Source organism: Cydia pomonella, chromosome 12 (assembly GCF_033807575.1).
Source record: "Cydia pomonella isolate Wapato2018A chromosome 12, ilCydPomo1, whole genome shotgun sequence".
NCBI lineage: Eukaryota > Metazoa > Arthropoda > Insecta > Lepidoptera > Tortricidae > Cydia > Cydia pomonella.
In genome coordinates, this window is record NC_084714.1 from 14,206,305 (window position 1) to 14,350,067 (window position 143,763).

A 143,763-nucleotide genomic window follows, 5' to 3' on the forward strand; every position below is an offset into this window, starting at 1 on the left:
CAACATTTATGGGCTCTACATTCTCTACAAATCTCACCAATATCGCATCGATATGTACATTGCCGGTTACTGAGGTGCAATGGATTTCATCGGACGATCAAATGCCCTAATTATCAATAATTATATGCAATTATAGGTCACGTCTGTGGAGTCCATTACATTAACCAATTTACAAACAGGCAATATTATTCGAGTATGGAACTACCTACAAAAATCTGCACTCATCGGTATTGTTCAAGCAGATCGTATGACACTCGAAGCTATAGTTACTTTATCAGCAGTTTTCGGCCATTGGCGCCAAGCAATTTCACACAAGGTAAGTTAAAAAGGTGCATATTAACATTTTTGCTGCCAAGAATTCGCTAGGAAAGTTCATTTTGTACCAAAAGCTTAGCAATTATTGGCCAACAGGTTTTGCTTTTTTATTAGCTTTTGTTCATACATATGAACAAAAATCTCATGATAAGGTTTCTTTACCAACGTATTTTTCTTTCTTCAATCTTGATTATAGGCAAAGAAAGAGAATTTGAAATAGAGGTGTATTGTCAAAGAAAACTTTGTAGCGACTTAAATTTACTGCCATCTTTCGACACATAATTAAAACTTTTAGGAACGCCATTTGACATTGATCCTTATTCTTATACTGATATGAGTTAAATTTGTTAAATATCAAAATTCAGCTTTAATACTATCATCAGGTCAGCTCTATAACAATAATACATAGCTTGCAGCTCATAGCGAAATCCCAGCGAAATGCCAATTAGCCCAAATTCTACTTGTAAGGCTTTTTTAAATAGCATAGATAAACACCAGGATAGGTGAAACGGAATTTGATCAACGACAACAGTTTAATTTATTTAAGTTTTACCGCTTTTGCTGATTTTACACATCCCAAAACAAATAAATTTGTAAAATTCCAATTAGTGCACTTATGTAGTAGACCTTTGAGACAATGCGACTATTGACACTAGGCTGAACATAAATTATTTTTATTATTCTATAGAACAAGAGTGAAGTAGCCACTATAGAATATAAGTTTATAGAGCTCTTTGACTTTACCGAAGCTCGATGCTGAGTAAGCTAACGAGGCTACTAGTGGATCGCTCGAGGGCCATTGAAGGGGCGGCTTCCCCAGCCCTACACTTGGACACGTCACGGGCCCCTCTCACGCAAGCCGAGACACAATTCAGTAGTGCCTACGGGTGGTAAGTTGGTAACCCAACTAACGTATACCCTAATCTAATCGAACCATGCAATGCAACGATATTTTTAGGCGTGACACTTAAATTGTATGCGCGCTTAGGGGTGGGGAATTAACGAAAATAGAGATAGAGATTACCTTTGTACGAGTATATGTAGTTTGTATTGTGCTCGTGATTACTATTGGCTTTTGCTGCATGGGATAATTAGTTCAATAATATTTGATTTAGACTGTACAGTTGTCGTCAAAGATACCTATATGTTTAAATTACTCGTGCATCTTACTCGTTTGTAATAAGACGAAAAATGTGAACGTATCTTGGCCGTCGACTGTATTACTTAGTAAATAGGAGCTTACTGTGGGACTTAGTCAATTTGTGTAATAATGTCCTATAATAATTATATTTATTTATTTTTTAATTTTTTTTAATGCAATATTACTGACTTTTAAAAATAAAATAAAGTCTTCTTTCAGCAAAATATCCTATCTACAATATTTAAGGTATTTTCCCTTGATGTCCCATAGTCTTGGGACATCCTGTATATACCTACCGATTTGTGGGACTGATACATAATTGATCTTTCAACTGCCAGCAAATAAATCACTACAAATAAATAAACAAATAAATACTATGCTATTAATTATTATATAGTTAAGTTATTTTGAATGAATTAATAATAAAAAAAAATTGTTATATTTTGATTATAAAAAAAAACTTAATTTACTATTTAAAACTTATCTTTATAGTGCAGCTGGTAAAATGGTAATTATTGTCCCAATTTTCCAACTGATCTGCGATTTTTTTCAATATAAAATTGGTACAAATGCAGTATGGTTGAGTGGTGCCAGGGGCTGTCAATTTAGTACCTACCTACCTTGCAAATAAAAACAGTATGTAAAGTGTAAATTAAATACAAATTAAGATACAAAATTTGTAGGAATCGGGATTTCATATTATTGACAGTTGGAGCAGTGGCGTGTTTAAGATTATTATCATTATTAAAGCCTTTATTATACGAACTGTTGACATTATATTTAACAATTACTTATTATATTTTTATTTCTATAAGCATGTTCGTAAGGTCTTTTGACCTAGGCCTCTTCCGAATCGCCTTTTTCTATTATATTTAGGTATTTGCCTTTTCTTACATTTTTGTCTATTTATTTATTTAATCTTTATTGCACAATACATGAAGGTACAAATGGCGGACTTAATGCCTTAAGGCATTCTCTACCAGTCAACCAATGGGTTAAACCAGAAAGATTAAGTAGGTGCAGTGTCTTTTAAAGTAAATGAATCCATCTATATATTAGTCTATTGCCATTTATTTCCAGTTTTTTCCTATTGTTTCTATTAGGTCTTTTTCCCCATCTTGTTTTTGGTTTGCCCTTTTTAGGGTTCCGTAGCCAAATGGCAAAAAAAGGAACCCTTATGGATTCGTCATGTCTGTCTGTCTGTCCATCCGTATGTCAAAGCCACTTTTTTCGGAAACTATAAGAACTATACTGTTGAAACTTGGTAAGTAGATGTATTCTGTGAACTGCATTAAGATTTTCACACAAAAATAGAAAAAAAAAACAATAAATTTTGGGGGTTCCCCAAACATTAGAACTGAAACTCAATTTTTTTTTATCAAACCCTTAAGTGTGGGATATCTATGAATAGGTCTTCAAAAATGATATTGAGGTTTTTAATATAATTTTTTTCTAAACTGAATAGTTTGCGCGATAGACACTTCCAAAGTGGTAAAATGTGTGTGTGTGTGTGTGTGTGTGTGTGTGTGTGTGTGTGTGTGTGTGTGTGTGTGTGTGTGTGTGTGTGTGTGTGTGTGTGTGTGTGTGTGTGTGTGTGTGTGTGTGTGTGTGTGTGTGTGTGTGTGTGTGTGTGTGTGTGTGTGTGTGTGTGTGTGTGTGTGTGTGTGTGTGTGTGTGTGTGTGTGTGTGTGTGTGTGTGTGTGTGTGTGTGTGTGTGTGTGTGTGTGTGTGTCCTGTAACTTCAAAAATAAGAGAATGATAAAAGTAAAAAATATATAATGTACATTACCATGCAAACTTTCACCGAAAATGGGTTTGAATGAGATCTAGCAAGTAGTTTTTTTTTATGTCATATATGGTACGGAACCCTTCATGGGAGAGTCCGACTCGCACTTTGCCGCTTTTTTTTCTTTTGCCAACTTTTGGATTCCAATTCATAGCTATTTTTGTCCATCTGTTATTTTTCATCCTGGCTATGTGCCCTGCCCAATTGTATTTTTGCTTCAATATATGTACTGCTGCATCTGTAAGTTTAGTTCTTCTTGTTATCTCTGTGTTTCTAACTCTGTTGGATAACTTTATGTTAAGGACACTTCTCTCTATTGACCGTTGACATACTTGAATTTGTTTGATGAGACCTCCTGTGAGAATGCATGAGTCAAAGGCTAGTTTTTTGAGTTTCTTTGGTATTTTCTTCTTGAATATATCCTTCATAGACCGCGTGTATAAGATACACCTTCTTAATTCTTACTTTCATGTCCAGCGCATAGGGATTGACATCCGGTGTGGTAACTCTGCCAGCTTTCTCAACATACTCCAAGCTCAAGCCCATTTTTTGTAGTTAGTTTATAATTTTGTCCCTTAGGTTAGTCCTATTTTTATTTTGTATTTTGTTTAATTTTAGTATAAAATAAAAAATTTAACTAAATTTGTAGATATCTATGATTAAATGCTTATTTATGAAGAAAATATAGGATTTATAGTGTTATTCATTTGTGAAGTGTTCTTAACAGGTTAATTTATTGTTTGGAGAGGCAAATCAAACATGTGTTTGTTGATCTACAAACAAAGACCATCACCAATAGAAAATGCAATCTCAATCTTGCAATTTCAAGATCGCACGAGATCTCAATTAATTCGATAATTGATCGATATTAATATATAATTGAGGTTGAAAGATTGATCCATGTAAAAAATCATGATAAATGCACTATGGGAAAAGGAATTCGGGAATTTCACATTTCTTTATTATTGTTATGCAGTTTCTTAAGTGAAGTTAACTTCGCTAGTGGTTTAATGACACAAATATAAAAGCTAAGTAATTCCTTGTGAAAAAAAAATTTATTTTTTTGTTAATGTTGATTTGTTGTTTTTATTTTTAAAATACATATAATAAACATAACATACCCTAAATAAGTAGAATATATGGAATTCTTATAGATTATTGATCAAAATAACATATTTTTAATTACTTTGTCAAATCTTGATCTTGTTTTGATCTCGAAACACTCAATCTCAATAAAGATCTTGAATCGTCAATCTTGGTACGAGATTGCATTCCCTAATCACCAATAAAGGAAAAAATTGATATATTATTTTTATTGCTTATTCCAATACTTAAATTAGATTGGAATACAAAGTGTACCAGTTTTACCTAAAAGTACTTTAAATCACCCAACAGGCTCTAAAGTTGGACAAGTCTGGAAACAGCAGGGTGGAGGCCCTAAATAGGTGAGATGTTGTTTTTTAAACAATTAAATGTGTAACAAAACCTTATCATTATCAGTATTATCACTCATATCTACAACTTTTGTCTCCACATGTTTAACGTTTTTTTTCTAAGTGGGTAGATTATATTATAGTGCAGGTAAAAACCGTTTTTTACACAGAATTAAATAGTAGGTACAAAATATTCACTTGTAAATTGTAATTTTTCATCTCTAAAAATATGAAGCTAAATGTGCATATATGCATGTATTATTTTCGGTAAGATTTAACGTAATTAACACTGACCTTAAATTATACCAGCGTCACATTTTCACCACGGTGAGGTAATCCGGTTTGCCACATGAGAAACGCTAAATTCACTAAAAAATTTACGAACTTTAACCAAACACAACGTAAATGTATAATTCTCCGGTATCAGATTTTCTTATTGACTTCTCACACGCCCACAAATATTGTACACAAACAGCATTCGGAAGCTTAATTTTCCAAGGAGATACCTCTATTGAAACGTCAATAACCCGGGCCAAGCGTATTATAAAACCAACCAAAATATTAATATAAAGAGAGACACTTGCTGTAAATATATTTGTGAAATGCTAGACTATAATTCACTTTTTGTGTATTGATAATTATGTCAATAACGCTATATTTTTATCAAAACTACATCCCCGCAACTACGAGCAGTCACTACATTTTCTTTCACACATCTCTGACTCTCTCCAGTCTCGTGTCTCCCTCTAGCTCCGTCTCCCCCCTTCACTTGACTTGATTAATCGCCCCTCTCCTACACCGCCCGCAAATATCATTGTGAAGATTTGTATTTCGATTCTATAATCGATACTTGGCGGAGAATTTTATAACAGTTTAAGCTGTAATAATAGTGAAATTTTCTTTTAAGCATTTGTAGAAGATTTGTAGGTTTCTTTGTTGTTATAAAAACATTTAGTTGTGCATCGATTTCAAGGATTTCAACAATGATATCGAAAAAAGCTGGCAATATGGTTGCTTGCTGGCACATCAAACAGAATACACAGATTATTTGGCTTAAAGGACTCTCATCCAGGCCATAATTGTTTTAAAAATGGGGCTTATTATAAAAGCGGCACTTGAGCGTCAATCATATCCACCCTTTCCGATTTCGGGCCCGAAATCGGAAAGGGTGGATATGATTGGCGCTCAAGTGCCGCTTTTATAATAATCATCGATAATCGTTTTCCGTTTCACCAAATATCAAAGTAAAAAATACTTTGTTTCTTATTGCCAAAAATGGTCAATGTTTGATATTTTTGCATATGAACATTTTTTTTACATTTTAGATATTGTAAACGACGTGCTGATATTTGGTGAAACGGAAAGATATTTTTTTTCAGGCCCGAAATCGGGTCTGATATCAGGCCTGATAAAGTGTGGATGTAATTGGCACTATAGCTTTACACTCGCGTGGCGAGACGAGTCGCGAGCCGAGCCGCGATACGTGTATGTAATGTTATCAAACTGTGGGCTCGTGGCTCGTCTCGCCACTCGCAGGGCTCGCGTCCGGAGCGGTCTTTTGGGCACATGGACATACAATATAAAATTTAATTTGGGCACGAGTCAAAGGGGCTCGCCGGGGACCATTCGGTTACAAACCTTATAGCGTGTCGATTGTGTTCAAAATTGATTAGCTCGACGAGCTTAGGGGCTGTGGCCGAGGCACAAGACGAGCCTCCAGCTTATGGAAGGTAGAGGCATCTACCTTCCATAATGCAAAACTATTCCAATTTTATGACAAATACGGATAATGGCTGGCGCGTTATTTTTTTTACGCACGATTCCAATGCACGCGCAAGGCAAAGGCGCGAACGAAATCGACAAACAGCCAATTTAAAAAAGCTAATATTTTCGTATTTCTATTCGACGGATGGAGATCAAATCGATAAAATGTTATGTTTATTCATTAATGTAATTTACGAGGTAATTTAATCTTAAATTATATTTGGTGTGATAAAACCTCTTTGAACGAACATTTGAAACCTAATAGTTGGTTATAAAAAAATGTATTACTCGACCAAATTAAGAAGGCTCCGTTTACATGCATATCATTGGCAATCAGTTCCCTTCTTAACTCAGTCGGATAATATAATGAAAAAGCACGTGTGTTATAACATACTGAAAAAGCACGCGTCTAGGATTATGACCCAAAAATCGGTGGAATAAAAACGTCGTTTTGAGCGTGTGTTGAAAAAGCTGTTAAGGGCCCTCCACACTCGTGTGCAAATCGAGGCGCGAAGTCGCGAACGCGAGTGTGGACGGCCCTCGTGTCGATTTCGCAGATTGTTCACGCCTTCACGCCTTATTCCCCGTTTTTTGTCGGTATTTGGCCCGCGTCAAAGGAGACGCGAAGCGCGAACTTGCAAGACTCCACACTCGTAATCGCTTCGCGCCGCGATTCGCTCACGAGACTGTTAAACTGTCATAAACTTCTATGGCGGCTACTTGGTTATTGGGTGCGAACTTGATCTGACTTGATCAACCAAAAATCAATTTGACAGTTCCCAGTTTGAATCAGTGCCTTGCCGCAAACTAAATCCGATCTGGGGGCCTACCGCGAAAACCGAAATTCGCAAATTGCGGGGATCTTTCTCTTTTACTCTCACTAAGACGTAATTAGAGTGACAGAGAAAAATGCCCGCAATTGACGAATTACGATTTTCCCGGTAGCCGCCCAGCTGACGCTTCGGCGCCATCTTGCCGCGAACCAAACTGCGAAATCGCCGTGAAGTTCTGCAAGCGTGGAGTCTACATCAACGTCGCGGTATGTTCGCTCCGCAAAGTCGCGGCGCGATTCACGCGCATAGCTGGAGGGGGCTTTAGAGATCGGTGTATTGGATCGCGATCATGGTCGATTGTGAGATTTGTGAGGAAGGTGGTCCGCCGGACGTCCGTCAAAATCCCAGCTATAAGTAAGAGCGATTCAGATATCCAGGGTCGTAGACCGGTACGCCCATCATTACAGTTTTTGATATAAGTTCCATATATAATGTTCTTTATTTATCTTATTTCGTCAAAAAAACACTAGTTTGATTCAACATGTTTATTTTATTTATTTATTTAATCTTTATTGCACAATACATGAAGGTACAAATGGCGGACTTAATGCCTTAAGGCATTCTCTACCAGTCAACCATTTTACTAATTGTCAATTGGAAATCATCAGACCTGGATGTTGATACAAGTATTGCTTTAGGGAACTTAATTAATCAAGAAATTCTGTGAAAAAAACCTACCTTTCACTTTCTAGAATCAGGTAATTACATTTATGCCTTAAATTATTGATTTGAGACCTAGATTCAAAGAAAAGGTTGATTTTTGATGAAAAGTTAAAAACTCGAAACCGCGATTTTTAACCGAACTTGACCTCGGTTTTGCATCGGTTAAAAACCGACGGTTAAACTCGATACTATGGTTTTTTCATCACTCGGTTGCATTCCCTACCCCCAATTCAACTGTAATATTCTTTTTAATACAGTTGCTCAAAAAGTGCTACTTTACGTAGCTGTTTAGCGTGCGGAAGTTGTATTTCGCGAACTAGTGCTTTTTACTTTTCCACGTGTTCCAATTCATGACTACTTATGAGTGTTAATGTTAGTTTCCTAACACCTTAGATATATCTCGGTACTCGTGTAATGATATACTTTCTGCACTAGCATCGAAATGTACTATTGTACATACTACATTTTTGTCTACTGAGATACTTACTAATTTTCATTAATTATTTTGGTTTTATTTATAGTATAAAAAAGTTATATTTTAGATCATTCGTAGAAAAAGTATTGTAAACAATAGACTATTGAAAAGCTTATATCATCATCATTATTGTCAATATATAGTGATATAATCAAGCTTTTCAATCTCGTACCTTACTTAGGCAACTCAGCAAGCTTCGTTGCCTAAACACGGTAGTCGACTGAAAAGCTTTCTATTAAATATATCATGATTATATAAAATACTATTTTAACAGATAATATTTAGGCTACCCTTTGACGTGACGGTATCAACCAAATAGCATTGGTTGTAATGTTAATCCACATCTCTTCTCCGCTCCGCTGGATTACATCCAAACCAATGCTATTGGTATCTCCACCTCAGTGGTCAGGTAGCCTTAAAATAGATTGCCCCTATTGTAAATATTGTAATACAATAAAACAGCCATTTCAGTGTGTCATGTTTATTTTTGGTACGAACTTGAGTGAACAAGGGGAAAATGAGGATTGATCGTCTTCGTGAATTATAAGTAACATAACACACCGCTCACCATCGCTTCCTATTTTACAACCAGTCACAGATACTATGATACAAAAAAAAATACGTACAGTGTAAGTAATAGAGTTCAACAAATAGTCAGTACTTATCAGTAGATTTACTCCTGCCCTTTGAAAACAGTAACGTTTATCGCCGAAGTAAAGCATATTTTTGCATTTAATTACATCCAGCAGCAGAAATAGTTAAATAGAATAACATAATAAAAAATATCTAGATTTTATTCTCTTGAAAAAAAAAAGAGTAGATGATTTTGAATATTATGCGCTTAGCTATTTCTGTTGTAGACTGCACATGCTTGCTATACTATCCGCGAACCAAACTGACGACCGGAGTCATAAAACTTCACATTTCATGCATTACGGCTATGCAGGAGAGAAAAAATGGTAATATGATCTCGGTCGTCATTTTGGTTTGAGGATAGTATAGATAATGAGTTACCTGTCTGTGATTGATAGTAGCTGCGCTTAGTTCACTAAGTTTTATTGCATGTTTAGTATAGTCAGCAGCAAAGATGCTACGTAAATGAAGGGCTCATAATAATCTGGGAAAAGGTATAATTGTTCTCAATCTAAAGTGTCATAACATAGGGAGACAGTTGAATAGATCAGCCTGATATGAAGTATAACACAAAAAAATCGCTGGAAGTTACAAACTGAAATTTTGTCCAAGAGTGATAAATTTGAACCTGATTGGATACCTTACCGACAGTTATTAAACACGATCATAAAATCGTACAACCTTGACAACACCCAGGACACTTACGTGTGCAGCATCCTTTATCTTGTGGGCGCCATCGAGATATCATCGACCTCCTTTTATAAGCATTTTTGATTCGCGTTCTATGTTTCTGCATTTCGCATTTTGATCTGCCTGCCTTCTTCCTTGTGTATCGGCTGCTTCGGGCCTGCGCCAGGTCACAGCGGCACCGAGACCCTGCGCGAGTGACGACTTCCATGGCACTGGGGCATTTCTGCTTCCTCCTGATGCATTGTTTGTAGCACTCGTCGGGCCTCGGGCAGGGCGCGGGCCGAGGCCGGTGCTTGTGGGCGCTGCATGATGGCGCGGACACGCAAGGTTTTATTCCCTTTACGGAGTATGTAGCTGAAATGTCACAGTACTGTTATGGTAGTTTTAACACAGTTGCATGGGTAGAAAACATTTTTAAGAAATTTCAATTCTAACATGGCATGGAGTAGGATGCACAACTTGCGCAACGCACAACCAAACCAATGAATCGGTCAATGTTAAATATGGCGGAGGTGGACGTCATGCCACAGAAAACTAACAAACATTTTAAATACGAGGACGTTGACGTCTGGTGCAACCGTTTAACCCTTTGAACGCCAAGAACCCGCGTCGTTACTATTCGTGCCCACAGCGCCAAAGACAACTATAGGTGTCATGAGTCATGCATGACTCATGACGTACGTTGTCAAAGTAACCTTCACACGTTCAAATAAGGTTTACATTAGCTCGCTTGCGCCCGGGAGCTTGGCGTTTGAGTGATAATAGTAAGTGTATTATAACTACGTGAAAAAAGGCACTAATTTTATTAGCGGAATCACTAAACTTTATAAAGCTAAGTCCCCTGCCACGTCTGTCTGTCCGTATGTTCGCGGTAAACTCATAAACTACTAAACCGATTTTCATACGGTTTTCATATATCATTAAAGTGACTGTTGAGGAAGGTTAGAGTATAATTTGTTAAGGTTTACCCGGGGCGGGTCGGATCAGATCGCTAGTATATGATAATAAATCGTAATCTGGAACCGTTTTGTGAAGATTTGAGCCGGTAGGTATATGGTTTCTTATGATCTATCAGGAATGGACCATTTTTAAGTCCTAAGGTTCAAAGAGTTCAAACGTACCTACTTTTGTCCCGAATCATACATATAGGTATAGATTATAGGTTAGTAAACAATAAACCACTTTCGTGTATGAGATATGAAATTTATTAATAGACACACGTTGCACACGACGCATATTTAAAGGAACACTTATTTCTATCAAAATAGGGGTTTAGGCTTCATGCAGATTGTCCACTTAAAAAGTTGTTGTGGATGATTTTGTACAGCTAGTTGTTTTTTTTTTAATCCGTTACTTTTACTTATAACGTTTAAAAAACAAGCAATCATATTATTTGTTCGCATTACATATTTCAACATATTTGTCATCTTTTGTATAGCGTCTTCTGACAGATTGTGCTGCTCTTCTACCTTTAAATAATAGGTATATTTTTTATATTATAGACGAGCCGTTTTATTCTTTATTAGATTATCTAATCTATTTACACTAGATGATAACATGATATTATTTATCTCAATTTGGGGCTGTAGGTAAGGGCCTCCGTTATTACCTGATGCATAACACATTAGTTAACTGATGTCTCGACTTGACTCAGTGCTGTCCATGCTCTGAAAACTTATTATATTATAAAAACTACTTTTACAGCATGGACTGCACCGAGTAGAGAAATCAGTTAACTAACGCATTTTTAGTAAAATTATATTATTCAATGCGCAAAACAGCTTATCAATATATTATGTACATATGATTACCTACAATTTTGATTTTGTAGTAGAGAGCGAGTGAAATTTGTCAAAGATGCTATTGGCACAAAAAGTTAAAAATATGTGCCGCGAAAACTTCCTGATAAGTGCACAATATATATGTATATATTGATTTTTATAATATATCAGATTAAATTATCAGATATATTTTATCATAAATATGCACGACCACTTTTTGTCATGGATCATGGAGTGTCTTAAATCAAATCGGGATTTGGACGTCAGATTATTGTGCATTTTATGCAACGACAGTAGCGACGCCAGCATTTCACGCAGCAGCCATACCAACACGCGGCGCAGCACGGAATGCAGCACTTATCACAGCACGGCTGGCAGCACTCCCGGCAGCAGCGGCAGCACCACGCCGCGCAGCAGCGCCGGCAGAAGGGCTGCCGGCGCCGTTCGGTAGACTGCCGCAATCTGCCTCGGTGACCTTTCCCTGCACAACATTCCTCCTGCGATCGTTGGCGCCCTTGTCTTCTCTTATATTCCGAATAACGATTCGTCCCTTCCAGCCTATCTTTATTTATCATTCTTGATTCCCGAGACTTTCTATTAAGGTACTTTTGAATTAACGATGCTTTTCTAGGATTCGAGATATTTTGTCCTTTAAATTTATCACACGAGCCACATGACGTCCTGGACCTTGTAGCCATGATAGAAGCGGCGCTTCGACAGGGTCGTATGCCTGCTAATGTGGTTTTCCTCAAACAGTCTTCCGGCCTGGAACACTGGGGTAGCGACGGATGGCATCGCGGGGGAGCACATGATGCGCTCGGGGTGCAGGGCGGGTGGATAGCGGGCGACATCGCTAGCAATATATGTTACTCTGAAAACAATTTAACTGCCACTCACTTAAAAATAATAATCAATTAACTTACCTGTCAAGATATATCTGTTCTGGCACCACTCTCTCAAAATCACTGGATAACAAAAAGGCTGCCCTACCTACCTACTTCAATGGACAACATCTATAAGCTTCAAACCGACACGGATACAGCGACGAATTTAATGCATAAACATGCAGTTATGAGTGTGTAAAACCATAACAAAACATAGATACCTACTCACCTAATTTTCTCGATGGGGGACCCGAACATGACATCTTAAATTGGTAGATCTGGTGGTTGGCCCGAATACAGCTCCAGCTTCAAATGTTATACTAAATTTAAAAGAAAAAAAAATTCAATCATCAGTTCTGGTAAAATCTATGGATAATCAAAGACTCTCTAGACTTCGTTTAAATTTGATACAGCAAAACACCTAGTTGCAGGTAAGTAGAAAATACTAAAAATCTTTGTTAAAACTTTTTTATTCGACGTCGTATTGAGAAATAAATTCACAACTTTGTACAAAAGTTCAATGCCCACTACTACATTGAAAAGCTAGGTAGATAAGATACATCAAACGCGCGATTTGTGTAAACACATACCAGGAGCAAACTGAAAGTTTTCAGAATAGAGTAAACTGTTATAGTTAAGCCATTACTCTTTAGTTTAGTGCGCGTGCTTTAACTCTTTCTGATAACGTGTAACAAATTTTCATTAGGACAGGATCGCCCCAAAACGCGCACTGCTTAATCTCCCAAAGCCTTTTTTGTATGGCGATCTTGGGTCCTCAAAAGCTATGTATTAAATTCATGAGGTACCCATTGAGATTTAATTTTTTAATGCTTAAGTATCAATGCATAAGAAATACTAAAACTCTGATGAATGCATCGTTTTTCATTTATATTAACCGCACAACTGCGATGTAAACTTTTGACGGCGCTGTTAAATGGCGTGCTTCAGTGTATATGATTATCCCTTAACCTTTTGAACGCCACGCCTATCGCACGCGGCGCGTAATCGTCAACCTTGTCGGTACGCATGAAGGTTGATATTGGGCTGTAGCCGCGCACGTCATATGACGTCTTTGGCGGTCAAAAGGTTAAAGAATCACGAAAGCGATTAAATGTGAAATTCAAAGTGTAAACAATCGTGCAAGAACTGGGCTTCATTGTAAAAATATACTAAAGCCTATTGTAATACTGTTGTTGACTGAGCCCACAGTGAAAAAAGCGGCCAAGTGCGAGTCGGACTCGCCCATGAAGGGTTCCGTACCATTTATGACGTATTAAAAAAACTACTTACTAGATCTGGTTCAAACCAATTTTCGTTGGAAGTTTGCATGGTAATGTATATCATATATTTTTTTTAGATTTTTCATTCTGTTATTTAAGAAGTTACAGGGGGGGGGGACACACTTTTTTTCACTTTGGAAGTGTATCTCGCGCAAACTATTCAGTTTAGAAAAAAATGATATTAGAAACCTAAATATCATTTTTGAAGACCTATCCTTAGATACCCCACACGTATGGGTTTGATGAAAAAAAATTTTTTTTTAAATTTTTATGACGTATTAAAAAAAAACTACTTACTAGATCTCGTTCGAACCAATTTTCGGTGGAAGTTTGCATGGCAATGTATATCATATATTTTTTTTAGATTTTTCATTCTGTTATTTTAGAAGTTACGGGGGGGGGGGGGGGGACACACTTTTTACCACTTTGGAAGTGTCTCTCGCGCAAACTATTCAGTTTAGAAAAAAATGATATTAGAAACCTCAATATCATTTTTAAAGACCTATCCATAGATACCCCACACGTATGGGTTTGATGAAAAAAGATTTTTTGAGTTTCAGTTCTAAGTATGGGGAACCCCCAAAATTTATTGTTTTCTTTCTATTTTTGTGTAAACATCATAATGCGGTTCATAGAATACATCTACTTACCAAGTTTGAACAGTATAGCTTTTATAGTTTCGGAAAAAAGTGGCTGTGACAGAATCGGACAGACAGACGGACATGACGAATCTATAAGGGTTCCGTTTTTTGCCATTTGGCTACGGAACCCTAAAAACAGATAAAATAATGACATGAATTTTTTTGGATCAAAAATACATTAAGTAATCCAGCAACTTTGTCGCCTTTTGTAACGGGGTTCGTTTGCGTCAAATCTGGAAGTTCTGATTTTTTGACAGACTTTTTTTTGATGTTTGGCTTAATGAATAATCCAAGTTTGTGACCTCGAGCGTCGAACGCCTTAGTTGTTAAAATTCGTAAAAACCGCGAAAATTTCGGTTTTTTAAAGATTTGGGCGATTATAACCCTAAAGCACTAGTTTTTAGGGTTCCGTAGCCTAATGGCAAAAATATTTTATTATAGTACCGTCTCGGGCGTTTTTAAAGTAGACTAAAGGGTCTAGCCGCAATCCTATAGTGAAACTGCCCCTGGCTGAAATGTATACCTTTCTTAGAAGCGTTAATTGGTCTTATTATAAGATATCATTTTACAATATTTCAAGCCTGGAATCCCCTTGGTTTGGATAAAAAAACAAAAATATATAAAACCTTTTTAATTTTTCTTAGCTAAACTAATGGTTAGATTTCTTTGAAATTCGGATTATACATGGCACTAATAGCAATACATTTAAAAAAAAAAATCAAGGTTCTAACTTATTTACAAAGGCCTAAAAAAATTTTTTTTTTTGTTTTAATTTTTTTTTTATTATTTATAAGAGGGCGACAACCTCAAGTTTTAGGTATTTAATGCACAATACAATATTGTATGAAATATTTTTTTTTCATAAAAATCCATTTGTGGCAACAAGGTAAAAATGTCTTACTAATGCAGGCCATTCGACTTAAGGCGTCTGTAGGTTACACATTGGGCCAACGTACTTGGCTCATTGTGTACTTCCGCCTTTACAACCATTTAGTAGGTATTACCAGTAGCAGCTAGTCGAAGCGCTGGTGGCCTAGCGGTAAGAGCGTGCGACTTGCAATCCGGAGGTCGCGGGTTCAAACCCCGGCTCGTACCAATGAGTTTTTCGGAACTTATGTACGAAATATCATTTGATATTTCCCAGTCGCTTTTCGGTGAAGGAAAACATCGTGAGGAAACCGGACTAATCCCAACAAGAAGGCCTAGTTTATCCTCTGGGTTGGAAGGTCTGATGGCAGTCGCTTTCGTAAAAACTAGTGCCTACGCCAAATCTTGGGATTAGTTGTCAAGCGGACCCCAGGCTCCCATGAGCCGTGGCAAATGCCGGGACAACGCGAGGAAGAAGAAGACCAGTAGCAGCTAGTCGAGCAGAAAAATTGTTTACACTAAGTATATATTTTTAATGCAGTATTGCGTATTTCATAATAGGAATGTTGACGTAGTAGTTGTTTACGTACAGCAATGGTAGATTACATACCGAGGCCAATAAAATAAGAAATGTCTACCATGATGGTTGGTCATAATGGTTGTAAAGGCGGAAGTACACAATGAGCCAAGTACGTTGGCCCAATGTGTAACCTACAGACGCCTTAAGTCGAATGGCCTGCATTAGTAAGACATTTTTACCTTGTTGCCACAAATTGATTTTTATGAAAAAAATATATTTCATACAATATTGTATTGTGCATTAAATACCTAAAAATTGAGGTTGTCGCCCTCTTGTAAATAAAAAAAAAAAAATTAAACAAAAAAAAAAATTTTTTAGGCCTTTGTAAATAAGTTAGAACCTTGATTTATTTTGAAAATGTATTGCTATTAGTGCCATGTATAATCCGAATTTCAAAGAAATCTAACCATTAGTTTAGCTTAGAAAAATTAAAAAAGATTTTATATATTTTTGTTTTTTTATCCAAACCAAGGGGATTCCAGGCTTGAAATATTGTAAAATGATATCTTATAATAAGACCAATTAACGCTTCTAAGAAAGGTATACATTTCAGCCAGGGGCAGTTTCACTATAGGATTGCGGCTAGAGCCTTTGCTACAATAGGAGACTAGAATTGTTTTCGAGATATAGCCTTTCAAAGTTTATAATTTTTTTCAAACTTACTTACAATAGCAGTGAGTATGCACTTTTGTCTCAGGTGATGCCGCACCGCGTGCCACTTAGCACGATCGTTCCTAAGGTCAAACAAAGCTTTTTGACAAAGTTGCGTTCGGGGCTCGAGGTCACAAACTTGGATTATTCATTGGGCTAACATCATAAATAAGCCTGCAACAAATCAGAACTACTTACCGGATTTGATGCAAACGCTAATGTATAAAGTTGCTGTATTAGAGTTCAATGCCAGCAATCCCTAAATATAAATGATAACCGAAAAACTTACTCATACCTCATGAACTATATGCCTCGTTGCGTTTTGCTATATGATTTCTCTGTGGCCTTCTCTAAGAACTTTCAGCGTTGCCTATGTATGTTTGTAGACATTAACACGGAGAAGAAAAAGGTGAGGGTTTCGCTTTTCTATGCACGTATACATATTACTATATATTCTATATTAACTTCATGCTCTCTGGCAACCCAACATAGCGTTTCGGCATCTTTATTTTATGAGAATTTGATACTCAATTGGTATTTAATTTGTACTTAAGTACTTAAAAAAAATTATACCCCTTTAATTTGGGAGTAAAAGCCAAATGAAGTTCTCGGAATCTTCATCTAAAAGAAGTATTTTTTTTTACCAGTACTTACCATCGCCGACACTGTTAACTGTCCATCGGTGGACCTTATTACACAAGACATAAGGTCCACTACTGGAGAGTGAAGAGTGTTGCTGTTTGTACCTAGATGGATTGTGATTGAGAGAGAACATGATATCTATATTTGGGTAGACCAGGGATGAACGTAACAAGTTTGTTTAAAATTTGATGTGTTTTATGGTTGCGTAGTCAAGTCAGTGAGTCCGAGGCTTTACTACGTGATCGTTAATCGTTACTAGTCATACGATTCGTTAGTACTAAACAGTTGCAATCTTGCATAGATATAAACTAACAACGCATTGACAAAGTGGTAAAATAAAAACTTAGAAAAAAATACTTAGACGTAAAGTAGGAATGATTTTATTTTTCGCTTCCTATAGCGTGAGGTATGCTTGGATATAACTCAAAACTAATCGAGATCTTCAAGTGTTTTTATTTTGGAAATAATCACTCTGAAAGAAAAAAATAACCGCACTAGTGCGAGCTGGACTCACCCACCGAGGGTTCTAGTAAAAGTATAAAAAACGTAAAAAAAAATTTGGGCACGCATATAATTATGTCCACGCCTACCGTTGTTACACAATAAATACTAATAACAACTAATAAATACTATCCAAGGTAAAACAAAAATAGTGGGTATCCGTTTAAGGGCATAGTCGGTACATATCGTGTTCTGATTACGAAGAATATTTTTATGACGCGATTTTTTTTCATTTAAAGTCGATACCTTCACGCGTTCTCGAGATAAAGGTTCTGACAGATAGACGGAAGTCAAGAAAATTTCAGGGGTGATGTACTTAAGAATTATATTTGTTTTGTGTCTTGATATACTGCTACATTGCTGGACATACTATAAAGTGACTAAAGGGAAGTGAATCATATTCTTACTTGCTTATCAAAATTCAAAACTCCCCTGGGTCACCATACTTTTAACCGAATTTTAATTAATTGGGTATTCGTTTTTAGTTGTATACAATATTCTTTACGTTCATGCCTGCTCTTCCCTTATGATTGAACTTTTGTACCTATATGTGTGACATTTGTATGCTGGTTTGCGTGTGAGTGGCAGTCGTAAGGCAGCTGGCTTCCGAAAATATGTGGACTACCTATTTGCAGGTTCCTTTTGTACAAAGCTGTCAATTAGGGCGATAAAGTAACTTACTCAATAACAGTTAACCTCACTCTACAAACTCACCCATAATATGCTTTAGTTAATTTCGTTTTGTTTTGTCATATGGTGGATTTTTCTTGACTCATAATTTTAAGCATTCTGAAATTCCATTTTATAGGTTTTGAGAAACTTTTTTGTAATGTTTTTACGTTTGACTGAATGATTTTGTATTCTTCTAATTTCAATAACACTGACACTTGTCATTTATTTTTATTTTTTCTAGCAGTTTTCATAGGGCCAGTAAAACATCTATAGGGGCGACAGTGGGCGACAGTTAGTGCAATCCAAAGGCCAAAGAGTTATTTTTCGTAATCAATAGATATGTAAGTCATCCTATACATTCTACGTCTCTTCTCTTTCCGCAAGACTCATAAGACATACTATGGAGTGTGGAATTAAGAGGAGTGACATCTCTTATGGTAGAACTGTTGCATAAGTGCCTATAAATAATAGTTCCAAATATCTCCACAGTAGCGCTAGAGTAGCTAAGAACCAAAGAGCATATAATCACTACGTGCTAAGAACCTCGGCGTTATTGACGGAGTGAAGTGCGCTGTCTATGATTTGATTTTTTGTTCAAGTACTCTAGGTATTGTAGCACCACCTATTTAAGGTTTTTAGGGTTCCGTAGCCAAATGGCAAAAAACGGAACCCTTATAGATTCGTCATGTCCGTCTGTCTGTCCGATTCTGTCACAGCCACTTTTTTCCAAAACTATAAGAGCTATACTGTTCAAACTTAGTAAGTGGATGTATTCTATGAACCGCATTAAGATGTTCACACAAAAATAGAAAAAAAAACAATAAATTTTGGGGGTTCCCCATACTTAGAACTGAAACTCAAAAAATCTTTTTTCATCAAACCCATACGTGTGGGGTATCTATGGATAGGTCTTCAAAAATGATATTGAGGTTTCTAATATAATTTTTTTCTAAAATGAATAGTTTGCGCGAGAGACACTTCCAAAGTGGTAAAATGTGTGTCCCCCCCCCCCCCCCTGTAACTTCTAAAATAACAGAATGAAAAATCTAAAAAAAATATATGATATACCATATACATAAAATTGGTTCGAACGAGATCTAGTGAGTAGTTTTTTTTTTAATACGTCATAAAATTAAAAAAAAATTTTCAAACCCATACGTGTGGGGTATCTATAGATAGGTCTTCAAAAATGATATTTAGGTTCCTAATATCATTTTTTTCTAAACTGAATAGTTTGCGCGAGAGACACTTCCAAAGTGGTAAAATGTGTGTCCAAAGTGGTAAAATGTTGAACAAGATCTAGCAAGTAGATTTTTTTTTAATACGTCTCAAATGGTACGGAACCCTTCATGCGCGAGTACGACTCGCACTTGGCCGCTTTTTTGATGACACTTTTTGGTATATGGAGATTTCTTTCCTATAAGACATACATTTGAGAGTTGGCGAGTGTTAGGGTTTTTTTTTAAAACACAAAGGAAAGGCAAGGTTATGCTGTAGATTCTGGAATAAGGGAGATTATATGGGTGCTTTTATACTTTAGCGTGGTCGACCACATACCACTTGGTTTATCGTCACGATAAAGCATAAGGGCACAAAATAGTCACTTTATAAGTTTTTATGCTATCGTAAACGGTAACATTATATTATTATATTCAGAACCTTTGCTTTATTGTAAGAAAAATTGTATCGTTGCTGTGTACGACCATTATAACTATTATTATAAGTATAAAAGTTTTCTTCACTACGCTTAATTGTTTGTATATCAAAAGTTTCTTGGCAAAATATAGTGCTTTATCAAATTAAAAGGTTGTAAACCCCCATGAATAAGCCATTTGAAAAATTCTCAAAAAAATAATCACAAAAAAATCTATCACTTCGATTCGATCGGTGAAAACCTTTGAGATGCCGTTAAGGGCCATTCAGGAAATACGAGGATTTTTAGGGTTTATTATTTTTTTTTCATATGGCAACCCTAACCAAAGGGGGCTTCCTGTGTGAAACAGTTCGAGAAGCAGGCGCCGCAAGCAGTTCGCGTCACGAGGCCCGAAATTCAATCCTGATTCCGATTCAGTCACCCCGCAAGATACCATTCAGGTCGTGGTTAGAGCGCCTATTCCTAGTACCAAGTCTTACCAATTCAACTACTGGTGAGAAGTGCAAAACTACGTTTTATCTCCCCAAAAGAGGAGTTAACCCTTTTCCAGGCCGCACCAATCTACAAGGTTTTCCCAAAAAATCCAAATATATTCCAATTAATCCAGCATTTGAAGACAAGTGACATTTCCTGAAAGTGACGTTTCCTGTAAGTTGAACCTTAAATCCGAATGCTAAAGTTGAAATTCTAATGGCGCGTATGTGGTCGATAAATCGTACTATGCCTGGAAAAGGGTTAAATCCCAAGTTCCCTAGCAAAAAATTCGACGACGACACATCTTTTTTTTCTTACGAAGCAATTATTTCCTAAAATATTTATATTTCAAAAAAATGGTCGTAAAAACCAGTATTCATTTTGAAAGACCTATCCAACGACACCCCATATCATAGGATATGGGGTGTCGTTGGATAGGTCGATATACGTATAAGAACAAAAACGCCAAAAATGTTTTTTTCACTACACCAACTGGTTGCCTTCTTGATTGTTCAAAAACTAATGCGAAAGTTGCATTTTATCCACATGTGGGGCAAAGTAATCACATGCAAATTTTGAGTTGTTTCCTTGTGTTAGCTGGTGGAATTGACTTTTAAATAATACATATTACGTTCATTGGGATTTGATTTGGTTTGATTTTTTTGGTATTTCATAGTTAGTATTTTCCTCGCGTTGGTGTGGTGAAAAATTTTGTTTCACTCGGAAGCAAAGTTTGACTAACCCTCGTGCCTTGAAATGAAACATTCGCAACGCTCAAGATTCCACTTCTCGAACCACTCGCTACGCTCGTGGTTCAATTTTAAAATCTTTCGCTTGCTCGGGTATCAATATTGGCACGAGCGATTTTTTATACTACACATAGAATTGTGTCAAATTCTTGTTTTTTTTTAGGAATTTTATGCCCCGGATGCCATCTCTTTAAGTCAAATCTAAAACCCATTGCACCTGGGGTCTATGTTAAATTAAAGATTAAGTTAAACAAATTTTACACGAAAAGTTCATTTTAATAAATTTACTGTAACTGGATGAGTGAAATTGATAGTTGATCACAATATTGGCAGGTCAGCGTGAACTGACTACTGGACACGGTTTATGGACGTTAGAGTATTGTGCAATAGCGACTGCAGTAGGTTCCGCAGCACGGACAGCAGCACTCGTCGCAGCACTCCTGGCAGTTCTGGCGGCAGGCAAGGCTGCAGCACTTTCCGCAGCAATGCCGGCAGCCCTTACGCTTCAGCCTGCCCCTGTGCCCTTAAAATGAAAATAAGATTCTTAAATATTATGCAATATCATGAAGCACCTAATCATATTATGTATACATGGCATTAAGTTCGCCTTTTATACGATATGTTTTTTTGTGCAATAAAGATTAAATAGACAAATAAATAAAATGAGACAAGGACTCAAAACTTAGTTCCACGACGATAAATACATACATAGAAAACGTCCTATTACATACATATGAACAATAATCTCGGGTCAGAGGTGTAAGGTTAGGGCCGTTCTTTTATTGTTCATTTATATCGATGTCAAGGAAAAAGTGATCTTAGTGCGTTACGCCGTTACTTATTTATTATTTAATTAAATTACAATGCTTGTTTCATCTTTTTCAGGGTTCTTTAAGCTATAGTCTGCGGGAGTGCGCGTGCGGGTCAGATACGGCCCGCGAGCCCTTACTTGTGTGGGGGCAAAAAGTTTCGAGACTCCTGGTCTATTCCATTTTTTTTATATTTTTTTTTTTATACTACGTCGGTGGCAAACAAGCATACGGCCTGCCTGATGGTAAGCAGTCTCCGTAGCCTATGTACACCTGCAACTCCAGAGGAGTTACATGCGCGTTGCCGACCCTAACCCCACCCCCCTCGTTTGAATCTTCAACAGCTCAAGTATGGAATTGGACTCGTGTTTCAAGGGTTTCGTGTCATCACACCTTCTTTAAGAATGTGTTATTTACTAACGCCTCAACAATAATTAATATATTTGTTAGAGTAAAGCCGCGTATCGACTGCGCGCGGCTGCCGCGCGAGCCATGTTCGAACGCGGCAAACCTGCGTTTTGGTGCGCGAGCCAATTTTAAGCCGCGTATCGACTGCGCGCGGCAAACCATCGAACATTGGCTCGCGCGGCGGCCGCGCAATATGGGGACGGCTCCGCCGCGCGCGGCAGCTCGAACATTGGCGCGCTCGAACGTGCCCCGCGGCGAACCAGTTCGTGTCGGTTTTTGGTGGCGCGGCAAAGAAGCGTCAGTGTGTTGTGCGCGCGCAATTGGGACAGAGACACGCGATTGGGAAAATTGGCTCGCGCACCAAAACGCTGGTTTGCCGCGTTCGAACATGGCTCGCGCGGCAGCTGCGCGCAGTCGATACGGGCCTTTAAGCGCATATTTTCATATAGCGCGGCGGCCGCGCGCGGCAGGCGATCCGTGAATGCCGACACTTCTCGTTATGCATCTTGCCGCGCGTCTCTGTCCCAATTGCGCGCGCACAACACACTGACGCTCCTTTGCCGCGCCACCAAAAACCGACACGAACTGGTTCGCCGCGCGGCACGTTCGAGCGCGCCAATGTTCGAGCTGCCGCGCGCGGCGGAGCCGTCCCCATATTGCGCGGCCGCCGCGCGAGCCAATGTTCGATGGTTTGCCGCGCGCAGTCGATACGCGGCTTTAGACCAAGTTGGCAACGATTTTTTTATAGCACAGTCTGCGCAAGTGTTATTTAAACGTCATAATTTCATAGAAGTTTCATGTTTAAAATAACACTTGTTCACCCTGGGCTATCAAAATCACTGCCAACTACCTTGGTCTAACCAAAACTCTATTAATGTTGTTATGCAGTAACTTTTAGGTTTGCTCTTTCGACATACACGAATACACTACCATCGAGCTAAACCTGCGATTTTAATAATTCGCGCCAATATAATAGGTATAGTAATATCCAGAAGGAGATCAAATAATGAGCAAAGCCCGAGCAAAGGATAATAGAATAAAAACAAAACGATATAAATAATGATACACTACCTTTTCCAGCACAACATTCATATTCAGCCCGAGGTGTTCCCTTCGATCTTTGGTATCTCAAATATCTATGCGTTCCGTGCAGCCTATCGTACTTTCTCAATCTTGCCTCCTTAGACTTTCTCTTAAGGTATTTTTCAATATGGGCAGCTTTTCGGGGAGATGAACTGTTTATGCTTCTACCTGAACCGCCATCTGAATACTTATTACAATAGCCACACGACCCCAAGGATCTTGTAGCCATAATGGAGACTGCACTTTGACAAGGCCTTATGCCCAATTTGGTGGTCCTCGCTAAACATTTTTCTGGTTGGGAGCACGGAGGTACCGATGGATGGCAGCGTAAGGGTTGCCCCTTCGTGCATGATGCACTCGGAGTGCAGGGTGGGTGAATTGCGGGTGCCATTTTATGTATTGGTTTCTCTGAAAATATAGCGTTATTATTTAAATAAAGATAATGGATATTAATAGTAAGAAAAAGCTAGCGTAACAGTTTGATCTCAAGCTAAAAAACAATCAGGTATACCTGCTGCTGCTGAACATACCATTCCGTTCCGATGTGGTGCTAATTCCATCGTTTCAAGAAGATTCCCAGAAGTTATGTTCGTCTATCAAGGGTGTTCTAACACTAGTTACAGCCTAATTATCTACCATTTATTTAGAAAAATGTTGGACACCATCTAAAAGGACGTTCAGGCTGCGTACACCGGCAACCGAGATGCAACAAAATATTTCCTACACTTCTGACCATGACCACGTCTTATTTATTCTCAACGCGTTAGAGTGCATGCTCGGATATTTTTAAGCTCAAGCGCAAGTCGAGTTGTGATGATTGGAGGGTTATGGATGGATACAGTACAAAAGAGTCTGCAGAGGTAAATATAAGTAACTAAACCCTGAACTCACCTATTGCATTATTCTATCGGAAATTATGCGCCGCATTGTTAAAGGTATGTACTACTAAAATACGATGAATAATTTCCTACACTTTACATTTTGTCGTTCTGATTAACGGTGTTGTTGGTTTTCTGGGTGACATAATTTTGATCTTCTGTTTTTAATACGTGACATTTGTCATTTATGATTTTTTGTCTATTATGGGCAAAGAGAACTTGCATGTCAGTTTTCTTGACTGGGCAACATAGTTACAGAATTAACAGGTGCCTAAAGCAAGGTTTAGACTAGCAAGAACTTGCATGCAATTTTCATTACATTGCGGTATCCGATCAAAGTTACGAATGCAGTTTACCTTAGTAGTCGGCAATGTAACGTAACTTGCAAGCAAGTTCTTGCTAGTCTACGCCTTGCTTTAAGCTCAACAATTTTTAGGGTTCCGTAGTCAACTAGGAATTTTGTAATGTCCTTCCGTAGGTATTCCTCCCGTACCTTTTCCGTTTTAACCCCATTGTCTGAGTTCTGTGAACAGTGACCACTTTAGAAAATAATCACCCCAAAAGCTAAAAACATGGCTCTGCCATTCTTATCATGACGAAAAATTGTAAAATCAAAAAAGGATATGTAATTTTTTTTAATGGCATAGTAAAGAATTCGTCAATAAAATAAAGTAAGTAAATAAAATAATTTATTTTAGACTAAAGGTCCATACATAACAAAAACATTTTAAAAAAGGGTAATTGCAGATTAAATTTCATTTTTATCCCCATTTTACCTCCACTGTGGAATACCTACTAGTATTATAAATACGAAAGTAGCTCTGTCTGTTACACGCTTTAGCCGAAACCTATTTAGATGAAATTTGGTACGGAGATAGTTTGGGGCCCGAAAAAGAACATAGTTTTTATCCATCATCGTCATCACTTCACGTTCACGTAGATGAAGTCGCGGTCAGAAGCTAGTTCTTATAATGTATGCGCTATGGAGACCTAACATTTTTTCATGGACTTGAAATGACAAAACATAAAACGTTAAAGCAATACTGTTTATTTTTATTAACACTACAGATACACAATACAATACAAAAAACAGTTAAAGCCTGATATTTAAATATAACTTTTATTATTTGTAATATTACTTATAGCATTTAATAGAACCAGAAGATTGTGAATATTGTTCAATAGTAAGTTCTAAGGTACAGGCACATTCAAAATTAACAAATAAAACTTGTTTAACGTAAAATAACTATAATATATATTTTTTTTCTACAACAATCAGTCATACACGAATTTCGAATACTTTGTATAATATTGCGTTGACATCTATTTGTAACGAGTAGATACAATCGCGAATTTGTATCTCGTTTATTGATAACTTCGTCCTCACAACTAAGAACGGCACAAATAGTGCTTTCTTCTTTCATCTTCTCACAATCAGAGCCAACCGAGAGAAGTAACGATTATAAGGAATGTAACGTTTGGGAAGTTTATAGTTTATCCTCCTAAGGCCCAGTCATACAAATGAAAAATCCAAGATTTGCCATTGAAATTTGAACGTAAAGTGCAGGGCGATTTTATTTTATTTGAAAATGTAACGAAACAAAACAAATGCAACTCTGTTCCAATTGAATATGGTTTAAATTACATTGAACTGAATATAAGTCCTATAGGAAGGACCTTGGGCCTTACGAGGTTAAATGACACTGATCTCGATTGAACCTGTAAGAAGTTCATAGGACAGTATGACTGGACGCGATAAACATATGTGGCCCTTCTGTTTTTTACAGAATGTGAATTCTCGCCAGTTGTTCCAAAACTTTGAATTGCCGGTATACTCAAATGCGTAAGTAGTGAATGTACCATCAGCCGTAAAAGTGCATGGCGACTTTACAATGAATTCATTCATAATTTCTCCATGCAATTTTGCAGCTGTACTTAGTATGTAAATACGCAGAAGGGGCTGCGACGATCTTATCTAATTGCAATAAGGCTCGCAAATTATAAGGTATTGCTTTGGTACCGCTAGATGACTACTTATTGTCAATAGAACGATCATAACATCGGGCAAGTTATTCCGTCTACGAACACTAGAGTAAAAGAAAGTATTTCGTCCACGAACACTAAAGAAAGAGAATGTGTTGAGAAGTTTGGTATCCAATTTCTTTAGGTACTTACGTCAAGGTGCATACTGACCTAGCATATCTGCCGCTCGCGTACATTAAGAAATACTGACTATGCTACGCTGGATTTATATACCTTCAGTGTACCAGGTTCAATTGAGATCAGTAGTGCTCGTTTTCAAAATACCACAAAATTCATAATTCTACCTAATACAAGGATCTCGGATGATCAATTCTATTAAATATATTTATTTGTCTACTATTTCTGATGTCTAAACACGCTTTCAGAGTTCAGCTATCATTTTGTCACCGTGATTGTGATATTTAGAGGCGAGAGCGTAGGCGCAACACAGCTTCCAAAGTACATATATATATTTCGCCATCTTGGTACTAGACTCGAAATTTATCGTTGAAGATGAAGGTTGTATAGTAAGAAAATTTAAGCGACAAGAGTCGATATTTTATCGGTCGATATTTAGTCGGAGTTGATTAATAATAAACGAAATCAATGTTTGTGCCTAAATTATAAGTAGAATAGAAAGTGGTCTTATAAAATTGTGGTATTTAGAAAATAGTCGCACACCGGGCTCGGGTTACAGTACGGTGTCCGTGCTGCAGCAGGGCTCGGGCAGCGGCGCGGCGCCCGCGGGCCGCGGCGCCTGCCCGAGGTGGAAGTGCGGACAGTGCCTTAATTTTCTTTCTTCGACGTAGATTCTTGATAGCTCGGGGGCTGATCCTGTAACGTATTTCTAATTTGTTACTCGATTTTTTTTATGTTATGTTTAGAAGTGTACTCATAGGTACGCTAGATCCTAATCGGTCCCACTCAAACTGTATTATGCTACTGCACTAATTCACTAATCGGTCGATCGATTTTGTATAATCGATTATTACGATAATACACATTCGGCGATATTACGAAATTACTCATTTTGATCACTTTTGGCATGCAATAAAATGGTACACTGAAACACACCCAACTTGTCAGTAGAGCACGAAATACAAATTTACAATGGGAAGTCAACTTTTCGTACCTATTTTTTTGAATTACCTCTTCTTTCTACTGACAAGGTCGCTGTGCCAAAGCATATTACTTCTAATAACTTACATTAAGTTAGGATGTTCGTTTATTTTGCTTTTGATTTATCTATGCCCTCAGACGAGACGTTATAATACCCGATGCTCTATAAAATCCCCACAAAATATCTCTGAACCGTAGTTTCACAAACACTTTTCAAAAGTTTTATAAACAATGTTCATGATTGTGTTCATTTTGCGTATTTTTAGAAAAAAAATACGCAATTTCGCGGCATTAGGTGCAACGATATCTTTTTATGAATGAGGATTCAATTCTAACACCTGACGATGAAGCGAGAAGGCGGGCGATCCGTAATCGATCAACGTTGCACGTTGGTATCTAAACCATTGTTTACTTTTTTTTATTCCATCTCAATCTCAAGTACGAGTACTTGATAGATTAGGTTTTAAGGTCGGACAATGGAGCCGAAAGGAAGAACCTGGAACTCGCTAATAAAATAATTATCGTAACATTTCCTTATTATTTTAGGATTGTCGTGACCGGCACTTTGACCATGATTGTTTTTCAAGTCCTGGGTGGTGGGAACAGAAATTTGGAATCTAAAAGGACCAACTCGCGAGTAATGGATATACGTAAAATATATTGATAAACTTAATATACGTAGTACTACTATATTCGAATCTAGATAATTAAACGTACTGTAATGTGAAATTATTAAATGAGTCAACTGTGATGTAGTGAATACTTACATACGGCGGCGGAACGTAGGCGGTTTGGGGCCTGTTAGGGTCATAGTAGGCGCTTCGGGCCGCCTCGGCGGCTTTGGCATCTGCAAATGGTAATCAAACTACTGCAACATACAACCATACACTAACAATTTGTGCACTAATAGTAACTCTTAACTGACCATCGGTAGTTCGGTAGACCTTATGTCATAGCAGTAAGGTTTACGATTGTCAGTTAACAATGTTGATGATGATAGGTATATTATATACTTTTCGAACTAAATTACTCTACAGAAACTATGATTACCTGAAAGAGAATCACACATGATTTTAATTTAATTGATTTTTATTTAAAAAAATCTAAATGGTAATAATAATAATGAGGTACCAACTACCAAATGTATACATATTCTTTACTCTTCCTACTTCTTAGTAAAAGTTACAGCAATATCGTAGGATAATTATTTTATAGGCAATTCATAAATTCATTTTTAATTTTTTTTTACAAACTGCTAAACGTTAAAGTAAATAAAATTCCCAGAGACTGAAATTACAGATCAAAATGCGATGCGTAAAATTATTCAGACAGGCAAACCTATTTCAGAAAGTATTTAAGATTAAGCGACTGATGATATCTTCCTTTATTACAAATAAACTGTGTCTATTTGACATTATTTATTATGGCATTTATTCCTCGCTGTCCTCAACTCTCCATCGATACATTTTACAAAATACAACACCGCTTCTCACCATTGGGCGACATGCCGTTAGCCTGCGGCGGCGCGAAGCCGCCGGGGTAGCCGGGCGGGGGCGGCGAGGCGGCGGCGGCGCCCGACAGCCCGCCCGCGCCCGCCGGGTAGCCCGCGCCCGCCACGCCGGGGTACGGCGGCGGGCTGTTGGACACGAACACGGAGTTCGGCGGCGGCTGGTCTGGGAACGCCTGGAAATGTTCGATTGTGTTAGGCGCTCTTCACATTGGATGCTGATATGAGAGCGGGACATTGCTTAGCGCTGTCTCGCTTGCATATCTACCGGAGCGGCGTGCGGATCCGGATCAGTGTGATAACAGTAATAGTTATCATCATAATCATCGTCGAGAAAAATATGTATAATAGTTAGTACATTGTGTATTAAGGGCGGTAAACAAGAATTTATGAATTTAAAAATCCTGGTAGCGACATCGATGTAGACATTTGAAACAGTAAGGCAGTAATGTCAAGCTGCAATATTGCTGCTGACTGCGATATTACTGCCGATTGCATTACTGCGACAAATGTCAAAAATCCTGGCAGCCACTACGATTTTGATTTGATTTGACAGTATTCGGCATTCGGTAGTCGGCAGTATTGTCGTGCTGCAATCTTTGCTGCAATTTACAACCAATGTACAGGAGTTGAAAATAGAATTTCAGTTAATCCGTTTATAATATTACCTAAAAATTGTTGAGCATTTGACTTTTCGTTCGTCGCGACATCTTTTGTCAACTAGCAATCTAGCGGTACTGATAAATTCCGCTACTTGACGCTAGATGTGGACTACGAAATAACTCGCGTTTTGGTGAGAAAACTCTTTATTTACTTATATTTACCTATGGTTCTATGTTAGAAGTCACGCGCCGTGCTTCTTATTTATTATTTTATTTGATACACTAGCAGCTCTTGAAGCTGATACTTATGAAGTCGATTTCGATCTCACTAGCAGTCATTTACTCGACAAATCGTGCTGGAGTAGAAGAACATACAAACTACCTACATAATCGAACTCTGAAATACAAAATAGAAATGTAGGGCGTGGGGGCAAGTTGATATCGCTGGAGCCCTAGGGGGGAGCAGACACCACAGGGGGGCATATTTGAGCTCTGTCTGTACCTGCATATGCCCATGTCACATTACAGTCCTTACAACTTTCGCTATTGCGATTTCCTTAAAAAACCGCTTCCACATTAGCTACATCGCTGGGATGCTATTAGCTGGTTCCCAGTCGAGAGCAAAGTGTCTTCAATTGGTGTCTAGTTCATCTTCGATCTATACGTCGATCTGCCCTTGATGGTGTTTGGGGCTGCATAGCTGCTTTCTTTACTCGCCGATATGTAGCCGTCTACAGTGTCTACATATCGGTGAGTAAAGAAAGCAGCTATGCGCACGTATATACCCTGTGGTCAAGCCAAGTTCTCGTGAAGCGACGCGGTCAAATTTGCTAATAATGCATGTTAATAGTTGGTTTTTGACCAGAAAATGGGTTGAATTGAATCGCACTTCATGTTTGTCTACGTACTGTTTGATCACATTTCGGATGGTCCGGTCAGGTACATTTTGCTTGCAAAAGTGATGCAAAGTCAGTACACGATTATCAGAATTGCGTCTGTAGAATTCTATTATTGACTTAGCTCGGTATTCGTGCTCTGTACGTTTCATTATATTTTTTTCAGCAAAAAGCAAATTAGGATAAATATACAATAAAATGCACGAACTGTGGGAGTGTCAGGAACGTATTTGTCCAGCTAGTGAAGTTTTCTAATCACACATTTGGTCCTTGATAGAAATAGGATTCATTAGCAAAACTTTTTATTTGCTAACTGCACCTTTCCAAAAAACGATTCATTCTGCTTAAGAATGTCTTCTTTCAGCAATTTAAGCTATCTCAACAATTCAAGTAGTATTCCTGGAAGGACCTAAGACCTCTACCTTATACACTGTACACTTACAGTGTAAGGTGGCACCCATCCGTAGTAGCCCTGCGGCGGCGGCGCATAGGCCGGCGGCGGGGCGGCGTGCCACGGGCCCGTCGGCGGCGTGTACGGCGGCGGCGCGGCGCCCGGCGTGCCGTGCCGGGATGCTACAAACATACAAATGTACTTCAACCCAGGGATTAGATCGGAACCGGTTTTTTGCAAAAAATTCAGTTTTTTTATACTCCAAATGTTATTACTTCGTATTATTAGTTTGTAGTAAACATAGTCTGAATCACATTTATCAGTGCATGACAAAACCAAGATAACATAACAATGAATGCTAAGAGCTACATGTAAATAAAACTTTACATTTGTTGTTGTTTGAGTAGGAATCTTACCAAGATGTGCGGCTTTCAGCATGGCCTGCCCAAACTCTATGGCTCCTCCCGACTTGAACACCAGTTTAAATTTCACTTCTCCAATGAAGTTTCCATTGGGCTGGGCCCGCACCTTGCCCTTGATGAAGTTTGCAGAGAACATGGGCTGTTCCACATTTACCTGATACAAAACCCGAAAACATTGATACAATTTTCATGAAACAACATTGTTGTAATAGTTTGTTACTGTTATTTGCAAAGAAGTTTACAATACCTAACTAGTTACGGGTCAGCAAATAATAAGTGGTTTATGGATCTCTGCTCCATATCACAACCACATGTTACATTAGACAACTCATTCAATTGTATACAATTGTAACATACTGTTGTAATGAGTGATGAGAGATCTGTCTCTTGGTAACTATGATGTATAGACTAGAGCATTACTTTTTCTAATTTTTATATTTTTTTGTAACAAATATCTTTATTTACTTAATAGATATAAACAAAGGTATTACTATAACTAGCTTAAATCTAAAATAGTCCCTTGAGACATTGTAGGTACAGTCACGTCTGAAAATATCGATACGAAAAATATGCCAAAAATATGTATACACTACCTTAATATATGGGCAATAAAGTCGTGGATACATATTTTTGGCACTTTTTTCGTATCGATATTTTCAGACGTGACCGTACCAAGGATGCCGGTGGCATTTCCTTGTTGTATTGCAATGCTGATACATTGTGTGCATTTATAATTTGATAAAATATGTAAATAAACAGTATGTAATTAGTCCTTACATCTTGCAGAGCAATGAAGGGAAAGCTGAATGACCTCAGGCTGTCTGAGACATTCTTGGAGTTGTATATCATACGGTGTGTAGTGAGGTACATGCGCCCATTCTTGCTCCCCTTGAACTCAGGAGTGTCATTGCCATAGAAGTCGACCATGACATTGTCGGAGAACAGGATGATGCTAAAATTATTCATTATCATTTAATTAAACAGCATTAGTAAGTTTCTTCTTTCTCGGGTGTCTTGGCTGAAGGTCTATGCTGGGTGACGTTTGGGCTACCTCCCAGGAGGTGACCCTTATGACGCCCAGCATTGGAACTTCTACCGAGAAAACACGCTGTCTCCAAAGCGACCGAGCGGGTGGGCAGGTTGCGGATAGCCCCTTAGTCCTAATAAGGACCCGGACAATGGAGGTTGAACCCGAGCAAATCCAAACTCGTGGTACAACTCCTCATGAACCATTCCCAAATCCTTAAAAATGGGTCTTAGCAAGGCACTCTTTAAGCCGCCGCCTCGCGTGGACACACTTCCGACGCATCGACCGGGGAACCAGACGTTACTCTCCTAAAATCCGGTAAGAGACTTGTTCTTAGACCGGATGAAGGGAGACAACGTCAAGGGGCCAAGGTCGATACAGCGGAAAGGTGTCCTGCACGGGGAGGCTCGGAGATTGAGGGCCATGAAAACGACCCATTTATCCCTTCCTATAAACCCCCAATTTACCCATAAAACCTTACCCAGACCAACCCTCCTGTCTCCCCTTCCCATCTTAATCCATTTATCCACATCCCCCCTTCCTGGAGGAGAAAACCTCGACTCCAAAAACCCTAATCCAAGGTGTAACTGATCGTGCCGATGGATGCGTGGCTGAGAGGGAGCTCAGTCGCGAACGATAGGCCTCGGGTACCGGGCGAAACCCGTTGTAATATAGCCTTGTCTACGCAAGCGGGGCTCTGCGTAGTACTGACCCTTTATATCCCTAGCTACTCGTGGGAACCATATGTATAGCAATAAATCAAAAAAAATAATCAATAAAAACCAACAAAACCAAACGACCTCCTTAGATGAGACGGCACATGCTGAAGCACTAAGGGGGGCGAAACAAATAGAGAGCGGGAAGGCTAAGGAGGAGCCATCGAAGCTGGAGAGGCCGCTGAAAGCCGGGGTACCTATCGGAACCCCAGCCCAGGTGACTAAGCCAGAGACGATGGAGCTTTCAACAGCTGGACCCTCGACTGACAAAACGATGGCGGCTGAGAGTGGGACGACACCTGTTGAACCCTCGAAGCAGGTCATAGATCCCGGCTGGGAGATCAGGTGCAAACCAAGAGGGAAGCCTGCCCAGACCGAAGAAGACGCACCTATGCGGAAAAAACTTTCGCAGAGGAAGAGGCAGCGGCTCCAAAAGCGAAGAGAAGCAGAAAGCCGCTCCTCTGGAAACAAACAGGAGGTTGACGCCCCGGAGGGACAGGGCGAAGGAGCGACGACCCCTGCGGAACAAACCCAGGCAAAGAAGAAACCAGAAGGGAAAGCCAAGAGGGCACGCCTGGATGAAACCATATCCCCCAGAGGCGACCACAAAAAACAACGGACAGACGCCACCTCGGGGAACAGAGAACTACCCTCCTCCTATGCGGCGGCAGCAGCATCAGATCTGACGGTGGCGATTACCAATAACCGCACGGGCAGACTGACGCAGCAAGATGCTGCAGAGGTGGAGAAGAAGATCGGGGACGCTATCTTCCAAGCAGCCATCGAAACCGATCTGGACACCGCAGCGGAGGCCCCAGCGTTCTCAGGTAGACCCAGTTTTGTGGATGGGTACCTGAAGCTGTGGTGCCAGGACGCGAACACCAAGGCGTGGCTGATGAAGTGGCTGGAGTCGGCCACCCTTCAGAACGGAGACCAGCTCGTTGGAAAGAGGGAGGACGAGATGGTCCGGAACACTAGGTGCGGTATCCTGATCCCGTCCCTGGAAGACAACCTCACCAAAATAGGCAGGGTCCTCAACTTCCAGAACCCGTGGGCCATGGTGAGGAAGTGGACACTCCACCAGGCGATCCCCCTGAAGAAAAGGGCCTGTACCCTACTCCTGGTGGGAATACCTGAAGACGTTGTTCCTGCTGTGATGGAAAAGGGAAGAAGACTGAACTACCTATGTGGGACAGTCTACATCCGTTTCCAGCACGGCGGAGGACGCTTCAGAGATTCTCCACCGGAGAAAAACGCAACAGAGGCGAACACTGACGGAGGGGAGAACAAATCTGCAGAGGACGCGCCTGAAAAGAACACCCCCTCTGCAATGGACACCGACTGCGCGGAACCACACACCTCAGACATCGAGGAAGGCATTTTGCTGGACTCTGAGGACGAGGATGGTCTACCAAAGGGGATCAGTCTCCTGGACCTAAAGGGAAAGGCAGCGGAAGGGATATCCCCAGATGGCGCCTTCCCACTGTAAGGTCCTCCAGGTTAACCTCCAGCACAGCGAATCTGCAACGGCTCAACTTCGAAGATGGCTGGAGGTTAACCCAACATCCATAGCCCTGATTCAAGAGCCGTGGATCAGGAACACACGCATAAACGGCCTTGGTAATACCGGAGGTAATTTATTTTACAATACACATTTCAAACCAAGATCTTGCATATACATATCTCGTAACATAATGGCACAACCACTAACTCAATTCTGTTCCAGAGACGTGTGTGCCATAAAACTCCTCAGAACACAAAACTTAAGTCTACCGGAGATAGTCCTGGCGTCCACCTACATGGCGGCGGAGGACGAACCACCTCCAGTGGAGATGAACAACCTCATACGCTACTGCGAACGAGAAAGGCTCGAGCTGGTCATATCTGCAGACTGCAACGGCCATCACAACCTATGGGGAATGGAAACCAACAACAAAAGAGGTAACGATATTGTTGAATACCTTATGTCAACTAACCTAGATATATTAAACACAGGATCCAAACCAACTTTTGTCACTCGTAGGTGTAATACTATAATTGACATTACTCTAAGCACAGGACTGGCAGCTCAACACATATCCAACTGGCACGTGTCGGACGAGCTATCCTGCTCCGACCACAGATGGATTCGGTATGACCTGACAGCTGACATCCAAACACCCACACCTAGAAGAAACCCGAGACGCACGGACATAGCGGCGTACAAGGAACTTCTGGAAGGTAAACTACACAATAACACACACACTAACAGACCTAGCAACACAAAGGAATTGGAGGAACAGGTAAACTTAATTATTAAAAACATAACTGAAAGCTACGAAAACACATGTCCGCTATCGACTCCATCAGCTGGAGGAAAAGGCAATAACAATAACAATAACAGCTGGTGGGGACCGGAGTTGGAACGAATGAGAACAAAAATGAGAAGGTTACTTAACAGAGCAATGAACACAAGAGCTGAAGAGGACTGGGACAGGTACAAAACAGCTAAAACAGACTACAAGAAAAGACTAAGATACAGAAAATCAGCCACATGGAGAAACTTCTGCGACAACATATCCACAGTAACTCAAGCAAACAGAACAAGGAAAATCCTTGCAGACCAACCAAGACAACTACTGGGCACCCTGAGGAGACCAGATAATAGTACCACTAGCAGCCCAGCTGAGACAGAAAGGCTACTGGTGGAGACTCACTTCCCAGGATGCAAAGTAGTAAATGAGCAAGACCCAGAACAGGATACAATGAACTATAATCCAACTGAAAGCGAATGGAGAACAGCAGAATGTATAACAGAATATAACAAAACGACCTGGGCGGTAAATAGTTTTGATAACTTTAAATCGCCGGGAACAGACGGAATTTACCCAGCCCTACTAAAATGGGGTGGACATACATTAATCAAACACCTATCCAATCTACTGTGCAGCTGTATAGCCTTTAGATATATACCATATAAATGGAGGGAAGTGAAAGTGATTTTCCTCCCAAAGCCAGGCAAAACCGATTACTCGGACCCCAAGTCTTTCAGACCAATCAGCCTTACATCCTTCATGCTAAAAACACTAGAAAGACTATGTGACAGAGAACTGAAGGACACGGCCCTAAAAAACATAGAAATCCATCCAAACCAACACGCCTACAGTCAAGGGAAATCAACTGACTCAGCTCTCCATGCTGTAGTAAGCAACATAGAGAATGCGCTAGCAAGGAAGAATTCATGCCTAGGCACCTTCATCGACATAGAAGGAGCCTTTGACAAGACAAACTTTAGCAGCATTCAGCAAGCATTACAAAGACATAGAACCAATCCACTCGTAACCGAATGGATAATGAATATGTTAAGACAGAGAATAATAAGACTATCCGAAAACCAAACTCATCAAGCACTAGTCATGAGAGGATGCCCCCAGGGAGGAGTACTCTCACCACTGCTATGGAACCTGGTGGTGAACGAATTGATAACAAAATTAAATAACGAACATTTTATGACTATAGGGTACGCAGATGACTTAGTAATACTAATCAGCGGCCTAGTAATAAACACACTGTGTGATCTCACACAGACAGCACTGAAAATAGTAGAGAAATGGTGCAAGGAGAATGACCTATCGGTAAACCCAAAAAAGACCGACACAATTCTCTTCACACACAAACGAAAACTGGGTACATACGAACTGCCAACCCTTTTTGGCACAAGATTGACACTTTCAAAGGATGTAAAATACCTAGGCATAATCCTGGATGATAGACTGAACTGGAACAAACACCTGGACAATAAACTAAACAAAGCAACAGTAGCCTTTTGGCAATGCCGGAGGATGGTGGGCAAGAGATGGGGACTTGCTCCTCACATCATACTGTGGCTATACAAAATGGTAATAATGCCAATGATCAGCTATGGCTCGGTCGTATGGTGGCCCCGCACCCAGCTAACCACGGTAATAGACAAACTAAATAAAACACAAAGACTAGCATGTGTGGCTGCGACGGGCTGTATGAGAACTACTCCGACTGCGGCGCTAGAAATAATGCTAGGACTCCTACCATTACACATATATATACAAAAAGAAGCGGCTGCCACGGCTCTTCGGTTGAAAAAGCTAAACCTATGGACATCATTCAGCTCATCGCACAAGAAGATCTATGAAAATATGATCTCAAAACTACCCATGCTGGCGGCGCCCATCGACAAAACACCAAAAACTATGATCTTCTGGAAAGAATACGCCATATCATTAACAGAGGATCCTAAAGAAGGACTAGACCAAACAAACCTAAGAATATTCACAGACGGCTCAAAAACATTTGAAGGGACAGGATGTGGTGTCTTCTCGGAAGACCTGAACATACACATCTCAAAACCCCTGGGAGAACATAACACGGTATTCCAAGCTGAATGTGTGGGAATAATAGAAGCTTGCAATGCTATAACAAGACGACAGGTGAAACACGAAAATATACTAATACTGTCAGACAGTAAATCAGTACTACAAGCGCTATGCAGCGACAAAATTAACTCAGAGCTCATACTCGAATGTCATCGAAGCCTCACGGAAGTGAGCAAAGAAGGCAACAAAGTAACAATTCAATGGATAAAGGGGCATAGTGGATCAAGAGGAAACGATGCAGCGGACGAACTGGCCAGGAAAGGCTCAGAAACGACGGCATATGGACCCGAGCCCATCATACCCCTACCAATATCCTATATACACAACCAGCTAGACCTACATCACAGACAACTGCACAATAAATACTGGAATGAAATGGACACATGCAGGCAGACCAAGGATTTTCTACCGGAACTGAACCACAAACTCACCAAAATACTACTGAAAACACCTCGACACCAACTACGTAAAATAGTAGGATTAATTACAGGACATAACACACTTAACAAACACCTACACAATATGGGTAAAACAGACAGCCCCATGTGCAGAGCGTGCATGGAAGAAGAAGAAACAACAAAACATATTCTCCTAGACTGCAAACAGGTAGAAGTATACAGGAACAAATACCTAGGGAATCCGTGCACACTAGGAGAGGCAATTAGCAGCCTGAAAACTTTGCTAGGCTTCGTGGAGGAGCTGGGGTGGTTAGAGTAGCGCTACCTCGTTTCACGCAAAATAGGCACAATGGTTGTCGAGTTGCGGAAAATGCCCAGAAGCACTAACTAACTAACTAACTAAGTTTCTTATTTATATTAATAAAATCATATAAAACAAATATATACACATACACAAGTCATATTTGTTTGATGGACAAACCAAATTTATAAACACAATGTAAGTATAAGTAAAAGGTACTAATTAGGTAATGACAGTCTAAATAACTTTTTGAGGACCTGAATAATTAAAGAGAGATGTAGTTAGGGTAACTATAAAAGAATATGGATAACTATGAATATGATATGGGTAACTATGAATACAACATAATCAATAATATCATAATAATTATCTTGAAAACTGTTCTATCAAAATAAAAATTTTAATGCTTGGGATAAAGGGGTTGAATGATAACATTACACCTATTTTTATAGGTGTTGAATATGGTGAAGAATATGCTAAAATAAAATAACATTTTGCATGGATAACATTTACCTATAAATCAAACATTACTAAAGTAACAGTCTCAAAGCTCCCTACAAGATAAAAGTTTGTTAGTTGCATCACTCAGAGTGGAAAATAGAAGTGAAGCAAGAGCTTCAACTACGTGCAGATTCTACATCCTTTGCCCCACTTCAACTCATGTTTACCAAAGTCTGCAGTTATACCAGTAAAGGGGGGTCCTTTAGTGTATTCCAACCGCTCTGCTTTGGAGCCAGGATTATGAAAGAATCGTCAGGAATAGAAATATACTAGGAGTTCCCATAAACATTGCATCACAATAACATCATAATAATACAAAAATTTAGCTGTGGCGGAAGAATATCTTCTGCTAATAGAATTTAGAAGACGGTTTTGTCCATACAGTCCTTTCTTATCATTACACAATCTATTTTATCTCCGATTCAGACAGGACGCATAGAAAGTTCTACTACTGTTTATCAATGTACAAACGTAATATAATCAACTATGAATGTGACTCACGCTTCCCCTGCATGTATCAGGACGCCATGATCTGCGTGGGCCGTGTTTAAAGACATTTTTAAGCACTACTTGATCACAATTTTGACCAAATAAAATTCTACAAACTGCAATTGAAATCAAAACTGCGTAGGAAACTTGCGATCGAATATTTCAAGAACATTCGTCACCGCTTTTTCTGTTGTGCTGAGTTTGACACTGACATCTAACTGACTGTGTATTTTTGATAGGTGCAATTTCGTTAAATTTTGCGTTGTTTTTACAGGAACTCAAACCGCCCAGGTTTAGACTATTTAAGATTGTATTTAACGCATCTGATATTTTCGTATGAGCTGTTTTAAGAGCTACTTGAATAGTATTAAATTGACAGTTGTCTTTTGGCAGCTAGAAGTTCGCTGTGTTGTATTGAACTTCGCGGCAATTTTGTTTTATTTTCGATTTATTTTACTCTTAGTAAGCTAAAATAAAATGGATAATCATGACGATAAGAAAGATGATGAAAAGGTCAAATCCATAAAGCCCATTAATGTAGAATCTGTACACAAGATATGCTCCGGTCAAGTAAGTAACGAGGGGATATCTTAATTATTTGTAATAATAATCACATTAATTTTATGAATAAAGTCGATTTTGTTAACTTTTTTACAACATAGTTTATACATCCTACAGGTAGTGCTTAGTTTAGCGGTAGCAGTAAAAGAACTAGTCGAAAATTCGCTAGATGCTGGGGCCACTAATATAGACATACGGTTGAAAAATCATGGAATAGATATGATTGAGGTGGTTGACAATGGGTCGGGTGTTACAGAAGATAATTTTGCAGCGTTAAGTAAGTTCATAAGATATAAACTATATTTACTTCAATATTTACATGGTTAATGTTATATAACTTATATATTATTTCAGCTTTAAAATACCACACTTCGAAACTAAACGAGTACTCAGACCTACTGGGAGTATCTAGTTTTGGGTTTAGAGGAGAGGCATTAAATTCTCTGTGTGCGCTGGCAAACCTCACCATTGTCACCAGACACAAGAGTTCTGAGCATGGTATGTATATATTGTATATTCATTTATAATTTATATTGCATAAAATTTGAATGTATTATTTTAGATCAGCTTTGCTAAATGTGGACCCTTGAGTTTATGATCAAACCTAAGCAGTGAGCCAAAAAAAAAATACCAAGTAAAAAAAACTAAGCAGAGCTACAGCCCTAATTTTTCAGTTGTGTCAAAAGAGTCTAGTCAAAAAATTTTGAGAAAATGGTCCAGAAACCAACAGAGTTGAGAGTTTTCTCATTTAATAGGTCTTTTTATTTACTAGATTTCATTATATGCATATCAAGTTGAATTCTATTGTAGAACTGTAATAATCAAGTTTTAATCAAGAAGTGTACACAAAATACTGGTTCCTTCAATCGGTTACACCATTTGCCACTAGCCTGATGGCGCGCGAACTTTTGCCCTGCAGAAATTATTTTAATTGACTAGAATACTAATATCTCAGTTCTGCAATAGAATTCTATTTCGAGCACATAGAATGAAATGATACTTCATAGAAATAGCTATCTAATGACCTAATTCTCATCTCTGTTAGATTTTGGGCCAGGCTGCATACATAATTGCCCGTGGTCCTTTGATTTATCTAGTTATTGTTTCAGCAACAAAGTTGGAGTATGATCATAAAGGAAATATTGCAAAGAAGACTCTATGTTCACGTCAAGTTGGAACCACAGTCAGTTTATCTAATTTATTTGCTTCACTACCAGTCAGGCAGAAAGAGTTTCATAAAAATGCCAAGAGGGAATTCAACAAAATGACTCAGCTGCTATATGCATATTGTCTCATATCATTGGGAGTCAAGTAAGCCTATTTACATTTCTGAATATTCAATTAATTAATTTGATAATTTGTTATTATATTAATAATATTGATATTGCATATATCTTGCAGAATAACATGCACAAACCAAACAAGTTCCAATTCTAAGACTTCAGTGGTTGCCACTCAGGGATCAGTTTCCTACAAAGACAACATAGCTTGTGTGTTTGGATCAAAACAATTGCTATCCATCCTAGAAATCAAACCTGAGCAGGTTTCAAATATCAAGGATAATATTTTTAAAGGGCTTTCAGGGAATGTTCAGGAGACTCAAGACAGTGTTGTCCTTGAAGATGTTGAGATAGACTTGTCAGAAGAGTCTAATGATGCTGATCAATCATGTGTGGAGAGCTCACAAGAAGCTATAACTAACTCTCAAAAATCACAGGGCTATAAAAATGTTACTGATCCTGTAGAATTCACAGGCTTCATATCGTCTTGTGCTCATGGTAGTGGCCGTTCCAGCACAGACAGACAGTTTTTCTATGTCAATTCAAGACCCTGTGAACCAACAAAAATAATGAAAGTTATCAATGAAACTTACAGACAATATAATCCACACCAATATCCTTTTGTGTTTTTAAACATCACTTTAGATAGAACATCTGTTGATGTTAATGTAACACCAGACAAAAGAAAATTATTTCTTACTAAAGAGAAGCTCATATTAGATGTTATGAAAGCATCATTATTAAAATTATTTGAAGCCATACCAAGGACTTTAAAAATAGAACCAAATGCTAATATTTACAGTAAAAAAACTGATAATGTTAAGGCAGAAACAGATCAACCCAGAATTTTTAATTCTTTCATGCAGCGTTTTTCTAAGAATCCTGTAACAACATTTCAAGCAGGAAGCACTAGCAAGACAGAAACAAGACAAGTAGATTTGAAAAGGAAATCAACTACAATGTTGGACTATATATCTTCCAAAACAAGCAAATTGAATGATGATGATGATGATTTTGACTCTGAACAAGTATGTGAGGATTCTAAATGTGAAAGTATTAAAATAGAAGCATCAGATTCTGATAACTCAGTAGAAGAACATAATAAAACAATGAAAAATGAAACTACTATTGATGATTCAGTAGAAACCCTAAATGAAACAAACCATGCAGATCCATCAAATGAAAGTAATGAATTAAGAACTTCATCTTATAAGGAAACAAAAAACATCATGTATTTAGAGGACTCTGATAATGTCCCAAATACTCAAATTAGAAAGTTAACTGATGTTGTGATTGAAAAATCACACACATATCATTGCAATAATAAAGGCATGCAGAAAAAGAATAATGCATCCTTGAATCTTGAAAAAAAAGATAATAAATCAAAAATTGTAGTGACAGATAAGGAAGACTTAGGTAAATGTAACAGACAAACTGTGATTATGAAAACATCTCTAGCTCACGTAAAAGCATTAGCGGAAATGAATAGTAAACAAACTAATATAACTGCACCAGAAAGAATAAAATTCAAAACTACTATAAACCCTGTATTTAATAAGAAATGTGAAGAAGAACTCAGTAAAGAAATATCTCAAGATTCATTCAAAAACATGATAGTTGTAGGTCAATTCAATTTAGGATTTATAATCACCCAATTAGAAGATGATCTGTTTATTATTGATCAGCATGCTACTGATGAGATATACAATTTTGAAACGTTACAGAAAACTACTGAGCTAACAAGTCAAAAATTGGTCATGTAAGTGTACCTAATCATTATTGACAACTTTATCAAATCTTATCTTATGCTAAGTTGCGTAGCGTAGCGTATGTCAGGCCAATGCTTCCTCTCCGAAAGAAACTGGTATAATTGTAGGCTTTTCCTCTGCAGGTTATTTTTTTTTATAGAGTAGATTCACTTTGCCTATGGACTTACTGAATTACTCCAACAAACCTTACCTAATATTCCGTTCTATTTTTTTAGACCACAGCAACTTGAACTCACAGGTGTCAACGAACAAATTCTGATGGACAACTTAGAAATTTTCAAAAAGAATGGGTTCACGTTTGAAATAAATGAAGATGCCCCTCCAACCAAAAGAGTTAAACTCTTGACGATACCTATGTCGAAAAATTGGATATTTGGGAAAGAGGATATTGAAGAGTTACTATTTATGCTAAGGGTTAGTATAAGCAAAGAGAAGATTGTAAACGAGATATAGAACTTTGCAAAAAAACTTGCCTCCCAGTTCGACAGCTAATTGCAATAGATGTCGCTACATTATCTGATTAGGCTGTCTTATTTAATTTGTGGGCACGATTTTTTTTCGTCTTAACTTCTACAACCAATAACTCTCGTATCTAGTATCTGAAATTAATGGCATCATTGGCAAAGAAAAAATATAAATCTTAGTGGTAGCAATTTACAGTGGTACCTAAGCTTTTACATCCTAAGCTAAAACTACGTGGTGAGGTACTTTTTTACTGAAACGTGATTACAAAATATAAGATATTTATTTGATTTAATAGAAAACTATTTTCTTTTACAGGAATCGCCATCGGAATACTGTAGGCCAAGCAGAGTAAGGGCAATGTTTGCCTCTAGAGCGTGCCGCAAATCCGTTATGATAGGCACGGCCTTGAGCAAAGCTGATATGAAAGTACTGGTAGACCACATGGCAGAAATTGACAACCCGTGGGTAAATATCTCGGTTCTACAATTCCTTTTACTAAAGGTCAATTCACCTTGGAGCAAGACTCTAACTTGCGACTCGATACTTAACCAGGTCAATATAAAATTATAAATAAGCGCCGAAATTGTATAGTATCGCTCACAAACATAGGTGCAGTCGAATTAATAAATATGTAAACATTTTTTCACCTTATTGCAATGGACTAAGGTGAAGAAATGTATACATGTTTGTTTACTCGACTGTAGGTATATAAATCTGATTATTTACGGCGCTGAGTTTCGTCAAAATACTGAGCTTACTGTGGACTGTGGGATTCGGTCGATTTGTTCAAAATTATCCCATAATATTTACTTGTTAAAGTCAGTTTCAATGATTTTCTTTTCGTCTAGTTTTCATATTATTCATTGTCTCTTTCTCTTTTTTTTTTCAGAACTGTCCTCATGGCCGGCCTACCATTCGCCACTTGGTAAATTTAGCTATGGTGCATAAAAGCTAATAATTTTATCTATTTTTAACGAATCTTCAGAAATCATGGCTGTTATTTTGTATTGTAATATGTTGAAGAAATAAATAGACGTTTAATGGTTTATAATTTTATTTACTTAAACGCTAATAGTTTTGAATATGTTGAAGCCCGTGTGGGCGGTCGTGACGATGACGCCAGGGATCTGTTTGTGCCAGTGTAGCTCCTTGATGTCGGTCTGCCCTTGATGTATGAACAGCAGTTGTGGTGGCAGATTCTAAAATATAAGATGATAAATGTTTAACTTCGAAAGAAACTAGAAATCTAGAAGAGTTTTCGATAGTTGCGTGTTTTAAACTCGTCATTTTTTGCAATACTCCAATCTTAAACCTTTAATCAGGATGATAAGTTTGAAATTTAAGGATAGAGTGCTAACTCCATACATCAGTTTTCTTACCAAAACGCGGGTTATTTCGTAGTCGACATCTAGCGCCAACACCAAGTAGTGGATTTATCAGCTATACTTGACATCAGATGTCACAAATGTCGCGATTGACGAAAAATGTATTGCTAAAAAAATTTACAACTAATATTACAAGCAGAAGGAGTCGAAAATAGAGGTCCGGTTAATCCGTTAATAATATTAGCCGAAAATTGTTGAGTTTAACAAATTATTAGACTTTTCGTTCATTGCGACATCTATTGTCACGTAGCAGTACATGCTGATAAATTCGCTACTTGACTGACGCTAGATGTCGACTACGAAAATAACCCGCGTTTTGGTAAGGAAACTGATATATGGAGTTAGAGTCTGAGCAAGTGTGAGCAGCGATTATGATAGCCCAGCCTGTGCAAGTGTTAAGTAAAGTCATAATTTCATAGAAGTTTGACGTTTAAATTAACACTTTTTTTAAATCGCTGCCAACTTGGTCTGACTCTAGCACTCTATCCTTACTTATTTCTCTATGACATGTGCAACGCTTCATGACGCAAACAACATAATTATTCACTGTACAGTACCACTTGCACCTGTACTAGCACCTGCTCACGACTTGCCTGGTAAAAGTTGTAAAACCGCCTTCCCTCCCCCTATATTATTCTTGTTCTATCCTTAGTCTAATTCCAGGCAACTATATGTGTGCCAAATTTCATATCTGAGTGTTTCAGTCGTTTTTGCGTGATTGAATTGAATAACATGCTATGTGATGCTACACCCAGTGGCATTAATCAAGAGAACCTTTAACTCTTTATCAACCACAAAAGTGTCATCGTCTCTCTCCACGGCGAGGTCCCACAGCGCCACCTGATTGTCTTCCCCGACCGACACTAGGAGGACGTTCGGCTCCCGGTGATACTACTGGCGTCACTGGCTTGTGATGCATTAATCATAGAAATATTACCTTTAGCTCTTCATCGACCACTTCACGTCGTCTCTCTCCACAGCAAGGTCCCACAGCGCCACCTGATTGTCTTCCCCGACCGACACTAGGAGGACGTTTGGCTCCCAGTGACACTACTGACGTCACTGGCTTGTGATGCATTAATCACAGAAATATTACCTTTAGCTCTTCATCAACCACTTCATCGTCGTCTCTCTCCACAGCGAGGTCCCACAGCGCCACCTGATTGTCTTCGCCGGCCGACGCTAGGACGCTCGGCTCAGCCCAGTGCCACTCTACTGACGTCACTGGCGCTGTGTGGTGCTTGAACGTGCCGACTGGCGTCTTGTTTGTGAACTGCCGCAAGTCCCATATGTGGAGGAATCCATCATCGCCGCCTGTGAATAAACAAGTATCTGTGACACATATGTTTGAACTGACGTATGGTTTGACGTGTCAAATGTCAAAGGAGTCGTACAATAAATAACGTTATATTAAGAATAGATTAAAATATAAAGATATACGTGGAATCTTATACCTTTAAACGAGCAATTCTTGTATTTATATATATATATATATATATATTTCTGTGATCTCGGAAACGGCTCTAACGATTTCGCTGAAATTTGGTATATGGGGGTTTTTGGGGGTATACAATCGATCTAGATTAGTCTTATGTTTGGAAAAACGCGTGTTTTCGAGTTTTCATGCGTTTTTCTTTCGTCGCAGAATATGGTCGCTAATTTCGTGTTGCCAGCCATTGTCCGTCTGGTCCAGCGTAATAAGACTCGGACTGCTAAACGAGTGTTACGGGTTCGAATCTCACCCGGTGACTAACTTTTGTTTTTTTTTTATATTATTATTATTTGGTTTAAGACAGGCAGCTGATGCTGGTACGTCTAAATCAGAGTTCACTACACGATTTCACTGCTTAGATAGTCTGTCAAGATTGTTTTTAAATTGATTCACACTACAAGAGTCACAACTCAAATTCAAGTTTATATATAATTTTTTTAATTTTTATTGTTTTAGACAAGTTTAATTTAGTAAAAAAATGTAGTTAAGATTATCACCACCATATTACAATAAATAGTTATAACCGAGCTTTAAGCTCGGTCGCCCAGGTACTATTAGCCTTAAATGTTGTTTTATAATATATTATTACAGTACATATGGTGCTACTTTACCGCACTAGTGCGAAAATTAGCATATTACGTTACTGTGTCGAACATTCAAAGGGCCATATGTACTGTAAAACGTACGATACATGTGCGAATAGGTAATTGGCAACTCATGTCGATTTAAAACACCTTCCTTCGTGTTTTAATTTATCACCACTCATTTCGAATTTCCTGTTTTTCGCACTTGTATCGTAATGTACTATTGTGTCAGTTGAGACACGGCGAAATAAAAACCAGAGCAACACAATTTGGTTTTAATTTCGCCATGTCTCAACGGACACAATAAGATCAGAATAAGATATTATATGTACTTATTTAAAATTTTATTTTATTTTTCTGCTGTGGACCCCTTCTGGGTGAAAGCCTGTGATATAGGGTTAGCAAAGAGATAAAAGCTCAATTCTAAATTTAAATGTTCAAGGTCGTGTGGATTAGTGTACCTATCCCATGACAACTATAGGTAGTCATCCTTGGTGCTGCGGGGGCGACAACTCAGGAGTCAATCAGTCAGTCAGTAAGTTTTGATGGAGATTAGTGTTAAATTAAAAATTAATATGACTGTGTGCAACTGTTTAAGTGACGCGGGTTTAGGTCACAGTAATGTCAAAGGTCACATACTAGGAATTTTCGCTAGCTTCAAAGGAAGGCAGAATAACAATGTTACTAATACTTACCACTAGCTATAAAAGGCTCCTTATTGTTCCATGATATGACATTGATATCATTCTCATGAGCATTGTCGGCAGTCAACATGCAGGCTTTACTGGGCGCCGCCCTTGTGTCCCATATCCTGATTGTTTTGTCAACAGAACATGAAGCTAACACATTTCTGGAAAAATAGGAATTAAATTACATATGACTTTTTAGATTACTTTTTAAACTACAATTTACAAGCCTTCCAATCTAGCTTTAGGGAAGGAAGTGTGAGGATCTAATGCCATACAATGTCACCTGTATAACAGATGTGGGAGAGCTGTAGGTTCGGCCGTTACCCTTGTTTCAACAAGTTTTGAGTGTCTTAGATGATGGCGCAGGCAGTAGATAGTGGATTTGGGGGCCCCAAAATTAAGAAAAATGTATAGATAGCATAAGCAAAAAATATAATATTCAGCACTTACATATATTACTTACATTATTTTAACAAATTCCTTTTTGTTACCTTTCATTTGGTGACCACTGCAAGTCTTCAACAGAACTAGTGTGTCCCACAAGGGGCCTTTGATCAACATCCCATGTGCCAGCCTCATTTGGTTTCCAGATGTGAATGTCTCTTCTGCAATCTCCAGTAGCTAGGACCTAAAATCATTAGTGATAAATATGTAAGGGACTTAAAAGATGAGTTATTTAGACATGTGAACTGTAATGTTTGGAAGAAAGTCTAATAATAAGGGGTTGAATTACATGACAAATCTATACACAATTAAGCAAAATGCGAATGGTCAGTTAACCCTTGATAAGGAATAAGGGTATAGGGAGCGTGCATGAACTGTAGGAGGCAGCACAGGAGCCGTCAGATTTTTGGCGCGAGGCGTAAATGTGCTGTTTATTGTTCCGATGTAGCCCACAAGATGGCACAACCTGCTATGCACAAGAAAACACATGATGTGTAAATGTACATGTTTATGGTTCCGATTCAGGCCACAAGATGGCAGACTCTCCAACACGCACGGTCCTTATCAGGAATTATGCAAAATTGAATCCTATCACTTTAGAATAAAATTCAGAATCAGGTGGGAAATCTTCCTGTCCTCAATCAATTTTTTGTGTTATGGCTCCATCAAGGTGTTGATGATTCTGCCAATGTCGAGGTTGGATAAGACACGGCTAGTATATGAATCTTATTACGGTCATAGACAGTGTTCGGTGGAGTATCCGATCTGCAAAGAAATACAAATTACAACTAACTAATAGACTACATACAACTATTAAACAATATGAACACTACACTATGTACAGAACAAACTACAGTTAAGTATTCAATCTACGAACTTATTGTACAATAATATGATACATACTACAATTTAAGATTATTTTTAGCTAGGAATTTATTCAAAATACCACAAAACGGAGTAAAAACTAAAGTTAGTAAAAAGTTAATATTTACTGGACGGCTAATCTCACGAGGAAGAAAATCATATATAGGATAACGTATTTTAGGACACTCCAATAAAATATGATTTGTAGTACCCTCGTCCAGTCCACACTCACAGATAGAGCTGTCCCTTATCCTCATTTTGGCCAAACGCACAGGGGAACAAATGAATCCAAGGCGAAGCCTAATAATACATGACGTGATTAATTTTGAAAACCCCTTGTTCTTGAAAAACCATGGTCTAACTGGGATATATGGTTGCAAGCTACCATAATGTATGCTACTTCCAGTTTTATAAGACGCTTGCCACACTTTATTCCATTTTTCATATAACAAAGGTCTCACAGAGGATCTTATATCACGAATAAAACATTTGTTATCTGTAATCAAGCCCTGTTGTATAGCTGATTTTGCACAAACATCTACTATTTCATTGCCCGTAATTCCGGAATGGCTAGGTATCCATGCTAACACAACTTGTAAGTTTGTTTTTTGGCATTCTCTAAGTTCATCTTTTATTTTTAAAGATAAGTAAAAATTATCCCTAGAGTGGAATGGAAGACTCACTAAATCCTGCAAGCAGCTTAGAGAATCCGTTAATATAATTGATTTATCAAGGTTATGTGATCTAATATAAGAAACAGCTTCATATAGAGCTACAGCCTCACCAGTAAAAATTGATGTTTGAGGAGGGTTTTTGAAATTAAGAATAATTTTAAACTTGGGAATCCATACAGCTGACCCTACATAGTCCAGAGGGCTTAATTTAGAAGCATCAGTGAATATTTGCAACCATCCCTTAAAATACCGATCCATAATTTGATTAAATTCAGAATTAGCGTCAGAACATTCCTGTCCTAAAAGGCTCTGTCTTAAAAGGCTTAACTGTGTTGACAATGTTAATGCAAATTGTCCTGATATCTCTAGCAGTCAAAGAACAATGTTAAATTGCTCTGGAGTATAAATCATTGTGGACTAACTTGTGTTTACTGAAAAACTTACCCCCATTTCAGTTGGACACCAATCTATGCCAAAGCCTTCTTGTTGGTGTCCAGTAAATGAATACAGAGGCTTGACTGGGTTGTTCACAGTGTCTAGATTGTAGCGCTCCAACAGGGCAGGGTCATCCACAGCTTGAAGCTGCTGTGTTATGTTCCAGATGTCTACTCTACCTAATTCTGACCAGCTTGCTGCTAGTACTGAATTTTTAAAGTTTGATGTCTGAAATTTAAAGACAGAAAATTCAGACTTAGAATTTAAAATTTTAACACATCACATTACATTCTGATTTTAAATGGAACTTGAAGACAGGAAAAAAAGTGTCTCTGGTATACTTAACCAGAGACACTTTTTATTTATTTTATTCCAAATGTGTAAAATTTGTTATTTAGGTGCTGTGAAATTTATTTTAATTGTAACATATTTTAGTACCACTTGCACCATCCCACTGTTAACCCGGGGTAACCCTGTATCAAATTGTACTGGTAACCAAGTTAACTTCAGGTTTACCTAATTAACCCTGGGTTAGTGGGATGGTGCAAGTGGTGTTTAATGTATTAATAATTTAGGAAACTTTGTGGATTTGTTAGGTTCCATGGTCATATTTATGATTAATTCTATATAATAATGATTAGCCTAGATTAGTAGGGTTTTTTAATATAGTATTGTTGTATGTCCTCACAGGGTGTCATGGACTGACTTACTGAATTCTATTGCAACACCTTAATAATGTATGAACATGACTTTACAATTAATAAATGAAATGAAACTTGGAGGAAGAAATTAATATATTATGTTGAGTTTTATGATAAAGAAAAAAAATGCCAAAATCAGTGGTTAACTGTATACTAAAGTTTGCATATAATGAATATATTCTCTTTATCACATAACAAACATTATTCATGCAGCAAAAAAATGAAGATTTTACCCTAATTCTATTGACACAGCCCTGGTGCTTGATGAAGGAGAAGGTCATCTGTGGCTTCTTCTCCTCATCCTCGTCATCATCTTCCTCGTCAGATTCCTCATCCTCATCTGCCTCGGGTTTGGATGTTGGATGCAGGTTTGACATCTTTACAACTAGAATACTGAATTAATGAATTTATATTAAAACAATGTTCTTTTTTTACAAAGAGAGAAAGCAAAATATATGGATTTTGATAATTTGGGATATCTAATTACACAATACATATAATTATGATTTTAGGAACTAAATATAAGTATTTAAGAGGTTCGGAATTTCTAAATTCGGAACTGCTAATACATAACAGAATGTAATCAAATCTTAACCCATTGATAAAGCCGTTTTATCCAAATACTTACTTGTTCAAATGGGTACTTGAAGCTTGTGTGCCGGACACCAGGTAGGCGGTCATTGGGAAGTGTTCCCTGTTACTTCCCAGGTTATCGTTGACTATATCGAAGCTCAGACACGGTGCGCCAGTCTGTGCCTGGTGCAGCATCACGTACGCTGACTGATCGCATACTAGCTGTTCATCCTCCTTAAGTGGTTGACCCGGCAGATAAGTCTTAGGTTCGTTATCGTCACCACCTTCTTCATCCATGCTTTCATCTTCACTCTCACTAGAGCCCGCGTCCATCTCTTCTTCATTCATAGACATTTTCACTTGAATATGTTAAAAAATAGCAAAAATTAAAGAAAGCACGTGGTGTGCAATATTTTGGAATGTAGACGTTTAAATGTCAATGTCATTGTTAGTGTCAAAAAACCGTTCGGAAATTATAGACCAGCTGTGTTTTCCTTTTTATAAATTTAATTGAACGGCTCTTTTGATCACATTTGTGCTGTAAATATAAAAAAAATTACGTCTCCTATATTTTTCAACACAAAAGGTATGGAAGGTAGAGGCAAGGAACAGAAACTCCATATACCAAAAAGTGTTCGACAAAAAACCATAAATAGGTGGGTCTACAATACCTAGAATACTTGAGAAAAAAATCTAATCATAGACAGCGCACTTCACTCCGTCAATAACGCCTAGGTTCTTAGCTACTTTAGCGCTTCCATATAAAAAAATTAAAAAATACTTTAGCGCTACTCTGGAGAAATAACTATTATTTATAGCTGACAGCTGGACACTTTTGCAACAGTTCTGCCTAGTGCCTAAGGAAACTCTGTTCCTTGCCTCTACCTTCCATAACAAAAGAGATGATAATAAACGAATTATGTCATAAATACCGCCAAGTTAGTCTGTTTATAAGAAGAAAAATACAGCTCGTCTCTTGTGTGAGTTATAGTTTAAGACGTTTTTTTTTTTTTTTTTTTTTGTTAGAATGGCTTTTGCTGCCAGGGCACTTTGCCAACGTCAAGTTTATTAAGTTTAAGACGTTGAAATGTTCTTAAATATAATGTCAAAATTGGACGTTTTTAGGTTAGTATGAATACGGTTACGATTAGGTTATGTTTGTGTTTGTTTAATATTAAAGTTATGCGTTAGTTTTTATTTAATTATGGCTCTTCAGTGTTGGAAATTAATACGCCTTGTTAGGAACGCTGCATTAATTCCTCGGAACGTCAATTGTCATACAGAGGCATTGCGAAACAAAGTTATCAAACGTAAAGAATACCGAACTGAAAATAATTTCATATATTTAGAAGACCCAGACAGTTTTGGCACTCTTGCCGGTAAAAAAAATCATGAAGATCTTCTAGAAGATGAAGGAGATATTAAGGAAGAAAAGTTTTTGCAAGATCGACCACTCAAATCCCAGATTTTGACAACAAAACAGTATGCTGATTTGATTAAGCAGTATTTGGAACACAAAAGAATAAAAGAAGCTATAGACATTTTAGAGATAAGAATGCTAAAGGAAGATAGGGCGACACCTGAAAACTACATTTATAACATACTAATTGGGGCTTGTGCTGATGTAGGATATACTAAGAAAGCCTTCAAACTATTCAATGACATGAAGCGTCGGGCATTAAAGCCCACTGGTGATACATATACATGCTTGTTTAATGCCTGTGCTAATAGCCCATGGCCTGAAAATGGTCTTAAACATGCCCAACATCTCAGGACACTTATGGTTGAGAAGGGAATAGAACCAAACTTAACAAATTACAATGCTATGATCAAGGCATTTGGTCGCTGTGGAGACTTACCAACAGCTTTTCAAATTGTTGATGAAATGATATCAAAGAAAATCAAAATAAGAGTACACACATTCAACCATCTTCTACAAGCCTGTATATCTGACAAAAAAAGTGGTTTAAGGCATGCACTGGTTGTTTGGAGGAAAATGTTGAAAATGAGGGAGAAACCGAACATATTCTCTTTTAATCTGATGCTAAAATGTGTTAAAGACTGTGAATTAGGCACAGCACAAGAAATTCATGAATTAATTGGAATCATTCAGAACCATATCATACCAAATACTGTAATTTTGAGTGCAGTTCAGAAAGATTCAAGCCTTGAAGCTGGGAACAGGAATCCCAAAAGAAAACTATTAGTAGTAAATCCTACTGTTGATAACAATAATAAAGATTTAGATATAAGTTATGAGGTTCCAAATACTGAATTAAAAGAAGATGCAATATCTTATATTGAAAATATAGATATGCCTATAGAAATTGTGAATAAGAGTATCCAAAGTATGCCTAACGAAGATGATAGAACAACACCTAATCTCCTGTCCAGGTCATTAAAAATAGAGCAGGTGCTAGCATTAAAGGAAATTCAGTCAGTTCAAGACAAATTTGCTGTTGTTGGTGGTCAAGATGACTTTCTAAAAGAAATGGCGGCTTACTCTGTGAAGCCAGATATCAAGACATTTACACAAATGTTGCCATTATTGGAAGAAACTAAAGAAGCAGAACTCAAACTAATTGAAACAATGAAATCTTCTGAAGTCATAGCAGATATAGATTTTTACAATATGCTTATTAAGAAGAGATGTCTAAGATCAGATTACATTGATGCTTTTGTAAGTGTAATGATATAATCTACTTTCACAAAAGACATGCTACACCCCTCTTTAAGGGATTTATTTTTACATATTATCATCTGGCTTTCAATGGCCCTAATACTAGTACAAAGCACCTCCAATTAAATTTAAATCATCATTAAATGTAACATGGTTGCTTTTGTAATGTTTCGCTCAATTTTAAAATGAAACAAGTTCAATCATATTTTCTAATACCACTGGTTCAAATTTGCAAAATTTAACTGCCAATTTTTCTTGTAGTGTGATGGATGGGCCACTAGAAGTTAAGTATCTTTTTTAGATTTTTTAAATCAGGTTCTAAAATATGTTCCATCCAGCCAATAAAAAAAGATAAAAAGTTAGCATTCCGCTGCTGCATTTTAACTGCAGACAATTACGAGTAACAAATATATGGGATTGTTATTAAAATACACAACAAATAATGTCTCTTTTACAGGAAATAAAAGAAATGATAGAGAAGGAGACAAAACGACGTAAAAGGAAGTATGGCCTCAAAAAGAAATATGAACTAAAGAAGAACATTATGACTTATGGGGTACTGGCAATGGCTTGTGATACAAAGGAAAAAGCGGAATGTCTTCTTGCTGAAATGAAAGAAGAACAAATTAAGTAATTTATAATTTTTTTAACACAAATGGTGCTAGTGCACTTGACCACAACATCTTGTCATGTGTCAGCTTTTAATTAGTGTAGAAATATAAACTGAAATACACATACACTTTTTCTGTAGATTATGACATCTATTTCAGTTTATTTTTATATATAGTAGTGTATTTTTAATTTAATACAATAATGTGATTTGTTCCCTATCTGTATAGTGTAGAAATAGTGTAGTATCCCTGCAAACAAATTTCTATGCTATCTCTGCAGCTGACTGTAACATACATACAATAGTATCACAATACATGAAACTTACACAAAGCCTTGACAATTGAGTTTTATACCTGATGATGACTAGTGTGAGAAAATCAAGATGATCCATATGTCCAGCCCAGCAAAAATAACTACAAGTTTACTAGAGCTAGACCAAGCTAAGTTGGCACCGAATTTTGATAGCACAGACTGCACAAGTGTTATTTAAAAGTCATAATTTCACAGAAGTTTGACATTTAAAATAACTCTTGCATAGTCTGGGCTATTAAAATAGCTACCGACTTAGCTTTATCTAGCTCTATTTGATTTAATTTTAACCTTGTTATTGTTACAGGGTGAATATAGAAATTTTGGGCACTATGTTGAGACAAGGCACTGCAACTTGCCAGTTTGAGTACATAAAATACATAATGAAATATGTAAATGACGAAAATTTAAAACCTAATGGTTTTTTTATTAAACACCTGGAATCTTTTATTGAAAAGTGTACTGATAAAACGCAAAAGGTAAATAATGCTAAATGCTCAGCAGAAACGTTCTTAACTTTCTACCTCATAATTTATCTCAAAAATAAGACTCAATAAATTACTTACGTAATAATTTGGTTCGATATATTTCTTAGGCCTATGAAATTATTGAACCTTACGTTTTGATATATATTCTATTACTTTCTTGGAATAAATGTGTACACTTTGTTTATCTTTTCAATTGCAGACTGCGAAGGGCAGTTACAAATGTTCTCCAGAGTTCGCAAAATCCTTCAAGAAGTTTTCCGAACACTACAACAAATGGCTGAAACAATTTGACATAGACTCAACTCTTGCAGAAGAGAACCCTTGGAAACAGTTCCAGGAGCCCTATCCAGAGACCGTTCAGCATCAGAACTTTACCATCAAGGAACCGAAGAGGTTTTTCAAAAGGGACAGGAGATTTGTTAAATATACGCCAAAGCTGTGATCAAATAAAACATGAATTGTATTCTGATGTTTAATCCTTTTACAAAATACTGTAGCTTACAATTATTACATTTTGTGGTTACTATTGAGAGGTTCGTAAAGAAAGGATCTATTGATGTGCGTAATGGGTAAACAACTCGGTTATTGGCACTTAGAACCCGCATCCAAGACTCATTTAGTATGTAAGTGTAAGTAAAATGTAATAAGGCTTATGTTGTATGAAAACGAGCCTCGGGTCCTAAAATAGAGCTGTTTACCCGACTACTTGAGTTAGGATTTAAATCTTGATGTGGTGGAGCTTGCGGTTGAGCTCCTCGAACTTGAGGATCTTGCGGATGAAGAAGTCGCCGTAACGATGCGCCACCTTCGTGTCCGCGATGTGGATCATGTCGTTATCGATGTAGAAGTCCAGCTGGAGAATAACTTTGTTTAGTCTGATGCCATTAATACAGTTTACTAACACCATTATAATTGTATCCATGATTAAATTTGCTTTGTGAAATACATTATGGTCGAGGCTGGGAATGGATTTCAATGAAGACTAGTATTACTTTTAACAAAACCTTGGGACTACTACACCTACTGTAAATTTGAGTCTCATTGAAAATCGAAATGTTCGCAAAAACTTTTATTGCCGATGCTTATTGGTACAGGCATTCATTTCTTTTCAAGACGATTCTAACGAGTCCAAACACAACTTTATTACATAGTACCTTTAGGGACCCTTAGCCTCCATCATAATTGTATCTCTCATCATAATAGAGGATTTGCTATTCCTGTGGTTTGCGGAGCGCAAATTTTCATTACCCACTCGTCGCCGTTCCGTCCCGGACGGTTTCCATTTTACATAATAAATAAAAATAAAATAGCCTTTTATTTCTTGCGAATTTTAACGTTGTTTGTTGTTTAGAATTAGTCTTAAGTTCACTTATAGTTTTTTAATGTTAGTTCTAAAATTAATTTTAATATGTAGCAAGAACCCAGTCTTCGCAGGTGAAGGCCTCCTCCAGAGTGTTCCACTCATCTCTATCTTGAGCTATTTGCATCCAGTTTTGACCAGCGATATTTTTTATTTCGTCTTCCCGTTTAGTAACAGGTTTTCCTATACTATATTTCACATATACAAAAAAAAAGGGAGTGTCGGTCGGTACCTCGGAGCCGCTCTGGAACTTGCCGTCCAGGCCGCTGGGGCCCTTGGACCAGACGACGTTCTTCATCTTGTGCTTGAAGCACAGCAGGTGGATGGCGAGCGCGGCGTGCTCGCGCGCCGCGTCGCGCTCGCCGCCGCGCGCCGCCGACATGAAGGCGGCCAGCTTCACCAGCGGCAGCGTCGTGTACAGCTTCAGGTACGAGCGGATGGTCGGCAGCATCTTCTGCTGGCGGACCTGCGAGAATACAACTAGTGTTTATAATATTGCTACGAGTATATGGACTAGCGTTGATAAAGGAGTTATTAGCGATTCGCATTTCCAGTTTCAGATTATTTATATTGATTTAAACTAACACGACATTCAATCATAATTTTAAATGAATACGGCCAATACGGGACTTAATCAAAACATTGAAATTTCAATGAGAATGATTTTGTCTTCATGGAATCCAGTAATTAGCATGTGAAGATGAAAAAAGTGGCTGTGACATAATCGGACAGACAGACGGACATGACGAATCTATAAGGGTTCCGTTTTTTGCCATTTGGCTACGGAACCATAAAAACATCTTATCATGTTAATTACATACCAGCGAATGTCGTGAGTGTTGTCTGTAGGCATATAGTGACAACCCTAGCGTACAAGTGAATAATCAAGATCAAGTGAGGGTAGTTCGGAAAACCAGCGCAGCAAGATCTCTAATTCGTCTGTAACTTTTGTAATGTGACATCACATTACATAAGTCTGTCCTAAATGTATGGAAGATCAAGGAAATTCCCATTTTGACCCTGAAATATTGCGTTGCTACACATATGTATAGTTTTCATACAATTTATTTTACAATAAAATGTAAGGAATCGACCGGTACATTTTCTTTTCTATTTTTAAAAGACAAATTTTTTTTTTTTTTATACTTTGGAGCCTTGTATTTTTTTATAATCTCAATATAATTTTTTAAATTCTACTTTTTTATAATTGATGGCTCATTTTCTATCCATTTAACTAAATTTTGTTATAATATTCAACATGTGTCAAGTACCCAATTACAATTACATATTCTGGATAATATTACACAAACTTAATGAGCCAATTTATCGAAAGAGATCCTGGTTTGGGCGTAACACGATTTTCATAAAAGTTGAAGATCCGCAGTTTTCCTTTGACAGTTTACCAAAAACAGATACTAAACATTTCTGGAGCCATCTCAATCGTGATCAGTAAGTTTTCGCGATAGTCAATTAATTATGACGTACCTCGTCCATGAACACCTGGGTCTGGTGTTTGACGGCGTCCTTGCCGTAGTTGGAGCCGGGCTCGATGGGCGGCGGGCAGGGCGACAGGAACTTGGGGCAGGCGAACGTGAAGCAGCTCTCGAACTCGGTCAGGTCGCCGTACTGCATCTTGAACATCTTTTCGTGGTAGTTCTTCTCGCGGAGCACCTGCAAACACATTCGATGATTATTTAAGAATTCCTGTAAATTATTAAAATACTACTTTGGGACATTATTTGACTGACACAGCCGCTTTACTTTCACTATTCACACATCTTTGACGAATAGGATAGAATTGGATATCCATTCAGGTTGTTCGGTAGTCAATTTACCATATAGTAGGAAAATGTATCAAAAGCTGCCTACTGCCATGGAAGCAACCAGGTATAGCAAAGACAACATTGTCTTTACTACTATTGCTGCCAGAAAAACATCACCACGAAAAGATGGAGGGCAGTAAGTTGTTTAGTGACTGAAGTCAGAATTTAGTCAAAAAACCGGACAAGTGCGAGTCGGACTCGCCCACCGAGGGTTCCGTACTTTTTAGTATTTGTTATTATAGCGGCAACAGAAATACATCATCTGTGAAAATTTCAACTGTCTAGCTATCACGGTTCATGAGATACAGCCTGGTGACAGATGGACGGACGGACAGCGGAGTCTTAGTAATAGAGTCCCGTTTTACCCTTTGTGTACGGAACCCTAAAAATCAACGTAGTTTTGGCTGATAAAACCTGTTCTAAGTCCAGGTGTACCTGCTGGATGCTCTCGTCGACGCACTGCGGGTGCAGCACCAGGCAGATGGCCAGCAGGTGGTACATCTGCTCCGTCTGCTTGTTGATCTGGTCGTTCTGGTACGAGCGCGTGGAGAACAGCTGCTTGGTGCGCTGCATGTACAGCAGGGCGGACGACAGGGTCCTTATAGACAGAGATGTGAAAAATAGTTTATAAAAGTATTTAAATACAAAATACTTCCTTGATATACTATTTCAAATGCAAAATACAAAATAGTTTTCAAATTTGTATTTAAAATACTAAATACAAAATAGGTATTTTCAAAATGCTTTTTTAAAATACAAATACTTTGCGATAAAAGGTACTCTTACATAGTGAATACCTAGTCTGAATTAAAAAGTTAGTATTGCTCTGAATTAACAAGTTAGAAAGTCTTTATTCTTTAAAAATAGTGTGTATATCAGTCCTCTAGAGTGCAAATTTTGTGTCTCCTCATGTTTACCGGTTGAATGGACTTTTAAGTGATGGTTTTTAACGGACAATTTTTAAAAGCATTAATTGAGATTTGTAATGTTTTACAGCTAGTATATACCTCTCGTTGGTTGGTGAAAACGTCTCGTTTGTGTTTCACCAGGGCAGAAAAGTTTGTTTACCTCTTGTGCCTACCCTACCCACCCTACCTTTGCAACGCTTAAGATTCCACATTTTTAATCTCTCGCTACGCTTGTGGTCATTTGCGGCGTTACTAAACAGATTCACCAGTTCCATGTTAAAATAATAAATAAATAAATATTATAGGACATTATTACACAAATTGACTAAGTCCCACAGTAATAAGCTCATTAAAGCTTGTGTTGTGGGTACTAGACAGTGATATATATAAATATTTATAAATACTTAAATACATATACATAAGGTCGATATTTAAACGATAGATACAAAAACAGCTTCGACAGGAAAACATAACTAAGTATGTAATAATAGTATTACATCCTCAAAACCACTATTTGAGAAGTGCGCAATTCGACTGACTGCACGTCGTACTACGAACTCTACAGAGGCACGCGTGCAGTTAACGATCGGATAACGTTAGGAAATGGTTCGGGAATGGCGCGCAGTAGGCCTTGTCAGACGCACAATAAGAAATAGAAAACTAAATGTTATAGTCACTGGTACATGAGGAAATCCAGGCGCCTCATACATCGTTGTATATGAGATTGTTTCGAAATAAACATATTGTGAAACAAAGTTTGTAAAATTTTGAATGATCAGTCTAAATGAGACCAACACCCGTAAAACACTTAAAACTTATCGTGTCGTGTATAATGTAAGCGTTTATCTTGTAACATTACGCCTACAGTACCTGATTGCGTCAGCGTAGCGGCGCATCATCATGTACGCGAAGCCCACGTAGTAGGAGGTGGAGATCTGGCACGCCGGCACGTGCGAGTACTGCGACTTCTTGTGCAGCTCGATGTTCTCCAGCACCTGTTGGTGTATAAAATACACATTTACATTGTATTACAGACGGTATGTGGTGTATGAATGTGTCAGTTGGTAACTTATCGAGAAAAGTCCCTGAGCGGAGTGATTTACGAATGACTAAAAACCTAATATTCATAATCTTTTATTCTACGAGGTTGCATTTGCTTAATTCGAGTTTCTATGGCTATCTTCAGAGGGTCCTCCGAACATCAAAAATCTAAATTTCGTTGTCAGCATCTCTATCCTTTTAATATTCAAGAGTGATAGCAAAGATACATTGATTGAGTAAGATGCGTAAAATCTAAGACAATTTCGTACACCTCCATACGTCTTGCGGTATCTCTGATTGTCAAAAATTGACGTTTGACAATTCAGTGACCGCAAACCATATGGCGCAGTAAACCATATGGCGCAGTACAGCGCCATCTGTTTTGGATGTCAAACTAAGGGTTTTCCTTAGACTTTACCTCTCTATTACAAGTGATGGACACATAGATAATGAAACTCCACCATCAGAGCAGTTACCTTGATGGCCTGGTAGTAATCTCCAAGCAGCGAATGAAGACGAAGCAGCCCCACGAGCGAGAAGTAGCCCAGCATCTTGTACAGCGAGTGGCGCCCGAACTCGCCCGCCACCGAGTCGGGGTCGCCGCCGGCCGCGTACACCTGCGACAATTCAATTATGACATTGACACATTACAGATCACCTCAACAATAAGATGGATCACGTTAAGACAAATCGCACATAGGCGTTCCTGTACTCATTTAATCTCTTGTCTGAGCATGATCAAAATCCTGACTAAATTTTTAGTCATCCTTTTTTTTTTCGAGAGCAATTTTTTGCTCTATACAGCATAAAGCATAACCAAGGTTTGAACCTACGATTTTGACCACAACACACATTATGAAAAGTGAATGTGGAAAGAAACGCGACAGTTGATGTGTAAATTAAAAATATATATACAAGCGGTGTCTGTTTAGCCTGTGGTACAAGAAAGAGAATTGCCGCAATGTGACATAGCGAAGCGAGGCCCTAATATAAGGCTGGCAATGTGATATTCCGGCCGGTATCATAATAATATGGAGGGTGGTCTTACTAAAAAACAAAGAGATAAACTTGCAAAATGCCAGTTCGCTCTCACCTTCAACAGAACCGAAAGACCTAGATCTAGTAAAATAGCCGAAACAATACGAAGCATCACTCTAAATGGCGCTACATGTAACGCTCCTTACACTCAAATAATAACTAGTGCATGATTCAACCTTTACCGGTCGCCGTGGTAAAACCTAGGATTTACCAAATCCATGTCGGTAAAAGCCCGAAGTGAACAATAATTATTTAACATTTCGGGCTTTTACCGATCGGCATCGGTAAAACTTAGGTCTTACCGGTATATCCTAGGTTTTACCGTACTTCGGGCTTTTACAGTAACATATATATATCAAAATTAGATAACCAACATAAATATAGGAATGGAATGGAAAATATTAAAAACATTATTAAACCGGAAATAAAATTTGGCGACCGGTTTGGCCTAGCGGGTAGTGACCCTGCCTACGAAGCTGATGGTCCCGGATTCAAATCCTGGTAAGGGCATTTATTCGTGTGTTGAGCTTGGATATTTGTTCCTGCGTCATGGGTGTTTTCTATGTATTTAAGTATTTATAAATATTTATATATTATATCTCGTTGTCTAAATACCCTCAACACAGGCCTTATTGAGCTTACCATGGGATTAAGTCAATTTGTGTAATAATGTCCTATAATATTTTAATGAACTATGGAAGGAGCATGCTCGGTGTAAAATTACAAGATAGGAACTGCAGCTCTGACATAAGAACCAGAACAAAAGTAGCAGCAGCATACCTCACCCACATAAATATGCAAAAATGGAAGTGGGAGGCACTATAAGCTTTTTTCCGCTTTTTAATATCAGCTTTTTTTTTAAATGTACTATTGATTTTCTCCTTTTGCTAGTTACAATGTTAATAGTGATCATACCTCAAGTTGGCGCTTGATGTTCGACTTGTCCACGAGGGAGTGCAGCACATTGAGGATGCAGAGCACGTTCCACGCCTTGTTCTCTGTGTTGAGCGCGTCTATCTCCGCCTGGCTCAACTTGGAGGTGCGGGACCTGTACAAGTCGAGATTGGAATTAAGTGCTTTATTGTAAATTGATATTTTTAAATTTATACTAACAGCAACATTCAACTGACGTAAGTAGTAAACTGTGTTGATGATGGGAGCAATTAATGGATAGTTTGATGAGAATGTAATCAAAATAATTAGGACCAAGGAATACAGCGTCAGCTGCTGCTTGGTTTATAAGGACAACAGAGTGGTATTAAGTAACTTCAGGAACATTAGTCAGATGGAGTAAAAATTTCGGCAAACACGTAGCTAGGCGAAGAATGAAGCATAGTATGAATAACTGAAATCTTACTTGGATTAAGTACTGGTAGAACGTGGGTAATATGCGTGTAACAACTGACTAATTAGTCTATTTATAATTCGCAAACGACTGGAATTGATACACAAACTCGTATGTATGTATGTATGTATAAACTCTTTATTGTACAAAAGACAAAATATAAATATGGCACAGGATAAGCAGTACAAAGGCGAACTTATCCTTCTTAACTTATCTTATTAACTTGTCAATCTGGTCCCACTCCAGAGCCACTTGTCAGGCAACTTGAATAGCACGGGAGTTTTCACAAGGAGTTTTGCAAGTAGTTGTAGAACAACTGGAAGCACTGCTTGGGCTTGGACTTTAGTGCTTGACAAAATCTGTGTGACGAACACCTAGTTGATGATGATGTAATCCTGTTATCCCTCATTGGGGACATAGGGCTCGCAGAAGTATTTTCCATTTGGCGCGATCCTGGGCGGCTACTTCCAGCTCTTTCCAGCCAAGTCCAGTTGAGCCAGCCTCCTTCTCAACTGATTGCCTCCATGTGGTACGAGGCCGCCCTGACCATCTACTGCCAGTAGATTGCCAGCAGAGACACTGCTTGTCTGGTCTACGGAGTGTGTGTCCGATCCATCGCCATTTCCCTGGCCTATGTGGTGGGAGCACCTAGTTGAGTCAAGAACAACTAGATACACTAACTTACCTATACTGCGCGAACGACTGGAATTGATAGACAAACTCGTCAATCAGCTCCCAGAGCCACTGGTCGGGCAACTCGAGCGGCACAGGGGTCTCCGCGGACAAGATGTAGTTGAACAGGTCACAGTAGTTGTAGAAGGACTGGAAGCGCTGCTCGGGCTTCGGCCCGCCGGGAACGCGGGCGTAGATGTCGCGGTAGTACAGCTCGGTGTACAGGATCATGAACACCTGGGAGTTATATTTAGGTATCAATAATTACGTTGCCAAGCAGACACCATCAGGTTCCCCAGTGAGCTTTGGCAAAGTATGTTAAGAGAGATATTTATCTTTGAATGAATGTTATGAGTCAAGGCAGGGATTGGCAAACACAAATTCAGTTATTCAGACTCCCAAGAATTTAAGTTTATAATATAGACAATAATATTATTTTTGAAACTGGCTAAATCAATACATATATATACAATATCACAGTTGCCTGAAACTTAAAATTTCAGTTTCAACCTATGTTGTATAAAGTAACTGGCTTCTAGATTATAGATCCTGTCAGTAAATGTAAAGTAACAATTATTGCGCATTGTATTACAGACACAATTGACAGACAGAGATTGTGTTATGTGTACAGACAGGTTTCCAAAATTTGAGGACCAACTATTTTGTGTGAGGAATGTAAGTGTAAATATTGATCTGGCAAACCAGCGTATGGCCCGCCTGCAACTCCAAGGGTGTTGCGGACCCTAAAATACTAATACTACACTGTAATTTGCATTCTTGACAGTGTATGATAATAATGTACCTATCAATTTAAACCTACACCTTTAATGACCTCATTGCAATTTTTTGTATTCATGTCATGAAGCTCTTAAGCCAGGGCCCTTAGGTATACTTGTAGACCTTAGGGTGATAGTGAAAACTTCTACTTTCTTTTTGTGTTAGAAAATAATACTGAATTCGTTTTCTTTTAAAATTTAACAAGTGTGCCCTTAACAATTCAGATTGGGACAGGGAATGTGTTAAATAATTAGTACTACTGTTTTAATATATGTAATTAAATTTTACATTATAAAAATATAATCAATATTACCTATATAACTAGAACTATACATAGTCACTCAAACTCATTCCTATAGCTATGTGTTCTATGGATATTGATTGTTCTATGAAGCCTGAAGATAAGCCAATGTAGACAAAAAATTTATTAGTGAACAAACAGCAGCTTGATTCATAACAAATTTAAAAACATTGTTATCTGACCAGATTAAATTTCTAAACTCTATACTAAATGAAAGAAACTAGAGTAGAGAACTTACATGATCATTATCAACAATGGGTGCCACTTCATTCTCATCAGGCCAGGGGGTATTCTCAAAATACTGCTCGGTCAGTTTGGGGAAAGTAGTTTCATACAGATTCAAGATCTCGTATGTAACACCCTCGTTTATCATATTCCGGAAATACACAAGGAATTTCTTAACCTGGAATAAAATTAAACATAAGGTATTATTTCTGGAAACACAAATGTTTTTATTTTCTGTCTATGTGCATTTATACTATTTTAAACATATTCTGACATGTAACAGTGATGACTCAAGTTTAAAATACATTTTACAAGAACAGGACTTACCATGTCTGGCATTTTATAGTACGATCTATCGTACTCCAAATCATATTGAGGATCTCCGGTATGGGGCTCATATCCGTGCTCCCCGTAGGACTCATACCCTCCCTATAAACATAAAATATTGTTGCATTAGGTTAGGCTCCTTGCTTACGTTAGCGAACAGCAAGGTTAGAATTACTTGTTCATGAATTTATCTTACCTCGTTATAGTCGTCACTAGAATACATATTTCTGTATTATTATAACACTATTATAAACATGAAAAAAGGCTTCCCAGATTAGTGTTTTGCAGATAATGTGTACATGAAGAGCATTTGCTTCCAGCTAAATGCTGAAAAGAATGGGCCGGTTTTGACAGTCATAGTCAAGACTACTAATTTCTCCGTACTTTAATAGCACGTCAGGCACAGTTATAAGTAAGCCTCAAACAGCTTTACATTTAAACAATTATAAGTATAAATGATAATAAGAATGAATTGGATTTTTTGAGTTCTAGTTTTTTTTTTTTTTTTTAACATTTATGGCTTTGAGTTCTAGCTTAACTATAAGTAAAAAATTTTTTTTAAATTAAAATTAAAAACATTAAAAATATTTCTATGACTGGCATTGACACTTGACAGTGTCTGACATTTCATGAAAGACTAGAATTCTAATACCTATATTTTCATTTATTTCATCATCCGAAGTGGTCTTCCTGCACAAAAATGTTGACGAACCAAATTTCTAACATTGTTCGCAATGCTTTGAGCATAAAAAGCTCGAACATTATCAGAAGTTTTTCTGTAACTCCTGCTTACGGCGACATCGTGAAGATTCAAAGCACAGACGATTTTAAAGAAAAAGTAATCAACAGCAAAGTCCCAGTCGTCGTTGATTTCTTCGCTACGTGAGTAATTTATATTGTATTGTTTCTGTTTAATATAATCATAACATGTTTGTACTCCAAGCTTTTTATGCATGTTTTTTCAAAGAGTTGTTTTCCAAGAGTCTAAACCAAAGTATATATAGATACATTTTAGATTAACGTAGATAACAATACAATAAACATTGGAATTTTAATTCTTTTATCTTTATTTATAGATGGTGTAATCCATGCAGAATGCTCACACCCCGTCTCGAGTCTATTATATCTGAGAAAAAGGGAAAAGTAATGCTTGCTAAAGTTGACATAGATGAACAAACTGACCTGGCTCTAGACTATGAAGTGAGCTCTGTTCCTGTCTTAGTTGCTATTAAAGATGGCAAGGTGCTCCATCGCCTTGTTGGACTTCAAGATACTGATAAGCTACGCAAGTGGATTGAACAGTTCACTACTGAAGACAGGAAGAAAGAAGTTGATACATAAATAATTAAGTGCATCTAGTCCTGTACAGTCAGCAGCACAGGTAATTTCAGTTCTCTATACAGTTGTTAAATGTAGATACGAGATTAACTTATTAATTGTTAACTGTGATGCTGACTTTACACATTTATAATTATTGTTACCAAGTGTAGTTGAACAAAATAAACAAAACATGCAAACAGATTTTATTCTTGTAAACATTGTATTAGGTCCCTTGCTCTTTTATAAACATGATCATCTGGTTTGGCAACTTCAGCTTGAGTCTCCTCGGTTTCTTCATCATCTTTACTTTCCTTATTTTGTGATTCTGTCCAGTCATCTAGTTGCTTTATTATTTTATTTGCATCTTCTAGCAGCAGTTTCCGAATGTTGCCCTGTGCTGATTCAAAGTATTCCAATAGTGTCGGCCAGGATGCATCTGGTACTAATGAAGTTGAGAACTTGTTTTTGAAGAGCCATACTTGTTTCGCTTTCATAAATTTCCAGTTTTGTCTATTGTGTTTCCATTGCGACACGTAATTAAGGCACTCGTTTTTGTGGTCGTCCTTGGCCACAGCTTGGGCGGCAGCTTGGCGTTCAGCATGTTTTTCTCTTTTCATTTGTCGGATTGACTTTTGGCCTTTCTTCGGTTCCGTGTTTTCAGTAGGTAATATTGGTTTTTTCTTTTTTTTTCTTTTCGGTTTGTCTTCAACGTCGGAGTCGTCGTCAGCGTGTTCTCGCTTATGCGGTAATTCTTCCGGATCGGAATCCACTGCATGTGAATCAATTTCTTCTTGATCCTCAATTTGACTCAATTTCTGTTCTGTTGTGGTTTGGTCTGATTCACCATCTCCCTTTTCTTTGTGTTTTCGTTTCTCTTTATTTTTTTTGCCCATTTTGTCTTAATAAATAACACTGTTTACTTTGCACAACGTTGTGGATTTTTAGGTTATGTGTATGATTTGATTTCTCTGATCTCTCATCTTTTGTCACATTGAGAAAGTTACCATATTAAATAATTATATTGTTCGAGTTGTGAATTGACTGCATGCTGCTTATAATGGAACGTTATGTTTTGGTGACGAAGTTCGTTCAGATACATTGTCTGCCTCAAACTGATGCAGCAGGTATAGTGATCAGATCAACCAAATGTTTATTTATTTATTTAGGTTTTCGTACCTAAAGGATGACAACCGGAACCCTATTACAAAGCTTATGCTGTTTATCCGTCTATCTTTCACTGTGTCACCATCACCGGCTCCATGTCAATAACCGCTCTAGGTAGACAGTGGTTATTTTTTCAGTGTGGCAAAGAGCATATAATCACTACGTTTTACAGTGTGGTTTCTTACTACCGCCACTATAATAACAAATAAATACTATAAAATAAAATAAAAAAAGTTATTACGTGTGGGGATTTAGGACCATAAATAAAGTAATCCATATTTATCCTATCATTAATGGATAAGTACTTTATGTTGTTAAACATCTCCACCCGTCCAATCCAACGGGTGCGAAATGTTAGCATCGGCGACGCGCACTTAACGATAGAAAACGATGTAAAGTCTGGCAAATTGAGTTTATTAATAAGAGATTCAGTCCCCCATCTCCCATATAAAATTTGTTGGTCTAAGGTATGTTATAAGGAATATATACCATCATCTGTTATTTATTCGTGATAAGAAATAAATTATAGATTTTTTTTATATAAAAATCGGTTAATCTAGGCAACCATAGACTAAAGCTGGACCAACTTACCAACTAGACTAGACTAGTTAGATTACATACATATAAAATAAGCTTTCAATTGATATGATATCGTCAGGTGACAAGCAAAACTCACTAATTACTAAAAAAATATTAAACAAAAATCAACCTTATTTCAGTAGTAATATGGTTCATTATGGCTATGAACTTGTGGTGGTAATTAGTGACTTTTGCTTGTCACCTGACAATGTACGAGTACGATTAAATAACAATTTAAAAAAGTAAAAATAAAAATCTATCTGTACGTAATTTTACTAGGCAACTTATGTGCAATGTGTCAATATGAATATATATATTTTATTCTCATGTTAGGATTTTTAGAATATGTATATAAAAGTAAAGTATAAAAACACAGAACAATACAAATATATTTATAAATGAATATCAGCTTTAAACAAAATAACCATACAATGTTAAATAAAAATAGACATCTTTTAATAGTTTGACTTATTTAATATTAAAATATGTATTCAAAAAAATATAAGTAGTCAAGACATCAACGAAAACACTTTTTTCTAAAATATTATCGTAGCGTAGTTTGCTTATCTATTGACAATTTTTGGCATTTATCAACCTGTAGATCAGTGCTATAACCGCAAAAATCGAACTTTGTCAATTGCGGGCATTTCTCTTCTGTCACTCTAATTACGTCTTAGCGAGAAAAATGCTATTTTTTTCACATTTTTCTTCAACTATTTTCTTTTTTTCCAGTATAAAAAAACTGTGTTGTTTTGTTGGAACGTTCATTTTGAGCTCTTTCAAATGATACCATACTTGACCTAGTAATTAGACTTTCAAAATTTTGCCGCCTCTTTATATTGGGCATTTTCTATACTATAAAAAAATACCCTCAATGTGTCTGGGTTAGCGTTGTTTATAACTATTCCAAATTTTAAATCGATATTTCAAGTAATTCTTGAGATATTTGGCAATGTGACAGACAGATGGATGGACGGACGGACGGACAGATTCGCACCATAAGAGTTCCTTTTGTACCTTTTTTGGTACGGAACCCGCAATGTTCAAGGAACGGATACGTGTTTATGTTCTAATTTTTGGACCCTGGGCTGTTAATTGATGATTTGTGATATTTGCTTGGGCCGGAAGGACTATATTTCACAGTCTTAAAATTTGGGCCTTACGAAGTTAAGTGAACCATATTCCAGCGTATATGTACATTTATATGTGTAGTCCTCACGTAAAGCTTCACGAGATTAATCTAATTTTCAAGAGATATCCTAGTAGACCAGCCTTTAATAGTATTTTATGCAACAGTTGTATAAGAAGGGTCAAAAAAGGCGAGCGACGTGAATTACAATAAGGGATAAGTAAGTAAAGGAATACGCCACGAGCATTTTTTGACCTACTTATACAACGTTGCATACAATACTTTTCCTACGAGTCAACGAAAATAAATCTTAATTTAAGTAAACAAAGCAAAACTATATAGCTGAGATACGCGAGCATACCTTGTTATAGTTTCTATTTTCCTCCGTGAGCTTCTACGGATTATCGTCTTATCTATTGTTTAAAAACCGCAAAGGCGCGTGCCACTATGAAAAAATGGTCAAGCCGCATAGGTAGCGTTTATTGAATTACTACTCTATTGAGCACGGAATAAGATTCATTATGAACTAATACAGAATTCTAACAGAATAGCTGTCTGATCTCTATTGGTGCGTCTAAGGTAGGCGACTAAACGCTCTCAAACCAGCTTAACTGGTGACACTGCGATCCGAAACAAAGATAGTATTCGAAGAACCACCCAAATATATTTGTGTGAAAATCCGGCCCTGTTTTTTACCTGCTCCTCGAGAAACATAACATTGCTTCCTTGGCGCTAGCTAGCCGTGCGCTCGCATTACCAGTGCAAGCGAGGTCTTCGAATACGTATCTTTGTTTCGGATCGCAGTGTCACAAGTTAAGCTGGTTTGAGAGCGTTTAGTCGCCTACCTTAGCCGCACCAATAGAGATCAGACAGCTATTCTGTTAGAATTCTGTATTAGTTCATAATGAATCTTATTCCGTGCTCAATAGAGTAGTAATTCAATAAACGCTACCTATGCGGCTTGACCATTTTTTCATAGTGGCACGCGCCTTTGCGGTTTTTAAACAATAGATAAGACGATAATCCGTAGAAGCTCACGGAGAAAAATAGAAACTATACGCGCCCGGCCCGCCGCCGCGGCCCGGCCGGTCGGCGACACCTTCTCGTAACTCATGAGGCCCTGGGCGGCTACCGGGAAAATCGTAATTCGTCAATTGCGGGCATTTTTCTCTGTCACTCTAATTACGTCTTAGTGAGAGTAAAAGAGAAAGATCTCCGCAATTTGCGAATTTCGGTTTTCGCGGTAGGCCCCCTGGTACTTGCTCCTTGCTAAATTCAATTTTTGGACTGTTTTCTCTCGATTTTGGCCACAGTAGCCTACGGAGACTAACAAGCAACGCTAAGCGGTTTTCGTAGTCTATGGGTGTTGCTATATTACGGGTGTCACATGCGTGTTTCTGACTTATGAAGTAATTGTTTTTACTATGAAACCAAATGAATATTTTGTAAGTTGGCAGCAATGCACTTAGTTTAAAACTGTATTCGTTTTGATTTTGTTAGGTTGGTAGCCATTAATCGCAGTAACGTTATAGCGATTTAAAGCACAAGTGCTGTTATGAGGAATAGACAATATAGACTTTTCTTGAAACCTTTTATGTATGTTCTTATATTCGTGTTAATGAATGCATAAATGACAGATAACAGTAGAGGAGTAGGAAAAATAATATTGTTACTTAAAATTCTACATCCGTAATATGTGTACGATTTTCTGTTTGTATCTATAGTATGTCAAGCCATTTCTGTCTGTAGAAAAAAGTGGCAAATATAAAAAATGTAGGCGTGAAGGGTTGTCGTCCCATAGATAATTTGAATTTCGTGTGTAGTTCTACTGACAAAGTTCTCTGAAAGGCTATAAATTAAGTGGTGCTCAGAGATGGCGCCACCTCTAAAATCCTTTCACTTTTTTCATTATCATTTGTAGCGTTGATCCGAACGCGATCGCGATATCCAATCGCGATTTTTTGGCACGTCACAGCCGCGTCATCATGTCTCCGTGTCTGCTTTTATCGCAGGGGAATTAATTAGTTCAACATTATCACACCTTAACGATACCTTTATATGTGAACTATATATTTTAGACAGTTTGAAAGTAAAGCCCCATGATGGAACTGCTGAGCCAAGTGTCTAGCACACAGTTTTTGTTCCCCGCGGCCGCGGTGGCGGTTGTTTTATTATGCGCAGCGCTAGTATTTATCTTCGGGTTCCGCTCGGCGGAACAGCCGCAGTTCGACAAATTGGCGCTAGTGATCGATGACAAGAAGTCCTCGAATAAAAAAGTGAAGAAATCGAAGGAAAAGGTGAGTGCTCTTAATAAGTTACGATTTATGAGCGCCGCGAAGCGTCCACCTCTCAACGTGTGCTCATTTTATTTTTAACCTGCAAGCATATGCTCGTCGTTATACCGGGATACGCTTATCAACCGGGTGTAAGGATGCTTCTCCTTTAATCGTGTTTGAAAAGGAGGTTTTCGTGTTACAGAAATCGTCACCCAACCGCTCGAGCGATGACGCGAAGGCAAAGTCGGAGAGCTCTAAGAAATCTCCTTCTAAGGAGAAAGCGAAGGAGGCCGAAAAGCCTAAGCCCAAATCTGAGAGACCAGCTGAGCCCAAAGTTGTGAAGAAAGAGGCTCCAGTTGAGGCCAAGAAGGGCAAGAAGGGTAAAGCAGCCATGGAAACTGAGAAGCCCGCTGACTTTGATGATGGCGGCTGGCAGGAGGTGCCCAAGAAGAGCCAGAAGAAGGTGAAGAGCCCTGAGGAGAAGGAAAAGGAAAAGAAGGAGAGCCCCGCCAAGAAGAACAAGAACAAGAAAGCCAAGGATGCTGATGTGGAAGCTGCCCGCCCTGTGGAGGAACCCGCTGAAGAGAGCATCAAGGTAGGTCATTGTCAATATTAAGCATATTGTATTGCCTGTTGTCAAAAGAGAACGGCAGGTGACAAATTTAGTTTTGTTATAGCTATGATTCCATGTTCATTACTAATAAGTAATAACTCATTTTTAGAGGAATATTATTTATGATGAAATCTAACAATGTAACTTCAAAATTGAGTAGGGAAGGAAGTAGAACCAAATACTTAATAATGCCACATACCATCTACAACCTTGTTCCATTCAAAACCTTATTGTGACATAATTTCTAATGGGCATTTGTCTTTATTTGTACAAGCATGTCATTGAGTGATTGATAATTTTCTTCATTGTCATTTAAAACAAACTATTAGCTGCCTTAGCATGCTTAGTCTATAGTTTTTCTAGGACACATTTACATAGTTAGATATACCACAATTATTGCTGATCAATGTCATAATTTAGCAATATTGAATCAATGAATGTTATGCGCATTAAAGTTCATGCTTTAAGTGAACAAGTTGTTTGCGTGATTAATTAGCATTAATTTAAATTACATGGTGGTAACTGGTTATATCACATAATATATATGTATATTGTGTGAATTACACATCCAAAATTAAGTCCCTTCTGACAGACAATCTACAAGCTATTTATATCAGTACATTGAAATATTTCTCTAAAATGAATAAAATAATGAAAACTCTTTTGGCCTCTATTCAAAAGCTTAGTGTTTTTTTTGTGTCATAATTCTTGTAAGTGACAGGGTTACATCTATTCTTTTTCAGGACACTTTTTGTTAAGAGGGACTATATTTTTTCTTTATTCCTCAAGGCAGCAATATATCAGAAAGTGCCCAGTGAAAGTATAGATGTCATAGCCCCTAAGTCATTAGTGTTGTATTGCATTCAACAAAACAAACCTCTTTGCTTAAGGTGCTGAGCGTGGAGGGTCCCCGTGTGGATGCTGAGGCTGCTCGTGCCCTGCAGGCACAGATTGAAGAGGTGCAGAGAGTGCTCAAGGAGGTAATTTATCATTATTTTTTAGTAGGAATAAAAACAGAAAATCCCGCTTAATGATCATGCTTAATACAACTTATTTTGATCTGTTTTTCTGAGGTCAAAGTACTTTCCTGCTTAATGCCCGTTTTGAGCGTGGTCCTTTCAAAACCATAAGCAGGTTTTACTGTATATTAAAATATCACATCTTGATTTAAACTTTCACGATTTTTACACATTATTCTTTATAAAACGTTACTTAATCGCGTATATTAATTATTAATTAAATGGAACTATGTAAATGAGGAAATAAAGGCTATATTATTATTGATTAAGTCCTGGGAGCGCTGGTGGCCTAGCGGTAAGAGCGTGCGACTTGCAATCCGGAGGTCGCGGGTTCAAACCCCGGCTCGTACCAATGAGTTTTTCGGAACTTGTGTACGAAATATCATTTGATATTTACCAGCCGCTTTTCGGTGAAGGAAACATCGTGAGGAAACCGGACTAATCCCAACAAGGCCTAGTTTACCCTCTGGGTTGGAAGGGCAGATGGCAGTAGCTTTCGTAAAAATTAGTGCCTACGCCAAATCTTGGGATTAGTTTTCAAGCGGACCCCAGACTCCCATGAGCCGTGGCAAAATGCCGGGACAACGCGAGGAAGAAGATTATTGATTAAGTCCTGTTTTAATATCACATCTTTTTGTTACATCATGTTACTATCTCATCAGTTTTGCAGAAGTTATATAGTATTGGGTATACTTGTTGGTTAGGCTAATTTTGCCACTTTTTTGCAGACCTGTAGAGTAACGGAGCCTAATTAGTATAGGGAGCGTGCATGAACTGTAGGAGGCAGCACAGGAGCCGTCAGATTTTTGGCGCGAGGCGTAAATGTGATGTTTATTGTTCCGATGTAGCCCACAAGATGGCAGAACCTATTATGTACAAGTAAACAAGTGACGTGTAAATAAACATGTTTATGGTTCCGATTCAGGCCACTAGATGGCAGACCCTTTAACGCGCACGGTCCCTATATTCAAAATTAGGCATGCTATTGGGAACTCCCAGTGAATGCGTTAATAGATGCCTAATCACTGCTTTGTGACATTTCTTTCAAAAACAGTCCAGGGTAGACTCACTGAGTATGTTTGAAGATGCTACTGGAATTTATACATAAAAGAAATCAAAAGTGAAATATTGTTAGTAGGTATTTATTTCTTACAGCAGTCCATTATTTATAACATGCCATCTTGTACCCATCTCTGGATACTTTCCAATAATGAATTCAAGCTGCTAGAAATAGTCCCTCACTCCTAAATGTATATTAATTCTGGTGAGACTGCCCAAGTAGGGTACAAAGACTGGCTGAATGAAGCTAGGATATTTATATTACTTATCCGAACACCAATAAATACGACTGAATAGTTTATGAGGACTTTACGCTGCAATGTGAGCAACAGGTGTACAGTGATAATGATAGATCAACATATTGATGCCCTCGTTCACACTTACTAGTTACGGGGATTTTTTTATTGTAATTAGTACTGTAGTGCACAAACAAAAAGTGATAATTATAACCAAATTGTTTGCGTAACTAGTACGAGTGTGAGCTAGGGTATTGATATGAGGAATTCATATCAACGCACTGCAACCACACTTTTATGGAGTTTTACGTAGTTTGACGACCGGTTTGGCCTAGTGGGTAGTGACCCTGCCTACGAAGCTGATGGTCCCGGGTTCAAATCCTGGTAAGGGCATTTATTCGTGTGTTGAGCATGGATATTTGTTCCTGAGTCATGGGTGTTTTCTATGTATTTAAGTAGGTATTTATAAAAATTTATATATTATATATATCGTTGTCTAAGTACCCTCAACACAAGCCTTATTGAGCTTACTGTGGGACTTAGTCAATTTGTGTAATAATGTCCTATAATAAAATAAAAAAAAACATACAGGTACAAGTTTGTACGCAGCCTGGGTATCAGTGGCCAAGCGGAGCGTTAAAGATCTCCAGTCCCACTGTATTTCCTAATTTGTAGGCAATTGAGGATGTTTTTCCTTCTATAGGCTTAGCACAGGCGAGCCGCGACAGTATTCCGCCCGTATGATGGACTACTAGTTCCTCTAATTAATACAACTTGAACGGGTAGTCTACCTCGCGGAGATACTGTCGCGGCGCTCCTGTGCTAAGCTACACAATAATAGGTATACATCAGGTATTTCTGATGCTCCATGTTTTGCAGAAGGTAATGATGTTACCATCGTTTACACGTTTTCGCAGGCCGAGCGTCGCGACAACCCGGACCTCGTAACCGACGAGGACGGCCAAGTCGAGGAAGCTCCCGATGTCAAGGACCTCCGCAGCAACAAGAAAAACCAGAACAAGGAGAAACAGACCAAGAAGAAGGCCAATGAAGTAAGCACATACAAATCTATCTAAACATTTTGTGCACGAACCACCATTATAATCCGTTCTTTTTTAGATTAGAAATTTTATAAGATCAAAAGTAGTGGCAACTTTTTTCTTTTAAATTAAATCTCAGTAACTATGAACTGAATTATAGAGTTCTTTACATTTCTCACTCAAAGTTGAATCAAAATCATTCATCTTAAATTGCAACCGTGTGTTCCTTTCGGCCGCCATCGCAACTGTGTTTCACAACCAGTTGTCTATTAGGATTTTTTAATCTTTCATGGCAACCAGTTGTGATAGAAGAAGATTTATTCCTCTTACACATCCAGTTGTGAATAAGGAAAATCTCAAAAAGGCTAGTTGTTACTGAAGATTCAATTTTCCTTGTTCACAACCATAGAAGAAATTTTTTATGCTTTGTAATTTTTTCGGCTTCGGCCTTCGCCCAAACTTTAACTTTAACTTGCTAATATAATATACTCATAATATATAAAAAAATATCTGCTTATTACAGAACACCAACCGCTTTTGTGCCTCTGGCTTACAGTTAGAGTTGCCTTTGTCTATGGCTTCTATGGAAATCAACCGTGTCAGTTCAACATCTTAATGAACAATAAACAAAATTATGTCATATATTGAATGTCAAATAAACGTTGAAATAGAAATTTCACTTGGGAAAAAATGGCTAATTTCGATTATTCTCCGCGTTTGTTAAGAACACCAGAAGATCGAAATGCCTGCATCTTTGGTGGATGGAGTTGAGGAAACAGAATTATTTTTCTTGATTCGAAACTAGGTTTCCAAAGAAGAAGTATAATTCCATTTTCTAAACTGGTTACGAAACTTTGGTTTCGAAAGTGGCCGAAGGGGTGTTAATAACCATGCGAATAATAAGCATGCTTACATAAGAGCATGTACTTTAATGTACAATATACACTGTGATTTAGTGATATTTATCAAATATCGTGATATATTTTGGTCGGTTAACTAGTGTATATGTCCCTCATAACAATATTTATCACAGCCGGAATCCTGGTTGTGTAACAGGAATAAATCTTCTTCTATCACAACTGGTTGCCATGAAAGATTAAAAAATCCTAATAGACAACTGGTTGTGAAACACAGTTGCGATGGCGGCCGAAGGGCGTGTGTTTATGTATAAAATAGGTCATTGTAATTTTTGCAATGTTTTTCTCATCACTAAAAGTAATATGTACTGCTGAGTTGCCAATATCATAAGTTCAAGGGAAAATTGGCAACCGTAAGTGTATAATTCTCATAAAAATAATATTTGTTTTATTCTGAATTCTTCGCAAATGCAATTTGAATTAAATTACCTTATAAATAGTAAATAATTACATTCTATGGACATAGTTTTGACCCTAGTTTGCATTTAGGAATACTATGTAATAAAGGACAAGAAAGGAACAATACGGATGCAGCGCGATAGAAAGAGACTTTCTTAAAAAACGTCATCAAGTTCCGAGCGCTGCCTCATTTAATGAGACGCTTAAATTAAAATATTTTTTTATCCTAATGTCTAAAAATCGGCTTACCTGTGAAAAGAAATGCCATTTTTTGTACACCAGAGTTTTTAGTGTTCTTACCGCACAATTTGACACAACAGTAATGGATTTTTCATGGCAAAAACTTCTTCGAGCTACCGATGTTTCTAGACCGAGCCCGGTCCGCTGACTGAAGTAAGCAATTGTAGACGTGTTTCGAAATTCGGGTAAACCTACCGTATGCGTGGCAGAGGGGGAAGTGCGACTATGATACGTCTTTTAGGATAAGTGGTCCCATAGTAACAGTTGCTCAGTATGATTTATATATCCACCCCGTAAATGATTGCAGGTGACTAAATAAATACCCTGTATATGGCAGTTATAATATTCAATTATATTGACAGCTATTAAAGTTCAAATTTAACAAAATATTTTTTATGACATGCATGATTAAGATTAGATTATTAACATTATTTCTAAATGGGTCAAATTCTATGCATGATATCTTTGTGATTTCCATATTTATGTTATTTGTTCATATATAATTATATACAAATCTAAGGTTGAATTTAAAGGTCATGTAGATAATTAATGATTAGATGCATTACAATGTATTCAGTGTGTTACTTTCTGTGGATTCTGTTATAAATTTATATCAATATTTCACAACAGTCAATGAATGAGGATTTAATAATATTTTTATTTTATTCTCAGGCTGCTGCTGTAGCCAAGAGTGCTTCAAAAGAAGCTGACTCCGACTCGGACAAGCAAGACGACAAGCCCAACGTGCCGGTCTTTGATGAACTTGGAGGTAAATTATATTTTTAATATTGTAGCAATATCTGCTAACAATACTTAGAAATAAGTACAAAGTGGAGCCTCGAATACACGAACGCGTGACTCCGGGATACCAGCCCGCCGCTTTACCAGCTGAGCTACCGAGACTTACCCGTTAACAGTGAAAATTTCCACCAGATTCTTCACATACATATATCGGGTGCGTATCGATGGCTATAAATATTTTTATTACAATATCAGTTGCAATAACGCTTATTTAGTATAATTATCAAATGATATAACAACAATGAATATATTTACATATGATCGTTTTATATTATGATTAATTTGATCTAATAACATTTAGCCTAACATTCTTGAAGTATAATGCATATTTCCTATACCGAATTTATGATATACATACAGTTATTTGATATAATGTATTAAATACATTTACTATTATATACTACAAGAGACGATACTCCTTATATGTATAACGAACTGCTATTTATAATTAAGTAGGTAGGTAAGGTTAAGAACTGCGACCCCTACACAAAACGAGCTGCTACCAGAAAAGTAGGTTAGGTTAGAATTGCGAACATTACACGAAACAAACCACTACCTTCTGGTAGTGGTTTTCAAGCATTGAATATGAAGAATACATAAAATGGACGCTGCCAGTAATACTAATAGAGGCAAGAGCCGAGAACGATAGCCTTTTACCATCAAAATCGGGTGAAAAATAATTGGCGGCATATGAAATGAAACTTTTGTTCAATGGAAAATCAGCAAAAACGCTGTCTTTCTTGGAAAACGTGTTGGTAGCTTATTTCAATGAACTGGCGAATAAGTGCCTACAAGCCCAGCACGCTTTGGTGCAATTATTCGATGTTAAAACGGTAAGCCACCGTTTTGAAAATTGTATTTACTGTTTTTACAAAAAAAATCTAATTTTTAAGTTTTGTTTTTTTCTCGCAAGTGTGTTGAAAAACGTCGTATGAAACGCGTGTGCATTTGTCATTACCCACATCGGCTTTCTTATTGCGCGCTCGCTTGCAGCTCGCGCGCACAATACCGCCTCGTGTGTAATGACACTAATGATTAACTTAGCACACTTGTATCATAATGTACTATTATATCGATCATTACACACCCCATATATAGCCCCCCTGTGGCGGGGCCTTATATTTTTGTTTCTTAGTACTCTTATCACATTTAGCACTGAGATTTACTGTGTTATCATAGTACGTGTTTTATTGGGTGCTTTGTGTACGAAAACTCGATATCGTAGTGATTATAAATAAAAATACCTCTTTCTAAATGTATATTAATTAACAGGAAAACATTCTTATTATATCTAACCAAAGTTCAAAGAGTCAGTGAATGAATATTTGTTTTTCTCAACAATGGACAGCAAAGTCGACTTTGCTGGTTAAAAAATAGGTCAGGAACGGGAAGTGCGTAGTTTATGGTTAGTCATAAATTAAAAGTTAAAAACATTGCAGTCTTGTGTTGCATACAATTCCATTATTTGACGAGTTACGAGTTCCAAACTTTAAAAAAAATCGGCCAAGAGCATATCGGGCCATTTTTTTTTTATACTACGTCGGTGGCAAACAAGCATACGGCCTGCCTGATGGTAAGCAGTCTCCGTAGCATATGTACACCTGCAACTCCAGAGAAGTTACATGCGCGTTGCCGACCCTAACCCCACCCCCCTCGTTGAGCTCTGGCAACCTTACTCACCGGCAGGAACACAATACTATGAGTAGGGTCAAGTGTTATTTGGCTGCGGTTTTCTGTAAGGTGGAGGTACTTCCCCAGTTGGGCTCTGCTCTAGATCTGGAATGACATCTGCTGTGCTGTGCCCTACCACACAAGGCGAGATGACATTCACATTGCCCATACCTCTCTTTTGGACGTAGTTTAAGGACATACCCGGGGCCATGCTCAGAGTAAGGTTCCGTAGTTACTCTGCCGTCACAATAAGGTAAACTGGAGCTTGGAGTATAGTAGATTATTCCAAGGGATGAACTGTGGATGGTACATCTTTTTACTATGAAGGGGAAACTTTATGTGATAACTCAAAAACAGCTAAACTGATCATGTCCGCTATAGTTTTCATTTAATGTCTTTCTTAAGTTCTACTTCCCCGATTTTACGTGTAGGGGAGGTACCCTAAAAAAAAAAAAAGATTTTATTCTACGACTTTGTCGGCTTTATTGATTTATATATCCATGCCAAATTTCAGCTTTCTAGCACTAACGACCACGGAGCAAAGCCACGGACAGACAGACAGACGGACATGGCGAAACTATAAGGGTTGACTGTTATAGTTGACTACGGAACCCTAAAAAAGCTGAAATGGCCATATCAAATGAAGACATAGGGCCATTAGACATCCAAACAGATGATCAGTACTTATTATTATAATGTTCGTACCGCGATTATTTAGCTGTTTCTAATAGTTTGGCAGAAAAATACATTACTATTTTAAAAATAAATAAAAAGGCGGCAAAGCAAATGTTTTCAATTGTTTTTACTTATTCTGTGAAAATGTACGTAAGAACGTTGCTTCTCTAGAATATTTCTATTCTTTCACCATTTTTGAGAAAAACACTATATATGCCTCGACTGGAAGGCTACTTGCTGGCTTCGGATTGAATTAAAGGGACTCCCCAGGTCGTCCGTTTTCAAAGGAATCCTCAGCCATCAAGTAGCTAGTCCCGAGCCTCGACAATAATGTAGTATTCCCGCAGACACCTGGACGGACGCCAAAGCCAAGAAGGGCAAGAAGAAGGCCCGCCGAGAGCAGTGAGGGCGCGGGCCGCCGCGGCGCCCGTCGCCCGCTCCACGCCGTCACACGCGCCCGCCGCTACTCGCCTGGCCGCCGGTAGTCCCGCAGGGTGTCCAAGTTATTGATTATTAAGTTTTACTACCTTACACATTCAGTCGACTTACGTCCATGTTTTTAGTTGTATATTTTATTTTATATTTAGCTCGTGTTGACTTGTTTTTCATAATAATTTTAATTCTTGTTTTCAGTGAAGCATAATAGGGTTTCGTTTTAGTATGATTCGTTATGTAGTCGGGCGTTAGTGACCTTTGGGAATCTGCAATGCGTTCGGGCGCCGAATTTATTGTGGAAGTTATCGTGATGAAACTTTTTTGAGATGATTTTAAGGATTAACCGTCTACGTAGAGACGCCACATAGGATCCGTGTATTCTGTACATGAGTAGGTGTCCATTAGATTACCATCCTACCTGCCCGTGTAGCGGCAGCCGTATTCTTTTAATGACCTTCACAATCTTCTGGTGCTTGTAGTAATAAGTATCTTATCTCCTTTCATTCCATTTCTGTGCATTTTATCCATATTTATCTAGAACCGCGAACATGGTGGCTATCATTTGAACATGTAATAATATGGCTGATAAAGACTACAGGTTTATTTTATGTTAGTTAGTAATCTGTGTTGTTGAGATCATAAATGTAGTCAGGCAGCTCTGGTGTAAACAAGATGCTGCCCTTATTAACGGCTCGTGTGTTTTATATTGTTGATTATTTATTGTAACTATTATGTTTCTCCTAATTTAAATTGAGATGAGACCTGAATTTGGACCAATATATAAGTATGCATGCAGTTTGCTACTACACAGATAAAAAGTATTTCCCATTCTTTTCGAACAGAACACTACCTTCAAAGTTTTCTTATTTATTGAGTACTCCCTCGCAAAAGTTTCACGTGGCTTTATATTTGAAAGATATCCTCAATATCTTTGAAAAATTCTTAGCTGAGACTTTAATATTATTTTAAAACTGCTTAATACATATCTGTGTTACGGAGGTGATAGTATGCATATTAATTAAAATTGTACCTAACCTTACGGCCAACATTAAAAAGACAGCATAATATTTTGCTAGCGAGCAAACGGCTTCAACTTTAATGTTTTATTGCAGATTCCTATTTTGTATACCTAGTTTTTAAGAATAATAATTCAGATTTAGGATATAGTCGACATCATTACGAAATTCTAAATGTCTTTAATCGCAAATAATTTATTACCTTTGTTACATAATAATAATATAAGAGTGAGAGCATCAATATTTAGTACTTGCTATTAGTGACGTTCTTAGACAAAAGGTGACTACATTCTTGGGTGGCAATAAGGACGATTTTTAATTAATAAGATCTTTATTCCAGCGGATACCTGCCTTTTGTCTGAGAACGTCACATTTATTTAGTTAGGGAAAGGAATGTTTATAATAATTTCAGAGACGCAATATTACGAGTAACATTTAGTTAATTTATTTTGGAATTGTCGAAGTATCGGCTGTGCAATGTTGTATAAACATTGAGTTTGCTGTTGCAACCTTATCGCGTACCTCTTTATTGATGCCGTCGTAATGTAAGAGAAAATATTATCTACTCAATATGTACCTAACCTCTATATTAAACATCTTAGACTTGGTGATTTCCTCCTTCCTTTATATGTTCAGCCTTGTAAATCTTGTGATATCTGTCTGTGTGGGGAGTCAAGCGGCTCGCTTATTCTTTGGCGATCCAGCATAATCACTTCACAAGTTTGTGAAGACCCATCTGCCTCTTTTGAGGATTAACAAAGAAATGGGTGATTTATCAGGTATCTGCCGCACCCCTACTTCTTTTTTTCCTCATTAATCAAGTACATTCTACGAGATAAATATATTTTTTGTGTTAGAGCCCATTATTTTTAACCCTTTATTATTAAAAATTGCGTACTTAGGGCCTACATTTAAGGGATTATCATCACGGTACTCTCTAAACATGATGTAATTGATAATGAATAATAGGTATCTACATTAGATGTAAAGATATTTTTGGCTTGATATATGTAGCGTAGTTGGTGGCTGAGGCCGGGATGCCAACGCATAAGGACGACGTATCTTGAATGTTATTTGTTTTATAGGCTCTAAAATTGAATGAATGTGTAATATAAATATTTTTTTAAAATTAATAAAGAGTGATATTGATACAAATGTGTTATTTGACCTTAATAATTAAGCGCTGGTAAATTGGGTGACCGTAATAAATGATTTGTTGTGTGAACACGATGTGTTGACGTTCTCAGTCACATCGTCATCCATTTTGAGATGGGTTAGAGGCTACTTGTTAGATTAAAAATATTAAGATGATCAGGTCTTGAGGAAGGTTTTTCTTTACGTGACCTAAACGGTTAGCGAACAACGATTATCTAATCAGCTTATAATATAGATACTGTTACGCTTTGTGTAAATTAATTCAAGTGTAACAATGAATATCAGAATATCTACAGCTTCCTGTGTTTATGTATGGTACTCGTATATGTGCGCTAGTTAAGTAGTGCATTTCCATAACTGCAGAGCATCAGCCGCTCAGTTGATTTGTTTAGGAAGTGTTACAAAGTAAGCAGAGAAATAAAATCAAAGAGTATTCATTTAATTTTATTTTTGTGTAAGTACAAAATTGCAAAAACGAGATTCCAATATTTTATTATACCTAATGCTGGTGAGACTTAAGCTTTGACTATATCTAATGGACGGCAACAATTAGGTATCTTTATCTACAAGGCCAAATTGTATACTTATAGTTCGTGTCATCCACGATGACGCTCAGATTTGTCAAAACTAACCTTTAATAACATGACAATAGTCAGGGCACGCGTCGTCGTGAATGACACGATCTATAACCCTTTAAACGCCTAGGATTCTTATAGACGCCGCGAGATTCTTAAGGCGTTCGTTGTCAACACACATGCTTTCAAGTAAGATGTATTATGGTAGCTTGTGAACCAATGATGTTGGCGTGGGCATGTCATTTTTTGGATTTGACACCCTTCGTAAGAATGGATATGTATACGTGTGTATCATAATATATTACAAATACTCCCGTAGATACATAAAAGGCACTTGCCTAGCTTTATCAACAATGGTCTAATGAATCTATTGCATGTGTACTTATGTAAACATGTATGTAGGTAACTAGGTACGTTAAGGGCAATACTGTCCTCACTATTTGCATTGTAGATGGTTTCTTTGGCAAAATACTAGCTGAGCTGAGACCAATGTGAGACCATTTTGTAACAGTAAGTATAACTATACCTATTATTGTATTTACTTACCACTGTGGGCCACAAGCCGTATTGAGCTTACTGTGCGACCTATAATAAATATTTATTTACCTATGGATTAAAAATACATAAATGCATTTCATTCACAAATGAACATTATGTAGACAATAGACATGATCAGTGTTGGACTCCGACATGTTGATACATTGTACAGGGTATTTTTAACGGTATGCATATTTTGCGATTTGATTATTTAATTGACTTTTGCTTATCAAATGAAGTAGAAACAAAAACGCTAGTTTCATATATTTTGCATACGCAGCTACTTGATGAGGCAGTGGGGCAGCGCTGATGCTTGCGTTGGCGCCAACTTGTCTATTGTTGGTAAGGACTCTGAATACGGGAAAATAGTACGTAGTCTACACTCTACATGTCAGAATCGCTCGTGGCAGTCGTGGCCCCAGACTTCGGTGCGTTTCTCTTCGGCGGTGCCTGCGCGCTCTTATTGCGCGGCTTGCGTCTTGATGGCCGCACACATCACTTGATGATCCGGAATTTGTTTCATATAGTTAATCTACGGTTGATAAGGACGCAGAATATGGAATAGGGTAATAATGGTTATTCTACAGTTCTGAATCGCTCTTGGCACCCGATGTCCGTGCATTACTCTTCGGCGGTGCCTGCGCGCTCTTGCTGCGGGGCTTTCGTCTCGGCCGCACGCGCCGCTTGATCGGCCGCCGCTTGCCCGTCGGTGCCGGCGCCGGCCGCGGCTTATTCTCCGTTTCCACTTTGATGCGCGCGAACATGTCGTAGTTCGTTATCACGCACATTTTACCTGTAAACAAAGAGATAGACTTATTTAATAATATTACCACAAGTTTAATCAATTGCTTGTTTTAAGGTACCTCTAACTTGAAATCTGAAGACCAACTATGTCAGCTGTCGAAGGGGCATAACCTATTGCAGATCTACCAGCCGTGTTGCCAGTAGAACTGACGAGGCTAGGAGCTGAGGTCAGTACGTCCAATTCCTACATAATATCATCGTAAAAAGTGCTTCAACCGCGTGGCGTCATTGTCGAGAAACGGTAGGTTATGGGCCCATTTACAATATCTGCCTAGGTTACACATTAACTTTAATTTAAGTATTATAAGTTAGTAACATTTTAATGGTATAGTAACCCTATTGAATTACAAACTAATGCATGATGAGTGCATTTTCCAAACGGGCGAGCATTTGTTGAAGCATATCAGTTAACGTATAAGCAGACTGGCTACTCACAAATATATTCCCGACTATTCGTCTCTAGTATACTAGCTACCATGTTTGTTGACCTCTAAATCCGTAACAAATATGTGTATTCCTATATCACGTTTAAACTGGTTATTGTATTTGGCGTTAGGGCTGTCATTGCCCTGAATGGTTCAATATTTACAGCAAAACTTGCGGATTCCGTAAATTAGATGATAATTGGAATAATAGTCGGTATTATGTTATGATTGTTACGGTTACTCCGGTCCAGTAACTAACTGCATTAGCCGATGTGTTATCGAAGCCAATGACCTCCAATCGAAAAAAGGGTGATAGTAACAGTCGTAGCGTGGATATTTAATTGGATTTTGTAATGACTGTAAAGTGAGCATCGATTATGTGAGGAGATTGAAGCGAGCTGTGTAATTTGAGTGATGATTAATAAGTAATACACATGACACGGTACAGTACACAATTATTATTCAACTAACTTTTGGTGCGCAGTTTGTCGCATTTTTGTTATACCTACGCGCTATAATTGTTTGTTTCCGTAGTGATACGATTACATCGAATACGATTGCGTAGCAATGGTAGCAACTGTTCAGTAAATGTTATTTCCTCGAAACAAACGTTTGTGTGTATATGTGAATAAGTACCTGTACCTACAGGCTGTTAAAAAATATCGGCAGTGGACTCGACCGCCTAATAGAATAAAATAAAATAATGTTTCCTTCAAGTAAAGTGAGCTAACTTAAGGTTTTAAGGCATTTTCTCTCCAGGGCCCATTAATTTCTTCCACACTGTATATTAGCGTTCCCATTGCGCTTAATAAGTATAATCTAATGCTGACAGCACAAATTTCGTTGCCAAAATGTCCACAAGCGTTAAATCGGCCTGTCAGTTATTCGCGATTGTCAACAGCTTTTGCGAATAACTGACAGGCTCATATCGTCCGGCGAACTGGTAATCAGTGTGTCTCTTTAGGTTCTTACTGTCGCAATATTCTTCACCGCACTCGGCACACGAAACGATTCTCGTCTCCGTGACGCCGGACCGGTTCTTGGTTTTTCGGACCATGGGGTTTTTGATGAACTCTCTCTTATCTCTTGCTTGAGTTTTTAACTGCAACTTCCCTAGTTCTATTAATCTGAAAACAGAGAATGAAGATTATTTTAACTATTTTAATTAATCAGTGAAAGCAAAGATGTATCTTTGCCTTTTTTGGCATCTATTAGATTAGTGAGATTTAGGGCCTGTTTCACAAAGTCCAAGTAAATTATCGGATAGCTAAATTAACATATAAATTAACTGCCAGATAAAACTACCTTAAGTTGTAAAGGTTAAGCTTATTTGAAGATTGTGGATGGCCAACGATGACCTTATTCGTCAGATAAGTGGCAAGTACCTAGCTTACATATATATTAATGACTTTCAAAGTTCAAAGTTCAAAGTGTTTTTATTCGTGAGTATAGGTATTTCAAACTGATTACAGTGGTGGTAAATAAATATATGTATCACTATACCCTGCCTGATGGCGTACAAAAACTTGAATAATTTCCTTACATACTAACATGCGAAATCTACATAAATACCTAGTTATTATTAATATTGAAAGTCATGTCAAATCATAAGTATTAAAATTATACAGCAAAAATTCAGAAATAGTGTAAAAACAATTTTTAATTAAAAATGTCAAGAGTCTATGCTTAAACTGATTTAGGGATAACATTCTAAAATGGACAGGCAATTTGTTATAAATCTTACTAGCTAAGCAGAACACACTTTTACGCATTAGGGCAGTATTTGCGGAAACAGGAAAGATATTCTGAGGGTACCTGGAGTTTCTAGCAAATACCTCAGAGACCGTCCTGAATAGTGTTGGGTTTGTTTTAATATACATCGCAATTTCAAAAATGTAGAGGCAAGGGAATGTAAGTATGTTCAGGTCTTTGAAATGTGGCACACAGCTATCTGTGAGGTGAAGCCCCCGAATCGCTTTCACACATTTCTTCTGTGCCATAAAGACGGCTTCCCTGTTGACTGAATTACCCCAATAGATGATCCCATAGCGCAAAGTAGAGGCAACGAAACTGTGATAGGCCATCATCACAGCCTCCGTACTAACTTGCTTGGACAGTTTGTACAAAGCAAAAGCATATTTATTTAATTTTTTACAAACTATCTCAGTATGAGCTGTCCAATTTAAATGATTGTCAATATGGACTCCTAAAAAATTTGTATTGCTTACTGATTCTATAACTGTTCGTTCATAATCGCAATCAATGGGTCTCATTACTTTTCTTTGATAAAAATGCATTACTTTCGTTTTATTTAGATTTATCATTAAATTATTGTTCTTGAGCCATTCAATTATGGTATGTAAAGTGTAATTAATTTCATATTCATAGTCTCTATCATCTTTGCAATCAATTACTACTGTGCTGTCGTCGGCGTAGAGTACCATTGGGTAGTTAATGTGACGAGGAAGGTCATTTATATACAGTAAGAATAAAAGCGGACCCAGCACGCTTCCCTGCGGCACTCCATACACTAAATCTCGTTTATCAGACCTGTAACAAACCTGTCTTTGTGTCTTAAGACATATTTGCGAAAGTTCAGTGTACTGCTCTCTACCACTTAAGTACGATTTCATGAGATTCAATACATTGCCCCGAATGCCATAGGCACTGAGCTTCTTGAGAAGGATTGAATGATCGACGTAGTCAAATGCCTTCGTCATGTCCATATAAATAGCACATACTTGCTCTCCTTCATCCATTTTGACCATAATGGGATGCAATAAATGAAATATGGCCATATTAATGGTTTTTTGCTTGCGAAAGCCTTTTTGCTCTGATGCAAACAGGTTATATTTTTCTAGAAAACCGTATATTGCTTCATAAATAACTTTCTCAAAGATCTTAGAGAAGACTGTGGCAAGGGCAATAGGCCTATAGTTCGCTAGATTCTTTTTATCACCCTTTTTGTGGAGGGGCTTTACAATTGTCGGCTTAAGTTTATCAGGATAGATTCCTTGAGAAATACTAATATTTAATATATGACTTAACGGATATGCAATAATATGTGATACATGTTTAACTACTTTGGTGCAAATTTCATCGTAACCTACACTATTCGTATTCTTCAGTGTAGATATAATTTTCATTACACTATGAGCAGTCGTCGGTCTAACATATACGGACTGTGGACAATTAATATTAATGTTCTGATACTCTATGCTTTGGCTACTACACTGTATTTGATCGACAAAATAATCATTAAATGCATTGGCTATTTTCATAGGTTCAATAACAACCATATCATCTTTTATAACCTTAGTTATCGGCTCTTTTGGAAAAAATTGTTTCATTTTATTAATGACTTGCCATGTTGCCTTGCATTTGTTTGTAGCTTGTCCTATAAAATCATTGTTTTGAGAACGCTGTGTAAGACTTATAATAGTTCTTAATCTATTACTATATGCTTTCAAAGCGGCTCTGTTTATCGTTGTAGGATTGCGTCTATACTCCCATAACATTTCTCTTTTCTTTCTACTACAAATTTTAATACCACGTGTAATCCATTTAGGTTTCCGGTATACATTAAACTTAATTGTTTTGTAAGGAAAGCACAGTTTATAAAAACACAAAAATACATCCACAAAAGCGTTATAGGCTAAATTAGGATCTCCGTTGTTCATTGTTTCAGAAAAAGATAGACTCTCGAGGCATTTACCGAAACGCATCTGATTCTCCTTGCTATAGTCGCGTTGTTTTAATTTCCATTTAGTTATAGAACAGGTTTTTTTTACTGGACATTTTAATACCTGTGCTGTGTGATCAGATAGTCCAAGCTCCATGACTTCCCCCTTACACCCTTTAATGTTATGGCCAAAGTTATCAAGACATGTTCGACTACATAATCTGGTCGGTTCTCTTATTTCTAAGTGCAGGTTATGACTTAAAAGTAGATATTCGAAGTGAAGAGAATTATTATTTTTCTTTAAAATGTCGATATTAAAATCGCCACACATTACAATTCTTTTGTCCTTGTTATCAGTTACTCTATGAAGTAGCATGTCAATTTTATCAAAAAAGAGATTAATATTCGAATTTGGTGTTCGGTATACACATAAAATTATAATACTATGGCACATTAACTCTATGGCACAACATTCTATAGCACATTTAATACAAAAACTTTTTACAATATCTAATTCTCTATAAGTGTGTTCTGATCTTACAAATATACAGGCACCGCCTCTCCTTTTGTCTCGGGAGAAAGACGCAGCAAGTTTAAAATTAGGTAAGGTTACGAGATCTTCCGTGCCGTCCAATAAGAAATGCTCGGTGATACACAACACATCAATAGGTCTGTTGTTAGTGGAAAGCTCTTCTAGTTGTACTGAGAGTGCATCCGCTTTATTTGACAATCCGGCTATGTTTTGGTGTAGGATGTTGATGTGGTTGTACGAAAAAACCCCGGCTCGTGTTCCCGCTTATCATTCAAATTATGATAGAGAATGCTTGGACTTTGAGCTTGGGGGACAGCTGCATTATGGCTCACAGTAGACGCACGTGGTGACCGTTGTTCCGTTGAAGTTGACGGTTTTACCGAAAAGTAGTCCGATATTTTCTTTTGTTTACCCTTTAATTCACTTTTAACGGGTAATAGGGGTCCCGCCTTGCCTGCATTAGAAGCGATGAATATGCCTAGGTGGTATATAATATTCTTCATCCCACGGTTATTGAGACGCCCGGTTCTGCTTGAGAACATGTCGAGAGTTAAATCAAGATTTGAATCGAATGAGTAATGTTTTACATGTAAGTGAATATCGCTGCGTAATAAAGTGTTAAAACTCTCAACTCTGTAGTTATATATGGGTCTCCCACAGATGTAAGTAGGGCATACTATTATTATATTAGTGTTAACAATTGGATTGACAGCTGCAGTAATAAATTTCACCAAGTCCTTATAATCTCCATTTTCCTGGATGTCATATTCATCTATAAAAATAATGCAATAGTCACTACGTGTAAACGTCGATAATTTGTTATTTAAATGCTGCAGTTTATTTTTTATTCCTCCATTTGGGGATATAAAATGACAAAATTTAAAGTTTCTGAATAATGTGTTGTCTTCTATGATACTAGTGATGCAATTTTTGCTGTTGCTGCTCAATATTGCTAGTTGTTTTTTTTTTTGGACATTGCTTTACTTGGACATTGCGAAACAGGCCCTTAGTGTAATAAGTAAGTTGTTGGATGTTGTAGGCCCGTATTCGTTTTGACAGACCTATCCAAGGACATCCCACACGATAGGGTTGAGGTGAAAAAATAATATCCCCACTTTAAGTTTAGGGGAGGCACCATAAAAAAAATGTACCTACTACATTGTTGGCGTGATTGATTTATATATCCATGCCAAATTGCAGCTTTCTAGTTCTAAACCACCACCAACGAGCAAAGCCGCGTGGACGTACAGACGGACATGACGAAACTATAAGGGTTTCTAGTTGACTACGGAAGCTTAAAAAGTAGACTGACCTGTTAAAATACTCCTCGTCCAACTTGGACTTTGGCCGGACGGAGGTAAGCATCCGCCACTCGATGGGCACGGCGCACAGCTCCTCGAACTTCAGTCCTCGCATTTCCACCGGTATCGGGTCCATGAAAGTGAAATGCTTCTCCTCGTACCCTCGCGTTCCTAACTTCTCGTATGCCCGCACCTCCTTCCGAGGAGTTTTAGTTTTTTTATCTTCTGATTTATCCTTTATTTTTATGTCGTCTGCCCTCACCTATTTTATATGCATAATAAACCAAATTTAATATAGGCGATCAACTTTGTGTTTTTATAGCAACTACTTATTTGAGTATTTCACATACCTTTTCGGGCCGCGTTTTGAATTCTGGCACTTTATCCAACACAGCTCTATACTCTTCGGCATTGTTAATAACAGTTTTTGACAAATCCAGCAGCAAAGCTTCGTCCTTCTTTTTATCGAAGAGATCGTCTAACTTCGACATGCTTATATTTTTAACCCAGACGGCGACGGCTGTACAAACACTGATCTTATCGATCCAACTTTGTTTTGGCGTATATCCTAGAAACCGCGGGGTCGATAACCATCAGGTAAATACAGTAGCTGTGTAACCTAATTTCAACGACTTACATACTTTCACGACTAGTAATTATGTTTAATAATAGTTTAACTACGTTACCGCTATAAAAGTCTTTGTTCTTTAATATTTTGGTCTCATGGAAATAATCTCGAGATCGTCATTTCTTTCTATGTAGTCTCTTTTGGCAGTGTTTAGTTGATCGATTATTTTTTTTCTGCTTTCAACATCGAGCGAGTTGCACTTAGAATTTTTGTTATCGGATTGATCGTCGGGCCACATTTTTCTGTTACCGTATTTGTCGTTTATAAACTTTTGTGAGAGTGTTATCCTTTTTGTTGGAGACATTTTCGGTGATTTTTTGTCGCTTGCATCGTTAGTGTGTCCGAGATATTCGCTCAGTATCTTGCTGTCTGGTTCAGACGAATTGTTTGTCTTCAAGAGATCCAGGTTGGACCTTTTGCTTCTCCAGTACGACTGGCTAAGGGAGTTCCGGGGCTTGGTGTTGTGCTCGATGCCCTTGTCACGCGGCGGGCTCGGCGAGCGGCTGTCATCGCTGGAGTGTGATAAATACTGTCGCGCTTGACTCCGATACTTTTGGCGCATTTTTCTTTTTTGAATATAAAATGGATCTTTCTCACTTTGTTTTTTGTATTGTGCCGCCGGTCGATTAACTCCCCATTTGGGTCGATTTTCTAAATCTTTCTTGTATCTCTCGTCAGACCTGCGATCTTTTTTCATTGAATTATGAGACCTTTCTTGTGGCGCGTTTTCATCAATATTGGGATAATCTTTGTCTACATTTCTTTCCACTTCTTCAGTGTCCGTTTTTCTATCTGTTGTAGATTTGTATATTTTTAAATCTGTCTGAGTCGCCACATCCTTTGTTCGAGGCCCACGATATTTATTTGGCGTTAATACTTTGCCTGATTCTAATGATTCATTGTTACTAACTGTATTCATTGAAACATTAAAGTAGTTGTTGTTAAGGTTTTGTGGAACCAAAACTGCAAATTGAATGGCGTTCGATTGTCCACTAACCATTTCACCATTTCCATTTATACCGATTGGTACAATATTGAATCTGTTATCGGTTAGTGCCAATGGGGGAACACTATGAATGTAGAGATTCAAATTTCCAGGGCCGGTTGACCGCGGCGAGTTGAATTCTGTGGTTTGATGTGAATTACAATCAGGTTTTCGGCTTTTAGCTGAATGAACATCATATGTTCTATCCGTTTTTGTAGGACTTATTGTTTCGCTATTTTGTATTGTTTCTACTACACTGTCTTCTATCTTTGGTTTGGTTTCTAGAGTATCACGTCTTGATCTGGGTTCTAAAGAAATGCTTTGGTTCATTATTTGTTTCTGAGAACGAAACCTCTTTTCTTTTTCTAGCTTAGCCGCCCTTTCCGCGTCTTCAAGGGCTTTTTTGAGTGCCTCTAATTTTCTTTGCTCTAGAAGTTGTTTTTCTTCTTGCCTCCGCCTTTCTTCCTCAATCCTCAGCCTGTCTTGCTCTTGTTGCCTTTGTAAACGAAGCTCTTCTAGTCTTTCTTCTCTTAATTTAATTTCCCTCTCCTCTTGGCGTCGTTTCTCTCGATCCTCTAACTGGCTTAGTATAGCTGACTGCAGCTCTAGAGCTTTAATTCGTTTGTTTTCGCGCTGAGCTTTTATTTCTGGTTCTAGCGGTACGTTTTGACCTCGTAAAAATGTTCTGGAAATAACGGTGTACCTATAAGTCGGTTTGTACTGTCAAATATGAAGCTATAGTTCTTAAAATTTATTAATGTAGCGAGGTACGTACCTCCCTTCGTCACTCCCGTTACAGGACGACCGGTCGCAATCGAAGCCGGAGTTGGTTGAGCTCCTCTGGTCGATGACCAGTACCTCCGCGGTGCTTTCGATCATGTTCAGACCCCGCTCCACCCACGAAGGGGTGCCTTTTTTTTGATTCTGCATCTGTATGAGAAAAAGCTATTTTTTATCGTTGTTTTAAAGTTGGTTTCGTAAAAAAAATCTTCTAAAAATGTATTTACTTAACCAGTAACTACCGCCGGAGTGTGTAGAAGTGGTGGCCGCATCCTAGTTAAAGTTAAAATAGTGTGGATTTGGATTTTTGAATAAGTTATTAGTTTTCTTGCCATCCTTTCCTCGATAGATACGCGGGAAGCAATAGTCAGTCGACGGTGTTCATGCATTCAATGATCAATATTAATAATGACATAGTATTAAGTGTTCACCTGGGGTAGCCGCTCATGGGGCGCCGTGGGCTCCCAAAGTCGGCCGGTGGCGACGCCGCGGTCGCCCCAACGCGGGCGACCTTCTTCTGCCGTGGAGCGTGGGCTGCGCCCCGACCACGGGCCCTCTGACCTGCCACCACTGTTAGGTCGGTTCCTGTTCCAAACAGTCACTTCGTCAAACTTAAGTCAGGCAACCCTATAATATATTCGGTCAATGTATATTTAATAATAAAAATATGATAAGTAGATAAGTACCGCGTCGCATTCTATTTTATATGCCTTATTAGGCGCTAATAGCCGATTTAAATTAGGCTACAGTTAAGAAATTGAAGAGCAGAAAGCAAGTTTTACTCGTATTGACTACCTGACCTTATAAAACATAGGCCCCCACTACGTTCGCGCTAAACTCAAAAACTCTTCATCAATAGAGTGATTCTTGAGGATTATCATTTGTTAAGGTTTTATGTAACCCGTGCGAAGCCGGGCGGGTCGCTATCGCTAGTAGATAATATATATACAGTTTTACTTTTTTTTTACAACGAAGTATAAGTACCTTTTTTTAAAGTACCTAGTATAAATAAATATTAATAATAATAAATAAATATTATAAGACATTATTACACAAATTGACTAAGTCCTACAGTAAGCTCAATAAGGCTTGTGTTGAGGGTACTTAGACAACGATATATATAATATATAAATATTTATAAATACTTAAATACATAGAAAACACCCATGACTCAAGAACAAATATCCCATGCTCATCACACGAATAAATGCCTTTACCAGGATTTGAACCCGGGACCATCAGCTTCGTAGGCAGGGTCACTACCCACTAGGCCAAACCGGTCGTAAATATGTAATTTAAAGTATACTAGGGCAATTTTAGGGTATGTAAGCATGTAAAGGTAGGTAATAAATACATAATTTAGTTATTTACGATACAAGTGCGAAAAATAGGAATACCGTAACGAGTGGGAGTGTTTTAAATCGACACGAGTTGCGAATTACCTATTCGCACATGTATCGTACAACGTTTTACGGTACATTAAATTTTCGACATAGTTACATAATGTGCTAATTTACGCACTAGTGCGGAAAAGTAGCACCATATGTACTGTACATATATTTTTCACTTCTCAAAAATTGACATTTAAGGCGCGTGTAAGCGACATAAAATTGCTTATTATCAGTGCCGGATTAACCATTAAGCAAAATAAGCACTTGCTTAGGGCACCACGTCTAGGGGTGCACCAAAATCGTAGGAAAAAAAAACGCACAGGCTGCATCAGCATCGCAGTCGTAGTGTAGTACTTATGTACACGAAACTTTTTGGTATGTGTCTACCCATCTAATAACGAAGGGTCGTAAGAGAGTGAGGACACGTAAGCACATCTCCAACCTTACGCGGAGGCCCTCAAAGCTCATGGTCAAAAAATCTTACCGTCGGGCTTGTGGCCAACTGATTTTCTCGACGATTATTTTTTTGATTACCGATTTTGTAGCGAATTTTGCTCTCTTGCACACCAGACCTGTCGGCCAGGCCGAGTTTCTGCAGAGCCGCGATCCTGCGACCTAATTGTCAAAGTGTTATAAAGGGCCCCGCGAAGGCCGAAAACCAAAAGTATCTTATCAAGTTGCGCTTTCGAGGTAAGCCAAAGGCTGAGCAGTAGGAGAACCGTGATTACATAGGTTCGATTTCAAGCCACTCTTTTGCAGTTCGGCGTTAAGTCTTATGCGACGCTAGGCCTTCTACTTTATGCAAACTGCCTCACTTTCACTTGGCTATGGATCCAAATCCAAGTCCTCTCTCGCAGCTGGGCCTTCTGCTTTGCTCACACCTCGCCGTTGGTTGTATTGTATGATAACGCGCCGCGATCGGACGCTCCGGACGTCCAGCCATTCTTACCTCGTCATTAGTCAAATTCAAGCATGGCTTTCTTCCAGCTCGACCTTTGGCCTATCCGTAAGCGCCGATCGAACGCTCCGCACGTTCAGCCTTATGGAAAGCTCAGCCTTTGCTTTTAAAAACACTGATTTAAAGTTTCATGATTCAGGCCAATCAAATTAGATCGAAAAATAATAATAAATAATAATTAATTCCCAGCAAGCTGGAAATTGTTTTAATACTTTCATTTGGTCTTAAATGCGTGTAATCCGAGTTTGCTCCATCCCAAGAGGTGTGCATACCTTTTGGGATACTTAGGAGATATTTTTTTCCTTTGGATTGCCAAACCATAGCACTTGGTGGATCAGACACTGGTAAGGCGCATATTTTATCACGGGATAAAATGATGTGACGGATTGAAAGTCTATTCTCAGCAGTAATGCGGCAATAAACGTCACTCAATTTACTAAGAAAATTCAATGTAATCTTGATGAGGGGGCACCATGGTCTAGAAATGCTTAGGGCATCAAAATATCTTAATCCGGCACTGCTTATTATGCTCTAGAGCATAAAGTAAAATCATATATTACGACCCTTATTAACTCTTTTTTTATTATACAGGAGGCAAACGATCAGGCGGGTCACCTGATGGTTAGCAATAAATTTCAGAATCTGCCATACAAACTGTGCCGCTTTGCCCCCGACCGGCCCGAATCCCGTGTACGATTTTCTTTCGTCTTGAACAAATATGGTATACATACCTATCCTCCTTACTGTCGTGCTGCCAAGCCATGACCGGGTTGCGGGCGCCGTCTTGCGCCCTGCCCTGCCCCCTGTGGTTGACGGTCTCGCTGCCGTAGCCCGAGGTGTCCCCTTCTCCGTCCTCATCATAGAACGCGAATCTTTTCGCGCTCGGGATGTTCCTATTCAACACTTCCTTACTCTTCTTATTTTCATCCTTAGATTTATCGTCGATGTGATGGATCGGCGGCAAGCTGGGACTCCTCTGGTGGCTGACCTCTTCGTATTCGTAAGGTTGTTTATGCAGTTCCAAAGTGCTTGCAAACTGGTTTCGTGCTTGAACACGGTTGGTGTAGCGTTCGCTCGAACCCCATGGCAAGTAAAGGTGAGACATTTCCTCTGTTAAAAAAATAGGTTAATGAAAAATTAAATTAACCTTAACATCCTACGAAGTAATATACGAATGTAAACTTCCATGTCCACAGTCAAAACGAAAGTAACTATTTCAAGTAATGAATTCACGCTACTCGTAAACATTCTATTGAAACTTTCCCCTATTCACAAAGGGTTTTTTAAGTTTAGTCGATACTCCTTTGAACGAAGGTTATAAATTTTCAGTGACTGGACGTTTTTTGCCCTGCAAGCGGCATCATATATACATCCTTGTATCTATCTGCAATCCTAGTACGGCACGGTACGGGCATAAGTTATTCAGTAGGATAATCCGCTGAACTCGATCGGCTGAAGGGGATAATTTTATTTAAAACCTTCGTATGACGCGTATCTACCTACTTATGCCATGGCTACATGTTTAAAGGTGCATTATGTTAATCCTATAAGTGAATTCATGGGATCAATAGACAGAATAATTAAATTCTGTTTTTACTGTTTTTAGAATTATAAAGCATGTGTCATAATACGAGTAGTAACTTAGGTATTGCAACTATAAAGAAAACATTTATTCTTCAAATGTTTTAGAGCTCTATTAATAAGAAAGGATGAGGGTGTGAGAGTTGATTTGAAAGTTTTTAACAGACGGAAAGTTGCTTGAAAAGCAATAACACGTGCAGTCATAGATCAGTTCAGTTGGCGTGACCCTTACGACTTTCATTAAAAAACTATTGTTTTAGTAAATTATTATTTAATTACCAGAACAATTGCTTTTGTAAATAGAGAGCGCAAGAATCGTAGTTATTGTGTTGTGAGCAAGTTGGTTAACCTTAAGTACCTTTGTAAGTACCTACCTCTACATAGTATATGCTTGTGAAACACAAAATTCTATTTTAAGTACCTACGAAATTTGTCAAATAATCGACATGTGGGGTTTAATTCGGCTAATATTCTCTCAGATAATAAATCTGCGAATCGTCAGTTATACGTATATAGGCTTTAATTAAACCATCAAAATAGTATTTTATAACATCCTGTTATAATAGAGTCTTCAGTCGAGTACTGTGTTTAGGCAACGAAGCTTGCTAAGTTGCTTAAGTAAGGTACGAGATTGAAAACCTTGATTATATCACTTGTATACAATTATTCTACAGTCATCTAAAATAATATTGTTTTTCCTATATAACCTTAATCATTAGTGAAAATTGGTAAGTATCATAGTAGATAAAAATAAATAAATATTTATTTATTACACAAATTGACTAAAGTCCCACAACAAAATGTGGTGCAAAAGACATAAACGCGCGGAGGCACGTGATTAGTATTTTTTTTATATAGATGACTACAGCGTATCGAAATGTTATATTTAAGTTGGGAGCCCATACATGAAAAATACGCAGTTATAATTTGATAAGTATACGAAATCTTAATTCAACCATTACAGTCGACGAGTAGAAAATAGTAGGTACATTGTGCAACGAGGGGGGTAAGTGAAAATTTGGATACGAGGGTGGTAATTCCCGACACCCTCAGGCTAGAGGGAATTAAAGACCCGAGTTTGCAATATTCTTACCCCCGGAGTTACACACAATGTTTTTCATCACACTCGCGAAGAAAAAACTAAATTTTCATCGAAATAATTCTTAAATACGGTGACATATCAAACATTCGTCCGCCATTTTGTAATTTCTTGACAGGTTAGCATCGAGGGCACAGACCTATTCGACATTCAGCCACGATTGAAAATTATGTAAAAATATTTTAAACGGCTGCTAAATGAATCAAATTATTTAATTTTAAACATAAACAAAAATATTTAATTATAAACGTCAGTATTTTAGTAACAGTACAAAAATAAACCTCATTTATGCTACTTGGTTTGTATGAATAAGTGACATAATAATAAAAAATAAATAAAAATAAAACTAATAACTCCCGCGGGAACAAAATAGGCCTTTGTCCTTCAGTGCACCTGCAGGAAATAAGAACTTTTTTGAGCAAGTGTGATGAAAACAATATTTTATACTGAGCGTTTAATAATGTTTCAGTTGGTAATTTAGCACCGTTAATTCTAGTGTCAGTTACATATCAAAGTTATAATGGCTCATATTCTTTCGCTACCTAACATGTTTTTAGTCACGATAATGACGAACTAAAGTGTGCAATTTAATTCACCGAGGCACGCAAATAACAAGTCCAAGATCGCCAGTGGAATTAATCAATGGAAACGCACCATACCATTCATAGGTAGGCAGACCCAATTAAGTAAATATATATGCTACTAAATACTGGACTGGACAGTAAATAGCGTTCGTTTCATGTCAACAGCTTTAACAGGTAACGCGTGCTGTAAATGATGTCCGGAATGATTTACGGAAATTATTTTAATGTAGAATTCGGCACAATAATTAATTGACTCAATTTGTTTATCTTATCAAATAACTGAAGTTACAGGACAATATAACGATGATGTAAATTTGCTTTTTGTTACATCATAGGTATATGCTTACACGGTATGGTTCTGTGTTCATATACCTATAGTGCGCGTGATATATGCCATTACTGCCATTTAGGCAATTATTGAAACAATCAACCAAGATTTTTAATTGTTCATGATTCGTAACAAATCTTAAGTCATTTTAATGAAGTTTCTTTGCAAGTATGTGAAGGCGAGCGTTAATAAAATTGAAATGCGTGAAAATAACTGCGTGTAAAGTGTGCGTGTACTGCATGCATTAATTTTGTTTTATGTTTTACCTACCTACATTTTAAGTTATTATTATAAACTATACACTTATGGTTACGAAAAAGTTAGGAACAATTAACTATTGGGTACAGTACATACGGTACAGCTAACAAGCAAAATATCGACGCTGATTAGCGTGCTGCAAAATATGTTGACAACGACTCTATTTCAGTGAATATATTGTGGCGACTCCGTGTCAAGTTAATGTCGAAAATTAGAAATATTTGTGAGGGCGTCACGCACGGGTCCACATAAATAGCTAAAAAATAAGGATTAGCTAAGAAAAACTTCGATTAATATATGTTGCACACATTGAAAGTGTTTTTACTTTTCAGCAGGCGGAAATGATTGTTTCATGCTGTTTCAGGCGGCACTGTATTTATCTAGCATATCGAATTCCAATTCAAAATGATGCCTTCTGTTCTGTTCATGTGTTGAAATATCTTTCAATCCCTATCAAATACCAAAATATTCACCTTCATAATGTAATCACCTTGGTCGTCATTATTTTCCGGCGCCCTTGTAATTAAATTGTCAGAGAGAGAGAGAGAGAGAATGAAAGGTAGAACAACATAGTCTTGTCCACACCACAATTTAAGACTTTTCAGGTGTCTGAAATATCGGTCAGGTATTTTCAGTGCAACTGCTATTTGTTGTCGTTGTTTACAGGGGCCTGAAACATGTAATCTGGCAGTTTCATACACGTTTTACGTACACACAAGAACCTGAATAAGGTTTTCATTTTCAGACGTTTTCTTGAGGGACTTTGTTTTATTTTACATAGGTATTACATTTATGTTAAATGTATATTGAAGTCAAACAGCTATGCCTCGACACGGTGTGGCGCGTTAGTTCATCAATGCCTAAATAAGGTCACGTTAACATAATTATGAGAAACGTTTCCAACGCCAAAATAACGGAAAACAAATGAAAAACGGTAAATATCTAGTGGCCTGCAATATTTCGTATATTTTGTTTGGCTTGGCGGTTACGCTCTCGCGGACACGGCTTAAAGAGATCTGTTTCTCCGTCACTATTCGCCTTCGACAAACTATTACAAGTTTGAGCTCTGATATTCAAAGTCTGTAACGGTTCTATGGGTCATACAAATTTGTATGTTCAGGTGGTAAGAGATGGAAAAAAGGCCGTGAGCGCTGTTTTGCTTTTATTATTTAACGCTACGATAATTTAATTAATTTAATTGTTACCCGGAAATAGTAATCATCCTTCGTTTTGTGCAACTTTGGCTACGCCGACGGATACATCAATGTCATTAGATAACATCTATCCACTTATGTTACGAAATTGCATTATTTAATGAGTGGGTAACTTTATTACAAAAAGATTGGGCTTAAGTGGATGTTTATTTTATGGTTGTGTAGATAAGGATTTTAATAATGATATTTATAATTAATCAATCAATCAAATCATTGAGTAATAGTTACTCGAAAAGCGAAAGAAAAGCGGTAGGCAAGGAAATACCTACTAGACATATTAAGTAAATAAGTAATATGAGGTTCATGTATACTGTCCAATATGTCAACCTATTAGGTATACCTACTGCTAATATTATTCGGGTGGTAGCCTCATACTATAAGCCCGCTACCCGAATAGTGCAACCACAGACGGTGCAAGTGTCAAGTAAATGTCATAATTTCATAGAAGTTTCGTTTAAAATAACCCGTGCACCGTCAGGGCTATCAAAATCGCTGCCAACTTATCTTGGTTTAACTCTAGTAACTGGGTTTTCAAAAAAATATACCTACGTACCTGCTATTAGGACACGACAAACTTGAAATAAATTGCTCCAGTTTTTTAAGTGGTTTGGCCAGCAAAATATAAACTTTCTAGAATTTGACTAGAAGTGTCCAAATAAAGTGTACAAGTGGGTTGGAATTATTAAATACTAGCTTCTGCCTCCGACTTCGTCTACATGAAATGATTGATAAAAAACTATCCTATGTCCTTCCTCGGGCCTCACTAACTATTTATCTTTCTTTATACCAGATTTCATTTCAATCTGTTCAGCGGCTTAAGCGTGAAGAGGTAACAGACAGACAGACAGAGTTAGTGTAAGGCCTGAGTGGACGTTTGCAGCGGACCGTTCGGCGGGGCGTGCAGCGTGGCGTCGTCGGGCTCACAAGTGATTTGAGCAGCGTGCACTAAGGCCGCTCCTACACGTTTGCATTTGTTTAACATGCACGCCACACGCCCCGCGCCGCTGCACGCCCAACTCGAGCGTCCACTCAGGTCTTACACTTACATATTATCATAATTGTTAGAGAACATCTAATACCAATACAGGGAACATTACCTAAGTCCTTGTTTAAATTTCGTGCTTTGTTTGAGACCTGATTCAACCGAAACGAGCGAGCGTGTGGTTCCAAAACTGGAATCTTTAGCGTTGCGACATATTTTTGTCCGCCTCACCATCGCGATGACACTGTATAACATGATCTACAAATCGACCCATTTTTAAGCTATTAAATATTTATCCATTTTATTATAATATAAAATCAATCAACTGAAAATTTCCATCAGGGAAATTACTTTGCACTCTTAAGTGTAGAAAAACGATTTTGTCCACTCTTTTCAATGAACAATGAGTCTTTCCGTGACGGTGCGCTGAATATAGTAACGTCAGACCACAAGCTACAAGCTAACTAGGCCGCGATTTTGATAGCACAAACTGTAGAAGTGTTATTTTAAACATCTAATTTCTATGAATTAGGACGTCTAAAATAACGCTTTCACATGGCTGCCGAGTTAGCTTGGTTGGACTATCAGATTTTCCAAAACTTTAAGGATCCGGCGCCAATTTTTGGGTCTTAAAACACCAACCGATATTGTTATGGCGTCTCAATTTTTTATATCATTTTTAGGAAATAGGCATTAATATCGGTACAGTTACGTCGGAAAATATCTATACGGACAAAGTGCCAAAATATGTCTACACTACCTTAATATATGGGCAATAAGGTCGTGTATACATATTTTTGGCACTTTGTCAGTATCGATATTTTCAGACGTGACTGTGCCTAAATCGTGACTTCCTAACGATGTTATAATACCGTCCGTAACTTTTCTAAAAGCCTTCTATTTCGGTATTATTGTGACTCATGGCCGCGGTGAAAGACTGAAAGGTCATTGTTCAATTGATGTAATATACATACCTATAATAGGTATGCCCTTGAAATGTAGCCACGAATGAACGAGGGTGCGTGCGGACGCCATCGACCAGGCCATGGCATTGTCACATTCAGCCGTTTAAACGTTTGTCCAATACATTGTGTTTCCATATCCGCCTGTTAGGAAATCGATTGTAATGCTTTGATTGTCATTTTGAGTCTCTTTGTCTCCATAAGTGGGGCCTTGTACTTAATTTCCATAGTGTCGCTTGCTATAGTACCTTCGTTTGCCTGTTTGATCAAATTAATCCGGAGTTGTAGCAAAACGAGGTTTTCGTGCAAGAATTTCATGGGCGGAATTTCCACCTTCCGTTATTGAGGAGGAGTAGCCAGTCAAAAATTTTTGATAAACCGTAGCGCTTTATTCGATCAAAATACGGCTGTCAAAAATTTCTTTATCAATCTTGAGGCCTTTCTCTAATAACTTCATCGAGTTCATCGAATCGAAACATTTCTTGACTTTCGCTCGACGCTCGATCGAGAAAACATCACGAACGTAAGTCTAAAACGCACCTTAAACATTTGTAACAATTTTTCATAAACTCTAATATCTAATATGAAAATTGCTTCTAACTGAACTGAACTCACTGATTATTATTTTTTTGTAAAAACTTATTAAGTTCGAAAACATGATACCTATACTCCAAGATCCGGGTAACGCATAATAACCGTTTGGCTCATGCACGCTTACGTTCAGTGAGAGGAGAATCTGAACCCACGGGGCCTTAATCGGGGTTGGTTTGCGATTTTCCAAAAATTCCTGTCAATGATAATCGTTATGTCATTTGTTAAAATATAATAGAAATAGAAATAGTTTATTCATGGCAAAAATATACAAATAGAAAAAAGAACAAAAACAAACTTATACATAACATTACAACGTATAACATTTCATTACATGACACATATTAGCCACGAAATGGTCCCGACTCAGCATGGTGTTAGCCTGGGTGGGCCAACGCTGGTCTTCCGCCGGGGCCATAAGCGAGTGAAGCACGGAAAGTACACAACATTAAAAAGAAAAAAAAGGACAGTTAACAGTAGTATACAATAGCAATAAAACAAACAATTTGGAAAGAAATAAATAACAGATTACAGTTAAATTATATGTAAATAAAAAATAAAAGAAATGATGGCGATAAAAACTGCAACGCGAACGCGACTAATTTAACATTCATGTCGAGCAGCTGGCGCCATCTGCTACAACACAGCACGGATTAAGACGCGTTAAGCAAAAACAACAAAACAAGGGCCGTAGTTCACATAATACAACGGTTTATATGTGAAATTAATACATATTAACTACAATTAGTAAAGTACGATATCACAAATTGAGAACTACGAGTATATTAAAAACTACGTAAATCAATAGAAATGAGTATGAATGGCGGTTGCGGAAAGGACGGAAAATAGATGTTAACTACTTATACACGTCTGGAACGATTAAATGCAGCTTGTCTCAAGTTTGAGGCATTCTTGGCTTAATTGGTGTTCGAGCATGAACTTTTTTAAGGTTGTTATAAAACTTTGAATGTTTTGCAGGTTCCTGATTGGTGGTGGGATGTTGTTCGACGCGTAGCGAAAACTGCCCCGGAAGGCTGCCGATGCGTATCTAGGAGTAAGAAGTTGGGTCGCAGACCGCCGACCCCCGCGTGACCTGCATATGGACAGCTTCTCGTACAGATAAATAGGAGTCTGACAGTTTATTACTCCAAAGAGTAAAGCGGCAAGGTGAAGCTTACGCTTCTCGACTTAAGCTAATCGTTACGTACTCTCTCAGTTTCATTTCGATTTATTATCAACGATGCGTGTCATGAAAATAGGCACCGTTTGTCCAGAGAGAACTTCATAGACCGCGAGCCAGGAACAGATTGCCATGACCAACGGCTATGTATGATGAACCCTCGTGGACGTCAGCTGCCGCTCCAGTCCGTTTGGTGGGTTGAAGAATGCAGCCACCGAAACACGTAAAAAAAAATTTGTCGTCGCCTCCCGTTTGATATTTTGTTTGGTCTTTCCGCGGCGATACAACCGGCTGACTTTTTTTTAAATTCAATAGCATGTAAACTATCATCTGACCATGACAAAGTATCAGTCGGGAGGCTATGACTGACGATACATGCTCAGCCTGGCCCGCGGTCTATAATTTTTAAATCACTCTCTTATTTATAAAATAAAATATAATTTTACATGAACAAACATATTCTCGTATAAAATAAAATACCTATGAAATTGACACAATTAAATACATATGTTTTTTTTATTGAATTTTTGAGCACATTGACTATGCATCAACCTAGGTCAGGTCTATCTAACCATTCTAACCTAGTTTCGTATATCTAGATTATGATGATTTGTCTTTATAACTTGAAGTTGAACTCGACTCGAGGTAAATATTAGGTGTGTAACTATGCGTAATCAATCGTTCGTAAGGTTCGCCTTTAATGAATATAGCAGTCATAACATGGTGTGGCATATTTTTAATATATATATATATTTTTTTTTTTTGTTAGCCGGTCATAGTGTCCCTCTGCTGGGAAAAGTCCCCGTGATCTCCACAGCTCCCGTTGTTGTGTTATTTATGGCCCGTTAATGATGACCGCACTATCGGTTTCTCTCGCTACGCTTTTGGTTCAATTTTAGAATCTTTCGTTTGCTCAGGTCCGTCTCAATATTTGCATTAAGAGGTTAAACACTTTAATCTACAAGTTGCCCCCATTGTGAAATAAATAATTATTACTTAAATGTGCTTAGAATACAATTTAATACAAATGGTTACGTGTCAATTGTTCTGGGTTCCATTTCTCGAACGGTATTAGTCTAATATTATAGTGTGTTGCCATGGTAACCCATACGACTTGACAGTTGGTGGACTTATAATATTAGTCTAATACCGTTCGAGAAATGGGCCCCTGACTAACCAACTACCTACTAACTATATTATTAAATATCCACACAGATTTTGCATAGTCATTACGGATCTGGGGGCCTAGCCAAGATGCCAATCAATCTTACATATTAGTGCGATAGAGAGACAGCGTTTGGATGTCGTAGCGCATCTTGGCTAGGCACCCTGGAGATCACTGTACCACTGAATCACTTTTGACTCACCTAATCACGAGTATGTTCCCCTAACTCCTAAATTGGGACTGCGTGGTGCGTGCTCGATTGGCTTTGATAAGATACGGATTAGCATTTGGGGCACGTGCCTTATTGCAAGTTTAGAGGGCACTAATATTTATTGAGTTTAATAGGATGTGTACACACAGGTGTTTTGTAGTTTGCAATGAATGAGGACGTTTCTCGCATTACCATGGTACCAGGTAGGTACCTAATTAAATAGCTGTAGCAAAATTCTTGTAGGTATTCGGTTCATACAGAAATTAAGAAGTTAATTGGTTTTCGTATAAGTAAATCAAGTCCCTTGGAATGCCATCCCATGAGCTTTCCACCATATCATAAAAGCAAACTAGAAATTATGCTTTTATATATTTTTTCAAGCTGAGAGATACCTACTTATCTATATTTTAAAGTAACGTTTTTTGCTGCTATAATACAGTGAGGAAAAGTTGCCACGTTTCACTAAAATTGTTAATCGCATTTTTTTCATATTTCGTAGTTTATAGAAGGTAAATTTCTTAGTAAAATTGAGAGACCAGAGTTATTTGATATTTTCCTTGCTCTCTAGCAAGCACTCAAAATCATAATTCGCAGTAAAAACAACTTTTCTCCATTCTCAGAGATAGAGATCTTTATTTGCATCCCAGTATGATACACACATAACATCTTGCTGGCTTAATGAAATAAACTACTTATGTACTTATTAGGTAAGTAATTTTCTTTCGAAGATATTTACAGCAAATTAAATTAATGAATTTGTTATCCACTGGTTATTGTTATTACTTTACATCAGGAAGAATAGGTACTTATAATAATTAACAAAATTGAGAAGGTAGATTGAATAGGAAGGTACGTACATACCAACCGCCGCAGTTTTAAATTCCACTCCAGTTTACAGCTTCCGTGTCTAGCAGAAAAGACTTATCACACCGAGACGCGAAATAAAAAAACGTAACCATAAACCATAACCGTGAATTTGTTGCAAAATGTTCCGTGCTGCAGCGCACGGCCGCGGCCGACTACAAACATGTAAACAGACGGACGGACACTAAACTAACAACTACCAACCAACCTCTCTCCCTCGCCCACTGCTGCTTCTTCTGTTGCACTAGCGTTGGCTTGCTTGCCTGCACCGACAGCATCGCACACTATACATTACACTTTCTAATGCCGTATTGCACACGCGTTACGTTTCTTTTGACCGTAGTTTACGGTGCACCGGCTAATAAGTGCTTCGGAACGGTGTTTAAAAATGGACGCGCGCGCGCTCCGGCGCGAGCGGCGGTCCGGCGGTCGCGGTTCGATTCACACACATAATCCACCCAGATACTAGACCCCTCGTCCCATAAAATCACAATATAGCTAGTTTAAGCTCGGTGACCACAACATATCACATGCTTATAAAAATGGCGCGGCGAACGCGTGACTTATCTCGATCTTTCAGTTGCCGTTTCTGCGGCCGTCACGCGAATGCGAGCGTTTCAGAGGAAAGCCTCGTGAAAGCCGTCGGTCGATACTGGCCTGGTTGTCCCCACACAGACCTCTCACGAGCGATCGTATAAACCGGACCAGTATAAGCATGACTCCCCATACCATAGTTGTTACGGATTTTGGTGTTACACTTATATACTGGTTTGCTCCAACTCCAAGTCGAATGCCCGACTGTGTTCTGAAAATGCCTGTAGCCATGGCGACGTTATGTTTCACGTGCTCGACAGGACTTGAGGCTATTTTCTTTCCATTTGCATTTAGGGCAAGGAACGACGCGAAAATTAGTTAGATTAATTACCTGGCACGTATGTCGGCCATTTGTTGGTTTCATTTAAATAATTTAACATTTTTACCCGTAAGCGTTATAAAGCCGTTACGTAGAGTAGGTACCTACGTCTCAGAGGACACTCCATGGAAAGTAAGCTTAATGTAACATGTAGAGTGGGTACTTGCTTATTAGCATTCAAGACAAACAAGAATGACGCAGATGAAAGCAGATGCTTCAATAATATAAATCATGCTCTTGTGTTTATGTTTTTACACAACACGACACGATTGACTTGCGAAATAGATCAGACTACACTATAGGTACTTTAATCATATATTTTGGAACAAGAGAGCTCTTGATTCTAATATAGAATCTTTAGTGTAGCGAGTGGGGCACACACAACTTTTCACCTCAGCATGAAGAATGTTCTTAAGGTTAAGGAAAAACACAATATGATTTCATGATTTGACTAGCAACCACCGCGACATATGGCTATATCCTTCAAACTTCATCGGTTGATGATTTGTCTAGCGGTGTTTAGGCATATGGAATAAGTAGGGTATCCAAAACTATTAATTAAAATCATTAGGTAAAATTAAACATCGAATGCTTTATTTTTCGTGAGACATTACGCCAAATTTCACGTGTTTTTAGTCAATCGCGCGACATGTTTCGGAGAGCCTTTAGGTATCCATTTTCAAGCACTAACAGTACGTGAGTTGAGTAGCGCTCACGATGGCCGCGCGCCGCGTATTGAATCAACGGACGCAACTGAGCTAAACACGTGAGTTAAACCGTAAAATTATCTTAAACATAATTATTTTATCTAATTAAACAAAATGGTTCATTACGATACAAGTGCGAAAAATAGAAAATTCGCAACGAGTGGCGATAAATTAAAACAGACTGATGGGAGTGTTTTAAATCGACACGAAATTATTTCTCATGCACGTTTCCATCTCAAAGTGATACGTTTCTGCACTAGAGCATTTTACTGTCTAAGTACGATTTTTTTTCTGATATTTAACTCCATGTTCCATAAATAACGATATTTTCACCTTAATGGTTAATTGAAATGAAAGTACCCTCAAGAAATGCTAAGTAAACAATTATACTGAGACATGTTTTTAAAAAGTGCCCCGGTTATGTCCTTAAACTAAATATGTCCAAAAGAGCGGTATGTGCACTGTGAATGTCTCGAATTTCGCTTTCTGTAGTAGGACACAGCACGCCACGCCGCACGCGTGCTAGGCTCGGCAACGCGCATGTACTTATTAACTCCTCCGGAGTTGCAGGCGTACATAGGTTACGGAGTATGCTTATTTGCCATCATCGACGTAGTAAAAAACATATCTACTATTACAGTACATTACTATGGTGCTACTGTCCCGCACTAGTGCGGGAATGAGCACTTTCCTTGGCTAATTATATAGAAAGTTTAAGGGGCCATCTGTACTGTAAACTGTGTAGCATTTCTTGAGGGTAGTTTTGTATGTACGTTGCACGTGCGAGTAGGTATTTATCGTCACTCGTTGCGAATTTTCTACTGTCCGCACTTGTATTGTAATAGTTATTTACGATACAAGTACAGAATATAGGAAATTCGCAACGAGTGGTGATAAACTAAAACATTCGTTGCGAATTACCTATTCGCACGTGTATCATACAACGTTTTACAGTATATATACAGCACACGTGCGAGAAAGTAGCACCATATGTACTGTAAATAACTATTTTTTGTGACTTCGTAATTTGTCATGCAGAAAACACTACTTTACGAGGTGTTTGGTACACTATACCAATACCATATATACCACCGCAGGGATCGGAAACCGGTATTTTTTCGTTCTTTGTTAATTATTTCATTCCTAATCGGGCAATCTAATAATACGAAGTCGTTATCTAAAAACACAACTGAGTCCTACATTTTGAGTATAAAATAAACCGAAATATATGGTTATTTCGATGTTTTTGCAAAAAACCGGTTCCGATCCCTGTACCACCGTATGTAATCAGGAATATCGTAGAACACATTGCTCTTATCGATCTGCCTCTGTGATATTCCTGGGCGAATCTTGGGCATATCATGAAATTGCGGCATTTAATGATATGCCTAGAAATTACAAGATTTGGCGGATTTTACGATCGGCCGCCGACATGATATACCTACACTATACGCCGTACGCTGGGAACATCTGCCCCACTTTGGCGTTGCATTCTTCGACGCTGGCTGGAGTCGAGACCCTATCCCTATCCTATAACCTGTAGCGCTATGACATTAATGCGCTACACTTTTGCGGGAAATCCAGGGCTATTATTACCTACATACAGGAATCGTACAGGTAATAACAATAGTTAGGTTTGATGTAGAGTGCGTGATGCTTGTCACACAACATACACACGCACGTAACTCCTGCTATGCCAATTTTTCGTGGATGTTGTGGATTACGCAGTGTGGCCCGAAATAAGGAGCGTGCATAAACTGTAGGGGCAGCACAGGAGACTGAAGTTTATGCTCCCAATGTAGCCCAAAAGATGGCAGAACCTACTATGCACAAGAAAACGTACCGAAAACGGTAGATGGCAGCACTTGCTTTGGCGTGAAGTGGCAATAATACATGTTTACGATTCAGGCCACAAGATGGACCCTATATGGTTCTAACTGTGGCAACAAAAACATTTTCAATTTGTTAAATATCTAAAAGTGGCGTCAAAGAAAACTTTGTAGCCACAGTAAATTAACTACCATCTTTTGACACATGATTAAAAGTTTTAGAACGCCATTTCACTTTTATCCTAGGATGCTGGCAGCATAGGATATTTTAATAAAAACAGTATAAAATCAAATTCGAATTATACGTAATTATCCTTTCACTGATATGTGTTTAATTTGTTAAATATCAAAAAGTGGCGCCATATTGCCGGGCATTACCTAAAGGTTATGGTGCCATCGCTCGAAACGATATTGTTATACCTTTGATCTATGAGATGGCGCCACTTTTTGATATTTTACTCATATCAGTAAAATACTAAGGAACGAAGTCAAATGGCGTTCTATAAGTTTTAATTGTGTCGCGCCGCTAGGTAGCTACAAAGTTTTCTTTGACAATACACCTCTATTTCTAATTCTCTTTGGTAATAGGGAGTATTACTGAAATGTCGCCAGAGTGCAGCAGTAGCAGCATTCGTAAAATCTGCCTCTTCATCGCTCAAATATGCAATTATGATGCAGAGGCAATGTCGATTTTCTTGTTTCGCGGTAGACCGTCAGATTGTGATGGATTGTGGTAGTGGCGCCCCCTACGCAGTTTCGCATAATATTCCCTATTGTTGATCAGGCAATGTACGGCGAATTGTCATCGACAGTCTGTCGAACCAGAGGGCCTACCGCTAACGGAAAATTCGTTATTCTATCACTCTTGCATATTCGAACGGTGCGGCAGATAACAATTTTCGATGTTGGCTGGCTTGGCGATGAGAGCCTACCTCTCATGGTATACATGCCTGTTTTAACTTTTCAAGGTCAGAGATATACAGTCTGTTGAAGATCGAGCTGAATGGCGCCATATTTCGCGATATTGTCCAACGTCAACTTTTGGCAACGTAAGTGGCCACATAATGTAAAGCAGTGTGGAGCGGTAGCGTTTCACAAGCAAGATGATTCTTATCAATCCATACTAATATTATAAGTCCGCGGACTGGACCGAGCAGCAAATCAAGGCTATTCATACATTGCGCTCGATCAAACTTATAAATCCCGAAAATAATCTCTTAACACCTTCGGTGCAGAGTTCGCAGTTTCCAGTACAAAATAAAACATCGTGTTCTTGGCAGTGAATGTGTTAAGGGGGTGAAAGTTGGGGTGGAATTTACTATGGAAATCTGATTCTACGTAGACAAGTCGCGGACAGAAGCTAGTTGTGTAGTAGTTATTTGTTTTACAAGGGGGCAAAGTGGTTTAACCGCTCATGCTTATATTGATACTAAGATTACCAAGCAAGCGTAAGATTTCAAAAGCATACACGCGAGGCAATTTCCTCACGCACAAACCGGCCAGTGTACACGTGCCTTGGCCGAGGCGGTGTGCTCGGGCGAGGAAAACGCACGCGCCGCTTCGGTCGAGGCACGTCTACACTGGCTGGTTTGCGAGTGAGAAAATTGCCTCGTGCGTATGCTCGCTCTGTGTGGACCCGGCTATTTAAAACTCCAATTCCACTAGTTAACATAAGGAAACAACTCAAAATTTGCATCTGATTACTTTGCCCACATGTGGATAAAAAACTTTCAGATTCGTTTTTGAACAATCCTGATTGCCCTTTGCCTTTACCAGCCTTTGTGGTGAAAATAATTTTAGGTAATAAAATATTCTTAACAGTTTAATTCTTATCTAGAAATGCAATCACAATCGAAAATAACTTAAAACGCGTATCTAGTTCTGATATCTTCTAGTTTCTTGGAGACTTCGGCGGGAGTTCGCTCCAGGTCGCCTGAGATCGCCTTTTGTTTCGCGGGCTCCAGCGAGTTGAACTGCTCGCAAAGGTCACCGTCTATCACATTCTGAAAAGAAAGACAAAAATCATATAAGAATGTTTTTAATGATAGATGTAATTATAGTTTCGTTTAGGGAAATGTTCATTCCAAATACTACGAGAACGCCGAAAGCGACGTTCTCGACTCTCAGGAGTGCAGTCCATGCTGGCCACGCGAGACCGCCATAACGGCAAGTCAGCGCGTCGCCTCACAAGGACCTTGATCTATCCACAGTGTAACACAAGTATCCACGACAAGTGGGTATCTGCTGACTAACCGTGGATTTAGTTATTTCTAAGTGAGCGTTTAAAAAAACTGAATAGCTGATTCTCAAAAAAAGAATCTTCAACCTCTATCCTACCATTAAAAAAAAGCGGCCAAGTGCGAGTCGGACTCGCCCATGAAGGGTTCCGTACTATTTATGACGTATTAAAAAAAACTACTTACTAGATCTCGGTGCGGTGCGGTGCGAATCTTAATGCGGTTCATAGAATACATCTACTTACCAAGTTTGAACAGTATAGCTCTTATAGTTTCGAAAAAAAAGTGGCTGTGACATAATCGGACAGACAGACAGACGGACATGACGAATCTATAAGGGTTCCGTTTTTTGCCATTTGGCTACGGAACCCTAAAAAGATGGCACAAAATGTCTGTTCCATTAAGTCACGTTATAGTGATATATTTTTCTCTTGTATATGTGTGACGTAGTGGAAACTAAAATATCCATACAACTTTTTGGGAGATTTATTTAGCAATTTAGCATCAGTATTGAATATGCTAGTCATTCAGAATTGGAAGAACCTAAAACGTTCAGGATCTGTGGGAATCGGGTTTTCGATATTTTTTTGGAAAACGCTCAAGTATATGTCGATTAAAATGGTTTCAAATATGAAAATTCTTACTAAACTAATATTATGATCTTGAAGAAGAAAATAGTTAACTCTGCACACAAACTTTGAGCAATTGTACGTTTCCTCACCGCACGTTAGTTCAGAAATCAATCAACCTTTCTCTCTTCTCTGTCGGATACAAATAGTCTAAGGAACCGCCCAAAAGTAAAACTTACCTTTACTGGGTAATAATAACTTCTGAAGGAGAGATGATCCCGTCCGCAGATGGGCGGGTTTTCACTTCGCATGTGCATCTCGAGGTGCTGGAAGAAGTCGTGGTCTTCCCGCGAGGTGAAGGGCAGCAGCACTCCCAACGAGCCGCTAAGGGTCGCGTACAGCAGCGCCTCCGACCCGCCAGGGATCAGCGTGGCTCGCTGCAGAGACGTTACAGTTTCACCCACGTGGAAATTAACGACTATCTCACCCTTTTGAGATGCTCCGTTTAGAAGACCTGCAAAAGAATTGAATATTTAATACAATTTTGTACAAAAATATGCTGATATAGGATAAATATTTTACGTCAGAGTCGGATAAGTAGAATCATTGCATTTCATTAGTCTAGCATGTGTAAATTTGAGTATCATCATTTAGTTCATTACTTGAGATCGAGGCACTTTACTTTTGTTAATTCCATGTAGTATTTAACAAATATATTTAAAGTTTATAAAATTACCTCTGTCCCAAAGAGCTTTATTTCCCGTGGGGTCCTCGTCAACGTCATCCGACACGGACTGTGGCAGCCTGACGACGGCGATGTTCCCGAACTTATCCGACATCGCGATCGTGTCGTAATCCAGCAGGCAGCTGTTGGTGATCCATCGCGGGTTCGTGTCGTCGGCGAATATGATCAGCTGATTCTCCCGCTTCTTGTACTTCACACAAAATACGGACTCCTGGACGTCGCAGACGAAGATTCTCTGACCGATAGTCTTGATGTCGGCTATGAGATTGGGAATGTGTCGGTTTTCGCACTTGCGGAGGAGCTTCCTGCGGCCGATGTCGTACAGGCGGAGCATGCGGCCGACGCCGACGAGCAGCTTGCCGTTGAAGGCGGCGAGCGCGCCGGGGTACTCGTCGACGGGCGTCTTGTGCACGAGCTCCAGCTTGCCGGTGGCGGCGTGCAGCTTGTACACGTGCAGGCTGCCCTCGGCGCAGGCGCGCGGGGACAGCACGAGGTCCTTGGCCACGCCCACCACGAGGTGCGGCTGCGCGTGCTCGGCGTGCGCGGCCCAGCGCAGCACGCACAGCGCCACGGCGGCCTCGTTCTGCTCCAGCGGCAGCCGCGCCAGCGTGCTCGGCGCCGCGCCGCCCGAGCCCATGTCCACCACGCGGATCTGCGACGCCCACATGCCTGCCACCACGACGATATACATTAATACGAGCCCTTCGTTTATATCAACGACACTAAGGAGTAAATAAATGTCTCCCTAGCTTGAATCAAATGACTTATGGGAAGATCATCTGGGATTAACGCTGGGATATAATATGGCCACATCCGATTAGAGTCAGCGTGCTCCGAGACATCGTCTGCTCTTGCCCAGAGAACGTGGCCATTAATTAAGAGGTGCTATATTTTTTCCATAATTACCTGCGCCAGCTTTAGGAGACGAGAAAACGTTTTCGGGTAGCACGTCGGAGAGGAAAGCGTCGGCCATTTCATTGGCGAGCGTCTGCTCTTCGGGTCCTCCGCCGGCTGCCGCTTCGCGCATCTCTTGAGCCATTTGAACCCTGCATGATGATTAGACATTTGAGAACTAATGCAGTGTTAACATTCTACAGTTTCACTAACTAAAATAAGTCAGTACTGCAGGTATATCCTCAAATAAATTAGGTTTTGTGTGTGTGTTGTCATCATTCGATATTTAAAAATGCACATAAATACATTGAATATATTATTACCTTCTTTGTTTTTTCATCTCTTCTGTATAGGAATTGTGATCAGTCTCTAAAATAATAATCTGGTTGTTGTCACTGTTAATGACAAATTTTCTCGGCGTGTATTCCAGTGGTAGATAAGTTTGATTGAAAACCGCTCCCAACTTTTCGAGTGCCAAAATCCTCAGAGTATTGGACGAGATCGCTACAATACCTTCCGCACATTGCTCTGCAAAGAAAATCAAAATTATGAATATATATCAATAAAGTAACAGCTGTGTATTTAAAAGTACTAACTATTGAAAAAGTATGTGTCCACGGCATGGTTTTGCCGCCTTCACGGCCTGAGCGGCTCCAGCTTGGCTATGGAATATGCCGAGTGCCAACCTCAACCCAAAGGGAAGTTGACATGCTCTCCGACGTTGTGGGCTTGTCACTGCATGGGGCAGCTACGCGCCACAATCACGCGGCCACGCCCGGAGGCACGGCCGCGCAAACACGTCGTGTACGGTGTACAATGGATTTGACATATGGCTGCTCCAGCCACACTTATGCAACAACAAAGACCATCACCAATAAGTCTGGTGATGGTTCATGACTACTGTATAGATGTATATCTATGGTACCCCTTAAGTATTTAAGGTGTACCACAGAGTTGCGTTAGAGTACGCTGAAACAGCCACCCTATGTAATCCCTAAGTATTTGACTCAATGACTACCTGAACTGAATCCTGCAGCATATTCAAGACATTCGTAAGAGAGTGGTGTCAGGTGGAAACGGTTCTGGTAATGATATCCAAGCCAGGTCCTCGATGACACTGCTAGTACTGCCTCGGCTGCTTGAACTCTCACTTTAAATAGCTTAACTGGCCTTGATCCCAAGTACCTGGTAAAAAAAAATTGAGAATATTAACAGAGTTTACTATTTGATATTTTGTATCTCTTATTAAATGTTATCAGATCTGGTTAAGTAATCGTCAATGTTCTTCAGATGAAACACGGAGCGTAAATATTTACATCATAGAAATCTCTGTAACACTGAGCACTCATAAAATATTTGAACCTTGTTCTCGTGTCTGCTAGATCTCCACTGACAGAGTCCAGTGTTGTTCTCAGTAACACACCATTGCTTAAACCGATGTTGAGATGTAAAGCAGATTTTGCACCAGATTCAAATGGTTGTTCCACTATGCATAGTGACTCTGCGCCAGCAGGTAAGGCTTGCATTGATCTTGGCGCTAAACAGTCCTAAAAACATAACACATTGTAAAACTCATAAAAGCTAATAGTAATTTTCATGAGAACAAGAACTTTCAGAATTGATTGAATAACGCATTTTGGGGTTGTTATAATCACGAACCATCAGTGGTGTCCTGGTATCATCATTTGAGTGACATAATAACTAAATATCCTATATATTCTAAGGATCTTACCGATGGGTCCAAGGAGATGATTCTGACAGTGTTGTCATTGAGTCCTACTGCTAAGAACCAAGCTCTTTGCTCTCCAGTAGCTACAGAGCCCAAAGCCATGCACGACACATCTGATGACAACTTTTTTCTTTCTGTGTACTCATTTAATTGACCAGTCTGTAATATAAAAACAAGAAATCTTAATTATGAGCAATTAAATTTTTAAACAACACTTTCGCAACCAGGCAAAATTTCGTACAATACCCCAGAAACCGACAGTACTCGCTAGTCGAGCAACGACGTGCAACTCAATGCCGCACGACGCGGACCCATACCCGTGTATGCAATTTAACGTAAGCAACTAATAAGAATTTTTATTTTGTAATCGCATTAGGTTAAGTAAATAAAAATACAAAGTGAAGTAATAAAATATAATAATCAACTGCACCAATTTTTTGACCACACAAGTACATAATAATCAGAAGACTTTTTCTGTTAGTGGCAGTGGCAATGGCAGCCCTGAGGTAGCGAAGATGCAATGCTTGCCCGCCTGTCGGGTACTTTGGGGTCGCGTGTAGGTTTATAGCTCGTGCCAGACTACCAGGTACGCCGCATCTGAGTAAAGTTTAAGAGTGCCCGAGTGTCGGGTACGCGGTGTCGAAAGTGTTAAGTAAAAAGTAAATGAATGAATGTTTGTCCACGGCATGGTTTTGCCGCCTTCACGGCCTGAGCGGCTCCAGCTTGGCTATGGAATATGCCGAGTGCCAACCTCAACCCAAAGGGAAGTTGACATGCTTTTCGACGTTGTGGGCTTGTCACTGCATGGGGCAGCTACGCACCACCCTCACGCGGCCACGCCCGAAGGCACGGCCGCGCAAACACGTCGATTATAAAATAAAAAAAATCCTATTCACTTACCGGATCCATCTCAAAATAGACCAGTTCACCACCAGTAAGAGCAATGACTACTTGTCTCTGATTGACTGCGCATTTTACGATAGTCTTTTTGCCAGGAGCCTTCCATTCATTGACACGCTTGTCGGCGCGAATGTGCCGAATGCCGTCCGGGTACACTTGTACCAGGGCGTCGCTTCCGAGCGCGTGGCAGCTGAGAGTCGGCGTCGTGCCTAAGAAGCCAGAGTCTGTCACTTCCTCGACAGTCTCGCCAATAGAGAGTACCAGTGTGGCGTTCACGAATGACACAATGATGTATGAATCATATTCCTCTGCAACCAAGAGAAAAGTAGGTGATAAAATTGTAACGGGTAGCCATCAATTTGATAATTCTTCATGTGATGGCAGCCCCAATGAAGTTAATTGAGCGCCCGATGCCTACCTGTGCATCTGGTGAGACCATCTCAATGTTCATCGCCCGTAAGTAGATTCTGAAAAGAAAAACCACTGGTGTTTATGTATGACAAACAACCAGGGTTTTATTAGTATTTTGTTGATAAAAAGGAGCATTCATAAGTGGTTATTGGGTAGCGTCACGGTTTATCAGTAACACGGACCAAATGATATAATCATTAAGCTCCTTTGTAGGCTACTTTTGGTGAACATTTATAAGATATAACCTGTTTTGTCTCTCTCATATAAATTTGTAATTACATCAAAATTTTTGACATCAATAATTTGCATATGCTGAAAACTAATTCTTACCATCTTTATGTCTCCTGACTGTCCATACTGCATTAGGAGATCCTGGAAGCTCAGACACAGCCATTTCTGCCACTTCCAAGCCATGCCTTAAGGCTCTCAGGGATGACCTAGGTCCGCGACCACATGCCAAGTAAACTTGAGGCGTATCTTCCCCAGCCAAATCAGCTACATGACATGCTAAAAAATAAAACATGTTAATGTTAATTTAGAACCGTGTAACACAATGGTGCACTCAATCAAGTAAATAATTATTTAAAGTTAAAAATATCTCAGATCTGGTTAAGCAATCGTCAATGTTTTTCAGATGAAACACGGAGCGAAAATAGTTTACATCATAGATAATTTTGACAATTTATTGAGGGTTGTAGTACTTTGTGCTAATCATTCATTAAAAAACTAAAATTTACCAAAAAAACTACATTTTACCTAATATAGGAGAGAGTGAATCCAGCTCATCCACAAGCACTAAGTTTCGGAGGGGCCTTGGGGCAAAGAAAAATGTGTCGCCTTCTTCTAAGGGCATGGCTGAACTGAACTCTGGCTCATCATCTTCATCACCCAAGTGAGCTATCTGGTACAAGTAACTGAAAAGAAACATTAAGTTTTTTTTATCACTTTCAAACTTCCACATTTTTACAGTTTTCCAACAAAGATTTAAGCATTTAATTGTAAGTCCACCATCAGTGTGCATTACCCCACATAAAAAGGGTAGGACCTTGGTTCAGGGAATCTTTACTATAGCATGGTTACAAAAAAAATGTGAGAGAGGAACCATTCCATCTCACAGGTTCCACATGCATACAAAATGCATGTAAAAATAAATAAGTTACTTACTGGTTGCCAAATTCACAGGCTACAAAGAGGAATCCCGTTTTTAAGACACACATAGAAGTGGCTACTGGAACAGTATCAAAGTATTTTAGTTTTATTTCTGTCACCATATCATCATCTGTTTCAATGGTTATCTTGAAGATGTCTCCTTGTTCAGTTTGTGCCAAAAAGAAGAACATTGATTTTGTCTTATGTGTGGCTGAACATACAAAGATCATGCCTCTCTCAGGGTCATCCAAATCATTTCGGCGGCGAGGAATAGGGCAGCGAATGTCATGTTGGTCTCCTAAATTTTTGTATGTCAAGTAATTCTCAGAGCAAATTAGTACTCCGGAGGGTCCGTCATTGCCACCAGGCACTGTAATTAGGAAGTTGGCATGCTCCTCTAGAGGCTCAGAGTATTTTCTTACAACATGGTTCAGGCCTAAATCTAATTCATAGAATGTTAATGTCTGCTGAGTTTTTTGTGCTGCTTCACCTATAAACAATTTTTATATTAACAATCTAATATTTATCTAAGTAGCCATGGAAAATAGGTACACAAATCATAAAAAGGAGGATCTTGCGTCACTATCAATCGGAAACACGGACCTCAAAATAATCACTTCAAAAATATTGCCCACTGTAAGTGAGAAAACAAAGATTCCTGAAACTTCATATAGTTAAAATATTAACTATGTTATCAAATTGTATTGAATTAAATTATATTAACCCCTTGCTGCATGTAATAAAATTTATTGAACTAAAATATGTTAATTTAATTGGTGCAGCAGAAATCTTACTGTTATGTTAGAAATATCCATTAATGAAAAGCATTATAATTACCTGTAGGGTCAGAGTCAGCTTCTTCATAATCAATCTCAAGGCAAGCAAACATGGGGTTCTCAAAGCCCACGTCCACTCCAACCATATGATACACCAGTGTGTTGGACTTGTGCGCTTCCAATGGAGAAGAAATGGTCAACCTCGCTTCAGCGTCTCTGTTCAATATGTACACCAGTTTCTGCTTTTCAATGGCTCCAATCATAACAGCTCTGCCTTTCGGGTCAATTGCTAAGTACTGTCCGGGGACTATTCTGCGACATCCAGATTTCCCAAAGGTTTCTTGGTGAACTTTCTCAAGGATGTTCTTAGCTGGAATATATTCCAGGATGACGATGCGCCCAGAGTCAGATCCTATGACAATATAATCTGCAAAGAACCATAGCATTAAGCATGATAAAAAAATTGTCTAAGGAATACTTTTGTTAGCAGAGAAATGTGCCATTACAACGAACATCCCAGCCATCATATAGATTACCAAGAGCGACGCGATGGCATTTATAATCTCTGCATCTAGTTATCCCATTCTTTCGTATCGTAGAAAGATGGAGCAAGACGATGCAAGTCAATGTCATGATACCTAACCTTTATTTTAAATGATATTACCGAATAAAGTATACTGATATTACACTCATAAGTCGCAGTCTTGTTGCAGTTTATTGACAGTGAATAAAAAATGAGTTTCAAACCACATGGTAAAATGATAACCCTACTTAACCTATAAACGATTGTCGATCTAACCTGTTAGTGCCCTTAATAAATACACGTGTTAAAAAGTTAAGTTTACCTTTAGTGCCGCCAGTAAGCCGAAAAGACATCATCGAACGTATAATGCCGAAAATCTCCACTTTCAGCAGTGTATGCACTTTGCCGGTGTTGGGGTCAGGTCGTAACAACTCCAAGATCTTCCCACGAGATATTACTATCTCTTGCTGTTTCGTCCCGGAGAAATTCCCGTGAACCGCATGGGTAATGGCTGTAGAGCCTTGTAGAGTCAAATTGTACAAATACATTTTGAATCATTCAACTCAACCTGAAACAAAATCGGTCACTTGAGCCGTCCTAACAATCGCGAGTAACCCGCAATGGAATATATAAATTTAGTGTAATTATGTTAAGCTCGTAACTGACGAAAACAGAGAGAATCTTGTATTTTCGAATGGGTGAGCATGTTTAATATTGCACCCTATAAACGACCACGAATGATACAGATCTATCATGGAGATACCAAGTGCAAATAATAGTTACAATCACAACACACGTGTATGATAATATGATTTGTGTAATTACCTGTATTAATTGACGGTCGATTGCCGCAATGCGGCTTGATATATTTTTGTAACTTGCCGGTGCCTACACTTCTCCTCTCACACGACCGCAAGATGGCGGCCGGCACAAGTACCATTGATTCACGATGTATCTCCATAAAACTGACCAATCAAAAAGAAGCATTTTCCATCATGGCGTCTGGTTTTATACCTATGGTGTTGCCATTTTATTATAATAATATATTACATACTTTTTATAATTGCACCATCTACTGGCGAGTAGGCAAACCAATTAATAGTATTACCATTGTGGTAATGCATGTATGTATGCTATTCATCGCTAGATGGCGCTTACATCAAATATGAGAGCAGTTTTCCTTATCATAAATAGATGGCGCTTATATCAAATAAATACAGTTTTCAATTCTTACCACTGGGTGACGCTGACGGTGTGCGTGAATACTTTTGATGTTTTAGCAAATTGGTTTTAGACTCCTGTTTGTTTCTATCCCCAAGTTTTGTTTCATCTTTTGAACGAAAAATTACTAAACAAAATAATTAAAAAAAAGGTATCTGCCTTAAACATGATTAAAACAAAAATCATATGGCTCCAGCGATCAAAGCCATTTTAAGCATTTTTTAAGGTTCATATTTTCTTTTCTTTTCAAATTTTTTGTTTGTACGCCCGGTTGAAAAGTTAGGGGTGAATGCATGGTGGAGGGGGACACATTTTTTCTGGACTATCGGAGCGATCATTTTCAAAAGTATTTACTTAATCAAAAAACTTTAAGGTTTTAAAATTGTTTTTAAACATATGTATATCGAATAATGTGTCACATGTTGATTTTTACTGTTTTTTTTTAATTTAAATTCATTGCTTAATACTTACAATATAATCTAAATTCGTTCACATTGATCAGTGCTTACAATTACATGTATGGAATGCCCCCCTAAAAAATATGTTTTATCATTAATCATCTAAACTAAACAGCGGCTCACAAATATGTATGTTTCAAATTTCGTTAAAATCATACCTTAGTTGTCGAGTATAGGCTGTGTCATGTGTATGACATACGGAAAGGCAGAGGATGGACGGACAAGATGGATATAATAAAAGTAATCAATGAGTTCGATCAAAAACAAAATATGCATTTTTAATCTACATATAAGTAAGTACTTTAAGACCAATCTTTGCAATTATTTTCTATCGAGCTGATTACGTTCAATCATGTATCGCTATCGAGTACAAACACGGTCTTTGAAATATAATATGAACAAGCCATAAAATAAAACTACTTAAAAATTAAACTAATATTAAATAAAACTAAAATTAAAAGATATACTAAAAAACAAATTAGTTATAAAAAGAATACCCCTTCTAAAGCCTCCGCCTGCGGCAAAGATCCCATAACGCTGGCCGCGTTACCTCTCTGTATTGCCAGGGATATACGCTAATATTTATTGTACTTATATTTTTAGCTTTTGTGCAAGAATAGTTACAAATTTTTAAGGTGCGTTTTAGACCTAAGGTACGTTCGTGACTTTTTTCTATCGAGGTCATGAAATCAGGTTTTGAATCGATGAAGTTATTAGAGAAAGGCTTCAACATCGCTTTTTTTGCAACCGTATTGTAATCTAAAAAAGTGTATGTTATTGACACAATGAAAAAGTAGGTTTTCTTTTTTTTTTTTTTTTTTGCAAAACAATTTTTTTTTCATAAAAGCGAAACCTATAAACCTAGATTACATTATGCTGAAGCGATCGACATCAAAATCAAAGTGATTTGTTAAGATTTGGTTAGTGGAAACCGTATTATTACCGTAATTACGTACGGGGAGTGCTCCGAGGAATTGTTCGGATTAATCCCTGCCGCTTCTTTTCGCCATCGCCCTACGCGACATTTCCATCCTCACCACTTAGATGGTTGGCAGTCCACAACTGTGCGTTTCTCAAGGAACTTTCTGCCTCGCACATCTAAACTGTTGAATGAACTGTCGCCTGAGGTATTTCCGGATCGATACGACCTTCAAACCTTCAAGAAAAGGGCGTACTCCCATCTTAAAGGCCGGCAACGCACTTACAACCCCTCTTGTGTTGCAGGTGTCCATGGGCGGCGGTAATCGCTTACCATCAGGTGATCCGTCTGCTAGTTTGCCTCCTCTACCATAAAAAAAATCGTTAGATTCGTAGATTTCGAGAGACGTAGATGGTGCTAGTAGCTGTCGCAAGTGGAAGTGTTCCGTTTTACGAGGCCGTGCCGTACAGTTGCAATCCTGGCCCACAAATGGTCTCACCGGAAGATCAGCGCTGACCTTCAGGTCAGCATTATGCTGAGGCGAGCCCATTTCGTGGTAAACTATTTCAATATGTTTTAATCTTTTTTTTTTTTTGTAATACTTCTGAAGTAAATTAAGTTTTACCACGAAATAAATGATTTATGATTTATTTATGATTAATGATTCGAAAAGCTAGTCCTCCCTCTTAATGTACTCCTTTTTAAGTCGTGGCTAGCATACGCTCGCCCTAGTACCGATCTAGTAGGCCTATGAAATACTCGTATCTAGCTTCTCCAGCATGACGATGATCATAAGCGTTTATTTAAAAATAAACATATAACTATCAAACATTTGTTATAAGGCATTATCAACCTTCGGGCAAAGCGATAGACATATTTTGTAATGACTTGTAATATTATATTATTGTATAACGTAATACTTTATACAATTTTATCAAGTATAAATACATATATTTTATAACATCTTTTGTCATATTTAATTTAATGATAACGTAACGTTTTACATAATTTTTTATAACAAGTAGTACGCAGGCCGTATAATTAATTACAGATTAACATGCTACCTAACTCAACCTAACCAATTTTTTAAAGGTTTTTGATTCTGTGGGGGCCGCAGTTGAAACCTTACGTTTTTTTGCTAGGTACATATTTTATTCTACGGGGGGTCGAAGTTCTATCCTAACCTAATCTTCCTTTGGCCAAGTAGTTGGCCCAAAAAGTAGAGGTATATTATATCTTTCTACCTGAAGATTATATTCTACATGAGAAAAATTAAATACAACATTTCATTTCATCACTCCGTTACATTTTTTGGGGACGAAAAGCAAGACAACGAAAAAAATTGTGACCCAGTTATTCGTTTGTGCGGAGTCGCAGTTCAGTCATGCAACTAATTATGTGATGTCATCATTTCACTTGTTAGAACAAATAATATGCTTTAGAATATGTAATAATTATGGCAATGTATATTAGACGAAGTGTACGTATACCTACCTTATGACCATTATACCAATAATAACATTATGTATGCCGTTAATTAGGTATTACGGTAGTATGCCATTTATTACGTTATTCAAAATAACGATACATCACACTGTATTATATGAAAAGTAATTATAAAAAAATGTAGTGCACCCAAATATAACATATATGGGGTAAACCCATTACTGGCCACATTCCAATAACTGGCCACCATATACTAGAAATAATTCTGTTTAATATTCACACGATCCTAGTAAGTTTTCAGAACTTCAGTACTTTTTATTGAGTGAATAAATAAACAGAATCCTTATTTTAGCTATTTTAGCATAAGGTTACGCTTACTTTCACCGTTAATTATTATAAAGCATATCTAATTTAATAATAAAAAAACCGGCCAAGAGCATGTCGGGCCATGCTCAGTGTAGGGTTCCGTAGTTACTCTTCCGTCACAATAAGCTAAACTGGAGCTTAAAGTATAGTAAATTTTTAACCAAGGGATGAAACGGTACCTTTCACGCGAGTTAAACAAATAGGCAAATTTGCATAATCAGTACCGAATTAGTCTTTTTACTAACTTTTTGGGATAACTCAAAAACAGCTAAACAGATCATGTCCGCTATAGTTTTCATTTAAAGTCTTTCTTAAGCTCTACTTCCACGATTTTTTTCATATTTTTTGGACCTATGGTTCAAAAGTTAGAGGGGGGGGGACACATTTTTTTTTTCTTTGGGAGCGATTATCTCCTAATATATTCACTTTATCAAAAAATGTTTGTTGAAGACCCCTATTAGTTTTGAAAGGCCTTTCCAACGATACCCCACACTGTAGGGTTGAAGCAGAAAAAAAAATTCACCCCCACTTTACGTGTAGGGGAGGTACCCTCAAAAAAAAATTTTTTTAGATTTTATTGTACGACTTTGTCGGCTTTATTGATTTATATATCCATGCTGAATTTCAGCTTTCTAGCACTAACGACCACGGAGCAAAGCCTCGGACAGACAGACAGACAGACGGACATGGCGAAACTATAAGGGTTCCTAGTTGACTACGGAACCCTAAAAAACACTGCCTAATAATTATATAAGTAGGTACTTATTGCACATTTCTCACCCGACATTTTAATAAAATAAAGGTCTTCACTAATCACTCGTCACAAAATGTCTGATCCTGCCTAACTTCTTACATTTATCGTTTTTAGGGTTCCGTAGCCAAATGGCAAAAAACGGAACCCTTATAGATTCGTCATGTCCGTCTGTCTGTCCGATTATGTCACAGAAACTTTTTTCCGAAACTATAAGAGCTATACTGTTTAAACTTGGTAAGTAGATGTATTCCATGAACCGCATTAAGATGTTTACACAAAAATAGAAAAAAACAATAAATTTTGGGGGTTCCCCATACTTAAAAACTGAAACTCAAAAAATCTTTTTTCATCAAACCCATACGTGTGGGGTATCTATGGGGGATAGCTCTTTAAAAATGATATTTAGGTTTCTAATATCATTTTTTTCTAAACAGAATAGTTTGCGCGAGAGACACTTCCAAAGTGAAAAAATGTGTCCCCCCCCCCACCCTGTAACTTCTAAAATAACAGAATGAAAAATCAAAAAAAAATATATGATATACATTACCATGCAAACTTCCACCGAAAATTGGTTTGAACGAGATCTAGTAAGTAGTTTTTTTAATACGTCATAAATGGTACGGAACCCTTCATGGGCGAGTCCGACTCGCACTTGGCCGCTTTTTTGGACAGTGTCAGCGGCACCTTATACTCGGTTCAATGAGATGATCGTTTTAAAATCCGACGCTAAAGTTGATACCTAACCTACCCATTATGTTTTTAGGATGCCGTAGCCAAAATGGCAAAAACCCTTATACTTTCGTCATATATATCTGTCTGTTCTACTAACGAAACTACTACTGTATATGACATTTGAAATACAGGCAACAATGCATTGGTACTTGGTACTTTTATAGTTATTTTTAAAAATAATTAATCGTTTCTACTCTCCAACTCCCAAACGCAATCTAATCAATCTAAGAATTATTTAAAACATTACAATAAATACGTGACACGAGAATCCTTATAAACTTTGGTTGAAACGTTTTTAATAAGACGTAAGAGCTGTAAAGAAAAGATACCCCTACGCTACACTCTTCTGCTGGTGCGTTTTTTATTCTTTCGCTTTATATGAAAGTGTACGGAACCTTTCTGTACGTGATTCTATACGCACTTGGCCTTTTTTTCTGTTGTCGCCATTGTTGCGCCTCTCGCCTCTATTAGTAAAGTGGCCGTACACCTGAAGACTGTTTCTGTGAGAATTAAAATTCCACTATTTAAGTGCGTTCGGGTAATCCCGGACATCGGGTATGATCGTATTATTTGATTGTACCCTTATTTTGTGGACTTTTTTAAATGCTGGCAACCCCACGTGATGCGCCATTTTATTCTGCTCCCCTCTTCAGTCCGCACTGGTCGCTCCGACCGACGAGTCGCGTGTTATGTGCCGCGAAGTAAAATGCTAGAAGAAATCGTGTGTCCGAAAATACACTCCGCTAGTGTTTTGGCATTAATTGGTAAGTAGTTGCGTTTATTGTTTCTTTTATATAGTACATATTAGTTTTATTAAATTTGTGATATATCTGTATAATTTAAATTGGGCTACGGCTACTGTAGGCTGAGATCCGGTCTTACCCGAGGTAGTGAAAGATCGGATGAAAATTATTTGATCTGAAACTGTCAGGTATTCCCAAACTTTGAATCTACACGGATTATAAGGAAGCTCAATTATGATGTTGATTATTGTGTTATAGTCTGATCATGGAGTCAGGATCAGGATAGTGGAACTTCTCAATGGTTTTCGTATACCTTTTGAGTGTGGGCTTGGAATTTTATTGCTTTTTGTTCTTAAGCTTAAAAATGTATATTTTTATATAAAGAAAAGATTTAGTTCCAAATTATAAGAATAGATGGCGCTGTCATTATATTTATTATGTCATTCTCCTAGCTTGATCTTTACAGCTAGTTATTTTGATGATTGATGTTAATAAGAGAGAAGATTTATTAATACGTATAGGTACATACTTAGTGCAATTTCAAGTTGTTTCTATTTGTTAATCCAAGCTTATCCTGCACTCAAGGTATAAATTATGGTTCGGTTACGCTTGATTTATTGTTGACAAAATGGTATATTTTACCTAATTATTTCGATTTAGAATGTTTATTATTATAAATAAGTAAAACTCCAATCGTGTTCAATTATTTCGACTGAAATTAAACTAGTAAACTTAAAGAAACCAAAAAAACTGCGTGTACCAAATAAGATTGATCTCTAAGTAAGATATTAGGTATATCTAATTCTAATTACTTAGGTACACACATTTTGAGTTTTCTGACATTTGTATTAAAAGTATATAATGAATGTTGAGTAAAACTCGAGACTGATTTACAATGGTTGTATTTATTTTAGTTTTAGTAAAAAACACTTTCCTGATTTTCTTAGCGCTTGTAGATACGGCTATTGACCCAACACTTGTAGGTCGTTGACCCCACGATAAAAAGTTTGAGATCCACAATTTCTGTGTTTTTGGGTGGTTCGGGTAAGATCGGACGGAAAAAGTCGAAAAAAATATAATAGCTCCGGAAACTTTTGTTTCCTATACTTTTGTACAAATCTACTATATATGTTTGTCAGCGGATAAAGTCGGATTATTCTCTATAATGAACTCTCTACTAGCAGTAATAGAATCGATTTTACAGACCCGTCCGTTCTTACACCACCACGTAAAAATTCACAGAGGCCGAAATTTTTTTTTTTTCATTTTTAAACACTCATTACACATTTACCTGCACGTGTAGGGATTTAATAAAATTACACGCAGTAGATTAGTTCTTTCTCTTTATTTTGATATATGAATCAGGCTCGTAGCGTATACACAAGCTGAGAAAATAAAATTCTATCAGCATCAACAAAAAACACCTAAAATTGTCCGAAACTTACCCGAACGCACCTTATTTGTGTAAGTTTTGAAAGGGCTTTGCGGCATTGTGAGTCGTCTTTTAAATCTATTTTCTGGGCTGCGCCGCGCGGCTAACAATGTATCCGAGACGCGACGGCCACGCGGGCGCACACCTGAGTATTCCGATCGGCTTCCCGATCCGCGCCGCCTCTCCGAGCCCCTCGACTCTCGACACTCACGACATTGCTGTGCCATCTCACTTGCGCCAATGCTGTAAGCAAAGGACAGCATAGTCGGTGCGAAGGGGGATTCGAATGCGAATCGCAGCTGATCGGCGGCGATCTGCGTCAGAACTCAGAACCGAGAACGTTGCACTCTAAACTCTTTATACCGATTGTAACCTTTGTAGGTGAGATTATTACGCATATCGAACCTTAAGGTTATAGAAAACAATTGAAGCAAGTTTTGAAACCTGGCTATTAAACTTGCCTCCAGAATCAGGCGAACTAAATTGACATGAGATCGAAAGATAAGATTATACCAGGCATAGCAAAAAAAATAGTCACGAGTATATGTCGATAAAATGGTATCGATAAGTAAGATACAAGTATTGCAATTAGGTACTACCCATGTGATATAAGGGATCTTAATAAAGGGATCCCAAACGATTTCGATTTATGAATGTCACGAGAAAAGTGGTTTATTCGAATGTAAGATTGTGACGTTTCCGATCGAATCTGGACGTGCGGACGATTTTCGATGCTAGCATGCGTTTGGGGGCAAGCTGGTTTATTTCGAGAGCTCGGTTGTCGCCCCTGCGTAAAATACGAGTACAATACGAAAACCTACCCACCGATATTGAAAGAATATCTTAGTCTAAGATACAAGTCATACAAGTAACAGGTTCCCGACAATAACATCCAAAACCACTCTTTTCTCGGCTTAATCTCTTTATTAATTACCCCAGTGAATACCCAAATTACTCATCTTTGTATATATTACCTATTTATTAAAAAGTAACTTGGGAATGAAACTGCTTTTATAAAAGTTATCCAGATAAATACAACTCTTCTTATAAAACTTTTCCATAAATAAATACACTCGGTGTCAAAAAAATCGGCTCTCTTTGAATTGACAAAAGGCTACGTAATAATTTTCGAGACAAAAAATACATTCGCGATTAAAATATTTTTATACTCGTTTAAAACAGAAAAAGTCATCTGATAAAAGTGATAAATGACAACAATGCACCATCTAGTACGGTCGCCAAGCCGCTCCGAGGCCAGATTTAATTGACTCAGCTCGGCCTTACCCACAACCGGTATCAATGTGTTCGGACAGTTCTCCTGATCACCGTACATGCGGTAGTAAAGCGGAAAAATGGTGGAGGGGATAGTAATGACGTCACAAAGATGGCGGCCGGACCTATTCTTTTTGGCGGTGTATCTCGAAAACCACTTAACCGATTTTAATCATCGAGGTGTCAAATAATAGCTTATATTATGGAGATTATTTCCTTTTCTACAAACATTTACGTGAAACCTATAGGAAAAAAAATAATCACAAAAAACAGTTTTTTTATAAAATTATTTTTTTTTATTTTGTAAAAATCTCCGTAAATATTAGCATTTCGCAAATTTTGTTTAATATAAAACATATTGCTTCATTATCAAGGAATATAATGAGCCTTAAAACATACAGATCGAGTAATAAACAATGAAGCTACACTCATTTATTTGCGCATGGGTAACGATAACTGGCTTTTACCGGTCGAAACTGTGGTGACTGTTACGATACGTATTGAATGGAATTTATAGAGTATCGGTTTTAATTACTGAAATTATAATTAAAATTATAAAAACCAGACACAATAATGTTACCTTACTTCGACGTTTAGTCTCTTTTTTCGTCTTAATCATAGGTAGGTACATATTTCTTTTTACTTAAAAATTTTATACAGGGTGAACTTTTAACCACCAGTCATACTCTGCGCAGCGACTTTATAGGTCATACTTAACAACTTTTACTATGGGACCAATTCCGAAATCGCGAAAAAAATTTTGACTGTCCCATATAAAGGTGCGACCAACTTTACCAGACCAACACTTTACTTTTCCAAACTGAGCTACAGCTGTCCGATGAAGTTAAGTACTTAGGACTAACTCTCGACAATAAACTCAATTGGAACAACCACATCAACAAACGGATAGACAAGGCGGGAGTTGTCTTCTGGCAGTGCAGAAGGATGATTGGTAAGAGGTGGGGACTAAACCCGAAAATTACCCTCTGGCTCTATAAGACGATAATCCGCCCCTTACTCTGTTACGGTGCTCTGGTTTGGTGGCCAAGAACAAACCTAGGCAACGTACGAGACAAACTACAAAGACTTCAAAGGCTCGCATGCGCGGCCACCACTGGCTGCACGAGGTCTACCCCGACTGCAGCCATGGAGGTCATGCTAAACCTTCCACCGCTGCACCTACACATACAGCAAGAGGCCAGTCTCTCAGCGGTAAGGTTGCGAACCCTCAAGATATGGTCTAACATCACAGGAGCTCTTCACACAAAATGCCTGGAAAAGGTGTATGACGAATTTCCAGTGCTTAGGTCAGGCTCGGACCGGATTCACAAACAAGCTATCTTCGATAAAAGGTACAAAATACAGTTATATGAGGACGACAATCATGAAGGACTCAATCCCCGGGAGCTGAGAATCTTCACTGATGGGTTCAAAACAGACAGCGGATCGGGCTCTGGAACCTTCTCAGAAGACCTGAACATGTCGATCACCACTCCGCTAGGAGCCCATAACTCGGTATTCCAAGCTGAGTGCATGGGCATCATAAACGCGGCGGCTGCCATCACTGCAAGGAAGGTAGTAGGATCCTCCATCCGCATACTCTCCGACAGTAGAGCAGTCTTAATGGCTCTAAATAGCCATATAGTTACATCCAAACTTATACACGAATGCCACGAACGACTTATGGAGGTATGTCATAATAACAAGATCACCCTACAATGGATCAAGGGACACAGTGGATCCCGAGGTAACGATGCTGCGGACGAGCTTGCCAGGCAAGGATCGAATGCGCGGGCGATGGGTCCGGAACCGATTCTTCCGATACCATTTAGCAAGGTACGCTCAATGCTGCTGGCACGTACAGGGAAACTACACACAGAACACTGGCTGAACCAGACTGGATGCAGACAGGCAAAAGAAGCCATGCCTGGCATCAACGGAAAACTCACAAGGGCGCTCCTGCAACTAGGGAAGGTCCGACTGAGTATGGTAACCAGTGTCATAACAGGTCATGGACTATTTAACAACATCTTTTCACAACAGGTGTCACAGACAGTCCCCTGTGCCGAGGTTGCATGGAGACAGAAGAAACAGCCACTCACGTGGTGCTGGAATGCAGCGGAGTGACTCCATACAGGGCTAAACATCTCGGATCTCCGAGAGACCTCCCCGAGGTCCTACTCAACATCAAAGGTTTGATAGGATTCCTCGAGGAGCTGGGCTGGCAGGACTAGCCCACCCCCAACATATCACGCAAAATAGGCGCAAGTCGTCGAGTTGCGGAAAAATCGCCCGAATACAATACAATACAATACAATACAAGGTGCGACAAGACCGCAGCTTAAAAAACGGTCACGATACGGAATCGCAGTGACGCGTCGTATGCGTACCGTTTTTGACGCATGCTCCCCACACCGCTGTTTAAAAAACGGTGACGGTACGGAATCGCAGTGACGTGCTTCACGCGAATCTTTTTTGTTCGCAAAACAGTTGCGTCTTTTACGTCACCGGTACGGTGTCTGCCATAAGATCTCCGTGTAATATTTTTTGCGATTTTTACGCAGTTCAATTTACGGTGCGTCAGCTTATTTTAAGCAGCGGTGTGGCGAGCATGCGTCATGGACCCGGGTACGTCCTTAAACTACGTCCAAAAGAGAGGTATGGGCATTGTGAATGTCATCTCGCTTTGTGTGGTAGGGCACAGCCAGTGGGTGTCATTCCAGATCCAAATTTTCTTGCGTGATTCGGCATTGGTCCCATAATAAAGTTGTTCAGTATGACCTGTAAAGTCACTGCGCAGAGTATGGCTGGTGGTTAAAATTTCATCTTATACCTATATTCGACACAAGTAGTAAGTACTTACAGACCTACACATTTTGCCTGTATAGTGATACATAGTGAATAAATTAATACCTGATTTAAAAAATAAAACAAAAATAACAAATAGCATGTTATTTAATTCAGTAATCACTAATCAGTCTTAAACAATGAACATCATACTTTTAGATTAGACAACAAAATGTATATTTATACTGTGTTTCGACTTGAAAGATTTTACTGCTTTAAAACATAAGACAAACCTACCAACCAAATGTATAAAAAAAAATATTTTTTGTGATTATTATTTTCCTATAGGTTTCACGTAAATGTTTGTAAAAAGGAAATAATCTCCATAATATAAGCTATTAGTTGACACCTCGATGAATACAATCGGTTAAGTGGTTTTCGAGATACACCGCCAAAAAGAATAGGTCCGGACGCCATCTTTGTGACGTCATTACTATCCCCTCCCACCATTTTTCCGCTTTACTACCGCATGTACGGTGATCAGGAGAAACGCCCGAACACATTGATACCGGTTGTGGGTAAGGCCGAGCTGAGTCAATTAAATCTGGCCTCGGAGCGGCTTGGGGACTACTAATAGTAAAAGTTGTTCAGTATGACCTATAAAGTCGCTGCGCAGAGTATGACTGGTGGTTAAAAGTTCACCCTGTATAAAATTTTTAAGTAAAAAGAAATATGTACCTACCTATGATTAAGACGAAAAAAGAGACTAAACGTCGAAGTAAGGTAACATTATTGTGTCTGGTTTTTATAACTGTCATTATAATTTCAGTAATTAAAACCGATACTCTATAAATTCCATTCAATACGTATCGTAACAGTCACCACAGTTTCGACCGGTAAAAGCCAGTTATCGTTACCCATGCGCAAATAAATGAGTGTAGCTTCATTGTTTATTACTCGATCTGTATGTTTTAAGGCTCATTATATTCCTTGATAATGAAGCAATATGTTTTATATTAAACAAAATTTGCGAAATGCTAATATTTACGGAGATTTTTACAAAATAAAAAAAAATAATTTTATAAAAAAACTGTTTTTTGTCATTATTTTTTTTCCTATAGGTTTCACGTAAATGTTTGTAGAAAAGGAAATAATCTCCATAATATAAGCTATTATTTGACACCTCGATGATTAAAATCGGTTAAGTGGTTTTCGAGATACACCGCCAAAAAGAATAGGTCCGGCCGCCATCTTTGTGACGTCATTACTATCCCCTCCACCATTTTTTCGCTTTACTACCGCATGTACGGTGATCAGGAGAACTGTCCGAACACATTGATACCGGTTGTGGGTAAGGCCGAGCCGAGTCAATTAAATCGTGTTTCTAGAGGGCTTTTGAGATTTGGCGACCGTACTAATCCAGACGTAGACGAGATCATATCCAAGGAGTTCAAGCGAGACCAATGATCGTTAACAAGAAAAAGACACACTATTCCTGCAAGTAAACGTAGAGTACTTTATGAACACTACAAATTCTAAAAAAAGCAGCACTATTTTGACCATTTACCTTGACCTTTGTCAAACTAGTAAAATTGAGCTTAGAAAACTTAGAAAAGGTGAGCGAGGTGGTGAGCACATTACATTTATGTATCCTTATTGTATGTGTTATGTGGGGGTTGATACTGATTTTCAGATGGGTTTGACAAGCAACCGGGCTTCGTGAGTTAAGCCTTATTAAAAAAACCCATACAAAAGGGATAGCGGGTAGATACCTGTTAAATACTATCGACTTAAGCACTGATATGGAGTAATTTGATAATGTATTGCGTTTAGATATCCATGTTAAATGGCGCGATTAATTTCCAGTTAATCGCCGGGTGCGCGGGCGCTTGTGATCGCGCAATTAGCGCGCAACACCGGTGGCGACGCTAGATGCTATCAGCTCGGATCTGTAAGGAGTTGCGCTAGAAACCACTGGCCATCTGTCTGCCCCGCGGCATGCCAGTGCTAGCTTATTAGTTTTTATCGATCGCAGTTCAAATCACTTTGAATGGCCATTGATTATCAGACGGAGTGGAGTTAGGTAGTCGTTTTTAAATGTTCCTGAACTATGTTTGTAGTGTGTAATGCGTGGGCGGAGGAGGTACTGGCAGGCTGAATGGTAGTAGCCGTAAATAGCCGGCTCGGGCATAGATCGTGCGTTATCAGCCGCATCAGCGGCGCTGCCTGCCGATGCCGCGCGTTACCTTTGGCCTAGGCAGAAATTCGACTTTGACTTATTTGTTCATCATTACAGGTGTATACCGTTACACCGTTTTAATTACGAATTAAGCCCTTATTTACTTAGTTACAGAGTTTATCAAGGCTACTTTAATAACAATATGGCCTTAAACATTCCTTGAAAAACATTCATTGATTACTACGGTTTTATAATATACCTCTATAAATACATCCAAAGAAACACATCTCTACGTATTCAGGATGTTTTTACATTTAAACTTTGAAATCATTAGTCGCCGTGCGACTTCGTAGTCCGTAGCCAGTGGTAGAGGTTCGGCCGCGGTAGCTGCGCTCGATATTTTACTTCATACGGATACTACATTACATTAACGCCTTTTAAATTAAGTGTGGTGGTATCTTGCTTTTAGCACGCGAGCACATTCTAAATGTCGAGATTCAGGTAGTAACTCGTTAAAAGTTACTTTTAGTAAGAAACTATTTATTAAACATAGATTGTCGTGTGGTTAACGTGGGTAGTTTGCACACTGCAACACATCATTTATAGCTAAATTGTTATTTTTATCCAACTTTCGCAACTACATATTATATCTGAAAATATGCTGTAGGTATACCTACGCTTGAACTCATTTTACGAGGTAGAGTTAGTCGGTTTTAATAAATTTAACTAAATTGTAGCGGACAGAAAAAGAAACATGATTTAACTTTAATCGTTAAAACTTAAAGTAACGACCAGCCAAGAATTTATTTATGCACCCTCAAGACACAATGAAAGTAATGAGCCACGGTAAGCTTTTTCAACTCCTCAAGCCGGCGCTGACATAAGAACATTGTGCCCTATGTACTCGAAGGGGAGGCTAGGGCGAGATGCGCTGCGCGGTGGGCAGTGCGCAGCGCAGGACTCGAGACGACTCGGGGTCTTTAGTGTCGCGTGTCACGCGACAATATCAAATGCGAGCTCTAAGCCAATGTTAAAGGACCATCTTTATTTTAGTATGTTACTTTAATCTGTTAAAATTCTTGTCTGGTTTGTTTTCCGCGATTATTCAACCAATAAACAGTATACGTTATGGGTTTTATTTTATCCGCCGTTGGCTTAAGAAGACTATGTAGGATTTACTTTACGTCGCTTTTTAGTTTATTATGTGCTGTATCCTCGTACGGAAAACCTGCGTAGCTTAAGCAGCTGAACAATGGGTTCTATTTCAACCGGGTCATTCATCTGTCTGTGTCACAATTTGCATAGCTATCTGCGCCATAGATTTCATATCGATAAGCAATACAGTGAAGTCGTGAGTGAGCGGCTGTCCGCGTGTCCGTCGTGGGACTCGTGGGTGAGAACTGACTCACGATTGTTTGGATTCGGCGCGTGGCACGGCCATTGTCTAATGTTTTGCCAAACGAGCTTCGAAGAATACAGCGACGTTATAACACGGCTGTGTTTATAGTTGGAGTTGATGCGCCGCCACCGCCAGTGCGTCAGCGCGGGCAGTGTCGCCGCCCAACGGCCCAAACATCCTCTAATACCTAACTGTGAAGAATAATTACATGATAACATATAACATACGAGATATTGTCGTTCAGATTCATTTCGGTTAGAGAGCGAGAAAGCGACTTCGCCCATTTTCCGCTGCTGCAACGCTGCAGCAGTAACGCTCCTACAGCCATGTCGTTGCAGTCCCAACCTTTATGGAGAAATAAGACATGAATTTACACATTTTTCTTAATTAGGTGCGTTTATAATAAGAACCTAAGTTATGCCTAATTCCTGGCTCAGGTAGGTACAAAGCTTAGTGGCAGAGTGGGCCGGGCTCCGACTAGCGGAATGCAATACCCGGCCCTAAATCCCAGTGTAAACATTCCACCCACACCCCGTCTACTGGTAACTCAATATTCGGCTAGTCGATCCGCTGTAGGGCTGACACCATGATACATTGCGAATTTTTAAAAGAGAGATCTGAACTCAAGAAGATCGAGATTTTTTGTAAAAACCCTCTATAAGTATGTAAGCATCTAATCTACCCGTTTTTAGAGTTCCGTAGCCAAAATGGAAAAAACGAAACCCTTATAGTCTCGTCTGTCCGTCTGTAACCGTATATTAATTAAATTTCAACATAGGTGTATTTTGTAAGGCGCTACTTGCCTAGTCGAGGAGTTGAAATAAAAAAAAACTATAAAAATTAATGTGTGGCAGCATACTATTCGACAGGTTTTTTTAAAACAATTTTTGATTAACCGAATATTCCTCTTACTTATGATTATGAACTAAGCGGAGAAAAATTTGAGAAAAAAAACGAAAAACCATAGAAATCAAACTTCTAAGTTGACGTAAAAAAAGATACGGCCGTTTATGCAGTTTATGCCGCAAAAAACGTACATTTCAATACTGTCATGCGCATTAAAATGTATAGGGTACTTTCTGTTGACCTAGAACTGCGAAATTTTGCAAGTAATACATATTGTATATTGTATAATACTGGGAACATATAATACAAGTACAGGGAAAAATCTGAAAACTATACACTTGTAATTAAATCATAAAACATATTAGATGTACTGTTTACATACATACGTACATATGAGAGGTACAAATCTGTGAAAAATTCACGGAACTCTCGGTGGGTGAGTTTGACTCGCACTTGTACGGTTTTTGATCGTATGAAGGTACGGAACAAATCATTATCCGTTATATATGTTTAAAATTGAAAGTTTGCAATGCGTATACATTTTCTACGATACTATGAAACATTTGCATTATAACAGCACATATTTAAAAAGCGGTGGACTAGCGGTAAGAGCGTGCGACTTGCAATCCGGAGGTCGCGGGTTCAAACCCCAGCTCGTACCAATGAGTTTTACGGAACTTAATTATGTACGAAATATCATTTGATATTTACCAGTCGCTTTTCGGTGAAGGAAAACATCGTGAGGAAACCGGACTAATCCCAACAGGGCCTAGTTTACCCTCTGGGTTGGAAGGTCAGATGGCAGTCGCTTTCGTAAAAACTAGTGCCTGCGCCAAATCTTGGGATTAGTAGTCAAGCGGACCCCAGGCTCCCATGAGCCGTGACAAAATGCCGGGACAACGCGAGGAAGAAGACTATGAAACATATTTATAAAGAAGTAATTTTTGCAATCTCCAAACAGTAATAATTTATTTTCATAAAGTTTTCAACGTTTATTTTTCCGTTGGTAGGCAGCCCTATCACTTTTGCAGCGGGACCGCGTACATCAGCCCTCCTTTAATAAAACATCTCGATAATGAAAAGTCAGGCTATCGTAAGGGCGCGCCCCCGCCGTCGACCAAAACTCGCTTTTATGACCCCCGCCCAGCCGTCAAAATTAAACGGCGACTTGCATCGCCAATAAATATCTTAATGATATGGAATCAGAAAGTATCTCGGGGTTGTAGGGTCTAGAAATGACGTATGTAGTGCGGAGGGCAAAGGGAATTGCATTTTAGGGTTGTCACAGAAGGTCGCGAGTGAGCATGCGTTGGTGTGAGGTGGCGGGAGACGACATTTGACGTTTTATTGGCGGCGGCACGTGCGGGGCCACCTGTCGTGAACCTCCGCTCGTGCGATTTAATGAACAAAATGCAAATAATTGCGACCTCCGAAGGAAATGTTAACGATGTGCAATTGTCACTGGATTAACAATTCATGACGCCGAAACATGCGATCGACCCTGAGTTGTGGTCGTTTATCCTGAGATTAAATTCAGCTTAAAAGGCTCTTCTATATTAACGTGTATCATTTTTCCAATTGCATTATACCCGTGAATAAACGTAATTGGTGTAGGTGATTCTGGTCGCGTTGTATGCAAATGTCGGCGCCGGACGTCGGAACGGACCTCCCGCCAGCAGAGCCATCGGCTTCTATTCAAAATGGCGCCTCGGGTTCTATTTACCACTGGTTGCTATCGCGTTGCCCAATCAGTAAATGCTTCCCGTCAGCTACGTGAGTACATTAGCATTGGTTTTAGGAACGACTCCGGCCTGTACTAGTAGTACCTACCTACCTACCGGTTTAATACTGTGATAGGGGAAAAGACTCACAGCAGCGAGCAAGTCCAATCGACATGACATTTAACAAAATCTTGTATAGATCGAAAAGCCAAAAGCGCTTATCAAGTGCGTCCCTATCGGGCGGTGTGATATATAGGTGTTCGCGAGTGATCGCGATGTCTGCGCAAACAATGCCTCATAAAGGCAGCAAAAACTTGAACGCAACGCACCGCCCTGCGACTGATTGACAAGCGATGCGATTTGGCGAAGGCTTTATCCTCAGCCAGTATTCTACAAAACAACGTGCAAAACGTTTATGATTATTTTACAGGGCAAGGTTCAAAAAAAATCACACGGTCACTTTTCAGAGCTGCTGTGTCCAAGGTTCAGTTTGATTGCCAAACTTGCGATAGCAGACGGCACCCGATGAAGAAAATGATTGTCTTCGTTTCATTTGCATAGCTAAACATTCATACAGATTTAAGTGTATGAATGTTTAGTTTATATAGTATATTATATATATTTATATAAATATAGGCTGTTTTTAGGGTTCCGTACCCAAGGGGTAAAACGTGACCCTATTACTAAGACTCTGTCTGTCTCTGTATGTCCGTCTGTCATCAGGCTGTATCTCATGAACCGTGATAGTTAGACCGTTGAAATTGAGACATTTCACAGATGATGTATTTCTGTTGCTGCTATAATAACAAATACTAAAAAACAGAATAAAATAAATATTGAAGGGGGCTCCCATACAACAAACGTGATTTTTTGAAGTGAAAACTTCTTTAGCGGCGCTGCGCACTTTTTGTGATGGGGAAAAAATGTTAAACTCGCGTCAGGGGTCACGTGACCGTCAGATTGAAAATTCGTAAGACGGACACGTGACATCATGGTGACGTGCAAATTGAATGTCATCGAAGTTACTTTTGAAAATCGTATCTCATTCAAGGGTGACATTTTATTTTCTTCATAATCAAAGTGCTGTCATAACGGTTAAAGAGGTTTAATCCTTGTTAATTGTGTTGTATTGTATCTTTGTGTTGTTGGGTGTCCATGATTGTAGATACTCAAATTTTTCCTTGCCAAAAAGTTAAATAACAGAAAAGAAGCGTGATTGTTTTACTTAATATTATGGTGAACGATTCATTAACATTTACTGATTGTGTAGGCTGTAGTCCTGCTCACGTCTCATGAATTACTCTGAATATCTTCCACACTCAAATTTATTTACGTAGGTATAATAGAGAATTATCTCTTTTTATAAAACTGCTACTCATTTTTTCCAAAATATCAAAAATGCACAACGTTCATATTCAAGTTTTCACTTCTGCCGGCAGTCCCGGAGTGCAACCCGATTTTTTTTAAGTCTGAGCATTCCTACTCTAAGGTTTTTCAATATGACCTACATATTTACCCCCCTGATCCCCAGAGTATGGTCAGACTTAACAAAATGACTCCGTCTAAACCTAAATGTAGGTACATATTTATGCAGGTAGGTTTACGAGCAGGTATATAAGATGATTTTAGGTTACCGATATACGTAATAAAATTTTCAAAAATTATTCAAATTAAATTGTATTAAAAAAAGGTAATTTAAGGCAATCATTCTAGTCCTTAAGTAATTAGCACTCGCAGAAAAATGATACAATTTTTCAGCAGCTTCGGGTGGCGAAAAAAACCAGCCTCTCCCACGTTTGGAATTGGATACGAAAGCCCATATATGCACCAAACCAAACCAACGCTCACCTCCGCTTCGATCGCCTTCAACGACTATCGAAGTCAAACGGACTTCACCACTTCTAAGCGGCGGACGGGGCTGCACTTTTTTGTGGCAAGCCTTTATTTGTAATAGGTAAGTTTCTTTAATATTAAAGCGCCTCGTTGCGATAGTTCTTTTTTTAGTTCGTATTCTGCAACAGAAATAAGAATAAAGGACGGTTTGTTTTTGCCAATAGGTTTTACCAGTACCTATACTTTATAGTTATTACTACTGTCAGATGATAATTATATTTTTTCTGCCATCGATAATATCATATCATAGTAATGAGCCAGTTGCAGTGGCCCTAAGGTTGGGATGCAAAGTGTGCAACGCAAACCGGTGTATTTGTGGCATGACGGTTGAGGAAAGTGGCCATCACGGGCTGAGTTGCCCGAGGTGCGCCGGTCGTTTCCCTAGGCACCACTCTTTAAATGAAATTGTGCGGCGGGCAATGGTGTCGGCCAATATCCCGTGCGTATTGGAACCACCAGGCTTGTCACGGTCGGACGGTAAAAGACCCGACGGGCTCACCTGTCCCCTGGCCGGGTCCCCTGGCGGAGGGGGCGGTGTCTTTTATGGGATGCGACATGTGTTAGTACATTTGCTGTATCCCATCTAAGACACACGGTTAAAGCGGCGGGTGCAGCGGCAGAAATTGCCGCCAAAAATAAGCGCGCCAAATACTCCGGGTTACAGGGGGCGTACGATTTTCTGCCCATTGCTGTTGAAACAGCCGGACCCTGGTGCAACGAGGCATCCGAATTGTTCAGGGAACTGGGTCGGCGGCTGAGAGAGAGAGGGATTAGGGGGAACGATTCCCGTTCTGGGTCTTGGCTTGTCCAACAGGTCTCCATCGCCATACAGCGTGGCAACGCTGCGAGTGTCGTGGGGACCTTTGGACAAGGCATGTCACAGGTCGAGTTTTAGGTAAGTTAAATAATTTTAAGTTTGTGTTTGTATAGTGGTGTTTGTTATTTATTTTTTCTTGTAATAGTAGTGATTTATTTAAGTTTTCTTTGTAATGATTTTTATTGATTATGCGTGTATAAATATATTTTATTGTAATATTAGCACATAAGGTTGAAATAATAATGAGCCAATTAAGTCCATACGATATATATGTAATGACAAGTGCTCAAATGGATCAACAAAATAATAGGGTTGTTTCCATCTACAAATCTTAGGGCAGAATTGTATCCCAATAAATTCTTTTGGTCTATAAGAACATGTTAAACTACTTTTATGGGACCTGTAATGACCATATTTTTGTAAATATTGAATTTAAAATATCTTTTGGCACACGTTACGTAACCAAACTCGAAACGTCTTTGAAGATTCTGATGACGTCACAGCTCTCGGATTGACACTGTTGACAGTTAGGCGATAAATAATAAATGACAAATGTCAGTTGACAGTTCATATCTTCTACGTGTGTATGTAGTTATGTGTCAAACCGTAAACTGTGACGTCACACAATTTTCAAAGAGCGTTTTGGGCACGAAAGCATATGTCAAAATATATTTTGTTAATTTAACATATTTAAAGCCGTTTTTAGTATAAAAGTTGAGTTTTAGGGCAACTTTTAGTTAATATAGAACGTAATACAAGCGTTTCAAAAAATTGGAAACAACCCTATTGATCCGCTCTTATCCTCATGATGATGAGGCTTCTAGCATAAAACTAATACCTATCCACGATATAGACACCATGTGCCAATTAACGAGCCGGGTTAACGAATCGAACCCAATTAAAGAGAAGGTCCAGCGTGACTGCGACCGCGCACCGACATCCGCGATTTGGTGGTGATGAAACAATAGAATTCATGATTGGATGTGTTTATTGTTTATATCAGCTATGCTTCCGAGAAAAGACCATCTAATGCGGATTCCTAACTTAGCTACTGAATATAAACGAGGTTATTTAACAAATAAGCAGATTATCAACAGATTTAAATTCATTTACATAGTTGATAAAATCAAAACATTTGAAATCTATTCCGAAATAAATAGTGGATATGTTAGGAAGTCCTGTCACAAAATCTGTGCAACAAAGGGCCATCAAGCCCCGCGCCCCCCGCTCCGCTGCGCCTCAGAATAGTCAATTAGATGAGTGGCGCACCTGTGTGGCCGACCGGGGAAAAAATGTGGGCGCACCCTGGACTAAACGAATTATAACCACTACCTGAGACGTCCATACGTGACTCAATGTGCCCCCGGCTACTCACTACTCTTGTACAACTTCCAATACACCTCCCCCGAGGCATCCTCATACTAATGTTCTTTCCTACTTGGCAATGTAGCCGGAACAAATGGAAATATTTGCAGGGTCGTGATTTGTAATAATCGACATATTAGTCAAGTGGTCCCGCCTTAATTCTCAGGTGCATTTTTATATTGAAGAAACGTCTGTTTTTTTGTTGTGTTTTAAAAGCATTTACAATGCTATGTAGTTTCCCAAGATTAGTTAATGAGGTGATTTTTGATTAGTCACTTGATGTCGTTGTAATTTTCTGGGTTGAGTTGGAATTTAAATTAAAGTAGGGTAGGTAGGTCACATTTTTTCTTTGTCACGCTTGACTGGCGGTTAGTGCAGATGTAAAGATTTAGCTTTTGGAACATTAGGCATTGTCTGTTTTCGATTTAAGAAGGTCGAGGTTCTATAATAAATGCTGCTGCATTATGATTGCCTAATCAGCCAAAAGTTTGTCCAAAAGTTTAAAAAGTCAGTCTTAAATCCGGTTTGTCATTTTTAAGGTCGATACGAGATTACTTGAGACATAACCGATAATAATTTACATGATTACGCCTTTTGTTCGTATATCTGACAGGCACGATTTTGTAACTGGAATGGAAAACATACAAAATGTTCGCGCAGCTGTGTAATTTACGCGGTGGCATAGAACAGTAAACATCTAAAATTACACTAAGGCACCAGGTGGGACCAGTATTACAGACGCTTATGTACTACCCACGATGATTCCTCCTACGTAACTGTTTAGAGCCACTACTTAATTTACATGTGGCAAGTTCTGGTTAGATTGGGAATGTGGTTGCAACTGGGAGCCCAATCATTTTCTGAACAGTAGATGTTTTCATCTTCAAAAATGAGTAGGCAGCGGCGGTGGCGCCTGATGGGTTGGTAGACAATGGGCGCGGTATCAGAGCTTTGTCCCTCGCTGAGTAATGGTCGCAGTATGTGCGGCGGGGGCGCTGATAACGCGGCGCCCGATAACCTGCGCCACCGGGACCCCGTCTGAGAATGTGCCACATTCCAATACACCAACGTTTGCAAATAAACACTAGAAATTAAGTTTAGGAGACGTGCACGTGTGCCGCAGGATGTGGTCGCGACCGCAGCCTCGGTTTATCTTGCGCCGGGAAATCTTACGAGTAAATAGACGAGTGTTATTCATCTAAACCCGGACAATACAACTACATAAAAGCTGATACGAGGTATGAGTAGGCATGTATGATTCTTATTTCTACCCAATAATTATCATGACTAAAATCACGGGCCAACAAAGACAATACATTAATAGTTTAAAATACACTAGAAGAACACGCTTTTATAAATGCACGTAAAAAAAACCTGATCGTGTTCTAAGTCCATTACGTGACCTTTCTCACAAGTGCAAACACAGCTATGATACGATGTTCCATCATGAAGTTCCAGTTCATTTCTTCCGGCTCCATCATCAGATCAGTTCGACAGTACCATATTATTGCATTGTCATCAGAATGACATACAGCTGCCAATTTTCATGACGCTACGATCCTTGGAAGATGGTTAAATTAGTTACCTTCGATTCCATTATATAGTTACATACAGGTCGACCTAATACAATACCTAATTTTATATATATGTATAATATATATATATATATTTATATATATAAAAGCGTGTTAAAAAGTAGTCTTACCCACTACAAAAAGTTACTTTTAAATTGAAGCTAAGCTATTAAGCTAGCTAAGTATAGTGAAAATCATTTACATA

General features: G+C 38.4%; 11 protein-coding genes and 2 long non-coding RNA genes across 14 annotated transcripts; 5 read left to right on the top strand and 8 right to left on the bottom strand.

Annotated features, from left to right (window-relative positions):
* Positions 1–10,922: 10,922 nt before the first annotated feature.
* Positions 10,923–19,243, bottom strand: LOC133523670 (uncharacterized). Its single transcript, XR_009800265.1, has 2 exons — positions 18,275–19,243; positions 10,923–12,385 (listed from the first exon to the last, which is right to left on the bottom strand). It is a non-coding gene; the product is annotated as an uncharacterized LOC133523670 (long non-coding RNA).
* Positions 19,244–25,319: 6,076 nt separating this feature from the next.
* LOC133523673 (WW domain-binding protein 2) lies at positions 25,320–39,294 on the bottom strand. The gene is made up of 7 exons (XM_061859352.1): positions 39,082–39,294; positions 32,024–32,198; positions 31,241–31,400; positions 30,876–31,006; positions 28,922–29,111; positions 28,196–28,275; positions 25,320–27,143 (listed from the first exon to the last, which is right to left on the bottom strand). The coding sequence occupies exons 1-7, from the start codon at positions 39,135–39,137 to the stop codon at positions 27,096–27,098; spliced, it is 840 nt and encodes a 279-aa protein (XP_061715336.1). The 5' UTR covers positions 39,138–39,294; the 3' UTR covers positions 25,320–27,095.
* Positions 39,273–44,192, top strand: LOC133523671 (mismatch repair endonuclease PMS2). The gene is made up of 8 exons (XM_061859350.1): positions 39,273–39,639; positions 39,748–39,907; positions 39,985–40,128; positions 40,740–40,941; positions 41,032–42,669; positions 42,895–43,093; positions 43,460–43,609; positions 44,034–44,192. The coding sequence occupies exons 1-8, from the start codon at positions 39,547–39,549 to the stop codon at positions 44,097–44,099; spliced, it is 2,652 nt and encodes an 883-aa protein (XP_061715334.1). The 5' UTR covers positions 39,273–39,546; the 3' UTR covers positions 44,100–44,192.
* On the bottom strand, positions 44,181–51,455 carry LOC133523672 (glutamate-rich WD repeat-containing protein 1). The gene is made up of 7 exons (XM_061859351.1): positions 51,041–51,455; positions 50,646–50,805; positions 49,721–49,939; positions 47,786–47,922; positions 47,301–47,455; positions 45,626–45,843; positions 44,181–44,343 (listed from the first exon to the last, which is right to left on the bottom strand). Exons 1-7 carry the CDS (start codon positions 51,337–51,339, stop codon positions 44,206–44,208), a joined length of 1,326 nt encoding a protein of 441 aa, XP_061715335.1. The 5' UTR covers positions 51,340–51,455; the 3' UTR covers positions 44,181–44,205.
* Positions 51,456–52,062: 607 nt separating this feature from the next.
* LOC133523674 (pentatricopeptide repeat-containing protein 1, mitochondrial) lies at positions 52,063–55,537 on the top strand. The gene is made up of 4 exons (XM_061859353.1): positions 52,063–53,665; positions 54,123–54,295; positions 54,894–55,065; positions 55,274–55,537. Exons 1-4 carry the CDS (start codon positions 52,190–52,192, stop codon positions 55,514–55,516), a joined length of 2,064 nt encoding a protein of 687 aa, XP_061715337.1. The 5' UTR covers positions 52,063–52,189; the 3' UTR covers positions 55,517–55,537.
* Positions 55,533–65,248, bottom strand: LOC133523676 (eukaryotic translation initiation factor 3 subunit L). Its single transcript, XM_061859354.1, has 11 exons — positions 65,088–65,248; positions 64,892–64,993; positions 64,578–64,742; positions 63,275–63,498; positions 62,160–62,292; positions 60,683–60,823; positions 60,036–60,160; positions 58,693–58,855; positions 57,920–58,105; positions 56,667–56,900; positions 55,533–55,927 (listed from the first exon to the last, which is right to left on the bottom strand). Exons 1-11 carry the CDS (start codon positions 65,112–65,114, stop codon positions 55,793–55,795), a joined length of 1,635 nt encoding a protein of 544 aa, XP_061715338.1. The 5' UTR covers positions 65,115–65,248; the 3' UTR covers positions 55,533–55,792.
* Positions 65,249–65,452: 204 nt separating this feature from the next.
* Positions 65,453–66,412, top strand: LOC133523682 (thioredoxin, mitochondrial). Its single transcript, XM_061859362.1, has 2 exons — positions 65,453–65,773; positions 65,968–66,412. The coding sequence occupies exons 1-2, from the start codon at positions 65,592–65,594 to the stop codon at positions 66,230–66,232; spliced, it is 447 nt and encodes a 148-aa protein (XP_061715346.1). The 5' UTR covers positions 65,453–65,591; the 3' UTR covers positions 66,233–66,412.
* On the bottom strand, positions 66,403–67,236 carry LOC133523681 (uncharacterized protein C7orf50 homolog). Its single transcript, XM_061859361.1, has one exon. It carries the CDS (start codon positions 67,102–67,104, stop codon positions 66,415–66,417), a length of 690 nt encoding a protein of 229 aa, XP_061715345.1. The 5' UTR covers positions 67,105–67,236; the 3' UTR covers positions 66,403–66,414.
* Positions 67,237–71,021: 3,785 nt separating this feature from the next.
* On the top strand, positions 71,022–82,635 carry LOC133523679 (neurofilament heavy polypeptide-like). The gene is made up of 6 exons (XM_061859359.1): positions 71,022–71,380; positions 71,562–71,954; positions 72,863–72,952; positions 75,204–75,338; positions 77,555–77,651; positions 80,377–82,635. The coding sequence occupies exons 1-6, from the start codon at positions 71,183–71,185 to the stop codon at positions 80,433–80,435; spliced, it is 972 nt and encodes a 323-aa protein (XP_061715343.1). The 5' UTR covers positions 71,022–71,182; the 3' UTR covers positions 80,436–82,635.
* Positions 82,636–83,063: 428 nt separating this feature from the next.
* On the bottom strand, positions 83,064–90,992 carry LOC133523680 (uncharacterized). Its single transcript, XM_061859360.1, has 4 exons — positions 90,842–90,992; positions 90,503–90,753; positions 85,949–86,103; positions 83,064–84,540 (listed from the first exon to the last, which is right to left on the bottom strand). Exons 1-4 carry the CDS (start codon positions 90,980–90,982, stop codon positions 84,329–84,331), a joined length of 759 nt encoding a protein of 252 aa, XP_061715344.1. The 5' UTR covers positions 90,983–90,992; the 3' UTR covers positions 83,064–84,328.
* Positions 84,474–106,464, top strand: LOC133523683 (uncharacterized). The gene is made up of 3 exons (XR_009800266.1): positions 84,474–84,718; positions 96,167–96,329; positions 103,811–106,464. It is a non-coding gene; the product is annotated as an uncharacterized LOC133523683 (long non-coding RNA).
* On the bottom strand, positions 91,196–106,595 carry LOC133523678 (uncharacterized). Its single transcript, XM_061859357.1, has 5 exons — positions 106,461–106,595; positions 95,965–96,343; positions 93,316–93,469; positions 92,880–93,034; positions 91,196–92,789 (listed from the first exon to the last, which is right to left on the bottom strand). Exons 1-5 carry the CDS (start codon positions 106,528–106,530, stop codon positions 91,199–91,201), a joined length of 2,349 nt encoding a protein of 782 aa, XP_061715341.1. The 5' UTR covers positions 106,531–106,595; the 3' UTR covers positions 91,196–91,198.
* A 4,915-nt stretch (positions 106,596–111,510) lies between these two features.
* Positions 111,511–120,618, bottom strand: LOC133523677 (splicing factor 3B subunit 3). 2 transcript variants are annotated; one of them, XM_061859355.1, is made up of 15 exons: positions 120,460–120,618; positions 119,957–120,202; positions 119,173–119,538; positions 118,351–118,825; positions 117,943–118,100; positions 117,517–117,693; positions 116,776–117,083; positions 115,879–116,034; positions 115,509–115,693; positions 115,165–115,331; positions 114,470–114,674; positions 114,159–114,298; positions 113,244–113,921; positions 112,747–113,021; positions 111,511–111,704 (listed from the first exon to the last, which is right to left on the bottom strand). In XM_061859355.1, exons 2-15 carry the CDS (start codon positions 120,180–120,182, stop codon positions 111,564–111,566), a joined length of 3,657 nt encoding a protein of 1,218 aa, XP_061715339.1. In that variant the 5' UTR covers positions 120,183–120,202; positions 120,460–120,618; the 3' UTR covers positions 111,511–111,563. The 2 variants fall into 2 exon arrangements, with proteins under 2 accessions (XP_061715339.1, XP_061715340.1); XM_061859356.1 differs by lacking the exons at positions 111,511–111,704; positions 112,747–113,021; positions 113,244–113,921; ... (3 more) ...; positions 115,509–115,693; positions 115,879–116,034 and adding an exon at positions 117,194–117,242 and having other exon boundaries at positions 116,945–117,083.
* Between the last annotated feature and the right edge of the window lie 23,145 nt (positions 120,619–143,763).

What these genes read in the sequence shown, in the direction of transcription:
- LOC133523671 (XM_061859350.1), top strand. Translation starts at nt 39,547, where the DNA reads ATGGATAATCATGACGATAAGAAAGATGATGAAAAGGTCAAATCCATA. An exon ending in AGATAATTTTGCAGCGTTAA is followed by an intron (nt 39,908 to 39,984) that starts GTAAGTTCATAA and finishes ATATTATTTCAG; the next exon opens with CTTTAAAATACCACACTTCG. An exon ending in AGTTACTATTTATGCTAAGG is followed by an intron (nt 43,094 to 43,459) that starts GTTAGTATAAGC and finishes TTTCTTTTACAG; the next exon opens with GAATCGCCATCGGAATACTG.
- LOC133523677 (XM_061859355.1), bottom strand. Translation starts at nt 120,182, where the DNA reads ATGTATTTGTACAATTTGACTCTACAAGGCTCTACAGCCATTACCCAT. An exon ending in GCTTACTGGCGGCACTAAAG is followed by an intron (nt 119,539 to 119,956) that starts GTAAACTTAACT and finishes GGTTCTTTGCAG; the next exon opens with ATTATATTGTCATAGGATCT. An exon ending in CTAGCAGACACGAGAACAAG is followed by an intron (nt 115,332 to 115,508) that starts GTTCAAATATTT and finishes TTTTTTTACCAG; the next exon opens with GTACTTGGGATCAAGGCCAG.
- LOC133523674 (XM_061859353.1), top strand. Translation starts at nt 52,190, where the DNA reads ATGGCTCTTCAGTGTTGGAAATTAATACGCCTTGTTAGGAACGCTGCA. An exon ending in ATGAAAGAAGAACAAATTAA is followed by an intron (nt 54,296 to 54,893) that starts GTAATTTATAAT and finishes TTATTGTTACAG; the next exon opens with GGTGAATATAGAAATTTTGG. An exon ending in GTACTGATAAAACGCAAAAG is followed by an intron (nt 55,066 to 55,273) that starts GTAAATAATGCT and finishes TTTCAATTGCAG; the next exon opens with ACTGCGAAGGGCAGTTACAA.
- LOC133523680 (XM_061859360.1), bottom strand. Translation starts at nt 90,982, where the DNA reads ATGTCGAAGTTAGACGATCTCTTCGATAAAAAGAAGGACGAAGCTTTG. An exon ending in GACGAGGAGTATTTTAACAG is followed by an intron (nt 86,104 to 90,502) that starts GTCAGTCTACTT and finishes CTCTGTTTTCAG; the next exon opens with ATTAATAGAACTAGGGAAGT. An exon ending in CGGTGAAGAATATTGCGACA is followed by an intron (nt 84,541 to 85,948) that starts GTAAGAACCTAA and finishes CTTTGTTTACAG; the next exon opens with GTAAAATGTGCGTGATAACG.
- LOC133523681 (XM_061859361.1), bottom strand. Translation starts at nt 67,104, where the DNA reads ATGGGCAAAAAAAATAAAGAGAAACGAAAACACAAAGAAAAGGGAGAT.
- LOC133523672 (XM_061859351.1), bottom strand. Translation starts at nt 51,339, where the DNA reads ATGTCTATGAATGAAGAAGAGATGGACGCGGGCTCTAGTGAGAGTGAA. An exon ending in CAGTGGTCACCAAATGAAAG is followed by an intron (nt 47,456 to 47,785) that starts GTAACAAAAAGG and finishes CTATTTTTCCAG; the next exon opens with AAATGTGTTAGCTTCATGTT. An exon ending in GGAGCCTTTTATAGCTAGTG is followed by an intron (nt 45,844 to 47,300) that starts GTAAGTATTAGT and finishes GTTTATTCACAG; the next exon opens with GCGGCGATGATGGATTCCTC.
- LOC133523673 (XM_061859352.1), bottom strand. Translation starts at nt 39,137, where the DNA reads ATGTCTTTAAACACGGCCCACGCAGATCATGGCGTCCTGATACATGCA. An exon ending in CTGATACATGCAGGGGAAGC is followed by an intron (nt 32,199 to 39,081) that starts GTGAGTCACATT and finishes GAATAATTTTAG; the next exon opens with CATCATCCTGTTCTCCGACA. An exon ending in TAACGGCATGTCGCCCAATG is followed by an intron (nt 28,276 to 28,921) that starts GTGAGAAGCGGT and finishes TACCATTTGCAG; the next exon opens with ATGCCAAAGCCGCCGAGGCG.
- LOC133523676 (XM_061859354.1), bottom strand. Translation starts at nt 65,114, where the DNA reads ATGTATTCTAGTGACGACTATAACGAG. An exon ending in CTAGTGACGACTATAACGAG is followed by an intron (nt 64,994 to 65,087) that starts GTAAGATAAATT and finishes TTATGTTTATAG; the next exon opens with GGAGGGTATGAGTCCTACGG. An exon ending in CCATTGTTGATAATGATCAT is followed by an intron (nt 63,499 to 64,577) that starts GTAAGTTCTCTA and finishes TATAACTCCCAG; the next exon opens with GTGTTCATGATCCTGTACAC.
- LOC133523678 (XM_061859357.1), bottom strand. Translation starts at nt 106,530, where the DNA reads ATGCTGTCGGTGCAGGCAAGCAAGCCAACGCTAGTGCAACAGAAGAAG. An exon ending in GCAGTGGGCGAGGGAGAGAG is followed by an intron (nt 96,344 to 106,460) that starts GTTGGTTGGTAG and finishes TTTTTTTAACAG; the next exon opens with AGGAAATGTCTCACCTTTAC. An exon ending in AACGGGAGTGACGAAGGGAG is followed by an intron (nt 92,790 to 92,879) that starts GTACGTACCTCG and finishes CGTTATTTCCAG; the next exon opens with AACATTTTTACGAGGTCAAA.
- LOC133523679 (XM_061859359.1), top strand. Translation starts at nt 71,183, where the DNA reads ATGATGGAACTGCTGAGCCAAGTGTCTAGCACACAGTTTTTGTTCCCC. An exon ending in TGAAGAAATCGAAGGAAAAG is followed by an intron (nt 71,381 to 71,561) that starts GTGAGTGCTCTT and finishes TTCGTGTTACAG; the next exon opens with AAATCGTCACCCAACCGCTC. An exon ending in CCAAGAAGAAGGCCAATGAA is followed by an intron (nt 75,339 to 77,554) that starts GTAAGCACATAC and finishes TTTTATTCTCAG; the next exon opens with GCTGCTGCTGTAGCCAAGAG.
- LOC133523682 (XM_061859362.1), top strand. Translation starts at nt 65,592, where the DNA reads ATGTTGACGAACCAAATTTCTAACATTGTTCGCAATGCTTTGAGCATA. An exon ending in GTCGTTGATTTCTTCGCTAC is followed by an intron (nt 65,774 to 65,967) that starts GTGAGTAATTTA and finishes CTTTATTTATAG; the next exon opens with ATGGTGTAATCCATGCAGAA.